This window comes from Miniopterus natalensis, chromosome 14 (assembly GCF_054644295.1).
Source record: "Miniopterus natalensis isolate mMinNat1 chromosome 14, mMinNat1.hap1, whole genome shotgun sequence".
Lineage (NCBI taxonomy): Eukaryota > Metazoa > Chordata > Mammalia > Chiroptera > Miniopteridae > Miniopterus > Miniopterus natalensis.
In genome coordinates this window covers 58481512-58611619 of record NC_142094.1, presented here as the reverse complement: position 1 = coordinate 58611619, position 130108 = coordinate 58481512, and the positions used below count along the sequence as shown (strand labels likewise).

The window sequence follows — 130108 nt, the reverse complement described above, 5'->3', positions numbered from 1 at the left end:
CTCACGGGGGACTTATTTTTTCCTGTTTTGTTTTTAAATACAAATCTTTTTTTATATACTTTTAAAATTTTATTGATTTTTTTTTTTTTTTTTAGAGAGAGGGGAAGGGAGAGGGAGAGAGAGAAACATCACAGTGAGAGAGAAACATCCATCGGTTGCCTCCCGCACGAGCCCCAACGGGGACTCGAACCATAAACCTTTTGGTACACAGGGGTGACGCTCAACCAAATGAGCCACACCAGCCAGGGCTATTTTTTCCATTTAAAAAAGTTTTTTTTTAAATTTTGAAATCATTTTACGCTTGGAGAAAAGTTGCAAAACCAGTACCAGACTCTCAGATTCCCCAAATCTCAACCACACTGGCTCACGCTCACTCTCTGTCTCTGAAACAGTAAAGAAAACATTGAAACACGAGGGCCCTTCACTAGCATTTCTAACATCACATCACAAAACATTCGAGTGTCTGTTCATTAGAGAACGACCCTGACAGCCAGCCCCGGGCCTGGCTGCTCTTCCGTGTTCCCTTCCAGTCTTTCAAGAGCCATCGCTCAGATCTTCCATTACTTTAGACTAACCTTTCCTCACACCAAATGCAGAAAACCAGCAGTCCACGTTGGCATTAATTGGCTCCTTCCAACATATTTGCTTTAGGAAAATTAAAATTGCTTCAGGAGGTCTCAGAACTATTTCCAGCGCCCGGCCGGGTGTGGCTCAGCAGTTGAGCGTCGACCTAGGATCCAGGCGATCGGGGTTCGATTCCCGGTCAGGGCACATGCCTGGGTTGCGGGCTCGATCCCCAGTCGGGGGCCTGCAGGAGGCAGCCGATCAATGACTCTCTCATCATTGATGTTTCTCTCTCTCTCCCCCTCTCCCTTCCTCTCTCTGAAATCAATAAAGATATATTAAAAAAAAACACAAAGAACTATCTCCAGCACCCTGGCCACCTGCAGCATTTTGAAAGAGGGTTTTGCACGGCGGAGGTTGTGCTGACGGAGTTATTGTTCCAAAGCTGATGGAGATGTTTTTACTTTTCTCTTGGGTTCCACTATCTGCACCTTCAGTGTAATTCAAAGTGCTCCTTATGCTAACATCTAGTCATGTGCCTCTATTTAAAAATGTATGTTACTGAACACCCCCCCTTTTTTAAAATCTACCATCAGGCTGCAGCAAGGCGATTCTGCCAACGCATCCCCTGAAGGCCCGCCGGGGCTTCCTCTCAGCCCTCAGCCCGCAGGCGGCAGCCAGAGCCCCTCCCAGCCTGGCCCTCCCTCTCTGCCTCTCCAGCGGCAGCCACAGGGCAGCTTAAACTCCCCCACGGGGAGGACCCTGGACGCCAGGCCGAGAAATTTAGACTTCATGCTACGGGGATTGAGGGGTCCTGAAAGTCACTGGGGACGGGGGTGATACGTTTGTAGGAAGGGTTCACACTATTGCTCTAGCTCCTTAGGTTTTTGGGACGTGGGTCCCCAACCCTCTGGGTCCTTCGTGCGTCTGGGGGTAAGGCGGGCCCAGGGGGAGAGCTTTCTCCTCTGGGCAGCACAGACGTGGCTGCTCCGTCCTAGCTCGGGAGCCCCGTGTCTTCCTCTAGGCTTTGGCGGCCACAGTGTTTCATTGCTCATTACTCATGAGTCGACCTGACCCTGTTCACAATTAAAGCTTAAATGCTGATCGTCCGGGGCAGTGGCGCCATCTCCAAACCCTGGCACAACAGCCCCGTGGCCCCCGTGGCCTGCACTGGCTGACCGGCCCCGTCACACACACCTCTTCCCGGCTGTGAACTATCACAGGGGTGGTTCCAGTGCCACAGACGCCCTTAGGTTGGTCCCTCCAGGCAAAAGTGAGTCATTGCCATTTTCCTGCTGAAGGTCCCTGAGGCTCTTAAACAATGTGCCCAGAGTCAGAGTCAGGGCCAGAGGTGAGATTTTGAATCCAAGGCCATGAGAGGACAGGGCTCCGGCCTGCTCCCTGGGTCACGCTAACCCACCCCGAGGGGACGAAAAGGGCTTTTCAGGAGAGGGGAAGAGTGTAAACAAAGACAGAGACTTTAAACAGGAGGGTTTGTTCCAGAAACTGACGGGCACTCAGCACTGGGGGAGCAAAGTGTGTGAGACTGAGGGTGGGGGAGAGGGAAGGGGCTCAGTGGGACCCTCAGGGACTTGGATGGGGGAGAGGGAGGGGGCTCAGTGGGACCCTCAGGGACTTACTGTTTGGAGAGCCACCCAGCAAACACTGGGGAAGCTGTGGCCGCATTTTGTGTCTTTGCTTATCTGCACCTGAGGATATTTTTTCCATTGATTTTTTATTTTGAGGGAGGAGAGCGAGGGAGAGATGGACGTGAGAGGGACACATTGTTGGCTGCCTCCCACTCGCGCTCCTGTTGAGCCTGCAACCCAAGTACGGGTTCAACCCTTGACCAGGACTGAACCCTTGACCCTCTGGTCTGCAGGCCGAAGCTCTAACCACGGCGACAAACAGGCCAGGGCACATTTTTGTTTTTAACCAGCTAGTCCACTCTGCAGTCTGGCCGGGGACTGGTCGGCAGGCAGAGACCACGTAGAGGGTGTCCTGGCTCCGGCCCTCGGGGCTGGCGCTGGCCTGAGAGGCTGGGGAAGCCACATCCTTTCTGCCGTCTGTTTTTAAGAGTGTTGGACAAGAGTTTTTCACCATCTCATCGCCACTTATCTTACCTCCCGCTGGACTGCAGTGGGGAGTTTTTATTTGCCGATCGGCTTCGCTAATTATTCCCCTCAGCCCCCCACACTCCCAGCCTTCGGATTAATCACAACCAGTGGGCACTCAGGACCCTAATCAGCAGAGGTGCCGTCCCCTCCCCGTGTCCAGGGCTGAATGATTCCCTGTCAAGGCCTCTTTCCCACAAGGCTGAGGCCTGGTTTTAGGAAATGTCGCCCTGGGGCTGGGGACCCCAACGTCTTTTGCCCCAGGCTGCTGGCCCTCCAGCTTTCTGGCTTTTGGTCCCAGGACCCGGGACCCTAACGTGGGGGGTATAAAAATATTTGAATTTTACTTTTAAACCACTGTACCTTTGCTGGGAAAGCGTGCGCAGGACGGAGCCGGAGGAGTCCTGCAAACCCGGCCTCCAGGCCTCCGCCCGGCCGCGCTCAGCCCCGGGCTCCGCTGGCTGGAGGCCGCCGGGCTGGGCAGGGGACCCTCCCCCGGGCGCGTCTGGCCCAGAACGTGCCCCAAGTACTCGAGTGGACCAGCGACGGAGCCGTTTTCTTTGAAAACCGCGATGCTCGGACAGCATGAGGCTCGCGGGGGCCCCGCCGCCCCGCCCGCCCCCCGTCTCCGCGGCGCGTCCCGCCCCAACTGCGCAAAGCGACCGGGCTCCCGCATCCGCTCCGGTCGCTCTCCACGCGGGTTCGCGCCAGCCCCGCGGCCGCCCCCTCCGCGTTCGGGGCCCACGGTCACGGTCGCGTGTGCGGGGCACGCGGGTCGGCTCGGAGAGGGGCTCGCCCTCGGGCGCCGGTCCGGGCAGCGCCGCCTCCCGCAGCGGGCGCGCCCCGCCCCGCACTTCGCGGGAACCTCCCAGGCTCGCGGCGGGGCCCCGCGCGCCGCCCCCCGCGCCCCCTTTTCGTCCCAGGCGGCGAGTCGCGCGGAGCGGCCGGGAGCCCGGGAGGCGCGCCCGCCCCGCCCCGCACGCCCCGCCCCGCCCGCCCCGCAGCGCCCGCGCGGGCGGTCCGGGCCCAGCCTCCCGCCGCCCCCCCGCCCGGCCCCCTCCCGGCGCCGGCCCGTCCCCGAGGCGGCTCGTCAGCGCCGCGAGGCCAATGGGCTGGGCCGCGGCCGCGCGCTCGCACCGCTCCGGCCCCGCGCTCCCGGCCGCGCCGCAGCCGCGTCCCGCCCGCCGCCCCGTCGGAGCCGCCATGCAGCCCGCGCGCGCCCCGCCGTCCCCGCCGCTGCTGCTGCTGCTGCTGCTGCTCGCGGCGCGCGTCTCGGCGCAGCCGCCCCGGGCCGGCCGCGCGCCCCCCGCCGGGTGCCCCGAGCGCTGCGAGCCCGCGCGCTGCGCCCCGCCGCCCGCACACTGCGAGGGCGGCCGCGTCCGCGACGCCTGCGGCTGCTGCGAGGTGTGCGGCGCGCCCGAGGGCGCCGAGTGCGGCCTGCTCGAGGGCCCCTGCGGCGAGGGGCTGCAGTGCGTGGTGCCCTTCGGGGTGCCCGCCTCGGCCACCGTGCGGCGGCGCGCGCAGGCCGGCCTGTGCGTGTGCGCCAGCAGCGAGCCCGTGTGCGGCAGCGACGCCAGCACCTACGCCAACCTGTGCCAGCTGCGCGCCGCCAGCCGCCGCTCCGAGAGGCTGCGCCAGCCGCCCGTCATCCTCCTGCAGCGCGGCGCCTGCGGCCAAGGTACCTGCGGCGGCCGGGCCCGGGTCGCCCGCCCGGGCACAGACGGGCACGCCGGGGGGCGAGGGGCGGGGGGCGGGGCGGGCGCCCCCTTGCCGGCGGGGAAGGGCCCCGCTGCTGGGCGGCAGCGTCCCGCGCGCGGGCTCCCCGCGGAACCGGCTTTGCGCGCAGCCCGGGGCAGGCTTGGCGCCCGCGGGTGCCCCGGCGCGCTCTGTCCCGCAGTCAGGGTGGCTGCTGGCCGCCCTGCGGGGAGCCCCGCAACCCAGGGACCCCGGGACGGACAGGCGGGACTGTGGGCATGAGGGAGGGGAGCCGGCCGCGAGTGGGAAAGGCAGGCGCCTTGTGTGCAGCAGGCGGGCGGGAGGGAGGCGCTGGGACCCAAGGACGCGTTTCTGTCCCTTCCCTTCCACGGCTCTGCATCACCCCCCCTCCGCCTTTAAAATTAACCGCACACTCCCTTTAGTAGGGATTCTGCCTGCGACAACTTCATCTGACTTTATTAGAAAGGGGCGGAGTGCCCGTCCCGCCGGTTCCCCAGGCGACCCCCCGGCGGGCACGGGCTTCCTGCCGCAGGCCCGCTCCCCCTGCGCGGAGCCAACGCTGCAAAAATGAAAGTGGCTCTTTCTGAGGAAGCTGAGCCGGCCTTGGTTCAGGAAGCCTGAGGAGGTGGAGATGTGTGTGGGGCCCTTGGAGATGGAAGGAGTGGGCCCCTTCGCCCCACTCGCAAACCTTTTCTGTATGGACCAGCCGGGCCCTGGGGTGGTGATGGGGCCAAGGGTGGGGAAACCCTCTCTCTCCAGGGACCTTCCCGGAGCTTCTCCTCTCTGGGCAGAGAGACCGTGTGGGAAAACAATTCGAGTTCAGCTGCGGCCAGTCCAGCCTTGTAGGGATGGGACAGCAGGCTGGGCAGGTCCCTGGCTGCGGCCACTCTGCCTCCCGGTCGCGCCAGCGCGTGGAGAGGGGGCCGGGGATCCCAGCGGAGGGGCTGGCCTGGGTTTTCTCTGTGGGAATATGACTGACGGGGAGCTGGCACAGTTTGGCTCACACTGACGGGAGAACTTGGGGAGTGTGTGTTCCACCAGCACAGGGGCAGGGAGCCTTGTACCCACCCTGAGAAACAGCCTTGTTGGGGTGAGGGAGAGCTTTCCCTGAGAGGGTAACCTGCAGAGACTGGGCGTGGGCATGAAAACGCACGCCTTTGGGTGCCCACTCTGCCTCCGTCCTCGTGGGACTTCACTGGGTCTTCACAGCCTCTTGCGGAGGGAACCTCAGCAGTCGTCCCCATTTTGCAGATGGGAAGAACTAAGGTTCAGTTACTCCCCCGAGGCCACTCAGCCAGAACTCGAACCCAGACAGCCTTCCCCAGAGCCAGCGCAGGGCTCAGCGCCAGGGCTGTGCAGGAGAGGTCAGGCAGGGTGGAGGAAGCTTCCAGAAGGCTGGGAAGTGCATCCCAGCTGGACCGGGGAACAGCCTGAGCAAAGCCTTGTCGGTGAAGCGACGGAACGTTTAGGGAGGGCGGTGGGGAGCGACCCGGGCTGGTGGCCCAGAGTCTAGAACCAGAGCCGCTCGCAGAAAGCCTGGCACAGGACGTGCCCGGCGGGGGCGGGGGTGCAGAACACACCAGGCACGGGGCTGGGGCTGCTGCAGAAGTGCGGGTGCGAGGTGATGACGTAGAAAAGTCGTGTTTTTTGTCAACAACCAGCCAGCTGTTACTGCTTGGGGTCCTGAGCCGCTGGCACCATTCAAACACCTAATTTATTGCCAGCGAGGCGGAGTCCCTAGCAGCTTTGGAACTGGCAGCCAGGACAGTCGCCTGTGGAGGGAAGCGGGTCCTCTCCCATCGGCCTCAGCCCCGCAGCGGACTCCCGGGGAGCAGGGGGCCGCCAGCCGCGGAAGGGGCCTGCGGTGGCCCCGAAAAGAGGGAGACAGAGGGTGCGGCTCTGTTCCCATTCTTCCCTCGTTCTTTCTGCAAGCGTGTGTTGCGCTTTGCAGTGTGCCTGGCGCTCGTGTGTGTGTGTGTGTGTGTGTGTGTGTGTGTGTCTGCCTGGCCTGGAGGAGCACCTGATCGGTACGTGGGTGGGCGACCAATGAATGAATGAATGAGGAACACAAGAGGTGCTTGAGAGGCAGCCATGCAGTCCTCCCTTAATTCAGGGCTGTGCTTTTCCCACCCCCCTCTGCCCCCATCTGACACTCAGCCCTGGACCTCCCGGAGGTGCCCCTGAGGACAGGAGCTCGGCAGCCAAGACCTCATTCAGTTGCAGCCCTGCCCACGAGCAGGTCACTTGACGTCATTGTTGAATGAGGTGAATTGGCCGCCTGCTCCGGCTGGGAGGGTTGGCAGGGGTGCTGTTTTAGTTTGGGGGGGGGGGGACATGGGAGGCCTTTTGGAGGAGGTGCTTGCAGTAGAGGTCTGGAGTTGGGGGGGCCATGCGAGGGTGTGAGGAAGGAGCCTCCGAGACCGAGCAGGCCCAGGGTTTCCACCATCCTCAGGAGGGGTTGTCTGGAGCAGAGCGCGGGCAAGGGAGGCAGGAAATGCCGGCAGACGGGAGGCCCCTGGGCTGCGAGCTTGGGAGGTGTGCTGGGCCTTTGGATGGTGGAATGTGTCGCCTTCAAAAAAGAGCACGTTTATCTGGAAGCTGTTTAACAAAGACTCCGGGGAGCACCTCCAATCATGGTTCTGCAGTTGGTTGAAGGCAGATCGTTTGTTTCAGAAATCCACTGAAATCCACTGCTGTCGGGGTTTGGGTGGGACTGGGTCCGATGATGCTAGAGAACAAAGGTGTCATCAGCAGTTCCGATGAGTTTAAAGCAAAAGCTCCCTACTGGTCAGCAGATTACAGAAAAGAAAGGAACCGTAGTTAACAATAGCGTGATAATAAGGGCTGGCACGTGGCGCCTGTTCTGGGCCAGGATTCTCTGAGCCCACTGAGCCTCCTCGACACCTTGTGGGGGAGCAGGGGAGCTCCCCCCACCCACCCCCGCCAGGGTCACAGCTGGGGGCCAGGCCAGGCAGCAGGACTTGACCCCCTGCGTTTGGTCCAGAGCCCACTCCTGCTCACCATGCCGTGCTGGCCGCAGCGAAACGGAGACCACGCCAACCCCGCTAAGCCGCAGCGAACAGCTGGAGCACACAGTGCACTAGGCGGCCGTGGCCTTGAGATGACACTTGGGACACATCACGGCTCTCACGCCGCAGGCACGGGAGTCAGAGGACAGGGCAGCCGGGTGGCCAGCAGTGCAAGCCCTTGCTGAAGGAGAGCGAAAGAACAAGGGGCTGTAATAAAGATGGTCCCAGACCGGAGCCCCAGGCCCCAGCTTGCTCGTGGGGAGAGTGCCCAGCACTGCAAAAGGCCAGCCTGGAGGTGCAGCTTTGCAGACTCTGCTGAGAAACGGACATGAAGCCGGGAAAGAGGCCCAAAAAAGACTCCCAGGCGTCAGAGGCCATGCCCGTGGGTCCTCCTAGTGCACAGTCTAGGGGAGTCCACCCGACCCCAAGCAGCGGTGTCTCCAAGCCCAGGGACTCCTTGTCCTGGTCCCGCCGGCCCTGCTGAGAGGAGGCCCCTGGAGGCCGACGCCGGCCACGCATCCCAGGGGAAGGACCACGGGCTTAGGTGTCCTTTGCACAGTTTCTGAGGCACTGCTCACTTCCACTGGTGATCTTCTCCATTCTGTGTTGGTTTTGCTAAAGAGTTAAAATGAGAAAGTTTTGTAACATTAGGAAGTTAACAATGAGAGCCAACTGTCTGAGTAACTCCTTCCTACCCAGGGAGCTGGAACTAGGCCTCATCAGAACTGAAAATAACCACCTTCGGTGCGCAGCAGTGGTGGAGCGGGCGGCGAGCGAACTGTGGTCGGACGCCCGACGGCTCAGGCCTGTGGGGCGGGACTCTGAGCCCATTTGGAGTGTGTGATCTGGACGCCGTTCGTGTCTTGGATTGAGAAATCAGACTTTCCATGAGCTTATATTTTAAGTGAATAAATAGCTCTGGTCGGGCTTAATTTGAAGAAGAAATCAGGCTTGGCAGGGGCTGAGGGTTCCTTGGAAGGCCAGCTGGGGCGGAGGGGTGGCAGGCTGGCGGCTGGCTCTGGCCCTGGCCCTTCCTGGGCTGTTACCTGACCAGGTGACCGGCCCCCGACCTCTCAGGGCCTCCGCTGTGATGGGGGTGGACCAGATGATCTCCCAGGCCCCTTCCAGCTGGCCTGGCCTATGATGCTTGTAAGAGAACCAGTCTCTGAAGAATTGTGGTCACCTCCCTGTTTTAAAGCCTGGGCTGGCTTCTTTAAAAGTTAATTTCTTTTTGAAAGATTACTGACAGTTGAAGCCAAGGTTGCCACTGGATGCATGTGGCTCGTCATGGGCCTGGTGGCCTTGTGCTTTGCTGAGCTTCGTGCTGGCTGCTGGGAGTCCCTGGAGGAGCAGAGCGGTGACATGCCCACCCCCGAGAGGAGCTCCGGGGAGCCCGGTGCCCCTCGCTGCCGCCCAGGGGCCTGAGGCTGGGCGGCTGGGGTCCATGGAGTGAGACCCTTCCTGAACCATTACATGTCCCCTCTCCCACTTTCCCTGCCGTTAACAAGAAGGGAAGGAGCCCGGCTGGTGTGGCTCAGTTGGTTGGATGTCATCCTGTGCACCCAACGGTCACAGGTTCTGTTCCCGGTCAGGGCGGATGCCGGGTTTCGGGCTCTATCCCCAGTTGGGGGTGTGCAGGGCCAGCTGATGAGTTTCTCTCTCATCACTGATGTTTTTCTCTCTCTCCCTCTCCCTGCCTCTCTCTCTAAAATCAATAAAAGCCTATTTTTATTAATTATAAAAAAGGGAGGGAAGGAAGGACCAACTAATGAGCCATGTAGGCATTCCAACCGCTTTTCCAAAAGGGCTCCCTGAGGTGGCAGGAGAGCCAATGGTGCTGGGTGGTGTGTCCAGTGGACAGCAGCCAGGACGGCAGGACCGGCAGAGATGAGTGGACAGTAAAGGGGCAGGTCTGTGGCTGCCAGAAGGGGCAGAGCTCAGCCTTTGGGATCAGTGACGCGAGACCCGTTTCTAAGTTCATTTGCAGCACTTACGGAGCACCTAGCGTGTCCTCAGAAGTGTCCAGACATGAGGAGTCGGAGGCGAGCGAGGCCGGGTGGCCCTCACCTCGCGTGTGTGACGCTCAGGAGACACTGTGGACGCCCCGAGACCTCGGACGATGCCTGTTTGGTTTCCTTGCTTTGCAGATTCCTCACGAGGAAAGATTCGCCGCATCTTAGGGAGAAAACAACACAATGTGGGTGTCCACGGATGCTCTGGGAGGCGAGATTCCCAGGACAAATTGTCAAATAAGCATATTTCGTAAAAACGGTCCTCTCAGCATCCTGTGGCAGCAGCTGGTCCCTCCCAGGAGACGGTCACGTCTCCCGGGCACGTGATGGTCTTGGAGGGTGTATTGTGGCTGGAGTCCTGAGAGTTTCAAATCTGAATAAGCCCCGTCTGAGTCAGAGCCTTGTGCAACATTTGCGAGCCTCGGAGCTTGTTTTAATGAGTTGTGCAATCAGATCTCGGGGAGACGGCGGGCCTGCCGTGAGCGGAGCTGTTTCTGCTCAGGGTTTGGCGGGATCTGACTCGAGTTCCCTTTCACATGGTCTCAGGACACATTCAGCGGATCATCCCGCAGTTGAGTCATCTGGCCCCTGAGACTAGAAAGGCCCTCTCTTCGGTGCCAGTATTCCAAGTGACAGTCGCCGCTCGGTGGGGATGGATGGACACGGAGGGTTCTGCCAGGCGAGGCTGCCCAGGCGGGTGGCTGCCTACTGGGTACAGAGGAGGGAGGGCTCAGCCTTCAGCAGTCACAGGCCTTTCTCTGGCGCAGGCTGAGCTCGCCTGGGGGGCGGGGGACAGTGTTCTTTCTCCAGAGCAGAACAATGGCCTGAAGAGCTGCCACCTCGGGGTGCCTTCTGGGAGGCGGGCCCTGTGCCCGCCCCCTTGTTCTTTCCCCAGCACCATCCTGGAGGTGGGGCCCGTATCCCCGTTTCCCAGCTGAGGAAACAGATGCAGCTCCAAGAAGTGAATGAATCGTCCGAGGAGGAGGCAGAGCCAGGACGGGCCCCGAGCCCGTCTCGCTCTCACACTGTTCCTGAAGCTTCTTTGACTCGAGTGTTACTTGGAGGCCTGCGGTTTAATCTCCAAATATTTGGGGGCTTTCCAGATAGCTCTCTGCTGTTGATTCTAGTTCAGCCCCGTTGTGGCCTGAGAACACCCTTGGTATGGTTTCTGTTCTTTGAAACTTTGGAGGCTGTGTTTTCTGGCCTAGGGTGTGGTCTCTTGGTGAGCATTCTGTGTGAGCAGCAGAAAGTTCTGCTGGGTTCGGGGGAGTGTTCTGCTAACGCCGACGAGGTCCAGTGGCTTCAGCGTGCTTTTCGGCTACACTCTGTCCTCACTGGTTTTCGGCCTGCGTGGCCTGTCAGCTCCTGGAGGGGTGCTGAGGTCCCCACGTCTGTTAGGAAGCCCCGAGCTGCCGTCCCCTTTATGGCTCATGGTGTTAGGAGCCCTGGTCCTAGCCACCCTCGGACCTTTTGGATGAGTTAGTATCTCCCTCCAGCCTCAGTTTCCTCTCGTGCAGCATGGGGATAGTGATGCTGCCCAGAAGGCCTGGGAAGGACACTGGGAGGGTCAGAGGGGGTGGAAGTGCCTGGTCAGCCAGGAGCGTTGCTGCTGTAAGGAGGGCGGCTCTCCAGTTGCCAATTCCAGATTCTCCCAGGACCCCTGGTAGAAGCAGCACAGAGACGTGGAGCCGGAGGGTGGAAAAGCAGCGTGCCTCCCGGGGACCAGGACACGGGTCTCCTCTGGCCGTGTCCCCTTGTCCCACTGAGACATCGTAGCTCTTGCCCAGGTCACGGAATCGTCCTTGAGCTCTGACCCTCTGTTTCAGGGGAGCCAAAGGCAGGGTTCACCACCATCATCTCCCAGGGCAGACGTTTTGGTTCCAGGAAGAAGGTAGAACTTGAGAGCGTCCAGAAAGGACCCACCTGCAATGATCCCTCTCTGTGTGGGGTCCTGGACTCTCGGCCACGGTCAGTCCCCTCCTTTGGCCAGCCGTATAATCTTCCATCCTCTGAAAACTACCTCTGTGCTCTCCCCATCCATAGCCCACCTCTGACCACATCAGCTCCCCGAGTCCCTGTTTTCTGGGATCTCTGGACAACGACACCTCCTTCCCTGTGGAGACACTGGTGCTGGCCAAGGCCACCGCTGGCCTGTAGAGAGAATCCTGGAGCAGAAGCCTGAGTGTGGAAGGTCCTTGCAGGTCCTATAGCCTCAGCCTTCGCATTACAGATGGGGAAACTGAGGCACTCCAGGGAAGAGGCCAGGGTCCACCCACGTGATTTTCCCACGAGGCTGAGGTGCTTTTACTTAGATTCCCATAATAAAATGAGGCTAAAGAAAACCTCCCGGCACAGTGATCTCCTTGGGTTGGAAAGTGACCTGAAGGCCGTCCCTGTACCTCTCCTCTCAAGGGTTCTAAGCTCGTGTTAATGCCCTTGGGCCGTGATTTGCAGGGATGTTGCTGGGGGTGGGGTGGGGAGCCATTAGTCATTGTAAATAGCGTGGCGGACACACCAGACAAATCAGGGCTGAGATGCCTCAGCGTCTTTGCAGCTGTGGTTGGATTTTCTCTGGGAGGAGCCCACCGAGTTTTTCCTCTCTTGGCTCAAAGGCGCTTTTACGTCATTTTTTTCACCGTTCCGCTCAGACAGCCTGGGAAATGCGTTCACACATTTGATGACATAGCGTCCTGAATCGGGTTTTTAGAGTTATAAATAGAGTCTGATGACATCAAGAATAAAGGGAAGGAAAAAGATCTGTGATTCCACCATCATTCGGCAGCTTCACCGTTTCCGGCCCGAGCCTTACACCACCGTGTGGTTGACCCGCCTCCTCGTGTCCACCTGGGCCGTGGGCCTGTGTCCTATTGCAAACAGTCCTGAAATGAACATTCCCGTATCCGTGGTTCTTTTTTTTTTTTTTTTAAATATATTTAATTGATTTCAAAATGAGAGAGGAAGGGAGAGAGAGAGAAACATCAGTGATGAGGGAGTCATTGAGCAGCTGCCTCCTGCAGGCCCCCAACTGGGGATCGAGCCGGCAACCCGGGCCTGTGCCCTGACCGGGAATCGAACCGCGACCTCCTGGATCCTAGGTCGGTGCTCAACCACTGAGCCACCCCGGCCAAGCCTGTGGTTATTTCTCTATCTAGGCCTATTCCCCCAACACAGACACAAGAGCAGTGACTAACGGAAGGCTATGGGTTTTTTATGGCTCTTGGTGTATTTTGCCCAATTATTTTCCAGGAGGTTAGGACCCATGTTATTGCCATCAGCTTAGAATGATCACCCTCTGAGTTTCTGGAAGCCAGGGCAGCCAAAAGAGAAATCTCCTCCAAAGAAATCCATCAGGATAAATGGGCTGGGATGGCACCAAACCAGCCCTTCTGCTTGGTCAGTAAGCTACCTGGTCTGCGTCTAAGTCGGCTGCATTCTCACGTTGGTTGCTCCTAGGGCGTAAGCGACGTTCAGGGTAGAATGAGCAGTTTCAAATTTTAGTTTTCCCTGGGGATGGAGTTGTGATCACCGGCTGTCTAACCTGGAAGGATTGTGTGGCTGGCAAGGAGCTGGGACACGTGAGGGGCTGTGCGGGCCCGAGGGCCCCAGCCAGGCTGTGACAGAGAAGCCAGGTTCCTGGGCGCCCAGCCCAGGGCTCCCTGCCCCCCCGATGCCCCTCTGCCCAGGATGCGGCGGGGGGGAGGGGGAAGGCCTGTTTTCGTTTGTTTTGAAAAGTAAAGAATATGTTTATTAAAATGTTTTGAACACAGACAGAAATAGAACATGAGCCGCGTACGTAAGATCCAGTTTTCTAGCAGCCACGTTAAAAACGTCAACAAGAAGCAGCGACATTAAATTTTTCCTGTTGTTAGTTCAGTTTTATTGAGATGTAATCCACATACCGTAAAACGAACCCCTTTGAAGGGTAGAGTTTAGCGTTTCTATACACGCGCGGGGCTGTGCGCCTGCCGTCGCTCCCTGATTCCAGAGCCTCTGAGAAGAAACCCACCCGTGCCCATCAGCAGCGGCCCCCTCCCCGCTGCCAGCCCCAGGCAGCCACTGGTCTGCCGCCCGTCTCGCGGGACCGCCCTGTGTCCAGACACTTCCAGAGTCGAATAGCACGTGGCCCTTCGTGACGGGCGTCGCTCGCTGGGCACGATGTTCTCCAGGCTCATCGGCGCTGTCCCGGTGTCAGTGCCTCCGGCTACTTGACGACCAGATACTATCTGTCGTGGGACACGGGGAGGCCCAGCTTTTCTTGTCTCCCTCCGACGGGGAATCGCAGCCTCAGCCACTTTGCGAGGCTTAACCCTGAGGCGACTCGGGCGTGTTGTGCGGGGAGAAGCCGAGCGCGTTGCGCAGGAAGCCAGCATCCTGCACTGGTGGGGATCCCACGCTGGGAGGAAGAGATCAGGAAACCCGCTTTTCAGATTTGTGAGCTCACAGAGCCTTGGGGGAGCTGGAAAGGATGTCGGAAACGGGGGAGCCTCCCCCCTCTCGCTGGTGAGGGACCGGCCGGGAGGGGAAGTGGCGGGTCTTGGGTCTCAGGGCTCGCTTTTTACTCCTTCCTGCGCCGGATTTTTTCTGGCTTTCTCAGTTTTGCACGTTCCCTCACCATCTCCTCCTGTCTCAGGCCCGGTGCTCATCCGCAGGGGGGCACAGGGTGCTTCTGGGAAGGGCTGCCCCCTTTCTGGACGGGGGTCTGGCTTCTCTGTCCCCTCCCTCCCTCCTCCGGGTCCCCTTTCTGCCGAGCCCCAGGCTGTCCCTGCTGCAGGAGGGGCTGGGGGGAGGGCGGGTGATAGCAGGGGAGCCCGTCCCCGACCTTTCATCAGCCGAACCCTGGCTCCTGCTGGAGCCTCGGGAGCCTGGACCACCTGGGCCCCTCCAGACATAACAACCGGGAGCAGCCACAGCCGGAGAACCAGCTGAGAGATCTGGGAAGGTCAGGACGGAGCCAGATGCTTATCAGGAGACAAGTTAATGGTGTTTTTGTGAACGGAGCAGTCAGCTGTTTCCCTGCAGATAATAATAGACACATGCAGGGCATTCAGGAGCCTTCTGGGGAAAAAAAAAAAAAGTCCCACAGTGGAATCGATTGAAGCCTTTCCTCACATCCCCACGAGGGAGCGAGCCCCAGCCCCGGGTGGCTGTGCCGGCAGGGGCTTCTGCTTATTCCTGGCCCACAGTACTGAGAAAGGGTGACGGGCACCTTCAGACACGGGCACGTGGTCCTGGAAAAGGCACCGTTGCCAGCGGAGCTGAGGCCGCGGAACTGGGCCGCGCTCGTGACTGACAGCTCGCCCGGGCTCCGCGGCCAGCTGGCCGGGCCCCAGACGCTGGCTGCTAGTCGGTGAGACTGCCTTAGACTTGTTTGGTCAGTCTCTCTGCCTGTCCACTCCACCTGCCCCGGCTGTTCCGCGCCGTCCCCGGCAGCCTTGGCCCGGCCCCTGCGAACAGCTCCTTGCTCAGGACACACGGCGGGAGGGGGGGCTGAGCCGCAGTCTGAGGTCTGGCGTCGGGAGAGCTTTTCCCACTCGGAGCGTCTGGGAGGCTGCTCCGGAAAGAGGGGCTGCCAGCGCCGGGAAGTGCCCGTGTGGGCTGGAGATCCAGGCCAGGGCCGGCCCCGCCCCCCCCTCCCCCCGTTCACAGAGAGGAGAGAAATGGGTCACACGCAACTCTCCCCGGTGCTGTTTATTTCTGCGCGGAAGGCGGACAGGATAGTGGTCCCGTTCAGTTCAATTTTGAGCCTTAAAAAAATAATAACGGTTGGTACTTGTGAATTCAGTTTATTTGAACAAGAATCGGTCCCGGAGCCTTTGGGGGAGGGAAGTTTCACAACAACACGGTGTCTTTCCTGTCTCCTTCCCCAGACCTGCGGAGGGTCCTCAGGTTGATGTCACACCTCCTCTGCCACCTGGGCCACAGCCAGGTGCCGCCTCTGTCCTGTGCCCTCTCCCTGCAGGCCTCAGGGAGACCCAGCCGCCCAGGCCCCCCTGTGCCCAGGCCCCCGATGGCCCGGCATCTGCAGCCGCATCACCGGTCGGAGCGGGGGCCTGGTTTTCTGGAATGTGCAGAGTCTCGCTCCTGGGTCTGCTGCCTCCATGCCCCAGACCGGCCTGGGCCAGCCCCTGGCTTGGAGCTGTGGCCGACCAGTTTCCTGGGATCTGACGGAGCAGGACAGACAGACAGAACGCAGTCGCTCACACCGAGGACGTTTCTTCCTCCCCCGGGCAGCCCCTCTTGCAGACAGGAGGCCCCGTTACCTGTTAGGAACCTGTTCAATTTGCTTTCTCTCCTGCCGCTCGGGGAGAAAGGGGTCCGGGCTCACCGGCTGGGGAGGAAGCCTGGTTCCCTGCCATCCTGGCTCCCTCAGAGGCAGCCGCCTGCCTCTCTTCCGCCCGCTCCGCCGGCCTGGCCTCCCCTGCGCCTCTCAGGGCTGTTCTCGAATTCGGCATGCAGCCCCACAAAGGGAGCTTTTCTTAGTGAAAAGTCACCCGCCGGCCCGCCTGAGTGTGGACCGGCCCCAGTCCGGCTGCTCAGCGTCAGGTTCGTTAACCACCTGTCTGCTGATCCGGCCTCCACGCTTCTGCACACCTGGGACAGGTGTCCTCGCGGGCCCTAGGTGCTCGGCCAGAGTCACGGGGCCCGCATTCCAGTTCTGAGGTCAAAGCCCCGGCGTGGCGGGCGGCGTGGCCGGGCCCCATCCTCCGCCTGAAGCTCAGCGGTCGGGTGTTCCCCTCCCGCCTCCCCGCGCCGTTGGCCTTGGCGGTGCGGGCAGGGCCGGCCCCGTGGGCGCAGCACCCCCGGGCCCTGCGCTTGCTTCTCTGCTGACTGCCTCGGAATTCTGAATGATTTTGGAACAAGGGCCGCACATTGCGTTTTGCGCTGGGCTCGCGAATTGGGACAGCGCATCAAAATGCCACTGGTTTGACCAGTCTGCCTGCGACGCTGATTTGAATTTTGGGAACATGCTGTTTCCTCTGAATACAGGAGGGTTCATTTCCTTCCCCTCGAACGCACTGCGTCCCGCTTTCCCAATTCATTCTGTTTACCAGCTCTGGCGAGAAAGTGGGCTGTGTGCTGGTTCCTGCCGTCGGCGAGGGCCGGGCGGTCGGTCCCGAGTCCTGGCCCTGCTGCGTTCTCCGGCGCGAAGCCGTCCCCTCCTCGTGGTTTCCATTTTCACTGCTGCGTATTGTCTTCGATGTGATCGTGTATGTCAAGCACTTAACCTGGTGCCTGGCTCGTCTCAGGAAACACTTAATGGTGGAGGTGCCTCTGACTCTGATTTTGACAATACAGTCATTATGAAAACTTACCCACGCTGTGTGTGTCTCTTTCCTCCCGTAAGGAGTCGTCGAAGGTCCCTGAGGAGTGTTTTCTGTGAAACTCCAGGGACGGGGGGCTCCAAGGAGGCAGCGTGTGTGGAGTTGGTGCTGGACTTGAGGTTTACAAGGAGGAAAAGTGAATCATTCATCACCCTCGGCTGGAATCCTGCCAGTTTAACAATTCGTGAAATTATAGGAAATGTTGGCTCCTCTTAATGGGTCATTTGTTGTGTTTAAAACCAGTGATGATAAATATTTATTAGGTAAGTGGAAAGCCCTGTCTTTAAAATGCTGTGAGTCATTACTGGTTCCAGTTATTCAGACTTCTTTCTGTTTAAAATAAAATCACATACTCTCTCATTCAGTTTTCTCTTTCTGAGAATTGTTTCGGGTGCCCCAGGTTCTTTGCTTTCCACATAAATTTTAGAAACAGCTTATCGGTTTCTATAAAAAGTCCTGCTGAGCTCTTCATTGGGAGTATATTGAATCCGTAGGTCAGTTTGGGAGGAATCGATAGCTTAACAATAGGGAGACTTCGGACTCATGAGTATGGTATCTCTCTCCATTTATTTAGGTCTTTAATTTATTTCAGCAGTTTTGTAGCTTTCGGTATATACCAGTCTTGCACATATTTTGATAAACGGCTCCCTAAGTAATATTTTTGGTGCTGTTATAATTGGTATTTTTACAATTTTAGTTTTCAATTTTTTATTGCTAATACATAGAAATCCAGTTGTGTGTATTGACCTGCTTTCCTGTGGCATTGATCAACGCGTTTATTCTAAGTGGTATATTTATAGATTCCAAAGCTTTTTCTGATGGACCCTTATGTTCTTGGCAAATAACGAGAGTTTTATACCCTCCTTTCCAATCTTTAAGCCTTTCATTTCCTTTCCTGGCCAAGTTGTTCTGTGTAGGGTGCCGGACAGACCTGGAAGAGTGGGCGTCCCTGCCTCGGTCCTGCCGGGAGAGGGAAGGCGTCCAGCCCCTCCCCGCGAAGGCTGGCGTTAGTTTTAGGGTTTTTGTTGATCCCTTTTATCAGGCTGAGAAAATTCTCCTCTTTTTCTAGTTTGCCGACTGTTTGTTTGTTTGTTTTTTACCACGAATGCGTGTTCAACGTTGTCAGATCTTTTTTTTTTCATCTATTGAGACGATCACTTGGGTTTTCTCTTCTAGTCCCAGGTGGGGCAAAAGTAGGTTTGCAGTTTTTTGTGTGGAAAATAATACAGTAATTAATAAATCAACATACAAGAATAAACTCTCTGTCTCACGTACTTGCAACTGCAGACCCACCTTCGCCGCACCTTGTGTGTTAATATGTAAGTTACACTGTTTGCTTTTCAAATGTTAAACCAACATTCTCTACCCTTCCCTGGGCAAGCCCCACCTGGTCATGATATGTGACCCCTTTTATTGTACTTGCTGAATTCTGTTTTCTAAAATATTTAAGGCTATTTGGCCGATATTTACGTTGGACGTTAGTCTGCAGTTTTCTTACGTCTTTTGTCTGGCTTTTTAGGGTCATGCCGAGTTCCTCTAAGTTGGTCAGGTCAGTGTTTCCTCTCTTTCTTTTCTCTTTTTTTCGTGAATCAGGAGCGTAGACGATGCCTCCCTTTCGCGTCTCTGCATTCTCGATCGCCAGTGTCCCGCAGACGGCAGGCCATCCTCAGCGCTGGCCCATCCCAGCTTTCTGCGCACCCGTGGCACCGTTGGGAGGGCCAGGCCTTGACCCTGCGCAGGGGTTTGCGTCCCCGTGGCCTCCGCCACCTCGGTTCTGGCCTAAGGAACAGGCCGCCTGCCCACAGGGAAATAGGTTCTCTTCTTCTGCGGCGGGCTGGTTGCCCCCTGGGAGGCTGAAGGTGCCGCGGGGCTTTGGTTCCGACCGTTCTGCTCACCTAGCTCCTTGCCCTCCTTCTGCGCTGGCTGTGGGGGGCTCGCTCTCTCGTAAGCTGGGGAACAGAGGTGCACGTCAGAGCCGAACATCCGAACATCCGGCCTGCCCTACAGCTTCCCCTTGGCCTCTGCCTCTGCCCCGGGGCCAGGATGCTCCATGAGGAGGGGCCTCCCGGCTCTGCATGAACTTGCCGGGATGGAGAGAGTGGTTCTCTCGATGGCTTTCCTTGTCCCCTCACCGCTCTGCGGGACCACTGAGGTGGTGCTCCCGCCGGTCCAGAGCTGCCTGCTGAGCAGCACCTGGACCCATTCTTTATTTTTATTTTTTTCATTTTAAACTATATGGTATGACTTGGCCAAGCTCTTCATATACAGCAGCTCATAAACTCCGCATCCAGAACACATTGGGGGAGGTGTTATTTTATGGGGAAGACTTAGGTGATATCCCCCAGTTCACACAACAGGTAAGTGCCGTGTTCTGAGACCAGAGCTTGTGGTCTTACCGTCCTCCCCAGGCTGAGTGGCCGGGGACCCCCCCCCCCGGGCCCCATCCGTCGGCGTCACTCAGAGGGTGGGTGTGGCAGAGCCGGCCTCGTACCATCTCTGGGAGTGCTTCACCCAGGCTGACCTCTCTGGCCAGTAGCGACGGGGTCAGCCGGGGTTTCTAAAGACCATGAGACTTCTGCTAGTTTGCTGGACGTTTTCACGTCCTGCAGCAGGACTCACCCCGAGCCAGGCTGCGCTGAGAGACACCTTTGCTCCTGTTCTGGAATTGCATTTGGGGAAGACAAACACTTCCTCTTCGGTTGACAGTTTGGCCACCTGTGAACAGTCGGTCGATGTCCCTTATGTTCCCTTGTTTGTGTTCTGTGTAACTTTCCCGCTGACGCTGGTCCACCCAGCGAGGGCAGCGGAGGTCACGGGTGCTCGCTCCTCTCAGCTGCGCAATGAAGGCCTGTCGGCCGGCCTTCTCCGTGTGGTCTGTGCTCCCAGTGCTGCTCCTCTGTTTATTTATCGGCAGCATCCGGAGAGTCCTGTGCCCCATCTCGAACTCCGCACGCTCATATCTCCCTGTAGCAGGTTGGAGTCGGGGTTGGAGCTGGGATAGACTTTGCGGCCCCTGCTGGAGGCAGTTGGTCCCATTTTACAGACGGGGAAATGGAGGCCACCCGGCAGACCGAGGATGGAAACGGGCTCCCGGCGCCCAGGCCGCTCTCCTCCCTGCTCTCCTATGTGGCTGCCCCAGGTGGACAGAGCCTGGGGCCACCTTCTCTAGTTTATGGGAGAAAGCAGCTAGTTCCCGTTTTTTAGCTGGAAAAACCCATGTTTATTTTCAAGCCCAATGTGAGCAAATTCCCCCATGCTTGTTTGGAAGTCAGCAAGAGGAAGTGAGTTAATGGTCCTTAGTGGCAAGACTAATAATTGTCTTTCTCATGAGGATCTCAGATCCGCTTCCCTGGGGGTTGCTGGCCTGGTCGGACTGAGACCTGCCTTGGCCTCGCCCAGGAGGCGGAGCTGAGGACGCCCAGAGGGCTGTTTACAGCGGCGTCTGGGCATGTTCCCGGTTCTGGGATGGGAAGGAATGTTCCTCTCCCCTTATTTGTATCTCCCGTTGGAGTAACTTGGGAGACACACCAGTTAACCGCAGCCACCTGGAGACCTGGGCGGGCGGCAGACACACGTGGGCCAGTATTAAGTAAACAGAGCTGCGGCTTTGCTCAGATTTCCCTGTTATTTATACTCTCTATTAAGAAAACTTGGTGTCTATGGAGAAGCCATTTAAAGTCAGTGAGCCTTGGTTTCCCTAAATATAACCCGGGGCCAGTGTCTGATTTTCCATTTCCACAGGAAGAAGGAAAAGTAAAAACAAGGTCGCGTGTGAGAGGGTGTGAGACAAAGGTGGTAAAACGGGGCCACGTGAACTCGCTGAATGAGTTTTTCTTGCCTAGAAGTTGCAGATGTTTTCCTGCACCTTAGAAAGTCTCGCTCTGTAAAGGACGGCAGCTTCCAACCCTGAGATAAACACGGGTCTTTCCAGCTAAAACGGGAACTAGCTGCTTTCTCCAAGTGGCCGGGAGGGCAGCTTCCAACCCTGAGATAAAGGGGCTCAGAGCCAGTGTCTGGGACAAGAGGGGCCCTTTGTTCGAGGTCTGTCGCTCCAGGAGGAAAGCTCGAGAGAGGCAGGCTGGCCCCCAGGGCCCCTGTGCCCCGTGGCATTGAGTTGGGTTACTGAGCTCCCTGGTGGGGACACAGCCATGGGGGGGGGGGGCCAAGGGCACAGCCTACAGACGCTGTGGTGCCCACGGGAGGCCTGTGGATGTGCCCCCCTGAGAGCCACAGTGTGAGTGTCACAGCTGTCCCTGCGGCCTGGCCTGGGGAGCAGCTGCCCCCTCGCAGGGAGGAGGCACACGAGTGAGTGTGAGCGTGTGCGCCCGTGTGTGCACATGTGCTGGGGGCGCTCAGGCCCTGGGGTAAGTGGGGGCGGTGGTGCAGGCCAGAGCTGTGCCCTAACCCCTGGGCTCGTGTTGCGAATCCTGAGGGCGCCTGTCACAGGGCGTGTGAGTGTGAGGGGGACCCATCGGTGCTTCTCAGACCATCCGTGGTGACGGGTTTCTTTTCTTTGTGTTTCTTCTCCATCACGAGTCGATTCTTTTGTACAATGTGCTAAAAAGGAATCATTACCAAAATGCAATAAAAAGACAGAGTTCCAGTCCTAATTTAAAGTTTTCCGATGCACCAGGCATCACATCCCTCCATGAAGGTTTTTGAGAGCTTCCTGCCAGGTTCCGCGTGGGGCCGGCGGTCAAGAGCGGCCGGCAGAGTCTGCGGTCCCCCCAGCGAGCTTCGTGCAGCGCCGAGCCGGGCCCACGGCCAGGCAGAGACGAGAGAGAAAGGAAGGGGTGTGGGTCCCGGCGGCAGACCAGCCTCAGGGCCCTCCAGCCTGCCTGGGCCAAGAGGGGCTGGTTGGGGAATATCAGCAGGTGGCAGGGATTAGGGCCTAGAGTCACAGGCTCAGGTTGTACTGCTGGGTCCACACTGCCTCTGCCACCTCCTGTGCCAGCAAAACGGGTGTCCTGGGACCCTGGGTCTCTGGGAGCTCCTGTCTGAATAAGGTGCCCTGGGCCCGTGCATCTGTGGGTTGGAAACTAACCCTTCGCTTTGCTGGGAGCCCCACGTGGCTGTGTGGCAGCTTTGTCTGAAGGTAGCTTCAAAAATGCCCACCATGTGGGGCTCGCTAATTACAGTGTGTATTTTTATATAGGAAATTATGATCGTTTGACCCCCCCCCCATATCAAGGTCCCTCTTGTGCCTTTGGCAACGGTGTCCAGGTTGGAATGAATGGTCAGGTGTGGTGGAACACTGCTGTGGGGACAGACCGTGGCCTCTCGTGGCCTGTGGTAGCCGTGGGGTCCGTGCCTTTGCCTTAATGCCTTTTCACAATATCTTTTAAGTCAGTAACATCTGATGGGCGTCTCGTCAGGAGCAGCCTCAGCCCTGCCCTCGAAGGCGGCGTTTCGGGAAGGGGTGCTTCTCTGTGCTGCGGGGACGCCGGGGAGGGGACCTGGCGGAGAGGGGTGCAGGCCAAGGCGTCCTCGGCAGCCGGGGCCCAGGTGCTTGCTGGTGCCTCCGGCTGGACATCTTCCCGGTGAGCCTGTGAAGGAGGAAAGCCGAGCAGAGGTCGCCCGCGGTGGACGTGCGTCGTATCTGAGCCAGTGTCCGTGCAACGGCCAGAGGCGTCTTTGCCGCGGAGCCCGGGTCTGAGATGTCCCCACCCCCCTTCAGGCTTCCAAACACCTCGGACGCCCTCGCACCCACACCTCCTGCAGGTGACCGCGCCGGGGGCAGAGAGGAGTGTTTTTAAGCGTCTTCCCTTTGCTTTTGTCCCCAGGGCAGGAAGATCCCAACAGTCTGCGCCATAAATACAACTTCATCGCCGACGTGGTGGAGAAGATCGCCCCTGCCGTGGTCCACATCGAGCTGTTCCGCAAGTAAGGAGGGTTCCCCTTGCCCTGCAGCCCCCAGAGCCCCGACCGGTGCCTGCTGCGGTCAGCAGCCCGTCAGGGTCACGAATGTCCTAGGGAAGAGAGCGTTTCTCCCTTAGGATGTTTCCCTGTTTGACTACTTATTTATTCATTTATTTATTATTACTTTTTTAAAAAGTTTTTTTAAAAACATGGTTTTATTGATTTTTTTTTTTTTTTAGAGAGAGAGGAAGGGAGAGGGAGAGAGAGAGAGAAACATCCTCGATGAGAGCGAAACATCGCCGATCGGCTGCCTCCCGCACGCCTCCTGCTGGGGATCGAGGCCGCAACCTGGGCACGTGCCCTGGCCTCTTGGTTCACAGGTCGATGCTCAACCACTGAGCCACAACGGCCGGTTTAATAACTATTTAAACCTGACCCTTCTAGACGTTTGAAGAACCTCTGGCTCTGAGGAGATTCCCAGAGAGTCTTTTCTACGTGGCATTGTTTGGATGCACGTGAAAGTCGGCCTCACGTCCCCTTTTCTGATGTTCAGCGAACCCCGAATGTGCAGCAGCAACGGCTAGATGCATCTTGCCCCCTCGCCAGCGCGGTGAAGGGTGGCGTTTCGGGGTTTCAGGCTTACCTGGGCGCTCTTTTGGGTTCCAGGCTCCCTTTTTCTAAGAGGGAGGTGCCGGTGGCCAGCGGGTCTGGGTTTATCGTGTCCGAAGACGGATTGATTGTGACCAACGCCCACGTGGTGACCAACAAGCACCGGGTCAAAGTCGAGCTCAAGAACGGCGCCACCTACGAAGCCAAAATCAAAGACGTAGACGAGAAGGCAGACATCGCCCTCATCAAGATCGACCATGAGGTGAGCGAGCGTGTCCCTGCCTGTCGGCCCGAGCGCCAGGTGCCCTGGCTCAGACCCGCTCAGACCCGGAGAGGCCAAGGCGCCCGAGGTGCTCCGGCGAGAGCGCCAAAGCTGGATGGAACCATCACGCCTGGACCAAGGGGCGGGTGCAGGAGACGCTGAGTGAGGCCCGGGTGGGGAGCGGGAGGGGCCCGTGGCCGCGTCTGTAATAAGCAGCCGTGAGATCAGAGAGTTGAAAAAATAGCATTTTACGTTTTTATAAACAAAAGCCGTAGGTTTATAAAGAAATTACAGGTGAGCAGTGAACATCGTCTCCCATTTGGAGGCAGCTACCGTTACGGATTTTTCTTCACTTCTATATTCTAAGTTCGAAGACAAGCCTGGTCTCCCAAATCAGGTTTTTGCAGGATTTAAAACAATACCCCATAGTTTAAAAAATTTTGGAAACTTGAATTAACCAAGCCAATGGAGGTCTCCCTTCCAGAGCTTCCCCGAGCATTCAGTGCACTAACGTGCGTGTGACTCACCTGCAGAAGGTGTTCACGCGAATGGTAACTACCTGAGAGCCTCTCTCCCCCCCTTTTCCAAACGGAAACAGTGAACTCGATTCGGGCGGCGCTGGGTCCGAACGTGGGTGGCTTCCTACTGAAATGTCCTACTTGCTGCCGTCACGTTTGCTCTGTTGAGTCGCTGAGCAGCGTCCTCACGCCTGACACTAACTCCAGATCTCATTAGACGTCGGCACTTCCCGCGTGTCAGTGGGTTGACTGTGGAGCTTTGGTTCGCTGTGTGCCACGTGCGCAGGGAGAGCGCGTTTGCTGGTTTCTTCGCACCCGTGTCGTTTTCCAGACTTCGTGAGGAGGGAAGCTCGGGGTAGGGTGGAATCTTGTCGCTGGCCCAGGGGGAGGTCAGAGCGAGCACCAGGGAGGAGTCTCCTTTTCCAGGTCTCTGCAAACCACCTGGAGGTGGGCTGGCCCGGCCCCGCTGCTCGTCGGGGCAGACCAGGCTCTGTGCCCGGCATAGGTAACTGGCCTTAGCAAGGCTTCAGTTGTCCGTTATTTATATCAGGTTACTGTGGACTTGCTGGTAACAACCAGTCTTTCACGGTGTTTATTGGTCCAATAGAATCACAATAACTTCTATTCGATAAGCTCTAATGCTGGGCCAGCCTCTGCTTTCATTTGTTACTTTCACCTCAGCTGCAGCGTAGCTGTAGTATCCCCACTGGATGGAGGAAGAAACAGGCTCAGAGAGGTTAAGTAACTTGCCCAAGGCCACACAGCGATGCTGCAGTGAAGTTATACCTTCTAGGTCAGCAGGGCCGCTGCGCCCCGATTGCTCAAGCCCATGGCCATTCATTCGTGAAGGGGCAGAGCCTGGCCTTTCGTTGCGAAGGGATGGCTGGATTTTATTTTTTTATTTTATTATTTTTAAAATATATTTGTATTGATTTCAGAGAGAGAGGAAGGGAGAGGGAGACAGAGAGCTAGAAACATCCATGATGAGAGTCATTGATCGGCGGCCTCCTGCATGCCCCCGACTGGGGATGGAGCCTGCAACCCGGGCATGTGCCCTGACCGGGAATCGAATCGCAATCTCCTGGATCCTAGGTCGATGCTCAATTGCTGAGCCACGCCGGCCGGGCAGGACAGCTGGATTTTAAATGCCCACAGGAGGCTGGCGCGTCCCTGTTTAGCAGCACTGCTAGGAAGGTGTCCAGGATGTGGCAGCCTTACCGGAAGGAGGCAGCCAGAATAGCACATCCCTCAGCCCCGCTCCCCCCCGGGACTTTCAGCTCCACCGGGCCCTCGGGAGCAGCCAGCAGGGGGGCTCTTGGCAGGCAGGGCGCTGGCCCGGGTGCTGCGCCAGCCGCCCCCACAGAGCCGGTCGGGTTTGGAGTGCGTGGGCGCGGACCGTGCCTCTGTTCTGGCTGGGGGGATATCCTCTTCGGAGTTTGAGCCAAGGTGGAGCGTGTGCTCGTGTCGTCCTGGCATGTCCAGGCAGGATGTGGGAGATCTCGACAGACCAGCCTCACGGAGCGATTATGACCTGGCTCCTCCGGGCCCCGGAGCCGCCCCTCCGCCAGCAGCTCGCTCCTTGAGATGTGTTTCTAGCCCGGGAAGAAGGGGTTTGACAGCGGAGAGGTGGACGAACGTGGCTTTTCGAAGTGGGATCGGACATGGAAGGGTATTAAATTGCAGATGCCCACACGAGACTGGTTTCCACGGACTGAACAACTTTTCTTTGCGGATAGTAGTTGGAAGCGGGGAAAATGTAGACATGCCTTCCAGCCCCCCCCCCCCCCCCCCCGGGCTTTGAGGGTTGATGATTTATGTAGGAGGGCGTGGACCGGCTTGGAATGAGGCCTCACTTTGGCGAATGCAGGATTTAATAGCGCACAGGCCGGGGCGGGGCGGGAGCTTTGCTGTGTCACCCTCCGGAGCAGCAGGAAGGAAGCAGGACAGGAAACTCAAGAGGAGGCAGAACAGAACCAGCACAAACTGGGCTTGAGGGTTTCACCTGGTTCCAAACCGAGTGGCCACGTGAGGCCACGGCCCAGCCTCCAGGCCCTTTGCTAACAGCCCCGTGGACCCATGTGACGGCGCCTCCCACAGGGCCCAGGGGCTGAGTTGTTGGCTCCTCACCTGGGCCCGTCTCTTCCCTCCAGCGTCGTGATTCCACCTGAAGGTTCCCCGTTACTTGAAGGGGTGCTCTTGCCACCTTCAGTGAATGGAAATTGCCACCGACATCTGTTGTCCTTGCCACTTGTCACCAGCCGCCCTCTGGGAGCAGCAGCCAGCGTTTCCTTTGGGGCCTACTCCTCCCCAACTGACGCCCGTGACCCAGGAGACCAAGCAGATCCCCCCCTTGGGGCTGCAGCGGGCCGTCACCCACGGCTTGAGACCCCGGCACTGTCCGAGTCTCAGCTCTCTGTGAGCCCCGATTGCCCGCCTTTCCTTCCATTCCTGGAGCTCCCCTCATATCTCCAGTAACCACCCCCTCCCTCCCCCCGTGGCTTGAGGTTGCCGAGACATTCTGGGCTCGCGACCAAAGAACTCTCTTCTGGCTTCTCGCTGCCGAGCAGACACATGTGCGCCCACTGTCCCTGCCGGGTTTAGAGCCTCTTTTTGGAAGGAGGCTCACGGAGCCAGCAGGCCCCTCTCACCTGGTCTGCTGCACCCCCCAAGCCGGAGGAGGCAGTGTCCCATGCAGGCCTTCCCCTCTGTCCTGGGTTTGTGGGTCCCCTTCCCTCGGGGGGGGGGGCCTCGAGGGGCCCCACGCTCGCCCTGAGTGGGAACGCGGCTGCAGGAAGGAAGGACAGAGCCTGCAAACATTTTAATAGGAAGCAGCTTTGAGGGCAAACCAGTTCAGCTCCAGAGGCGAACCGTTTCCAAATGTGTTTAACAGGACATTGACCGTGTTCGCAGGACATCGTAAGTTCTGATCCAAAGGCAGCCTTTTGTCTGTGCCGTCCCCCGGTCCCCCGTCCCCGACACCCCCACCCCCGTGTAGGGGAGAGAGAGAGAAAGGGGGGGAGGGAAGAGCGATTTGCTTGCTTTGGGCCCGAGTCCGAGGCAGCAGTCCTGGGGATGTTCTGGGGAAGACGAGAGGGGAGAGTTGCTGTGTTACAGCTGCGCCTCCAGCTGTGTTGATCAGCAAACACACCTGGAGAAAAGCATCTCTCTCCACCCCCACCCCACCCCCTGCCCCTTGATGTCCTGTGGGTCTGCACACAACCCTTCACACGTTTCCCCAAAGAGACCTTAACTCCTACAGGGCCCTAAGGGTCTGGCCCGACGGGGTGCCCCCTCCCTCCACCCCTCTGCCGAGCACCCCCTCCTCTATTGCCTCCCCACCCCCGTGCCACTCTGGGGACACATAACCCCTGAGACCATCACATTGACTTTATTTATCCCTCTCATCTTACCCTAACTTACAATTGACTGATTTATTTGCCGATTTCAGTTCATCTTTGCTGCTAGAGTCAGGGACCCCCTTGTCAGGCAGGTGGCCCCAGTATGCAGGGTCCCGGGTACGAGTGTGGGAGACCCCGCTCGGCTCAGAAGGAAGCGAGGCCCAGGGCTCGTTGGGGGCGGGGTGGGGAGGCACCTGGCCGGGCTCCTGCCTCCGATTCTCAGATGAGATGATGGTGCACCAGGCAGGTTGCAGAAGCCGCCCCCCGCTGCCCCCCACTTTCCTCCCGACTCCTCAGCCAGTGCTCCCTGCTCCCAGGGTGCCTGGGTTTGGATGACACCTGGCTTTGCTGGGGCTCCGGGAGCTTGTGGCCTCAGGTAACTCAAGGCGCTGGGAGGTGGGGAGGCTTCCTGTGGGCACAGTTCCCTGACGCCGGCAGCGGGGGGAATATTTAGAAGCAGCCTGTGGAGGCTTGTCGGGTGGTTTCCTCCCCTCACCCCCAGGCCTGCGCCTGTCCCTGGCCACCGTTTGGGCCAGACGCCACCTAAAGACCTGTTTGAAGTGGCTGAGGAGTGAGACCTGGGGGTGGGGGTGGGGGTGGGGTGGCTTGTGTTCAGAGGCCCTTTTACCGCTGAGCTGGATGCAGGCCCCAGGGGCACGGGGACGGGCTCTGGTCCTCTCCAGGCCCCAGGGCCACGGGGACGGGCTCTGGTCCTCTCCAGGCCCCAGGGCCACGGGGACGGGCTCTGGTCCTCTCCAGGCCCCAGGGCCACGGGGACGGGCTCTGGTCCTCTCCAGGCCCCAGGGCCACGGGGACGGGCTCTGGTCCTCTCCAGGCCTGTCTCCCAGAGTCTGGCCCTGGGTGTGGAGACTCTGCCCTGGGCTCTCTGAGGGAGGAGGGTCCCGGGGAGGATGCCGAGGGAGGGAGAGAGCAGCATGACTCACGCCCGCCTGGCAGCCGGCTCTCCTCAGGCAACCTGACTGTCAGAGGCGCTGCTGACTCAGCCGCTGCTGGTCCAGAGCGAGTCAGGTAACGCAGAGCCTGCTCTGCGGCGGCCGTCGCCTGCCGGGCCCGCGCCTGTCTCTCCCTGGTCCGGCTCCGGGGCCTGGCGTGCGGATTGCGTGGCCGGCCGCCCCTCACCGTTTCCTCCTCTGCGCCCCTCCCCTCCCTCTGCGCCCGTCTCCTGTGGCCCTTCTCCTTTCTGCCCCGACCTCACAGAGCTGCCGTTGCATTTGCTAAAGATGCCACAGACCCTGTCGATGTTCCGGTGCCCGTTACCCTGCGGACTTTTACCATCTTTAGGGGCTAGGATCCATGTTTCATTAGGCACCTCAGCGCCGACGCGGAGGGGCGGCCTCGCCGGGGCCTTTGTCCTGGGCCCGGGAGGCGCTCCTCCTCCGGGTGGCGGTGCCCTTTGGAATGTGAAACGTTTCAGTTCCCCAAACCACCGGGCCAGGGCCCTTGTGTGTTCTCTGGCCCCGGTTCAGGAACTTAAGTTGATTGAAGGGAATTCTTTGGCTGCTTTTTTCTCTTAATATGGTCATGCCTTTTTTCAGTTGGCACTCTCTCCCGGGGCATCGGACAAACGCTCTTATTTATGGTTCTGGCAAAGCAGTTGCCAGGTCGCCGGCTCCGAATTTGTAGGTGGCCCATTGGGAGTGTCTCCTGTCGTCCTCACTGAGGGGGGACATGCATTGGTGCCACTGGACAGTTTAGGGAGCGTGTAACCACGTGTTGGCGTCCAGGGGGTATTTGCAGCCCATATCCCGCCTTCCGTCTGTTTTTGTAAATAAAGTTTTATTGAAACAGAAGCATAGAGCAGAGTTGAGTAGTTAGGATGGAGACCACATGGCCCGGGACAGAAGCTGATGTCACTCGTCTTTCCCTCGCAGGGACTGTGCTGTTTTGCTGCAGGTGCTGCGTCAGTTTTTCTGGGTCCAGCAGAGACAGGTCTTAATTTTACCCATTTCTCTGTCATAATGTGAATTTAAAGATGTTTTGCAAAGTATTATCCGGTTTTGTTTTCTTTAACCCTCACCTGAGGATATTTTTTTCTGTTGCTTTTCAGAGAGAGTGGAAGGTGGAGAGAGAGACAGAGAGAGGGGACCATGGATGTGAGAGGGACACCGATTGGCTGCCTCCCGCACTCACCCCAGCTGGGGCCGGGGATCCAGCCTGCAACCCAGGTGCGTGCCCTTGGCCGGAATCGAACCTGGGACCCTTCAGTCTGCGGGCTGACATTCTAACCACTGAGCCGAACCGGCCAGGGCAAATTATTATCCAGTTTCAAATCTCATGATCGTTTACAGCCTGGTCTGTTCACTCTTTCCCTTATCACTTATTCACTGAAGGATTTTCTCTGTATTAATTGAGCATCTGTTTCGGTCAAACACTGTTAAGTGCTGAGGTTGTATCAGCAACAGGCCGCAGCTGTGAGGCTGCAACCTAGCGGGGGAGGCAGGAGATCGCAGTAAGGGCCGCGGTGAGTACAAGGCAGGAGCGTGCGGAGAGGCCGCAGGCCGGGCGGGGACACCTCTGTAGGCCGCGTGGGCAGGAAGGCTTATCCGAGGAGGGGACCTCGAGCTGAGAGCCCGGCGAGGGAAAGGGAAAGGGAAAGGGGGGCACGTGAGCGGCTTAGCTGACCTTTTCTGCCCGGCCTGGAGGACCTGGACCTTGAACCAGGTGCTCACGTATTTCCCAGGAGTCTGCGAGAGCTCCCAGAACACAGGCCACTGTGTCCACTTAGCTGGTTCCTCGGGGTATTGTCTGCACTCTTTGTTGGCCTTGGGCCTCTGGGATCCCTGGTCAGACTCCGGAAAGCTCCAGTTTCTCAGGCAGTCAACCTCCTGAGGGTCTGAATGTGTGACGTGTTCACAAGGGACCGGTCACCTCTCATTCATGGCAGGGTCGAGGCAGCTTCCCAAAGCTGTGGCAAGGGAGAAATAGGACATTCTGGCGAACTGAGGACTGATTATTCTAATAAAAGTGTTAATTAACAAGTTACTTTTGTTAATGAAGGCACCAGAGTCTGATGAGAACACAGGACTCACTCTCTCTTTGCTGTGGCTACTGGGCGGCTCATAGAAACCACTGCCCTGTGGTAAGAATATTCTCTATGTCCCCATTTTTTAAAAATATTTTAAAAATTTTTTAAAAAATTGATTTTTAGAGAGATAAGAAAGGAGAGGAAGAGAGAGAGAAAAACATCAATGTGAGAGCGGAGCAGCCAATCCAGCGCAGGCCCCCTACTGGGGATGGACCCCAAAACCTGGGCATGTGTCCTGCCTGGGAATCAAACCGGTGGCCTTTCAGTGCACAAGACGATGCCCCGCCACCTGAGCCACACCAGCCAGGACTCTATGTCCCTATTGTATGTCATGAATATATATTAAGTAACTTTTTTTAATAGGCCCTATGTCACTGACCATCTCAAATTATTTTTATCTAGTGGAGGGCATATATATTTACAATTTTTTAAAAATAAATGTGAAAGGAATTATATATTCTGGGCGATTTCTCTGCATATGGCACAAGCTCTGAGTGGTCGCAGGACGCGAGGAGCCAGTGCGCCTTCAGTCCATGGGGCGCCGAGCGGCCGGAGACCGGGCTGCATCCAGAGCCAGTCACCCAGACTGGAGTACCCGGCGCGGCTCACCCCGCTTTGAGATCCTGGCGGACCTTTCAGGACCCGGCCTGTTCATTCATTCTTTCATTTAGTCGCTTCCCCATTCACTGGTTTTTATAAATATTTATTGGCCAAACACGGCTGTAGCAGCAGCAGCCAAGATGAAGTCAGCGGGTGCAAGTGGGGGTCAACGGGGCGACGTACGGAGAAGCCGAGAGCCTCAGCCCGCGGGGACGGCGTTTTCCTCCTGGATGCCGCGGAATAGAAACACCCCTGGCCACTGGGAGCTGCATTCGGCCGTTGACGTTTTGTGGTTTGAACAACAAGACGTGGGCACAGGAGGAAAGCCGGCGGGTCCTGCTGCAGCTTAGAGGAGGCTGAATACTGTGGGGCCGTCCGTTGGCAGCCGGGGGGGGGGGCGTTCCGTGTGGTGTTCGCCTTTTCCCGCTTCTTTATTTCTGCATAGCCTGTTCCTTCTCTCTCTCTGCCTCCAGCTCTCCTGCTTCTCTCATCTCTCCCACCTGAACCCCTTGCACACCTGCCACCGTCCCCTCCTTCCCCCGTCCCACGCCTCCCATCTCTGTTTGGTGACAATATGTCCACTGGGGAAGTGGACGGTGGCAGCTCGGTTCTGCCGTCTTCAGAGTTTGTGTGCTGGTGATTCTCAGCCCGCAGAGCAGGCCCTTCCCGCTCCGGCCTCTGGGCTCCTGGGCCACGACCTCCGCTCACCGGCTCCCTCGGTCGCACCCTGACTATCACTGAGGCTCCCCACCCCCTCTAACCTGCGTCCCGGCATCTGCCTCTTGGCCCACCACCTCCGCCTCTGGCAAGGACACCTTATGGGTGGGTGACCCCTGGACTCTCAGGCGCTGTGCTCAGGAGGGCCCCCCGCTTGGTGGTTTAATGCTCTGAGGTCACTGTCTTAATTTTATCTTTGAATTTGTGTTTTGTCACTGATGTCTCCTGAGACAGTGGAGCGTGTGGTGGGTGTTCCTCCCCCTGTGGCCCTCTCACCCCCCCAGGGCAGGTTCTCTGCCTCCCAACTCCCAGTCCCCTGGGACTGCTGGCCCCAAACAATAGTCACCACCAGCCTCCTTTCCGCAGGGGAGTTGGGTTAGGGCGAGCACACCCCATGGCGTCTTGGGGCAGTGGATGGAAGCAGGGCTTGGGCGGGTGATGCCATGGGCGTTCTGCCCGCGACCAGGCAGGGCCTAGCCTCTCCCATCCCATCCAGGTACCAAGTACATCCTGGTGAGAAAGGAGGCTGCAGTACCCTTGAGGTGGTCTGTCCTCTGGGGGTCAAGGCAGTGGGCCCTTGGGATGGGGAGGTGCCCCGCTCGACTTTCCCATCCCTGGTGGGGCACCGTGCACGGCTCTGTCTGGTAGCTGGTGGGCAGAGCACTGAGTCCCAAGGCCCCTGGGTCTGCACTCACCCCATGAGTATCTTTGTGCCCCAGGGAGTGGGACACTAAATAGCAAAAAAATAAATAAAAATCCAGACAGCTTGAGAGAGAACAGCAAGGAAGAAAGGAAAAGCTTAATACTTTAGGCCTTTATTGGCACTTTAAAAGTCTAAAACAAGGCATCCATGTTTTTATTTTGCCCTGAGCCCCACAAACTATGTACCTGGTCCTGCCCCAATAGCTCAGCTCCAGCCCATCTGCTCACCTGGGTCCACAGCCCACGGACCTGCCCACCTCCCCGGCCCTCGTGGGCCACCTGCCCGCTTCCCAGCGGGACCACGGGCCCTCTGATGTCTCAGGTGCCCACGTCCCCTCAGCTCCTCCGCGGCCCACTCTGCTTTTCCTCTGCAGCCAGGCGGGTCCTGCAGCACTGCCTCCTGCTGGGAACGGGTGGGCGACGTGCTGTTTTCGCCACTGCCTATTTTTTCAGGAAAATGAAAGGTTAGCGTAACTGTTTCCAGGAGGCGCGTTGACTCACCCGGTTGAGCCGGAGCCAGTCGCTGAGCGTTAGCCTTTGAAGCAACCCCAGCCTCAGGCCGGGCCCGGAAGCGCGTGTGCTGGGCAGCTGGCCGCTGCGGCGGCTTCTGCAGATTCAGCAGCAAAAATATTTTTGTAACAGGAGCACTTTATACTTTTCAAAGAAGAGAAAGAAGCATTGACCTGCCTCATTTGGTTAAAAAAAAAAAGCTGCCGGTGTTTTCTTTAGTTTCGTTGGTTTGTTTTATTGCTCTTGTCTTGGCGCTCAGGGGACAGGGTCATGATGAGATGAGCTCTCAGGCCGTTAGGCAGAGCCCAGGTGGCCAGCGCTGAAGCAGGGATGGGCCGTCGCGTTAGGTCCTCTCTGGACGGTTGCCGGCTGAGCTGGCGTTGGGAGCGGCCCCGGAGGCTGTGGGAGCTCCTGTGGTCACCTGACCCGCTGGGGAGTCGGATGAAAGATTTACAGAGGACCCTGGCGCCTGTTTGGATCTTACCAACTTAACTGCTGTCTGCTGATAGGTGTTTTTGGAAATCAACCAGGTCTTCCGGGAAGAACCCTAATTATCAGAGCGGGGGTGCCCTTGGGAGTCACCAGGCTCAGCTCCTGTATTTTAGAAGGGGAGAGACCGAGACCCAGAGAGGTCCAAGTGGCCCAGCGTTTTGGAGTGAGTTAATGTGAGATCAAGACCAGATCCAGATGTCCTGCTGCCGGGGACAGTGTGCTCCCAGGATACGCAGAGGCCGAGGAGTGTGCGCACACGTGCACGTGTGTGTGGGCCTGTGTTCGCGCGTGTGTGTGAGTGGTGTGTGCGTGTGTGCATGTGCGTGACGGGTGTGTGTGTGTGGTGTGGATGTGTATGTGTTTCTGTGTTAGCGTGTGTGTGTGTGAGAGTGGTGTGTGCATGTGAGTGTGTGCGTGTGTGTGACGGGGGTGTGCGTGGTGTGGATGTGTATGCGTTTCTGTGTTCGCGAGTGTGTGTGTGAGAGTGGTGTGTGCATGTGAGCGTGTGCATGTGTGTGACGGGGGTGTGCGTGGTGTGTATGTGTATGCGTTTCTGTGTTCGCGAGTGTGTGTGTGAGAGTGGTGTGTGCATGTGAGTGTGTGCGTGTGTGTGACGGGGGTGTGCGTGGTGTGTATGTGTATGCGTTTCTGTGTTCGCGTGTGTGTGTGCGCACGCGTGCACACATGCGGGGGGGTGAGTGCCTGTGTGTACGTGTGCATTTTGCCTAAGCCTTCAGTCTGCAGCGCCCCGGGTGGATCTGGAGAGCAGCCAGAAGCACGCCATCAGCCTGGCCCTTGCTCAGCTCAGCCCCAGCGTCTCTTCCCCGGGGGATCCCGGCAGTCGTGACTCACTTCAGCGAGAGCCCAGGCCACGCGGAGCCCTGAGGGCAGGGGTGTCGCACAGGCCTGCCCCACTCCCAGCCCGGGCCTGTCTGAGGATGGTGGGAGCTCCACGCTGGAAGAACAGCGTGGCCCCGGGAGGCAGGAACTCAGCTTCCTCCGCCCAGCCTCCCTTCTGATTTTCCTTCCAGTCCCCCGTTACCCTGTTGTATGACGTCTCCTCCCCCATCACCTGCCCCTGTGGACAAGTCCGGGCCCAGAGCAGCTCTGTCTTACTCGCCAGCTGTGCTCTGAGCATCTGGCAGTGGGCAGAGTGGGCTGGTGACAGGAGCACCTAGGATCTCAAGGGCACAGAGGATTCTGGTCCCGGTAATGCCACCACTGAACTGTGGGACCCTCGGTCCCTTGGTGAGGGGAATGGGCACAGTGTCCATGGAGTGGCTGATTGTAAAGGCCAAGGGCATGCCAGAGCCCGAGGCAGGTAGGGGATGCTTGCCAGGCCTGGGCTTGCCTATGGCTCTGCGCGGATCACTGTCTTGCTGACCGCTGCAGAAATTCAGAGGGCACTGCTTTCCTCTGAAGCAGACCTCTTCTCTTGCCTCCTCCCCATCCCCCCAAAAACCTGCACAAAAGAGCACACTCACTAGAGCCCTTTCTGAGCATTGTTAGGTACTAGGATCTCCACTTTCATGAGCTGTTTCCCCCGAAGTTCCTCTCCCTGCTGGCAGAGCCCTGGGGTGGTTTTAGGTTCACCCCGTCCACCCCTTTCCTGATGTGGGCACCTCCTGAGCCTGCTAGGCAATCACGGGCCACGATCCTCTCTCCAGTGGGTGGCCGAGGGCAACCTTATGCCCTGTTGCTGGCCAGTGACCCACAAGGAGGAATGTGCTGGGCCCCTCGGGTTCTCTGCTCTTACGAAGGGACACACGGGAGAAAATGTCTTCCCTTCCACGGGGCATTATCATCTTTGCGTGACGCCTGGCGTGACGATCGCCGTCTCGTGGCCACAGGAACAGGCTGACCAGACAAGAGGAAGGAAGGAGCCTCCCCTTCTCTTGTCCTTGAGCCTTTGGGGTGATCAGCCCTGGCCCCACCTGCCCTTGAACAGGTGGATATTCATTCCATTTCTGGTTGGGTTTTGTTACTTGCAGCTGAAAACACCCTTATGATACGCCCGGGTCATCTTTAGTGTTGATCTGTGTTTAGCCCGTCCGGAAGATCCTGGGCCGAGCTGGCCGTGGAGGTGGTCATTGGGACTTGGTCTCTCTTCAGTGCCGTGTGCCCTGGTGGCTGTGTGGCTCTCCACCCATCAGATGTTAAGCCTGGAGGGCACAGTGGCTTTCATCCGCCTTCGTGGTCACGGTGCCAGCTCTCCTGAGACGCCTGGTGAATGCCAGTTGAGAAAGCTCTGTGTTGGCAGCGGTCTGTGGGAACAGTGCCGCTGGGCCCACAGGTTGTTGAGAGAATCTTCAGTCATAGCAGGCACCAGCCTCCCCCAAGCTTTAGCATTAAACCGACCACACAATTAGCATCCTGCCTACGGCTAGTATGAGCGTGAGTCTGGAGTCCACACCCAGGACTTCTGACACCCTCCCGGCCCTTCCTCCATCGACCTGGGCGGCAGTGGGCTGACAGCTCAGGTAGTGGGGGATTCGTGTGTTCTCACTCACTCTCGTTGGCTCTGTCGTGAGGATGTCATTTAGCATCACTGAGCTTGCAGGCTGCGGGCAGGTGTGCATTTCAACCCAGGTGACCCTATTCCCTCCAGCTTCCCAGGCTCCCCCTCTCACGAGCAAAAGCACAACCTTGAGGACTGGGATGTCCCTTGTCCTGGAAGGACTTGGGCCAGTCTTGAGCTGGGTGGGGCCGAGGGCTCCCTCTCGGCTCTGATGTGGAGCCTGGGAGCTTTGTTTTGGCCCCTGAGGAGCTCTCCCGCCTTCCTCCTTTGGTGCAGGAACTTGGGAGCTTGCGTCTCAACCCCCTTAGTGTTTGGAGCAGCTGACGCAAGACACAGAGCCCCAGCCTCATGCTCCCCCTCGGGGCTCTGCTGTCTTCATCTGCCCGGTGGGGGAGGCTGTCTGCCTCTACTTCATAGGCCTGCCCCAGGCCCTGAGGCTGCGAGGCTCCAGCGAGATGGCGAGACGAGACGAGACGAGACGTGGGAAGTGGCTGTTAGGAGAAGGGCTGGCATCTCCAAGACGGCTGTGGCTGGGGCCGCTTCAGAGACCAGTCGGTGTCTGCAGCCGGAGCCTTGGGACGCCCTGATGTGGGTGGTGGGGAGCCAGCCGTGGAGAGCAGCACAGGGTGAGACCGGGCACCGGTGGCTGGCGTTTCCCGTCTGCAGGTCCCGGCCGGGCGTGGCTGTGCACTTCCAGCCCTATCTGCCTTTCATCTGCCCGAGTCCCCCCGTGGAGCGTCTGTCTAGACAGCTGTGGAAGAAAATGTTCAGTCGCCGCGCAGGAATGTGGCCAAAACGTATGGCCGCTCTGGACAGATGGCCCCGAGGGGAGGGGAGGCTGAGCGTCAGCTCCACTTGGACATGGAACTGACTGGGAGCCTGGTGCTGTGGGGCCAGCTGCCTCCCTAAAACCAGCCCCCCAAAGGCACTTCCACGGAGAGCCGTAAGCTGGCTGGGCCACCTCTCTGTCCCCGTCCCTCTGTGGCAAAGGTCCCCGCCTGCAGTTAGAGCCCTGGGTCGACACGTCCCAGGAGTGCAGGTCTCAGAGCTGGGATGCCCGTGGTGTTCCGCCAAGCTGCTCGTCAGTGTGAGAAGTCGTTCCTCTGAGCCTCAGCTTCGACGTCTGTAAAATGGGGGGAACATGCTCTAACTCCTCAGGTGGTTATGAAAGTGCTTTGTCACCTGGGACGTCAGGTTCGTTCCCTTTGCATCAGTTCAGGCTTCGTGTTGCATCCGCTCCCCTGGTTGTGCGTCTACCTGCTTTTTTCTAATGCGGGTCCTTCATCGTCTGAAACGTTTGAGTGAACAAAAGCTTGCACAGCCTGGCCGGCATGGCTCAGCGGTTGAGCACCGATCTCTGAGCCAGGAGGTCACGGTTCGATTCCCGGTCAGGGCACATGCAGGGTTGTGGGCTCGATCCCCAGTCGGGGGCGTGCAGGAGGCAGCCGATCAATGACCCTGTCATTGATGTTTCTCTCTCTGTCTTTCCCTCTCCCTTCCTCTCTGAAATCAATAAAGACATGTTAAAAAAAAAAAAAAGCTTGCACAGGTGGGAATCAGTGCTGCCCTGTGACCTGTGTTTCCTCCTGTTTGGTCAGGACTGGTCTTTGGGAGTCTCTGGGCTGGATTGCTGGTGTCCCCTTGTCCAAGCCCGTGTGGTCACCTGAGTGTGGATGACCTTTGCTGCACTGGGGCCACGCTTGCCCACAGGGTTCTCTGGGCATCCCCTGGAGGCCTGGCCCTATCCAGCAGGGGTGGCTGAGCAGCGCGCAGGCCCCCGGGGTCTCTCCCCTGTGCCTTCGCAGCTCTGCACCCCCTCCCTCTCAGTGGTCGCCTCTTCCCCTCGCTCTAGGCCTGAGCTCAGGCTGGAGAAGGGGAGTTATAGAGACACTGTCTTGACCCCCCTCTGCCTCCTAGGTACCCTGAGTCCCGGGAGCCCTGGGGACAGGGGGGTGGCGGTGGAGTTGCTCGGAGCTTTCTGATGGGATTCCCACCTTGTGGCTGAGCTGACGTGGGCCAAGCCCACCCTTCTGCATTTGAACTTGGTTGCGTGCACGAAAATTGGTGAGAAGCAGCTGTTATCTTGGGCAGCCAGGCAGACCCGGCCCAGGACCCTTCACCACGGTGTCCCCTTGCTCACCCCTCAAATTAACCCCAAAGGCTGTTCCCAGGCCCTGAAGGAGGAGTCATGTCCCCCGGGGGCCTCCCCCATCACGGACCCTAACTCCTGTCCCCGCCCGCCGGCTGCACTGTGACTGTTGGATGAGGTCATTGCTGGCAGGGGCAGCTGGCCTGGCCCCAGGGTAAACAGGCCACAGGCCGTGCTGAGCTGGCTGGAGTGCCTGGACGCTGGGGAGTGGCAGGGGGTGGTGGGGAATGTGAGGCTGCAGGCCTGCCCCCTCCAGAGCAGCACCGGGCACTCTGGCCTCACATGACCCCGAGGTCAAAGAGTCACTGTCCGGGCAGACCTGTGCCACCAGCCTTCTCCTGGGTGAACAACTGGGTGGCCCGGACTGGCTTGTGGGATTTTCGTTGGTGAGGTTTCCCCATTGGGTCTGCACAGGTCCCAGTACTTATACGATGCTTACCTGGCCCACTCCCATGATGCTTAAAATGAGCCAGGGGCCCGGCCGGCATGACTCAGTGGTGGAGCCTCGTCCTATGATCAAGGAGGTCACAGTTCGATTCCCAGGCAGGACACATGCCCAGGTTGTGGGCTCGATCCCAGTAGGGGGCTTGCAGGAGGCAGCTGATCAATTGATGTTTCTGTCTCTCTCTCTCCTCCTTCCTCTCTCTGAAATCAATTAAAACATTAAAAAAAAAACAACCAAAAAAAACCCCACAAGCCAGGCACTGCTCAGATCTTAAGTCACTTAATTCTCACGACTAACTGATGAAATGGACGTGTGACATGACCCCATTTTCCAGATGAGAACACCGAGGCCCCAGTGGTTGTGAGCTCAGGCCAGGATCTCATCGGCAGCCTGGCCAGAGGTCTGTGCTCTCGGCCACAGTGCTCTACCAGGCGCCCCGGTAACTGGCCTGAGGGGCGTCCCTTCTCACGCGTCTCTCTCGGAGTCAGTTTCAGGTCTCAGGTCCCGCCTCCAACGTCCCTTTCTTCCTCCGTGACCTGCTGGGCCGCAGCTTCCTGGGCAGCCCCTTCCTGATTGGGGTGGGGAGGGGTCTTCGTGGAGAGGAGCTGTGTGTGGTGGGTGAGAGAGCCTGGGGCCCGGGTCACAGCCCCAGGGTTAGGTCCCTTCTCTGTCTCAAGTCATTCAGTTGCTCAGAGCCTCAGTTTCTTCATCTGTTAAACGTCCCCCATTAGCTGGTGTCTGCTCTGTCCTTGGCAGAGGACATGCTGAAGTCACCGCTGGTGTGCTCTTCCCAGCCCACCCTCTGGACCCCCTGGCTTCTTTCTTTTGTGAGGTGGACAGACATGAGGACTCAAACTGCAATTAGCACGAGGCCAGGGCCTGGCCCACGTTGTTTGGGGCAGCTGCTCGTGTTGACTCAGAAAACAAGGCAAGGACTCCTTGGCTCTGGGAGGAAGGGAGGTGGGGGGCCAAGGCCTCCCCTGGTGGACGCCCAGCTCTTTCCGGCCTGGTGACTCGAGCTGGCTTCATTTCATCCCGAGTGGGATTGGAGGGTTGATGGGGCTCTGGCCCTGCCCAGCCTTCATGGGCCAGCCAGGATTGGGCTTGTTACTCAGCCTCACCCGGCTGGGAGCAGAGGTGGCTGACGGGGGACCTTTTCAGACAAGCAGAGAGCCCACCTCTTGGGTCTTGGTGTCTGGGGGTCCCGGACGCCTCGCTGCTCCGACCCCATCCGTCGCTGCTCCGATACCAACCTCACCGGGTTGGTATGTTCTTAGCACAGGACACATCCAACTGAGTCAGAGCCATCCCTGCCCTCAGTCTCCCGACTGCCCGGCACTCAGGAGAAAGTGCCCGTGGGAGCAGCTCCAGCCTGTCCCTGCCCCCCAGGGGGGTGTGGGCTCAGGGTCCTCCCCGGGCTTTGCTCTCTAAGATAACCCCAGGCAGCTTGCCCCATGTCTGAAATGCATCTCCCTCCGTCTCCTGGGCCTGAGGTTTCATGGTGAGTCTGTGCCCGTCGCTCCAAGACGTGCGGAGACCCCAAGGGGGCCGCCAGCCACCTCCCACGTTTTCCTTGGCTCGTGGCCTCGGCGCTCACCGCAGCGCCGCTGATTGTCATGGGTGGGAAGGGAAGCGCCACCCTGGGCCTGGAGGGGATGGAGGACAAGCTCGGTTTCCCCGGGCCTGGCGTCTGTGGTGCCCGCGTGGCCCTGCCACCGCCACACCTGTGCGCACGTCCCTTCTGTGCACCGAGCGACGCCAACCTTGTGTTCCAGGGGAAGCTGCCGGTGCTGCTGCTCGGCCGCTCCTCGGAGCTGCGGCCGGGGGAGTTCGTGGTCGCCATCGGAAGCCCCTTCTCCCTTCAGAACACCGTCACCACCGGCATCGTCAGCACCACCCAGCGTGGCGGCAAGGAGCTGGGGCTCCGGAACTCGGACATGGACTACATCCAGACAGACGCCATCATCAACGTGAGCCAGGCCGCCTGCCGGGCTCCGGCAGGTCCTCGGACAGGCGGGCTCAGGAACCAGGGTGGGGGCAGGTCCTCAGGTGCTGAGCCGGGAGTTAGTTCCCTTTGCAGCCCTAGAGCAGGTGAGGCCGGGCTGGCCCTTGGTCCTTAGACACCTGCAGGGACTGCAGAGAAGGGGACTTTAGATTTGCCAAGGTCTGCGGCCCGGAGGAGCCCCCCTCTCCCAGGGCAGCAGACTCTCGTGGAGCTGCCTTGGTGGCTTTGTGGCAGGAGGGATGCTCCCCTGGCGCCCAGGAGGTGTCCGCTGTGCCTTGGGGTGCAGCCTAAGTATCGCCCCCACACTGTTCGATGTCTGAGGAGTCCAGGGGTTGCTCCACACACTCTCATTAGTGGAATCTTTTCTAAGTCACATTTTCAGTTGTCTCCCGATAGGGTTGACGTTTGTAAAAAGCAATGTTGCCCCCAACACCCATCTATTTATTAGACCCATCTGTGCATCGCTGCCTCTGATAGGTTTTATTCCCCAACTTTTCTGTGATTCTGTGCGAAGTAATGGAAACAGAGCAAATCATGCGGATTTCTAGGCCCAGCTGCAGAGCGGGGGCCACACAAATGGGGGGCTGAGCAGACGGAAATCCCGGGCTTCGGCAACCCGGGTGGGCAGCCGGGCTGCTGCCAAGAGAAAGTTGTGCTGGGTGTTTTAGGGAGTTCATCGGTGGCCTCTGAGCTTTGGAGAGAAAAAAATACCATTTATGGCATATCTGAAACTTTCTGAAAGTGGTGAAGGTCCCTTTTTTCCCCAGAGAAAATATTAGGGTGACAAGAACAATCCCAGGAAAGAGCCTGCACTCAGGAGCCTGCGGGCAGGGAGGTAGGTGGGAGGGAGGAAGGACAGAAGCTCATAACTTTTCATTTCTGCTTGATTTCAGTACGGGAACTCGGGAGGCCCGCTAGTGAACCTGGTAAGGCCTTTCTTTTATGCTTTTTCCTTTGCTTTCTTTTCAGACATGAACTTGCCCAGCACATTCCTACTTTTAAAGTGACACCTGTGAATGTTGGTCTCCTTAAGAATCACCCTCCTTTTCTTTTTGGGGGGAGTAAGGGATGTGGGAGTTGAGGCTGGAAGTTATGTCCCTGGACACGCTCGCGCTTCAGTTACAAGGAAACGCAGTGGGATTCGGGTCAGAGCGGGAGGAGCCGGAGGAGCCGGCCTATTGGGAAGGTGGCAGCAGCCCTGGCCTGTCCCAGAAAGACCTCCGATGAGGCCTCCGGGCTGCGGGAGGAGCTGGCTTGGCGTGTCCGTGTCTTTGTCTTGGCCGGGAGCCCTCCCTCAAGACCTGGCTGGAATGAGGAGTTCCCCACTCCCAGAGACGTCACCCAGCCTGTATTCAAAGGCGGGAGCAGCAAAGGGAAGCCTCGGAGCCGGACTGTCAGCCAGGGCACAAGGGTGCAGCTCAGGGGTCACCGGCTCAGCTCTCGGTTACAGGTGACGAAACCGAGGCCACCTCCAGCCAGGCCCGGGATGGCACTGCCTCCCGGAGGGTCCCCTGGAGTTGGGGGCTGGATCCTCGTGCCTCGGGAAGTGTGCAGGGAGTGATTCATATGCTCTCTGGGCCGGTTTCCCGTGTCAGCCTGAGTTGAACAAGCCACTTAACAATGGCGTTCAGGATAATGGCCGAATGGCGTGAGGCGAGCCCGCTGTTCCAGGACTGTTTCCGACTGAGGAGCGTGGACCAAGCTGTGGGTTTATCTAGAATCAAAGCCCAGCCCGTGAGCTGGAATCTTCCGTGACTTAGAGCTGGTGGGGGACGAGCAGAGGAAATGAGGCCCTGAGGCTGCCGTCTGAACTGCATTTTCTGGAAATGAGGCGGGTGGGCCCATCCTGTCGGCAGAGGAATCCTGAGATGAGTGGAGTTGGGAGGAGCGGGAGGGTGGGGGCAGCCACCTGAAGCACTCAGAGGTTTTGTTGGAAACTTTCCTCGTGAAAGAGCAGATGTGTATCTTGAAACTATGTGCCTGAGGCGGTTTCATAGCGTGGGGAGGCCCTAGGAAGGCCCAGCGTGTGGGTCGCCCTTACCAAGCGTGACTCAGGGCTGCCCCGGCGAGGCCTGTCCCCTGCGGCCCGACCCCTCCTGCCAGCTCCCACCGCACTCAGACGGTCCTCTGTCCTCTCTCCCTCCCCAGCTCCCAGCTCGTCTTCAGGTGAACCTTTGTGGATTCCCTGAGCCATTTCTGTCTTGCCTTTCAGGACGGGGAAGTGATTGGAATTAACACCCTGAAAGTGACAGCCGGGATCTCCTTTGCCATCCCATCTGATAAGATTAAAAAGTTCCTAACCGAGTCCCATGACCGGCAGGCCAAAGGTAACGAGAGAGCCCGCCCGCCAGCCAGCCGGTGGGAGATGCAGGCCCAAGGCGGCCGCTCGGGACAGGGAAACTGGGGACTCGGGACAGGGAAACCACACGCCTGAGGGTCCCCCAGGACTTTTAATCAGGAAGGGAAAGAACGCACGTCCTGAAGCCCCCGGGATTAGGTCGTAGAGAGTTGCCATTTTTGACTGATGACCGTGAACGTTTCGTACAGGTTAATACAACCCTGGGTGATTCCTATACGTCATTTCAGCTCAACACTCACTTGGGTCATTGATGCCTTTGCCCGGTCATGTGGGGTTGTTAGTCCCACGTCACTGATGAGAAAGCTGAGACTCAGGGGGACCGTTCATTCCACTGAGGTGTAGGGACCCCCCTGCTCGGGGTCAGGCTGGGGTCCTTTGCAGGCGTGATGTTTACCTCCTACCTGGGGGTGGGGGAGGCTGATAGTAAACAGACAAATGAGATGATTTCAGGTACCAAGAGTACTTCCCAGAAAATGAGGCAGGGACATGGGCTGGGGAAGGGCAGCCGGGGAGACAGTGCGGCCGGAAACCCCTCCTAAGTGGAGACCTGGGGGAGAGGGAGCCAGCAGGTGAGGATGTTGGGGGAGATCGTCCGCCCCTGGACCAGCGGGGTCCAGGCCTCCGCACTGGACACAGGGTGGTGCGCACAGGACCCCAGAGGGGGCCTTGCGGCTGGATGCAGTGAACGCGTGGATGTGGAAGGAAGTCAGCCAGGGTCACAATGGCCACGGGAGGGCTGGGGTTGCACTTTAACTGCTTGGAGAACATGATCTGGTTGATGTCTTTGAAAGGTCCCTCTCTGGGCTGCGAGGTGGCTCTGCTAAGGGGGAGGGGGTGGCAGTGGGAGACCAGTTAAGAGGCTCTTCTGGTCACCCAGACCAGGGTGGAGGGACGGGGCCACACTCTGGACTTAGGTGACAGACGGAACCCTTATCAGATGTCAGGATGGGGAGAAGAGAAACCCAGGACCCCTCCTAGGTTTTCAGCCATGACCTAAAGGGACAGGAGTTACCACGGCTCACGGCAGAATTCAGCACACACCCTCCTGGCCCTGACTGCCCACTGCGAGCGGGGGGACTGAGCCTCATGGCTCACGGTGTCCCCGGCATAGCCACCCAATGGGGCTGACCTCTGCTGTCCTTCTGTTGCGCCCCCAGGCAAAGCCATCACCAAGAAGAAGTATATCGGCATCCGCATGATGTCGCTCACATCCAGGTGGGTAGCAGGATGTGTGTCTGTCTTACAGCTGAATGAACCTCAACTTCAGAAGGTTCCCCCTGGCGCCCCCTGCAGGAGGGGCCTCGAGCTGCCCTGAGAGATCTCAGTCTCTGGTTAAAGTTTAACATTAGGAAAGAGCGGTGGGGCCGTGATCCTTGGCCCCCGTTTTACCTTTCAGTTTTTGGGGTTTTTATTTATTTATGTGTTTTTATTGATTTTTACAGAGAGAGGAGGGGAGAGGGAGAGGGAGATAGAAACATTGATGAGAGAGAGTCATCGATCGGCTGCCTCCTACACGCCCTCTCCTGGGGTTTAAGCCCACAACCCGGGCCTGTGCCCTGACCGGGAGTTGAACTGTGACCTCCAGGAACCACTGAGCCCCACCGACCAGGCTCTTGCAGTTTGTTTTTGTGTTCTGAGCAGGTCCTTCCTTCTAGAGGACTCTGCCTTCCGTTTTGCGGGCAGGCCTGAACAGCGGGGTGTTGGTCACTCTCCCTCAGGCCTTGCTGCCACCACTTGTCCTGTTGACACCCACATTCCGGGAGTGCCCGGCCCCGCCCTGTGTCCAGAGCACCCTGCCGGTCAGTTGGGCTGCATGTGGGCTGTGGCTCTGGAATGTGGTCAGGCCCGGGGTGACTGATGGGCTTGTTTTCCCCGAGCTGGTAGAAGTCGGGCATGTGGCTGCCAGGCCCGTAACACGCTGGTGTTTTTCACCCTTGATGAAAAAACCTGATGCAATCCCATGCGTCCTGGTAACTAAGGATGTCACTGAAATTACTGTGGGTAAACTCGGCAAAGAACAGGACATCCTAATATAGATATTAATATATTATTGTTATAATTGATTCCCCGTTAACTAATGGTGAACCCATAGTATAGGTTAAGTACGTATTACGAATGCTCGTACCTTTCTTAGCCAAGACTAAATGTGCATCAGTCTGGTCTTGAACTCTGGGAGACAAAGGTGTAGCCCTGGGCTCCGGCCTCCTGAGTTCTTGTCCGAGCTCTGCGACTTGCTGGGTTGTGAGTTTGGGAACGATTTGGCCTCTGAATGCCTCCGTTTCTGGCATCTGGGATGAGGTAACGGCACAGGCGTCCGGGTGTGTGGTGAGGACTGGGTGATTCAGTGTGCCAAGGCTTGGCTTAGTGGGCGGTGGCAGTGGTCACTGGCCGCAGTGACGCCAGCCATGTTTACCACCTGCTCGCACCGCGCCAGGCACTGGGCGTCCTGCTGTAGCCAGACGATCTCATCTCATTCTCACAACAACCCTGTCATGGAGGAAACGCATTGCCCCTGTTTTGCATTTGATCAAAACCAAGGCACAGAGAGGTCAAGCAACGGCCCCAGACCACACAGTTAGGAAGCGGCAGGGCCGAGGCCCCCAGCCAGCCAGCCGCTCTGCTGTACGCGCTCCTCGGGTGGCGGCTGCTATCAGCTAATGAGTCAAATGAGTAAGAGTAATAAGCGTGCCCCTTGCTGTTGCCCAGTCCATCTCTGGGTCTAGGAGACAGGCGATTTAGAGCAGAATCGGGCACAGGAGGAGGAGCTTTACGTTGGAATTGGGCGGGAGAAGCGGTGGGAGCCGGGTCTGCGCTGGGAGGGCGTGGGCCCGGGTGCTAACAGGCGAGCCTTGTCCCTCAAGCAGCAAAGCCAAGGAGCTGAAGGACCGGCACCGAGACTTCCCGGACGTGCTATCAGGAGCGTACATCATCGAAGTCATTCCCGACACCCCCGCGGAAGCGTGAGTCAGTTATTTTCCCTTTCCCCGATTTCCTGCGGGTTCCTGGGGCCACGTCAGCTCAGGTGACTGGGGGTCCTGCACAGAATGGTCGGGCGTCCTGGGTCAGCCCTGCCCATCAGATGTTCCACCTGGTTCAGCTTAGGGCGCTCCAGCGAGAAGGGGCTTCCCGCCCTCAGGGTCGTCCAGGTGGGAAGAGCTGTCAGCTCCGTAAGAGTCTCCTGGACAGGCCTGGCTGGGAAACGGGGTGTAAGGAGCAGGGTCCCTAAGACCCCGGGCAGGGGTCCTGTCCTAGGCATCAGGACCCTCCCCCCCCCGACCCCGTCTGTTATCGGTCAGGCTGTCCCTGTCCACACCTCTAAAAAATAACGAGGCCACATCTAAGTCAGATGGAAAGAAGTAGCTCGACCAGCAAGCGGGTGTGTTACCTGTGCTGACCCAGTATCCAGAGGAAAGTGGTGGACGGGGCCAGCACACTCCCGGGGCTGGGTTTGGTGGTCGGCCTGCTTTTGTGCCACCCACAGGTTAAGAATAGATTTTGCATTTTTAAATGTTTGAAAAAACTTTTAAAGGAGGGTAGCAGTTTATGACACGTGAAAAATGTGTGCAAGTCAAACGTCAGCGTCCGTCCTAAGGCTTTACTGGAACCCAGCCGTCCCCGGTGGATGAGATACGGGCTAGGGTGGCTTCTGGCTGTGACAGCAGAGTTGAGTGGTTGGGACAGAAGGACAGCGAGGCCTGTGAGGACTGAGCCGTCTCCTACCTGGCCCTTTGCAGAAAAAGCTAGGTGGCCTCTGGGCTATTTTGTGCTGTTATAGGTAAGATCTAAAGTCACAGCAGCAGCAACGCAAAGGAAGTGTCCCCGTCCTGGTACGAACAGTTCTCTGAGTTGTGACACCTATTACAAGAAGGTTGGCCTTGGCCACGGTACGTGGTCGGGGGACTGTGGCACCCCTTGTCTCCCCTGCGGTCAGTCTGTCACCGATCACACAAGTGCTGGTAGTTATTTCCGAAAAGGACACGACTGACAGTTTGTCCGAAAGCCTCAAAAGGATATAACCCTCTAGCGGTCTAAGTCACGTACATTATTAGCCACCGCCCACCCTGTTTGCTCTGGGCCCTTAGGTTCTAACCCACGCGGCCGTCACCGCCACGTTGACCGCCTCCCGTGGCAGCTGGACGGAGGCGTGGAGGCGTGACGGGTGTCCTCCCCTGTGTTGCAGTGGGGGGCTCCAGGAGAATGACATCATCATCAGCATCAACGGGCAGTCGGTGGTCTCCGCCAGCGACGTCAGCGACGTCATCAAGAAGGAGAACACCCTGAACATGGTCGTCCGCAGGGGCAACGAAGACGTCATGGTCACCGTGGTTCCCGAGGAGGTCGACCCGTAGGCGGAGCGTGAGCTGGGCTCCTGTTTCCCTCAGAGACTCCTCAGTGACTCTGCGTGCGTCCTGGGCTGGTGGCACAGGACGCCGGGACTTCCGGCCGCCGGGCTGCCGGTTCAGCAGAAGCACCCGGCCAACAGGTTCCTCCTTCGTAGTTTGCAGGCAAAACCAGTGTAACTCGTAGAGACCCGCTCCCCCCCGACCCCCCGTATCGTATGTATGAGCTTTTCCCTCCAGCTTGGACTGTTCCCGTCACACAGGCAACATCTGTCCCCTCCTTTAGCTGAATCCCGTCCTGGTCCAGGGAAGGCAGCCGATGTGACGCGTAGATGAGAGGAAGGCCCCACGGGAGCCAGGTGGCCCCGGGCCTGGGTGTGCGCCCCGTGGCCTTCACCCAGCGGGGGACAGGCTAGGACCACAGGAGGGTGAACGCTGGCTCCCCAAACAGCCAAAGTCGCCTCTTTGGGGAATCTCCTCAGACCGGGAGCACAGTGACTTCGAGTTTAAGCTATTAAAATACTTCTTCATACTTGGCTTTCTGGCACGCGTGTTTTCCTTTCCTCCCAGCAGCTGGTTACAGTTCCTCGGGGGTGATTACAGTGTCAAGGGGCCCCCGTGAAACCACACTGTCCGCGCGGGGTCGAGCTCGAAGTCCGAGCGGTGTTTCGAAATCCCCCTGCGGGGCTCGCTGGCGTAGGAACAGCTGTGCGCGGCCCCTGGCTCCAGGCAATTGGATGTGAGGACGGTTGCACTCGCATCTGGAGCTTCTCAAGCTACAAAGAGCCTGTCGACCTCACACACCAGGCAATCGGTCAACAGAGATTTTCCGGGCCCCTGCTCTGTGCCAGGCACAGGGCTGTGTGTACAGAGGGGAATACAGAGCAGGATGACCTGGCCCTTCCCTCCCCAGAGGTCAGTCGAGAAACTAGATCTCTTTTTCTTTTAATTCTCACTTGATTTTTTAAAAAAAAATTTATTTTTTTTTAGAGTGGAAGAGAGAGGAGGGGGGAGAGAGAGAGAGAAACATTGATGTCAGAGGGACACAAAAATTGGTTGCCTCCGGCACACGCCCCAACCAGGGTTGGGGATCGAACCTGAGTTCCTTTGGTTCTCAGGCCAATGCTCCAACCACTGAGCCACATCAGACAGGGCAAAACAGGTCTCTTTTTCAAAGGGAGACGCTGCAGGAGATTAGGATACGACCCCAAACTGCCCTGGTCTAAGTCCCCAGAAAGCACAGGCTGAAGCTGATTCCCGTGTCCTGGTCTCTGAGATAAAAAGCAGACCGTGAGCTTGACGGGTGCAGAGCGGGGCTCCCCTCCAAGTGTCCCCGAGCGGGCACAGCCCCGGGTGGCTCCAGCCACCTCCATCTCCGTGAAGGTTTCCAAAAGTTTTGGAAGCTGGACCCAAGAAGCCTGTTGTAAAACTTCAGCTTGGAAATCTGCACAGGCCTGCGTCCCCACGGAAGCCCACGCCGGAGGGGAGGCTGTTTGCGCCAAGAGCGGAGGGTAAACGGCCCTCTAGCAGTCAGCAGTCTGGGGGGGCCTTGGACTTGACGGAGGTCCAGTTCTCTGGACCGAGAGCTTAATTGTCCCTGGACCAATGGGTGGCTAAGACCTCTGAGGTCAATTCAGAGCAGGAGAGGCTGTGGAAGGCCCGGGGCCAGGTGAAACAGTTGAGATCTGATTAAGCGAAGGCCTCTCAGTTCCGCCGCCAGGCAGCCGGGCAGCTGGTGTCCTTGCAACCCCGTGCGTCGGGCCGTTGCTGTCTGCTCAGACGGCCGTCAGAGTCCGGAAGGAGCGGTAAGTCCTCTCGCGCCTGGCGTGGGGCTTGCGTTCTCGCCCTCTCCGTTAGAGGGGATGCCGACTCAGAGAGCGGCCTGTGGCATCAGGGCTCCGTCGCAGCTGTTTTGCCGTGGGCCTGCTCCTCGGGGTGGTCCCCGGGGCCGGGAGGCTGCCACAGGTGGTGTGGGGTCAGAGCAGCCCCGGCCCGAGCCCATTTCTCTCCAGCCTGTCATCGCTCGGGAGGCTAGAGATGGCTGGTCTGGAAGGAATCAGCAGGGCGAGCGCCTGGCCCGGGGCCTCTGTAAACACTCGGCAGCATCTCCCGGGCGCCCGAGGACCCTGGGTGGGGCCGGAGTTCTGCCTGCTTGCGTGGTGACAAACAAGGCCACAGACATGGCGGCTGGGTGCACTGGCTGGCACACTGTGTTTGGTTACGTGGCTGCCCTGCCCTGTGGGGCCCGGGCCTGTGGGGCTGTGCTGGTCTGTGGGATGGTGGGTCCCGTGGGGGCTGCTCCTCCCGGCACCCTCACCCCTCCTTGCGGCTTTCACACGACATCCGGGGACGTATGTTTCTTCCTCCTAAGAGCTTGGCTTTTGGAACTTGAGTTCAACCCTACTGTCCGCATATTACTGGCTGTGTGACCTTTGAGCCAGTTACCGAACCTCTCTTTGCCTGTCCCCCATCTGTAAAACGGGGATAATCGTAGTACCTACTTCCTACGGCTGTGGTGGGGATTAAATGAGTCAATACGTGGCACCTGGTCAGCGATAAATAACTAGCAACATATGTGTTAACTAGTGTCCTTGAGCCTCAGTTTCCCCTTGTGTAAAGTGGGGAGTAGTCGTGTCCCCCTGTACTGGAGTTGTGGGGTTAACCGGGATGGCACCGGGCCACGAGGTCAACACAGCTGCTGCTGTTTTGCTATCAGCTGCCGTTGTCCTGGCCTCCGGTGATATCACAGTGGCCAGCATCAGTTGGGGGCCTGCTACGGGACACGCACCGTAGTTCAGCTCTTCAGACCAGGCCGAGGTGGATGCTGTTTACCTTCTTTCACAGGCGAAGAAATTGATGCTCAGAAGTTTAGCATCTTGTTCAAGTCCCAGAGCTCATCCGCGGGGAGCTGTGACGTACGCCCGGGAGGCCTGAGCCTTTGGCACTCGCCTGGGTCCACCTCCACTCCCTGAAGGCGCCCGTGGGCCCTGTGGACTCAGCCCCCTGCTCAGTTTGTGGTTCTTTCTGGCCCTTTCAGGTCCCTCAACAGCCCCGCCGGCTGGCGGCTCAGCAGCTGCCCCTCCTGTGTCCCTCCCGCTGGCCCTCGCCTCTGCTGAACTCTGCTCCTTCGGCTCCACCCCTCTGCGTCCAGCGTTTGCAAAACTTTAAGTGATGCCAATCACAGGGGCTGGGCTTCGCCAGCACGTCTGCATCACCTGACCGACCCCACCCTGCTTGTCGGGATGCCCTGGCGGGGAGGGGCACCGCGGGCCCTCGCCGCGCTCTCTGGGCCTGGCTCTGCCTGGCAGCTCCGCACAGGGTCCTGCTCTCTCTTGGCTCCATTTCTCCATCTGAAAATTTGGAAGAATGCCCACGTCTGGGGGCGGGGGGTGAGGGCATGTGTGTTTGTTAGGATGTGTGTGGTGCTGGTCTCTGCCATGGGTGTGGGGCAGTGGTTTTATGATTCACCAGGAGGGTGCCAGGCCCATTTCAGCAAATGCCACTGAAGCCAGGACCGGCCTCGCTGGGGTTGTGCAGAAGCGGACGTATGTCCGGGCGAATGGGCCAGTGCAGGTTCAAGGTTACTACGAAAGCTGCCTTCTCCCGGAAGGTGGTGACAGTGAGGTCAGACGTAGGACGACATCAGGGTGGCAAGTAGGTGCAGGTGCAGATCGGTGGGGGACTGCCTGGAGCCCTGGGCTGGGCAGGCTGTAGGGCCTCCCGCTCCGCCATCCGGATGATTCGTGGACAGGTGGCAGGAGCAGGTCCCCTGTCCTCACCTCTGGGTCACCTCTGCCTTTCCCCACGGACCGCTGGCCTGTGTGGGCGTCTCGCACACCGACAGTGCCCTCTGCAGCCGCCTCCTAGGGCCTTCTTCACGCCACAAGCCACGCCCCAGCTCTCCTGCAGGGACCCCATGTGGTTCTAAAGAACCGTCGCGCCCGGCTGGTGTGGCTCAGTGGTTGAGCTTCCTCGTGTGAGCTGGGAGATTGTGGTTCGATTCCCGGGCAGGGCACATGCCCGGGGTTTAGGCTCAATCCCAAGTAAGGGCCGTGCAGGAGGCAGCCGATCAATGACTCTCTCATCACTGATGTTTCTCTCTCCCTTCCCCTCTCTGAAATCAATAAAAACATTAAAAAATAAAAAAAAAGAACTGTCACCAGAATCAGCTCGTGGGATGTGACTTTGCCACTTGTATCTGAGAGGACATCAGGATGCTGCTTCGAGTGCCACCCCTGTTTTGAAACAAGTGTTGGTTACATTTCTAAGCCCCTACCCACCCCAGCCCCCCAGATGCATTACCTACGGCTCAGAGAAGGGGCCCCAACTGCCAGGCAGGAGGCCGGTTCTTAGAATCAATCACGCTCACATGTTGGAAACACCCACCAGAAAGGCCCTGGTGCTTGTAGGGCCCTGGGCCTGGTTCGGTGGGAGCCAGCTGGGCCACCACCCCCATCTGTGTCCTGCATCTGGGGCCCAGCCAGGCTGTGTCTGGGCCATCAGCGCTGGCTCCCCCCCCGGAGACCGGAGACCAGGCCCTCTGGGGCTTCCATCGAAACGTGGGTGGAGCAGGCAGGGAACAGGCCTTCCTGCTGCCGGGCGGCTGTTTTATTTAGAACTTTTAAAGGCAATGGCCTCAGTGTCGCTCCTGCCAAGAACCAGCAAAGATCAAATGCAGTCAACACCAACAAATGCATCTTTAGTTAAAAAAATAAGTGGTTCAGCCCAGCCGGGTGTGGCTCAGCGGTTGAGCATCAACCTAGGATCCAGGCGATCGGGGTTTGATTCCCAGTCAGGGCACATGCCCGGGTTGCGGGTTCGATCCCCAATGACACTCTCATCATTGACGTTTCTGTATGTCTCTCTCCTTTCCTCTCTCTGAAATCAATAAAAATATATTAAAAAAAAAAAAAGTGGTTCAGGTTCTCTACGGAAATAGTTTTCTGTGATGTGTGTCTCAGAGGCCAGGTAAGCTTTTATCCTTTGCGCCTCGCCCACCACTTCTCAGAGGAGGCTAGTGAGGCACAGAGCAGTTCAGTAACCAGCCTGAGGTCACACAGCGAGAGGAAGGCATCGCTGGTGCATGGGAACCCCGGCATCTGGCTCCAGAGTCCTCTCTCTGAACTGCGGGGCCGTTGTCCCCTGGTGATGCCCAGTGACATTTGTAACAGACGCACATCCCCACCTCGGTGTAACTTTCCATCAGCCTCTCGCTGAAGCAGTGAAGAGTCGGCCGGACACGGGCTTCGTGGCCAGTTTGGGAGAACGGCTTCGAGACGGGAAAGCTCTTACTCTGTCTCAGGGGCATCACCCCCCTCCCCCTGCACTGTGAAGGGTCATCAGTGCTGTGGGCGGAGAGGGCCTGTGGGATGCGCGTCTCCCGGTCCTCAGGGATCGATCAGGCTCCGCCCACCCCCGGGTGCCCGTCTATCTTTGTGCCTTTCCCACTCTGCTCCCTCCTGCTGAGTCACTGAACCGGGACACGGTCTGAAATGCTGCGCAGTGTAAAGACACGCAGCCTCTCCAAGGCCCCGCCCTGATCCTGAGCATAAAAATGCACCCCCGGGCCCTGGGGGGTTTGGCTCGGTTAGAGTGTCGGCCTGTGGACTGAGGGGTCCCGGGTTCGATTCCCAGTCAAGGGCACGTACCTGGGTTGCAGGCTTGTCCCCGGCCCTGGTCGGGGTGTGTGAAGGAGGCAACCAATCAATGTGTCTCTCACATCGATGTTTCTCTCTCTCTCCCTCCCCCTTCCACTCTCTCTGAAAAGCAACGGAAAAAATATCCTTGTGTGGGGATTAAAAAGAAAATGCATCCCAGGGACTCCAGGGAGAGACGGGCGATGAACCACTCACCCAGGGCCCCAGCTTCACCAGAAGCCCCGGTGACCAGGAGTCTGCAGCAGGCCCTCTAAGCTCTTTCCTGGCTTATTACCCGGCCCTTTCCCTCACCAGTTAATTGCGCTGACCTCCTGTCCTCATGCAGGTAGATAGACGTGAACGGAGGCTTCACAGGAGCGTTGTCTCAGGACTCGGCAACCGAGCCGGGCGGTCAGATCAGCGTCGGCTGTGAGTCGGGCGCATGTACCGCTCCAGCTTGTGCCCGCGCCCTGCTGAGGCTGGGTGGCCGCCCTCCCCGGGGGTTCCAACGGCACCTTCGTCACTGCTGCCACCTCGGTGTTCAGGGCAGGCGGCTTGGTCAGGGACGCAGGCTTGGCCCCGGCTGCCCGCCTCCCGAGCCTGGGGCTGGGCCCCGCCACAGCGCCCACGGCTCACCCGGCGGATGGCGTAGCAAAGCCTCGTCCTGCTGGCGGAGGGGTCGGGAGCCCAAGCCGGTGCCTCTCCTGGATTTGGGTGGGAAAAGGGTAAACATTTGTCAGCAGCATTTTGCTCATCAGTGAAAATGACTTTATGCTGAAAATCCACAGAGTCAAAGCAGCCCGGCCAGTGTGGCTCAGCGGTTGAGCATCGACCTGTGAACCAGGAGGTCACAGTTTGACTCCCGGTCAGGGCCCAGGCCCAGGCTGTGGGCTCGATCCCCCGTCGGGGGCGTGCAGGAGGCGGCCGATCAATGGCTTTCTCTCATCATTGATGTTTCTCTCTCCCTCTCCCTCTCCCTTCCTCTCTCTGAAATCAATAAAAACATATTTTAATAAATAAAACATTGATTTAAAAAAAAAAAGTAAAAGTACTTAAAATCATCTGGAAAGAAAACCCGTGTCCGCACAGAAACCTGGGCACAGACGTTCCCGGCAGCCTTATTTGTAGTCGCCAACACTTGGTAGGAACCGGTGTCCTTCAGCAGGTAAATGGATGAAAAAACGGAGATGCAGCCATATGATGGGATATGACCCGGTGATGAAAAGAAATGAGCCACCAAACCACCGCAGCCACGGAGGAAGCGAAGTGCACGTGATAAGTGGGAGAGCCGATCTGCAAAGGCTGTGTGCTGCCTGGTTCCGACTCTCGGACCTTCTGGAAAAGGCAGAACCATGGAGGCAGGAAAAGTCCGTGGCTGCCGGGAGCTGGGGGGAGAGGGGGAGCACAGAGGCTGTTCCAGGCAGGTGGACACGTGTCCAAGCCCACAGGATGCACGTCATGAAGAAAGGCCCTCATGCAGACCGTGGACTCTGGGCGACGATGACCTGTCGGTGGAGGTTCATCTGTTGTGACACATGTTCCACCCTGGAGGGGGGTGTCGATAAGGGGGAGGCTGTGCGTCGAGGGGGACAGGGGTGTATGGGATTCTACTTCCTGCTCAATTTTGCCGTGAACCTAAAACTGGCCTCAAAAATAAAGTCTATTCATTAAAATGAAACAAACTTCCGAACAAATGAGACTCAAGCCTAGAGCCAAAGGAAGCACCTGCCTCACCCGGAAGAAGACTTCAGATGCCACCCATTCAGCCACGTGGCCTCCAGCAGGGCCCCCGCCTGCGGTTTTGGCCCCGACCGTGGATCCCAGGCCGGCGTTCTGGGCAGAGGGGAGGGCGTGTTCTTTAGACAACGTTCCCGAGGGAGAGACCGTCCCAGCGGGTTCAAGCGTGTAGAGTTTGAACGTGAAAAACCCAGGTGCGGTTGCCGGAGGGTGGCCGCTGGCTCCCTCATGGCTGCCACGTGGCTCCCACGTGGCTCCCAGCCCCGCCTCCTGCGCCCTGCCCCACGGTGCTTCCTGACCCACCCCTTCCCCGCGACAGAAACGCACGTCCTGATGGAAGGAAGTCCGTTCTTGGTGAACGAGGCTGGGGGCGCCGCATGTGGGGCTCGTGGGGCTCTGCACGGCCCTCCGGGTGGGTCACCTTCGTGTGGGGGGTGGCAGTGACCTGTCCTCGAGACAAAATCCCTCAGAGCCACACAGGATGGAGGGGGCTTTTGGTGGCCAGAGCGGCCTCTCCCCAGTTCACCTTCGTCACCTCCCTCCTGGGCTCACGGGTGGCGCCTTTGGCCCATTTGAACTGTCCTGCGGCCCCAGGTGCACCTGCCTGGCTCCTGTGTCTCTCCCTCCAGGACGCCCCCCACCCAGCCCGCTTAGCAGGGTTGGGTGCCCGGCCCTTCTCCACCCACTGGTTCGTTTCGTAGGCTCCTTGTCCCCGAGGGTGGCGGCTGCCTCTGAGCTCCAGACGCTTACACTCCTTACGACGGGGCTGGGAGAGCAGGAAAGTCCCCATGAAACCTTGTGGCCAGGATGACAGCGTAGGTGCGTCCACTAGGGGGTGAACTGACCTCGTGCAACTCCAGGGAGGTGTCAGGGGACCCGGGTGTTGATACCTGGAGGAACCTGAGAGCCGGGCGGAGTGGGCAGCTTCCCCCAGCCTCGTGGCTCAGCCCCGCCTCCCGGGGTCCCCCGAGGCTCCGGCCACAGCCGCCCCTCCCCTGCACAGTAACCTTATTTGCTATTTGCTGGTTTGTTGGCTGTTTCTTTTGCCACAATATAAGCCCCAGTTGAGCAGGACCTTATGCCCAGACTGCCCAGCCCCCTTTTCCAGGGGATGGGGGGACGACCTGTAGGTTGTGACCAGTTGAGAAATGATCGAACAGTCAGCAGCTGCGGAGGACGGTCCGCGGCACCCTCGGGTGCATGGAGAGTCCCGCCCGACCCACGGGAAGCAGCCTGCTGCCTCTGGCTTCTTGCACTTTATAATTTGGGACGATTTTAGGACCTGCGGGGTGGGGAGAACCACTCAGGACGGGAGTACCCACTTGATCTTTTTAAAAATATACATGTTTTTGTTCATTTCAGAGAGGAAGGGAGAGGAGACAGAGACAGAAACATCCATGATGAGAGAAGTTGAGGCGTATTGTCTGGCCGGTGTGGCCCAGTGGTTGAGCTGTGACCCGTGAAATAAGAGGTCACAGTTCGATTCCCGGTCAGGGCACAGGCCCGGGTTGGGGGCTCGGTCCCCAGTGGGGGGCATGCAGGAGGCAGCCGATCAGTGACTCTTGTCATTGATGTTTCTCTCTCTCTCCCTCCCCCTTTCTCTCTCTCTAAAAAAAAAATCAATAAAACCATATTTAAAAAAAGATTTGAGGTCTAAGACACGCGAGGAGTCCCTCTGGCGTAGCAGCTCCGGCTCCGTTTTAAAGGGTCCCCGTGTTGTTTACAGCCCTTGTTCAGGTCTGAACTTTGAGGCCTTTGGGATTGAAAAGCTGGAGGCCCCCACTCGGGAGAAACTCCTGGTCTAGGAGGAGACGGAGCTGCCGACTCGAAGGAGAGGAGTCGGACTCTTCCTGGGCCTCCTGAGGGTGGGGGCGTCAGGCCCGGGAAAACCCAGGGCAGCGGGAGGCGAGAGACGGACGGGAGACGAGAGACGGACAGGAGGCGAGAGACGGACGGGAGACGAGAGACGGACGGGAGGCGAGAGACGGACGGGAGACGAGCGGACAGGAGCCGGCGGAAGGTTCTCGGAGGCGGAAGAGCCGAGGGAGGTGTTTATACTCAAAGTTCTTGCTCTTAAGTAAACTCTCTCCATCGCCCCCAAACTGCGGTAACGATTCGCTGGTGAAACGTTAGGTCAGCAGTGGGCCGAGAGGAGCAAATGGTTGAGGTTGGTCAGAGCGGGTGAGCCCGGGCGGCCCAGTGGGCGTAGGACGCTGGAGTTACCGAGGGCGGGTCGGGGCTGGGCAGCTGCCCCGTGGGCGGCGCGGGAGTGGGAGCCGTGTGTACGTAAAGGCCGGAGGGCTCTCGGATCCTGCGTGTTCTGACGGCCCCTCCACCGTGCACCCAGGGACACTGGGTGTCCGTCTGTGACTTCGCTGTCCCTGCGGCTTCCTCCCTCCCTGAGCCGGGGTCGGGCCCCCAGAGGGGGAACGCAGGCCTCCCGGGCTCCCGGTCCGCGCCCCCACCAAGCCAACCGCTCTGCAGGGTTAGGGGCAGTTGCCAAGCACGGTGGAGTCAGCCGCCCGCCCCGGGATCCTCGCCAGCATCCTGCCAGACTCATTGTTCTCACAAAACCGACCCCGTACTTTAAAAGAAAACCACGTCCGAGGAAACCAGAGGGGGGAGCGTTTCCCTCCCGGCCTGAGGACAATGGGCAGCCCCCTGGGCACAGCCGGGCATGCCCGCTGCCCGCCGCAGAGGGCCGCTGGGTTGCCATGGAAACAGCTTCCTGCTTGGAGCCCAGGGCATTTCCTTTGGCCTGACCGCAGCCCCCATTCCTTTTCTTCTGGACGGATATAGCCGAGCAATTTGGCAGGAGACCTGACCGCTGGATGTGGAACCTGTAACTTCTGGGAAGGAGAAGGGCCCGGAGACGTTGTCCTGGTCACTCTCAGGACACCACGTTTTCCACGGACCGGCTCTCGGCCGCCGGACCCTTTCAGCCTCGAGGGGAATGGTCTGTAAGAGCAGTTAGGGTGGCCGTCGTCTTTGATGTTTTCAAAGTCCCAAAGCCCTCCGTCCGTGTGTGTGCTGCGTTAGTCAGGGGGCCGCTCGCCACCTGCCGGGCCCTTTCTACCCAGTATCTTCTTTAACCCCACACCACCTAGGACATAAATGTGGGTTATCCCGACCTGTGTGTAAGGAAACCGAGGCTCCGGGTTTGCGTGACCCTGAAACGCACTCACTCGGCCTGTCTTTCGTGGCTCGGCTGGAATGCCGGTGCAATTTTTAAACAAAATATATTTTTATTGATTTCAGAGAGAGGGAGACAGAGGGAGAGAGAGAGAGAAACATCAATGATGAGAGTCATGGATCGGCTGCCTCCTGCACGCCCCCTGCTGGGGATGGAGCCCGTAACCCGGGCCTGTGCCCTGACCTGGAATTGAACCTCGACCTCCTGGTTCACAGGTCGACGCTCAACCGCTGAGCCACACCAGCCGGCACGTCTTTGCGTCTAGAAAGCCGACCCCCTACCTCTCCCTCCGAGGGGCTCCCCCCCCAGCCTGCTTCCTGGGCTCCCAGAGCTCTGCTTGTCCGAGGCGGCCGAATCCCTCTACCCGCCCCCTGTGGCCTCATCCCCCAAACCTGTGAATCTGTTACCTTATGTGGCAGAAGGGACTTTGCAGATGAGATTGAATTAAACATCTTGAGGTGAGGACATTATTCTGGACGATCCGGGTGGGCCAGTGCAGTCAGCGGGGTCCTCCCAGGGAGAGGCAGGGAGTCAGGGAGAGAGAAGGGAGACTCGGCTGCAGAGCAGGGGTCCGGCCGATGCACTTGGAGAACCGAGGGGGGGCTGCAAGCCCCGGAGCACGGAGGCCTCAAGCAACTGGAAGCGGCCAGGAGATGGGTCCCCCCTGGCGCCCCCGGCAGGAACGCAGCCCCGCCCACACCTCGACCCATGTTGTACTCCTGCCCACCAGGACTGTGAGATAATGCACTTGTTCTTACTTTAAACCACGCTGCTTGTGATAACTCGGTACAGGAGCCACAGGAAACTAGGCCCGGGCTGCGTCTCTTCCCCTGCACCTGTGTCCGCCGGCCCAGCCAGGCCCGCCCGACACCCAGGCTGCGTCTGGAGCACTCGCTGTCCCCCTGAGGGTCCTGCCCCGTGGAAGGCAACACCAGGGCGGGCACAGCACTCCTCTGCCTCAGGAACACTACATCTCAGGCCTTTACGCGCTTAGAGGTCTCGGCTCAAAATCTCGCGCAGAAGTGATGAGTAGCAATCAGGCAGTGACCAAGGCCCCGTCCTACAAAGGAAAACACAGGTGTGCTTAGTAAGCTTCTATGAATGACACTAGAAATAGGGGTCCTCTGGTTTTTAAGTGAACAACAGGAAAGATAAAAATTTCTTTAAATAATTGAGCTGTAAGTGAGAAAGACCAAGAAGTGGGGGCAGCCGGAGCCCCCAGGGGGCTGAAGGCCGGGGAGCATTGGTGAGAGGCTGGAGGAGGGATTAGGTGAAGCCGGCAGAGGCCAATGGACTGGGAAGGGCCTGGGAAATGGCTCTAATCGCACCTGCCTCTGTGACTTGTAACCTCTTACCCTTGCCTTTGAATGGCTTACTGAACAAATTAACCACCTTTCCCAAAGTTAAAATGACCTTTATCTTTAGCCCCCAGCTCTGAAAAGAAGGGGGAAGGGGGACTGGGACTGTTAGCATTACTGTTCCCTGTACCAGGGTGGGGCTCGGCCCCAGGACATTGCTGATGGGCACCCTGCCCGGGGAGGGGACGGCCCTGCACCCAGAGAGGCCAACTACACTCCTCTAGGTGCAGTTCTCTAAGACCACCTGCCTCAGAATCCCCTGAGCGCCCACTAGGATTCCTAAGCCCCTCCCAAACCCCCTGATTCTGAGGCTACCTAAGATTTGAGAACACGTGTGATTTTTCTATTTATTGGACACAAGTTTTTCAAAATATTAACAATCCTAGTAGTTTATGAACTTAATTTGCAGGAAGTTTGGGTCCTTAGAACACCTGGGTTGGACCAACCGATTCTTGTGATCGATTTTCCTTTGAGATTTCTGTAGAGTACAGAACAGTCCAGATAAAAGGTAGCTCCTGATTGTCCTCTATTAACAATTATTAGGAGTAACAGCAGGTGTTTTATGGCTTCTCTAGCATGCATCAGTTCCGCTAAAGGGAAATTTATTATCCTACCTGTTCAACAAGTCACATAGATCAGTGTACCACCGATGGTACTGCGTGCGGCTGTTAGGAGCCTGATGTTTGAAAAATAGAGGCTGGTGGACTTTGCCAGGAAAACTTTTGGGAACCAGAGTCACCCATAAGCCACTTTCCTGCAGTCCAAGCACATAGTAGCCTAAATGTCAGTAATTAGGTGGATTTATGACAGTGGAGCAATGGGAACTAATCTGTCTGCGGATTAATTTGTGCTGTGGATTACTGGCATCGTCTAAACGGTGTGGAAACACCATAAATGATTAACCGCAGTGTGAAGGAGGACAGGCTGGGTGATGTCCCCGGGGCATCCCACGCCAGGGGCCTGGGGCGATGTCCAGGTTCATTTCATACGAAGGAGACCAGCTGGGTTGGGCAGTTCCCGGGCAGTCGGGCTCCCCAGGCACCAGCCCCGGGTTTGTGGTCAAAGATGTGAGCTGCTCATGACAGTGAACGGAGGACAGTGAGTGGTGGGCTCTCAGAACTGACCTTGGGAAGGAAGGTCAGGAAGGCCCGACGCTTTAACTCGTTGGACATCACAGAGCCACGCGGAGCGCTGCTCGGGTCTAGAATCCCACGATACTTTCAAAATTACTATTTTTTTTAAAGCCATTTGCAAGTATGAATTTAGGAAAGAGATCATAAAATACATTTTTATAATACACACAAGAAAAAACACATTCATATGAATAAAAGATACGATGACAGGAGGCGACAGGATTCGGTGTTTATAAATGAGATCATCATCAACAACTAGCAATTCAGAGAAGGAATTCAAAGTGTACTTACAAGTTTGAGACCATGCTTTACAATACTTTATATCAAAAAAATAAATAAAGTGTTAGGCTTTTAAAGAAATACATTTCTTAATGATTTTTTGACCTATTTCATAACAGTTTCTAGACACTGTCATATATGACATGAAAAGTAAGAAGCCAAGAGCTTTAGCAAGTGAAATATTAGTCCATAGAAGCTTGTGAGAAAATTACTACTTTAAAAAGATATATATCTTTATTGATCTCAGAGAGAGAAAGGGAGAGGGCGGAGGAGAGACAGAAACATCAACGGTGAGAGTCACTGATCGGCTGCCTCCTGCACGCCCCCTGCTGGGGATCAAGCCCACAACCCGGGCGTGTGCCCTGACCCAGAATCGAACCTCGATCTCCTCGATCTTAGGTCTCAATCACCCCTGGCCGGGCAGAAAATTACTATTTTGAATGTGCTTCTGGGGAGACCAAGTATGTAAAACAGATAAAGGAGAGAGTGAATTCACAGCACAGCGAAGGGTTTGCAGCCGGAGCCAGTGCGAGGGAGGCGGGGCTCTGGAGGCAAAGAAAACCCGGCTCAAGCTCTCAGTCCCGACTTTACTTCATCTCTAAAATGGGCCAATAAAGCCAGTTCCTGGGACTGTCCTGGGCGGTGAGACTGTGTGACAGGCCAGCCCTGATGCTGGTCCTCACGGAGTGAAGGTGACAGCCGTGACCTTCGGCACTGTAATCAGTCTTCAGTCGGCCCCTTAAAACATTTAGAGCATTGATTTGTGCCTAGTTTTTATTTTTATTTTTCTATTTTTTAAATATATCTTTATTGATTTCAGAGAGAGGAAAGAAGAGATAGAGAGAGAGAGAGAAACATCAATGACGAGAGTCACCGATCGGCTGCCTCCCGCACGCCCCCTGCTGGGGACCGAGGAGCCTGCAACCGGGGCCTGTGCCCTGACTGGGAATCGAACCTCGATCTCCTGGATCCTAGGTTGACGCTCAACCGCTGAGCCAGGCCTGTCTGGGCTTTTGTTTTTTTTTAATTAATTTTAATCCCCACTCGAGGATATTTTTTTCATTGCTCTTTCAGAGAGTAGAAGGGAAGCATCGATGTGAGAGAGAAACATCGACGGGTTGCCTCCCGCTCAAGTGCCAACCAGGGGCCGGGGATCGAGCCTGCAACCCAGGTACATGCCCTCAGCCAGAATCGAAGCCGGGACCCTCCAGTCTGAGGGCCGATGCTCTACCCACTGAGCCAAACCGGCCTGATTTTCAGAACTGTACTGATTACATAAAATACATCTCACATCCTCATTTTCTTCCCAGGAAGGAGCATGAAATGTTTTACTCACCTCAGTGGCCACCTTCCCTCCCACAGTTGCCTGGGGGCCATTCCTTGTCCGTGGTGAGCGCCACCTGCCTCACGGTTGAACTGAGCTGAATTATAAGCTTTGGCAGAGCGATCGGGACAGAGGGTGGGAACCTGGGTGTTTCACCCCTGAGCAGACCGCAGAGGAACAGCTGGCCCGAAAAGAGCCAACAGAGACTATCAAGTTCACCTGTTTACCTGTAATCACCATGTACAATGGTTCTTTGAAGCGTGTGCTCCAGGGCATCAGAGCTCCTGGCACTGAGACCTTGGGAATCTGTCTGGGCTTCTCCCTTTTTTTAAAAAAAATCAGATTTTGCTGCAGACATCTTTGGGGGCTTCTGGTTTAGGCTCTGGACTTGATTTTAACAACAAGAGGATAGCTCGAGACTCTTGGTAACCTCAGCGCCCTTTGTTTCCGTGGGACATGGCAAGTGCCTCCCCCCCAGGAGAGCACCTGGCGCAGGGGTGGGGAACGTCCGGCCTGAGGGCCGTAATCATTTGGTCTCGTCCTTCCTATGTAACCGCAGATGGGACTCGAAATTCAATAAACCTGGGAGCTTTTTTCATAGCTAATTTTTAAGTTCATAATTTTAGGTGGGCCCCGAATGATGTTATAAACACCCACATGGCCCTTGGCAGACAAAAGTTTCCGTACCCCTGATACAGAGGATCACGCCGTCGGACGCGTCTTCCCCAAAGTCCCTATAAGTGACGTTTGGAGCCTTTTCTTCTTCGAGCTCCTGCCGGACTCTAGATGGGAAACTCCCCTGGAAAGAGGCTCTGAGTGGTGACGGGGCTGCCAGGGAACCGCCCGCAGTGCTCGGGGCCGAGATCGTGGGAAATGTTAGAAACCTTCCTTTCCTGCTCCCTAAACTTGATGCCATTTTTTTCTTTCTATGCCTTTATTGATTTCAGAGAGAGGAAGGGAGAGAGAGAGAGAAACATCAGTGATGAGAGTCGTGGATCGGCCGCCTCCTGCGCGCCCCCCACTGGGGATCGAGCCACAACCCGGGCACGTGCCCTGACTGGGAATCGAACCCTAATCACCTGGATCCCGGGTCGATGCTCAACCGCTGAGCCACGCTGGCTGGGCTGATGCCATTAAAAAAAAATCCTCACCTGAGGACATGTTCTTATTGATTTTGGGGGCGCAGGGGGGAGATGTGAACCTGACATGATGCTTCCTAAAATATAACGTTCAAAACAAATTTCGAAAAAGTACCAAACGACAGGCTTAACTGACTATCCGGCTTTTCCCAAATCCCGTCATTCCCTGTGTGTGCCCCTACCGCTCACCTGCCCAGGTGTTATTTGGGGCAGAGGGGGCGTCCCGGCCAGGGGAGGGCTGAGGAAGCGCGGACACGGCCAGGCCAGCCGTCCTGGGTCTGCAGGTCTCGAGGAAAAGAGGGAACTTGCCGCAGCGCGGGGCAAAGCGCCTTCCTCTCCTTTTCGGGCAGTTCAGCAGCCTTGATTCTCATGACTTGTGACCTTTATTTCCCACGGGAAAGGGTGACTAAGAGCAGCAGGACCTCGTTCTTCGGATGTCTTTCCAGACGCGTAGATTTCACCATCTGCGGCGGTTCAGAGAGATGCTCTACCCGGAAGGCTGAGGGGTGGGTAAGGCGGCTTCTCGGCGAGCCCCTTCTTGTCCCCAAGTCCCCGGATATTACACATCTGTGTCTGTGATGAACACGGGGCGGCCAGCAAGCCCCGACCAGATGTCCTAACAGGCACCGAAGGGCACACCCTGGAGCTCCGAGTGTTAATTCACAAGCCCCCGATGACGGATGACTGCCACACTCAGGACACATCCCGAGGCAAAGAAAATCAGAGTGGCAGCCACATGGGAGTCTGTGCCGGAGACACCCGGGAGGGGCCCCGGCCCCAGTCACGTGCCAGAAGGAAAGTCATCGGGAGGAGATGGGCAGGTACCCATGGGGTGGGTGGGTTTCGGCCTGGCAGCCAGGCCGGGGGGCTGCAAGCCGAGGCTCCTTGGCAGGACCCTGTCTGACTCCAAGACCAGGCTACCTAGACAGGGAGCCAGCTGGTGAGGTGAGAAAGGAGGTCCTGAGAGCAAGCGAGGCACACAGGAGGCTAGGGGACCTGCTCCTTGAGCTCCAGGGCACACCACAGAGAGGGGGGGCTGGCCAGGAAGGGCTGGGAAGGGCCGAGGCCCGGGCACGGAAGAATAGACTGTGAGCCCCACTTGGCGCGGTGACAGCCAGGTGGTGGGGGACTTGAGCAATCCGAGTTGGCAGCAGGAGCAGGAAGCTGCCCCTTGATTCCTCAGCCACAGTCGCTGGCACACAAAAAGCCCTGAGGTAATCTGCCCCTTGTACCCTCTGTGGTAACAGCGGGGACGGGGGGAGCGAGATGGATACTCATTAATAGAGCGTTTGCTCACACTGACCCCAGGTGCCCCCCGCCCTAGAGTGGCCTGTGTGTTCCCACCTTCCCGCCACTCGCCACTCGTGTCCTGCAGGGAACTGGCAGGGGGACAAGCCGCTCGCTGCCCCTTTCCCGGGAGGCCTTTCAGAAGCAGAGTGACTGGTGGGGGCGGGAGCTGCAGGCCCTGCTCCTTTGAACTTTGGGGGGTGGTTTGACTTCCGGAGGCTGTGTTTTCTCATCTGGGAAATGGGGGGAAGGAGAATAAAGACGGATGTGAGTGTCCTCGGAGGTCCTTGCTGGTTCTGGGGGCCCGTGACTTAAGGGCGTCTTAACTGTGGGAGCGGCACTTTCCGCACCCGGAGGTGAGGGGTGCCGAACGTTTTGGTGAAGGAGCTGTACCTTCCTGTGGGTTCAGACTGGCTGCTCCCGCTCCTCTGTTTCAACCCAACCCATTTGCCTCTTTAATTTCCATTTCTCAGCCAAATGGAAAGAAAAGTTGCACTTAAACTAGAAAGTTAAAGAAAAGTAAACTAAAACCTTTGAGCAACCCGGTGCTTAAGAAGCCCGCTTTACCCCCAAATCACTAGAAATGATTTGCAATGCACAAGAGGGGTCCTGCTGGAGCCCTTTAATAGCCGGTTTCCTTCCCCCAGTTCCCCTGGGTTCCAGTGACACAATGTTACTCGTGAAGTATCCAGAGCAGGTCTGTCGTGCAAGGAAACAATGTAACCAAGATCCTTGCTGGGGCCTCTCTCCTTTGGGAAGAGCTGGGAACGTGGGAATGACCGGGAGCCATTCATTTCACTATTTTGTGAACTATTTAAAAGTTGTATTTGTCCTTAAAACATCTGCTTGTATAATGGATACATTGAATAAGCATAGTCCAAGCACAGTCCAAAATGCAAATTGATGTTTTTTTCTTTGCCCCTTTAAAATGTAGTCACTGGGGGTATCTTCCCCTGAGCTACCGCCCCTGCGAATCACAAATCAGAGTTTTGGGCTGCCTGCTGGGGGCCGGGGAGGCCTGGGCACCGAGCCCAGGGCCTTGGACTCTAGGGTGGCCTACTGTCCCATGAGCTGCCGGCCTGGGCAGGGAGCAGGCCGCGCAAGACCTGCTTCTACAAAGCCACAGGGATGGGTAGGTGGGGAGGACAGTATCGGTCAACCACGGGATTCGGGAAGGACGAGGGTCGGGGAGGGGGGACTTGAGACCACCCAGGGAGAGCCTGGGAGCAGGTGCCATCCCAGGGGCAGGAGGGCCCCTCAGGGATGATGGGTTTGACCTCATCAACACTGGGGAAGGAGAGGCTATGGCAGGTTGGATTGGATTGAGAAAAATTAATGTGGAATTCCTTCCCTTGGAATATCGTGGGGCAGTTTAACACCATTGCCTATCATAAAGATACAAATGCATTATCCTTAAAAACTTTCTTTTGGAAGGTGTGTTTTACAAAATAAAGTAAAAGGCAGTTTTTCCTGCTATAGTTAGCCCTTTTTCATAAAATATTTCCATTATAAAATTCAAAGAGGCCCAGAAATTAAATTTTGATCATTTGTTGCAGCAATTTGTTGGTAAGACTGTTTTAAATCTAAACACAAATGATAGCTCGGGTTATACCTTATTTTAACTCGCTCTGGCTGCTGCTCTGTCGGACATTAGACACGTCTCTGAAGTGGATGTGATCAGACACCCGCTAGATCTGGGGTCTTCACTCCCAGAAATAACAAGGACCTTCCCGTCAGCCTCTGCAAGGCCCAGCAGGAGCCCTAAACCACTGTCCATCCTGGCAAATCCAGGCAGGGCTGGCTTCCGAGCCTCCTGGTGCAGATCCCCCCAGGCACAGCATGAGCAGCCTGTGTACTGCTGGTAATTTCACTTTTTACCTTTTAAATACAAATATTTATACAAATAAAGTTCAAAACAATCAGTGATTTTCTAGTTAACAAAAAGCAACGTGGCCCTGGCCCGAATGGCTCCGTGGTTAGAGCGTCGTCTGGCGCGCCAAAGGGTCTCAGGTTTGATTCCCCGGGTTGTGGGTTCGCTCCCCGGCCCCTGGTCAGGGGAGGCAACCAGCCGATGCGTCTCTCTTGCATCCGTGCCTCTCTCTCTTTCTCTCTCCCCTTCCCTCCCTTCCACTCTCTCTGAAAAGCAATGGAAAAAATATCCTCAGCTGAGGATTAGCAAACAAATAAGTGCCGTGTATTGTAGGTGAAGACTTGTAAATATCTAGGCACTGCCAGGTGCCTTCGCATTAATCCTTTGCCAGCATCAATCTAACTCTTATCTGTTTCCCAGAATGAAGCTTATAAAAGTGCTCGATTTCACCAACGCCCCTTTTTAGTAACCGCGCGGCTCTGAGGTCTCCAGCGCTTGTCAGGTCTGATTCTGCGGCCTCAGAGGTGCCAGGTGCTTTCTGTCGGTTTTGTTCCAAAGTGCCAGCGATTTTCCCTCCAGCTGGATTGTAAATTCCTTCGCGCAGGGGTGTCCTTGGTCTTCCCAGTAGCTTCCCAGACCCCTGGCGCAGTGCGTTGGGTGTGGCTGTGCTCAGTAAATAAGTGTGCACCCTCCCGCGCCCCAGTCCAGACACAGTCGCTTCTTGTTCTGTTTCTGTCAAGAAACTCATCTCTCCCCACTCTCCTCCTCGACACGCCGCCAGGGCTCCCCACATCCCACAGAATTAGACACGGAGCCCTCCCTGAGCTAAGACCGCTGCTCGCACCCCAGGCCGCCTTTTTGCTGCTGGACCCGTCTGAGTTTCCTCCCAGTTTGCAGCCAGGTGGCCACGCTCAGAGCTGGTCTCTCTCAGGTCCCACACCTGGGTGTGCATCAAAATCACCTGGGAGCTCATGAAAATCACCTGGGAAGCCCGGCTGGTGTGGCTCAGTGGTTGAGCGTTGACCCATGAACCTGGAGATCATGTTTGACTCCCGGTTGGGGCACAAGCCCTGGTTGCAGGCTCGATCCCCAGCAGGGGACGTGTAGGAGGCAGCAGATCAGTGACTCTCTCTCATCATTGTTGTTTCTATCTTTCTCTCTCACGCCCTTCCTCTCTCTGAAATCAATTAAAAAAACATATATTTTTAAAAATCACCTGGGAGCTCATGAAAATCACCTGGGAAGTTTAAACAGGCAAATCTCCAGGCTCAAGCCCAGCTTAGTGAACCCCAGCTTAGTGTCTCAGGGTCCCGGGGTTGGGGCCCAGGCATCTGCATTTCAAACCAGCATCCTGATGGCTCCACCCCACCCAGCACAGCCCATGCCTCTGACGTGGGAGTCGGTCCTGAGCCCCATCAGCAGCCTGCTGTTCCATGCGACTCACTGGAAATTTAACGAGCCGCTACCCTGTGGGAGTTTCTGTGGGACAATGAAGGCAGCTTCCAGTGGGGCCCTGAGAAAGCAACTTCTTGCCTCTCCATCCCCAGGGAGGGCCCTCCTCACCCGGGGCCCGGACAATGGAAGCAAGGTGGTTTCTGGTTCAACCAGGAGGCCAACTTAGAAAAGCCTGGCTCTCTTATCGACCCTTCTCTAGTCGCTTTCTTTCCAGCTTGCTACCTCGAAGCCAGTGGTGATCAAGGAGTCCCAACGTGATAAACCACTGGAAATCTGTAAGGAGGTGGCGGAGAGGAGAGGCTCTGTGCGGGAGGCAAGACAGAGGGGGTAAAGAACTGGAGTGAGTCTCCTGCTTGAAAGAGACAGGGTGGAAGCCCCTGCCATGCCCCGGCACTCTCGGTAGGAGGGACGGGATGGGTGCTGGCAGGCTTCCCAGAGGGGCCCCTACACAGGGCCCCTGCACCCACGTCTCGGGAGTGACCCAGAGGTGGTGGAGGGCGTGCACCCTGGCCTAGGGTAAGAGTGCTCCTCCCGGGGCTGGCTCTCCCGGCCGGGGGGCTCTCCTCCCTGCCGGCTGGACCCCCCGGTGCTCATCTCTGAGCCTGAGGAGAGGTCTCCTGTAAAGCTGCAGAAAAGCATGTTGATCCAATTTCATCCACTGAAATGGTCGCTCAGGGGTCTCTTGGGGGATGTGCGTTTGAGCGGGTACACACACATATACACACATGCGCACACACATACACGCATGCACACACACAGTACACATGCCCGCGCACACACACATATATACACACATGCACACACATGCACAGTACACACACACGCACACACAGCACACACATACACACATGTACGCATACACACATGCACACATGCACGCTCGCACACACGTACACATGCACGCCCCCACACGCGTGCACACACCTCACACACACGCACACGCTCTGGGCCTCGTGTTGTAACAAGGAAGAAGGAAATATGAACAAATATGATAAAATATCTCTCACTCAAGGAACTAGCTTGCGAGTGAGTGACAGCCCCGTGGCAGCCGCGTCTGGTTCCTGCCCGCTGGTCTCACACAAGGGCCCATTCTGGCCGCGCTGCTCTTGAGAGCTGCTGACCCCAGGCGCACTTTTGTCTCCTTTGGTTTGGCTGAGAGCTGTGTGCTCGTCACCGCCTTGCGTCCCTTCCTTTGTTCCAGTTTCTTTGGGTTTAGAGTATCTGTAGCGGTTTCTTTCTTTCTTTCTTAAGAAAAGAAATCAATATATCTTCATTGATTTCAGAGAGAGGAAGGGAGAGGGAGACAGAAACATCAATGATGAGACAGTTGTCATTGATCGGCTGCCTCCTGTACGCCCCTGACTGGGGATCGAGCCCACAACCCTGACTGGGAATCGAACCCCGATCTCCTGGATCCTAGGTCGATGCTCAGCCGTGAGCCACACCCGGCCAGGTGTCTGTAGCGGTTTCAATACCACCCGGCAAGGCCACGGCAGAGACTGACTGACTGTGTGTGTATGAACAAGGCAGGGGATTCGAACCATTTCCGGAGCCCGACGTGAACCAGGTCCCCAGAGTGGGGGGCCACAGTGACAGCTCCCAGGTCCCCAGGGCCGCACCTGCCACCTGAGTTCACCTTGGGACACAGCAGGCTCTTCAGCCAACGCAGATGACATACGATCCTTTTTTAAATAAAAAGCTTTCCTTTGGGGTGATGGGTGTCCTTGGGGTTTCTGCACGTGGCCCATGTTGCTTGCAGTTTAGAGCCCCCACCCCCAGAGTCAGAAACAGGGGCTGGGCAGAGGTGACATCTCCAAGGCGGGCCTGGGGGCCCGACGGGGACCCTGCTGGGCTCCTGTGGAAAGCTGGGCTCTCCTAGGTTTTCCTCCGATTCGGGTCACGGTGAAGTGCGGAGGGCCCCAGCCCCGGGGTGATCAGACTGGGTTGGTGTCTGGACCATTTGCCACCAATTTCAATGCCCCTGGGATGCCCCCTGCTCTCCTCTGCTCCGGCTTCCTCGCCTGCTGTGCGGGTGTTTCACTGGTGGGAAAGGCCCAGGGTCCTGTTGAAGGAGAGAGAGGGAGGTGGGCAGGTTCCACCCCTGAGGGGCGGGGGCACGGCGCCCCCAGGACGGGAGGGGAGTGGCTGACTCTTAGACTCCAGGACGGGTGTGACCTGGGCGCCTTTAACTGCGTCTGCCCTGCCAGGTGCTCAGTCGTCCTTGATCGCAGTGCTTCCTGGTGGCATGTTTGTCTTCTGTTCACCCCTTTACGTTTGTCCCTGTCACGGGGAAAGGTGCTGGGATGGGGACAAGGGGCCGTCCTCCAACGCAGGGTCCCCTTTGGGTAGACACTGACCCACCCCCAGCCCCGTGGACCACAAGGCTTCTAAGTAACTGAGCTCCAGTCTCTTGATTCAGCAGAAAGACCACCCGACGCTGCCGTTCTGAGCAGCCTGACTCGATGGGCACGGTCGTGAAATGGACCGAATCGGCTTGGCCCGCGTCCGCCACGCTCTGGTCGGGAGGTGGCCTGCGTGACAGTGTCCCATGTCCCTCACCTACCAGGGGACACACATCTGGGGTTTGGGGGACAGTCATGACAACAAGCATTTAGACGTGCCCAGGACAGTCCCTGATGCGGAGACTTCCCAAGAAGGGCCGACGACAGGCTTTGAAGTCTCGGTGGCAGTTTCCGTGGACACCTTCCAGCTCCCTGGTCCCCATTCTGTGCTCCCCAAACACACTGTTGGTGTAGAATTTGGTCTCAAGCTGACTAACTCTGGAGCCAAAGTGCACTCCTGTGAATGAATAAATCGATCGCCTGGCTCACCAGTTCGTGTCGGCCGAGTACAAGCAGCGTAGCTGGGCCCCCTAGGCCCCGATCGCCCTGGGGCGGCTTGGACGTGAAGAGGCTAACGCTCCATCGCGATGCCATCCCTCCCGAGGCCCCAGAAGCAGCTGTGGCCGCCCTCCCCTAGCCCCCCCCACCCCCGCTTCCTTCACTTGGTCGCAGGGGTTCCCTTCACTCTCGGGGGTTCCCTGCTCAAACCCCCTGGGAGGGAGTCGCGGACACACTGGGGAGGGTGGTGGGGAAAGAGCACTGGCCTCCAGTCCCTGCCCTGTGAAAGGAGGGGTTGCCCCCCTTAGGGAATTCTCAGCTCTGCCCACAGGCTGCCCCGTCGGAGGCACGGTGGGGTTGGCGAGGATGGTAGGGACGGGGCAGGAAGGCGGCTGAGCCGGCCGGGACTCCCCACCAGGACCAGAGCGCTGCCGCTGGCCTGCTTTCTATTTGGGGGCTTCCCCTGAATTTCAATTTAGGGAAGGGTTCCGCTGCTTAAAAAAATAAAAAAGCCGTAGGACGTTGGTCCCTCAGATCACAGGTTTCGAGTGTGGATTTCCGTGAGGCGTGACCTGCGTGTTGCATGGCTTGCCCACCACCCAAGGTCAGATCCTCCGTCACCGTGTCCGGCCCCCTGTGCCCTTCGCTGCCCCTCACCCTCCCCTCTCTGTGCTGTGAGTCCTGTTTTTCGTACCTGTTCATTGTCTCTCTCTGTTCCGTGTCCCATGTGAGTGAGATCTCAGGGTTCTTGGCTTTTTCTGACTCATGTCGCTCGGCGTGATCGCCCCGGGGTCCGTCCGTGTGGTTGCAAACGGCAGTGTTTCATCTTTCCTGCGGCTGAGAGTGCTCCCCGAGTCCATCCCACAGCTGCTCTGTCCAGGCCTCTAGCGAGGGACACTTTGGTTACCCCCGTGTCTTGGCCACCGTGAGTAATGCTGCGGTGAACGTGGGGGTGCATTGTCTTTGCAAATAAATGTTTTCAAATTTCTCAGATAGACACCCAGGAGAGCTTCCTGTTGTTCATTTTTGTTAATCTTCAACCCAATGATGTATTCTTTTTAAAAAATTATTTTTTGCCTCTTTAATTGAGTCATATCCCTAATTAGCTTGAGGGTGGTGTTTTTTGTCGTTATTGTTAATCCTCCATTGATTTTTTTAGAGACTAGAAAGGAGGGGGAGAGGCACAGAGAGACACATCGATCGGTTGCCCCCCGCACGTGCCCGGACCGGGGCCGGGATGGAGCCTGCAACCCAGGTGGGGGCCCTCAGCTGGAATCAAACCCGGGACCCTTCAGTCCGTGGGCCGAGGCTCTAACCCCGCACCGAGCACACACCGACCAGGGCGCCGTCCCCGTTTTCCACGGCGCGGGGCCAGTGTGAGGATGCCCTGCCAGGACAAACCAGCCCGAAGAGAAGGTTTTCCCCGTTGGCACCGGCCCTGTATTTGCCCAGGAGCCCACATCCTGCTCTGCCCCAAACCTTGGGGTGACTTCCCACAAGTTCACTCAGATTCTCCAGGATTGAGGTCAAGCCTACGGTCAGGGGCGTTGGAGAGTCTTAGAGGCTCACCCAGCAGGAAGTTGGAAACTATCACTGATGTCAGATCCCTCCCAGGACAATCAGCCTAACACACCTAAATTGTTCCTGCAGATTAGCCATTAACGGTTAGCAAAGGTCCTTCCTTTATATTGATTTATGGCAGCAATGGAAAGAGAATACCCCTGGGGACACGCCTCCTTTCAGCTAGGGGCCTATAAATATCAAGGTATTTTTATTCAAACCGAGAAGAACCCAGCACAATGGGGATCTCCAGGGTCATCCTTCAAATGTGTCTTTTGCTGGGTCGAGTTCTGTCTTCAGGTATGATTTAGCTCATTACTGTAAGTCTCCATTTCACTGCTGCAGATCCAAACTGTGGCAAATGGTATCGACTTGTCGCCGGCACCAGGCTTTCTGTCTCCTGAGGGGGCTTTTGTATGGCGGAGGAGGCAGTTCTTTGCAGACGGCTGTGTTTTGAAGGAATGGCTCTTTGCTGTTTTGTTTCTGGCTGAGAAATGGCATGGTTGTGCTCAGAAGAGGCCAGTCACGATGGTGACGCTTTCAGCGAGTCCCTCAACTGAGGCGATGACTGAAGGGTCTTAGAGAAACGCCTGAAGCTAAGGAGCGTGGATGTGTCTGTGAAGAGGCCCCGAAATGTGGCCGCAGGTTGCTGCGCTGTGAAAGGGGGGGACACTGCTCCCCTAAGCGCCCATCCCGCGACTCCCCTCTGCAGGGGCCTCCGCGTGGTGATTACAGCCGAGCACAGACACGGTCGCCAGGATCCCCGCTTCCGGCCTGTCGCTCGCTGCTGTCGATAAGGGACTGCAAGCTCAGTAGCTCAGCATGTCTCCGTGTGCTTAGGGTGTCAGGTAGTAAAATGCACATGAGAGAGTCATGGGCAGATCTGGGTGACCGTGGACGCTTGGTGTCACTTTATGGAGATACCGAGTGAATGGAGATTAGCCCGCATGCTGCTTGTTCCCCCTCTGTCTTCGTCTCTCTGTCTCTGCCTCGGTCTCTCTCTCTCTCATCCATCCGGCATCAGTCTCTCACCGCCCTTCCTTCCCTCTCCCCCCTGTTAATTCATTTCTTTCTCCCTTCTCTCCCACCCCTCCTGCCCTTTCTGATGTGCTTTTTGGGGCAGTCACGAATTTCAGAAGACAGGGCAAAACCATCCTAATTTCCAGGTAACTTCTAGCACTCTCGCGCCCGCCCCAGGCTTTAGGTCGGGGGCACGTGGGAATTCTGTATCAGCGCTGCAGCTTTCCTGTAGCTCTACAAGGCTGCTTCAGAAACATCCTTAACTCCCCTTGGAAACATTTCCTCCAGGTCAATGTTTTGCAAAATGAGAAAGTAATAATTTCTTTCCAGCTAATTCCTACCAAATTGGTCATTCTTGGGCTTCTGCTTCCCACGGTCTATCCGGGGTTTGGCAAAGATCAGTGCCTTACAAAGAAGGGGGAAACCTAACGGAGGGACTTTTAGGCGTCGAAACTGTCGTTAATGAGGGTGACAGGTCGGGGGAGACGCCTCTTCATTGGCCTGAGACAACCGGAAGCCCCCCTCGGAGTTTGCCGCCTTGTCCTTACGAGTTACTTTAAGGGGCCGTTTATTCAGTGTCTCTCCTTCCTGGGGGCCCACGTTAGCCCACGTCTGCCCCTCTGCCGGGCTCACGTCTGCCCGGACTGCCTGGTACAGCGCCAGGAAATCCGTGTGACCCTCTGCTGGACTCCTGGGCACCCCTCCCTCGGAGCCTCCAGGTCCCGTTCTCTGATCCTTTACCTGGACGCCTCACCACTAGAGCAAATTCCCGAAGGAGGCATCCTGTGCTTCCAGCACTCCCCTGCCAGCTGGGGTCTAGCATGCAGTGGGCACAAAACGCAGTCGCCGGGCGAATTGTTGGCTCTCTGCTGAATCTGTTACGTTTCCCTACATTGGCTGCAAGGCAGCTGTGCGCAAACTCTCGCGCGTAGCCGGCTCCTCTGGAGGGTGGTTGAACACACAGTAGGGCACCCCCTGTGGAGCTCTCATCTGTAAGTCTGGGGAAGGTCTGAGAACCTGCGTCTGTGGCAAGTTCCTGGCTGCTGCTGCTTCACGGAACCCGCTTTGAGAACCATGGCTCTAAGAAGGGCTCTTTTCTAATGTGACTGAGACAGCTAGTTGGCTGGTTACTCAAAAATGTTGTTTAAAATAGGATATGTGCACATTTTATTTATTTTTATTTTTAAAAATATGTTTCTACTGATTTCAGAGAGAGGGAGGGAGACAGAAACATCAATGATGAGAGTCACCGATGGGCCGCCTCCTGCGTGCCCCCTGCTGGGGATCGAGCCCGCACCCCGGGCCTGTCCCCTGACCGGGAATCGAACCCTGACCTCCTGGTTCATGGGTCGACGCTTAACCACTGAGCCACACCAGCAGGGCAGGATATGTGCACATTTTAAATGTTTCATTTTAACTTAAAACATACAGATACGCTTTGACTCACCCCTTCGTTGCTGCAGGCTCCCCTTCTACAGGTCCCGCCCCAATTACCAGCCTGGCTGCCCGGCAGCCTTGAGCGCCAAGGGCTGAGCCTTCCAGGCCCCAGCGGACCCTTCCTTTGTCCCCCCTTTTCAGCGGTGCCTCGTGCAGCCGGGGAATAGTCCCTATTTGCCAAGCGAACTGACAGGCCCAGGGAACCCTCTAAAGTGCAGCCCCCTCGTTGCTCCTCTTAGAAGGGGGTCTGGCCTAATGCCTGTTTTTAGAGGACCTCTCAGTTAGCCTTTTTTCTTTGCATTTTCAGTAATACCAACGACAGAAGACGTGACGGAAACCGCTTTCAGGAGGACAGGTATGTCAAATGGTAACCAAGCTCTGGGGCTGGGTGGCAGTGGGGCCCAAGCACCGCCCACGAGGACCGGGGGTTGGGGGGCTGCTGCGAGAATTCTGCCGGTTTAAACACAGGACAGGAAGGACGGCCGCCGATGGGGTCCACCCGGACCTCCAGCCACACCTCTTTGCTAAGCTCTCTGCCCCCCTCACCCTAGGCTGCCTCACTGGGTGTCCAGCAGAGACAGAGCAAGTGGGGACGGCAGCGTCTAACTGAGGGTCTCTGGATATAATCACCGGTTTTTTCTTTTCTAGAGTTTTTTACAAGTCTCCCCGAAGCTGCTTCGAATGCCTCTGCTTCAGCCGACGCGTCAAATGGTAACGTCTGGCTCCTCCCTCGTCCGGTCGTGGTCCCGCCTTTGCAACAGTACACTCCGCGGTCTGGACCAAACAGTTACAATGTTACAAAAGCACCCCCAGGAGGGAGGGGAGGGAAGCGGCTGGGAGGGCTGCCTGAGCGCAAACCCGCCCCAGGCACTGGCGAGCCCGCTGGTCTTAGGTCGCCTTCCTGGGCCTCAGTTTCCCCGCAGGGCAGTTTTCAGGAGGAACTGAGGTAATACACGTAAAGCTCTCGAATGTGATCTGAGGTTCCCGTGTTAGGAAACGCTCAAAATCATCCGCCACCGTTACGCTTAAAAATTGACGCCCTCGGGCCTGGCTGGCGCGGCTCAGTGGTTGAGTGTTGATCCATCAACCTGGAGGTCACGGTTTGATTCCCGGTCAGGCCACTTTCCCTTCCTCTCTCTGAAATCAATAAAAACATATAAAAAAAAAAACAAAACCCTCGGCACCCTCGGGTGTATGTGAGGGGGAAGGGATGTGGCCGTGTGGAGTTTTGAGGTGCAGGGATAGAGGCATCTTAGGAGCTCTCTCATTGACCCTGGAACATCCATTGCTCTGCTTTCTGAGTGGGGAGCAATCCCCTGCCACAGTGCTGGGCACCCGATGGGCACTCCCATTGGGGGAGGGGATGCCTGGGCGCAACTAGGTTTTTGTGGTTGGAACTGGATTTGAGAGCTCAGGCCAGAGGCAGGAGTGGGACCTGAAGGTGACGCTGCTGCAGAGACCCTTAAGACACAAGGGTGGTCACGCTCCACTGAGGAGGCAGGACGTTTAGCTTATTACATGCGAGCAGTCGGTTTCATTGTCCTATCTTTCCCGAATCCTCGGTCACTGTGAGGGGCTCTGACTCTCATGCAGGCCTGACACCTTGTCCCTCAGAAGGGGCAGACGGGGACATCTCTGTCTCCCTCTCGATTTGGCCTTGAGCCCGGGGAATGGAGGGTCTGTGTCAGGGCCCAGCGGTGACTGTGCCAGACTGCACGTTGCTTAATGCAGTCCTCACACACAGGGTCCCGGGAGTCCCGGGACAGGAGTCTCTGGATTTCGGTCTTAAAGACAGAGTTGAAATTTCTCAGGGCGTGGGTAAGAAGGACCAGGATACCTGACATCAAAATATTCACTCCTTGCCCTAGCTGGTTTGGCTCAGTGGCTAGAGCATCTGCCCGAGGACTGAAGGGTTCAGGGTTTGATTCTGACTAAGGGCATGTACCTTGGTTGCAGATTCCATCCCCGGCCCCGGTCTGGGCATGTGTGGGAGGCAACGAACTGATGTGAATCTCTCACATTGATTTTTTTTTCTCTCTCTCTCTTCCACTCTCTCTGAAAAGCAATGGAAAAAATATCCTCAGGTGAGGACTTAAAAAAAAATTCACTTACTTAGGGACCTCTGAGTGGCTGTTCTCCATGCTGACTCTACTTGCACTTCAGATTGGAGGGTGGACCCCTCTGCCTCCGGGAATTCTTAACGGCCAGTGTGAAGTGCCTTCCCTTGTCCAGCTCTGCTCGCTGAGCCTAGATAACATCCTGAGACTGTAAACTGTAGTGTTAGGGGGCCTGGTGAAGACACGTGTACTTTATTACATCTAAAGAACTGAGCATCCCATATCCAGCCCACTTGTTTCAATCTAGTGTCGCAAAACTCCCAGACAATTTTAGCAAGAACGGTGGAGGCAATGCCACCCAAGGTCGGGCCACAGCGCCCCCTGGTGGGCCTGCGAGGCGAAGCTCAAGCCAATGTCTGGGAACGCAGATCATTTGCAAACAGCAGAGCCTCCTTTCTAAGATGTATTTGGTTTCTGTCTAGGTCAGTGGACCACCCAGACTGTAGACTGTGACTATGATAAGACCTTTTTTTTTCCTTCACTTGTATTCCCAGGATTTTGCTTGCTGGCTGGGTCAGGCAGGTCTGCCCCACTGCTGGCCTTGACTAGCTGAGGCGGAGTGCGGCCTTGGCCGCAGAGCCAGTACCTGCTGTCCTCCAGGACGTAGGGACAGGGAGGGAGGGTCATAGGGTGCCTGAGACCCTAGGCATGTCATTCTCCTTCCTTCTCTCTGCCTCTCGGCCATTCATCGCAGGAGATTACCTTTAGCTTGGTGTCTGGAGAGGTGGAGGGAAAAGTCAGCTCCTACTCTCATGCTTAGTAAATCTGTCTTGAAGGTAGCTGGCGTCTCCCAAACACTTGCTCTGTACCCTGCACAAAATTATCATGTCCCTAGAGTGGAGAAGTGTCAGTGAAGGAGATGGGCAGTGTTGAGAGGAGGAGGGAAGGAGGCTGGGTGGGGCCGAGCAAGGACGATGCTCCCCACTGTGTCCGTGCAGGTTTGCCCCTGAGGCTGGTGAATGGCAGAGACCGGTGTGAGGGCCGCGTGGAGGTCCTGTACCAGGGCGACTGGGGCACCGTGTGTGACGACAGCTGGGACACACAGGACGCGGACGTCGTCTGCTGGCAGCTGGGCTGTGGCTACTCCTTGTCAGCCCCTGGGCGGGCCCACTTCGGTCAGGGCTCCGGGCACATCCTCTTGGGCGATGTGTACTGCTTGGGGTGGGAGTCCCACCTATCCAGCTGCCCCCACAGGGGCTGGTACAACCACGAGTGCAGACACGCGGAAGACGCCGGAGTCGTGTGCTCAGGTAGTGCGCCCATCGCCTTGCTCTGTCACCTGTGCTGCGCCGGACACAGCGCCCCCTGCTGTCCCTAGCGTCACAGCGCACGCAGGTAAAGCTCTGCAGTTTACCTGCGCTGCTCCGAGTCCCGTCTTTTCTGGTGTTAGGGGGCAGGTATTGCTGTCCCTTTTCACAGGTAAAGAAGTGGTGGCTCAGAGAGGGCTGGTGATTTTCCTCAAGCCCTACGGCTGGGAGGTTTTGACCTCAGTCCTCTCCAGAGCTACTTAGGCCGTCACCCCATGGGCTCATCCTGACGGCCTGGCTTGGGAAAAATAAATACCTCCCTAAGTGGCTCTATTCCCTCCTCTTCAAGGTGGGGGACGAGGGCTGGGGACGTCTGGTCCTTAAAACATAAATCGATGCCACAGTCAAACCGAGGAGTAACTAATAGGTTCTTTTGGGGACATTAAATGACAAGCAAAAGGTATTTACACCCTCAGTGGAAAAGAAAACTTGTCCCTGACTCAAGCTGGCAAATCCCAGGGCTGCGAGTCCCATGCCGCACGCACAGGAGGTGACCCTGATAGCCCGGCCGCTGCGTGAGAACGGCTTCTGAGTTCTCAGGGGGAGGGCGGCCCTCCTAGCAGCACTGTGCAGCAGGTTTATCTCCGCACCTGGGGGCCCGTCTTGAGAAGCCACCTTTCTTCCTGTTGGGGCCACCTTCTCAGGAATGTCTCGGAAGGGTGGATATTTGTCACCTGAGGCGGTGTTCGAGCTGTAGAAATAGGCGGCTGGTATCTGAAGTCCCATCTTGTGAATGAGGGGCTGTTCATCGATGCGGTGGTTTCGCAGATGGAGACTGTGGGGTGAAGCATGGGAGGTGAGGGGTGGTGACAGGAGCCAAGGGCATCCTTGGTGGCATCGCATCATCCCCGCCAGCAAGGGGACAGGGACGAGCTCTGCCTCACCAGGGAGAAGCACAGCCTCGAGTAGGGGCGGCTGCGGGGTCTCTGCACCTGGCCCCTGTTTCAGAGCCGAGCAGGCAGAGGGCCACCCCCCTCGATGAGGCCCCACTTCGAATGACCTCTTCTTCTCTGTGCTCTGTAGCCTCTTTGCGGTCCACGCAGAAACGCCTGACAGCAGCCCAGAAAGGTAACGTTTGTTGTGTGGGATCCCCGTGGGCTCGGTACCTCACTGCACCCTAATCGAGGAGAGGTACCAGAGGAGTAAGGGGGGGCGTGCGCAGCTCCCTAGGGTGGCCCTCTGAACAAGGCCTCAGGCCTGAATGGGCGTCCTTTCCATGGGCTGTGTCCTTGGGATAAAGGAGGAATCAACCAAGGTGGAGCTTGGTGTCCTGTCTTAAGGGTCCTAGTGTCCGTGCCCAGTACTCCTGTGGTCCACACCAAACCATGCAGGCCCCTGGCCAGGCTGGGTGCTGCGTGCTGGCTGCAAACTGGAATCCTTGCCTGTGCCATGTCCTGAGCCCATATCAGGACACTTTGGTTCCTTGTCAGTGTAGAAGGACAGTGGTCCTTCAGCCTGCGGGCAGCAGACGTCCCATGCTTCCCCCCGGGTGCCTCCAGCGAGAGAGCTGGCAGCCTGGGCTTCGGGAAGGAAAGTCACTGCCCATTTTCCATGGGAAACTTTGACTCCAGGACAAGAGAAGGACAGCCTCCATACCAAGGCCCGTCTAGGACCCAGCATGGGAATCCTGATGGTACATGCGCCAGGCATGTCTGTTCTTCAGGTCGTATCTTTTCCTGTCCCTAAGACCCAATGGAGTAAGGTCTCACTTTACGGTCTCTTTCTGCTCCCTCTGATTAAGGACATAGATGTCACTGGAGCTGAGGATGAGACTGGCTTTATTCTGAGTTAACCATGTCTTTTCCTAAGATTCTTAGTTGCAGCAGGTGCAACAGGAGAACCTCTTTCCCTCCGATGATTTCCCCTGAGAATCCTGCCGTGTATTAGGAATATCGGCCGGGCCTGACAAGCCCTTTGTTACAACTAGTCCAGCCAGGAGTGCAAGTGAGGGGATAGAGGTGTTTGGCTCTCTGTCCATGACACAGGGCTGCAGATAGGACTTATCTAGAGCTGTCAGAACCTCCAGTGAGAGTGGAGCTGTGGGGGTCATACTTCTTCTAGATCCAAAAAGACCTCACCTAGAAACCGAATAGATAACTCAGCCAAAAACCGAGTGCTCTACTTGCAGGGGTTTGAGAGAAGATCTCAGGTCATCTTCTCTCCAAGCTCCAGCACCAAGTAAGCTCTCACTGGGGCCTTGGACAAGCACCAGGGCTCCTTGAAGCAATTTGAAAACCACAGGCTAAAAGCAAGAATCTTACTTAATGGGGAAACATTAGAAGTATTTCCACTGAAGTAAAAAACAAAACAAGTAAGCCCTTCAGCCACAGCCCCCATTCAATACTATACTAAATAAAGATGCTAGCCAATGCAATTAGATAAGAGAAGTCAATTAGAAGTATAAAGGTGTGAAAATTACTTCTGCATCCATTTCCTGGAACCTTCATAGGTCACATGTGGAAAGGTCAAAATCAGGCTCAGTAGGTTGATACAGATATACCCCCTTCCCCGAATAGCCTTTTAAAGTGAAAGAATTCAACGCTACATAGGTGTGTTGACTTTTCCAAAGTCTCACAGAAAGACAAAATCCAGATCAGAAATGACATTTCCTTAGCAGATTCATGTTCCAATCACACCCAGTGGGGAATGCCCCATGGATGAGAGGTGGTAAAGCAATTCTAATGGAGAAGCGCAAGCCAATTTTAGAGATGTGGAGGGATCAGGGTGTCACTCACAGGGCTTTCAACCCTGATAACCCAGATGAGATGAGCAAGAGCCTAGGACATAAGAAGGGAGCGAACGGCAGGATGTACATGTGGAATTGTCAGGATGGCTGACCATAGATTTAGGAAGGACTCCTACTGTGATGCCCAACCAAGGCTTTTCTCTATCTTGTTTCTTTCATACATTTGTCCAAACAAACTGAATTACTGACAAAAACCGGTGAATATTCCTACCACTTTCCCAGGGGCTCTTTCTGCCTCTGAATCGAGTATAGATGGGCCATGAGAGGAAGAGTTTACAGATGTGCCATGCTCCACCTATTTCCTGAGTTGAGGTGGGAGGTAATCAGGAGCAGGATGCTCATGTGGAATTGTCAGATTGGCAGACATTGATTTTGGAAAGGCTCCTATTGTGATGCCTAACCAAGGGATCTCCCTTGTTGTCTCTTACAGACACATGGTCAATTCCATACACAACTGGATCAACCAGTACAACAGGTAAATATTCCTACCACCCTCCCAGGGGCTCTCTCTGCCTCTGAATCGAGTTTGGATGGACCGTGAGAGGAAGAGCTTCCAGATGTGCGCTTGTTAACCTAGTCCCTGAGTTGGGGTGACAGGTAGCCATGGGCTAGATGTTCATGTGCAATTATCAGAATGGTTGAACATACATTTAGGAAGGACTCCTTTTGGTGATGCCTAACCAAGGGCTTTCTCTTTGTTTTCTCTCCCAGACACATGGTCAACTAGATATACAACTGGATCATCGACACAAACAGGTAAATAATCCTACCACCCTCCCAGGGGGGCCTCTCCACGTGTGAATCGTGTTGTGCTGGACCGTGAGAGAAAGAGGTTCCAGATGTGGGCTCATTAACCTAGTCCCTGAGTTGGGGTGACAGGTAGCCAGGAGGAGAATGCTTATGAGGAATTGTCGAGATGGCTAAACATCGATTTAGGAAGGACTCCTATGCATGCTTCCTAACCGAAGGCTTTCTCTTTGTTGTCTCTTCCAGACACATGGTCAACTTCATCCACAACTGGATTATCGACAGAAACAGGTAAATAATCCTACCACCCTCCCAGGGGCTCTCTCCACATGTGAATCGTGTTCTGATGGACCATGAGAGAAAGAGTTTCCAGATGTGCCATCCTTATGCTAGTCCCTGAGTTGGGGTAGCAGGTAGCCATGGGCTAGATGTTCATGTGGAATTATCAGGATGGTTGAACATAGATTTAGGATAGACTCTTTTTGGTGATGCCTAACCAAGGGCTCTGTCTTTGTTTTCTCTCCCAGACACATGGTCAACTCCATACGAAACTACATCATCACCAGAAACAGGTAAATAATCCTACCACCCTCCCAGGGGGACTCTCCACATGTGAATCGTGTTGTGATGGACCGTGAGAAGAAGAGGTTCCAGATGTGTGGTCCTTAACCTAGTCCCTGAGTTGGGGTGACAGGTAGCCAGGGGCAGGATGCTCATGTGGAATTGTCAGGATGGCTGACCATAGATTTAGGAAGAACACGTTTTGGTGATGTCTAACCAAGGGCTTTCTGTTTTTTGTCTCCTCCAGACACATGGCCAACTGCATCCACAACTGGATCAACCAGTACAACAGGTAAATATTCCTACCGCCCTCCCAGGGGCTCTCTCCACATGTGAATCGAGTTTGGATCGACCATGAGAGGAAGAGGTTCCAGGTGTGCACTTGTTAGCCTAGTCCCTGAGTTGGGGTGGCAGGTAGCCATGGCCTAGATGTTCATGTGGAATTATCAGGATGGTTGAACATAGATTTAGGATGGACTCTTTTTGGTGATGCCTAACCAAGGGCTCTCTCTTGTCTCTTACAGACACATGGTCAATTCCATACACAACTGGATCAACCAGTACAATAGGTAAATATTCCTCCCGCCCTCCCAGGGGCTCTCTCTGCCTCTGAATCGAGTTTGGATGGACCGTGAGAGGAAGAGCTTCCAGATGTGCGCTTGTTAACCTAGTCCCTGAGTTGGGATGACAGGTAGCCATGGGCTAGATGTTCATGTGGAATTATCAGGATGGTTGGACATAGGTTTAGGAAGGACTCCTTTTGGTGATGCCTAACCAAGGGCTTTATCTTTGTTTTCTCTCCCAGACACATGGTCAACTCCATACGAAACTACATCATCACCAGAAACAGGTAAATAATCCTACCACCCTCCCAGGGGAGTCTCTCCACGTGTGAATCGTGTTGTGATGGACCACGAGAGAAAGAGGTCCAAGATGTGGGCTCATTAACCCAGTCCCTGAGTTGGGGTGACAGGTAGCCAGGGGCAGGAGGCTCACGAGGAATTGTCAGGATGGCTGACCATAGAATTGGGAAGGACACCTTTTGGTGATTCCTAACCAAGGGCTTTCTGTTTTTTGTCTCCTCCAGATACATGGCCAACTTCATCCACAACAGCACAAACAAGTATAACAGGTAAATATTCCTACCTCCCTGCCAGGGGCTCTCCCTCCCTCTGAATCGAGTTTGGATGGACCGTGAGCGGAAGAGGTTCCCGATGTGGGGTCCTTAACCCAGTGCCTGAGTTGGGGTGGTAGGAGCCTGGGCCAGGAGGCACATGGGGAATTGTCAGGATGCCGACCATAGATTAGGAAGGGCTCCTCTGGGTGATGCCTAAGCTCGGGCTTTCTCTTTGTTGTCTCTTCCAGGCACTTGGCCATTTCCATCCACAACTACATCAGAGGGAACGACAGGTAAATATTCCTCCCGCCCTCCCAGGGGCTCTCGCTGCCTCTGAATGGCGTTTAGATGGACCGTGAGAGGAAACGTTTCCAAATGTGCCATCCTCATGCTAGTCCCTGAGTGCGGGTTTCAGACGAGGGTCTCTGAGACCAGGTTGTGGGTGTGACAAGGTTGGCTGATGCCAGGTCTCAAGTGGAGTCCTGAGCAGAGGCTCAGCAGACAGCCTCCCCATTGCTCATCGTGAGCCCTGGAGGCCTCCCAGGTCCTGCTGAGGCCACTCTGCTGCCTCAGGCCTCGGGCTGCTGTCTGGGCCCAGGGGGGAAAGTGCTTGTTCTCCACCATCTGCCAGACATCCATCCCCACCTAAGGCTTTGCCTCAATTGCGTTGGGACCATGGAGAAGCCAATAAGTTGTCAGAAAGGGATGGTCCTGTCCTGTCCCTGGAGCCATGGAGCTCTGTCCTGGGTGGTCATCTGTGGGTTAGGGGGACAGTCCTTCACATCCCAAGCAGGCCATCGGGGGTGCTTCCCGACCTTGGAGCATCCTTAGACCTGGCTGGATAGGATGGTTCTGTCTCTCTCTCCACGGAGATTGATCTCTGGGCCTTTACAGAGCTGATGGCCTGACGTGGGACTTGGCCTCTAGAAAGTCCCCGAGTCTAGAACCTGCCTCAAGCCTGGCAGCTCAGAACAGATGTGGAGGAGGTGTCCTTGTGTCGTCCTTTAGGGTTCTGGACAGACTCGAGTTTGGCCCTGAGGCTGGTGAATGGAGGTGACCGCTGTCAGGGCCGGGTGGAGGTCCTCTACCGAGGCTCCTGGGGCACCGTGTGTGATGACGAATGGGACACCAATGATGCCAATGTGGTGTGCAGACAGCTTGGCTGTGGCTGGGCCAGGTCTGCTCCAGGAGGTGCCCGGTTTGGTCAGGGCTCAGGGCCCATCCTCCTGGATGACGTGCGCTGCTCAGGGCACGAGTCCTACCTGTGGAACTGCCCACACAGAGGCTGGTACTCGCACAACTGTGGACATGGGGAGGACGCCGGTGTCATCTGCTCAGGTGGGCCTCGACCACGTCTGGTCTCCTCATGGGACAGTGTTGCTGAGAACAAACACACTGCCGTCCCCAGTGTGTCTGCCTGATCCTCCTAATGGCATGCCAGGCACTGGAGTGACTGCAGAGCAGCTGGCACCCCGGGTACTAGGCCACCTGCTCAGGCTAAAAAGCATCGTGGGTAGTGCATGTTCCCAGCATCCTGAAGGCATTTCCTGAGAGTGGCTGGGAGGTGCCTCTGGCCCCAGGTTCATCCACAGGAGGAGCTTCCTGAGGACAGAGGAGGGAGCCTGTCCCAGTGCCCCGGGTGGGAGCTCACCTCCCACCCTGGAGAGGGTCTCGGGTGTTCCCTCCAGGGCAGCATCATTGATTCCATGTGGGGGGCTGGTAAGAACCTTCCCTCTGTGCTGACTGTGTGACCTCAGACTCTGTAAGATGCTGACCAAAATGAAAAGACCCAAGAGCACAGAGTTTCTTTTTTAAGGCCAGACAGAGTGGCGTGGGCCGGGTTGGTGTGAGATGGCAAGTGGCCAATGAATGGAAGGAGCCAGTTAGTGCCCTGGGGCAGGGCCATAATGAAGACAAGGGGAATCTCTAGTATTGGGTCTGAACGCTGACTATCATTCCCCTCTATAGGGCCCGGGCTGGTAAAGAATTCCCTACTAGGAGGGGGGATGCGGCAGGAAGCTTATTTTCCTTCCAAGGGAGGAAGGCCCGGCCTAGTCCCGCCGGGCAATGCAGGGCAGGGAACAAGGAGCCGCTTCGCCTTCCCAGCAGTAGCTGTTGCTAAGCAACGAGGAAGCAGGAGCCTTGATGGGAAGTGGAGCTGATACCAGGGGCTTGTCTTGGCACCTGACAGGCTGTTGCCCTCCAGGGACAGGGAGGCAGATTTCCCAGGGATGCTTCTCCTCAGTGTTTTCCTCAAGGCTGTGAAAGAAGCTCAGGGCCCACGTGATGAGGTCCCAGAGGCTGGGTGCAGGCAGGGAGGGGAGGGGACTGTCTGCAAACTAGAGGCTCAGGGGTTTGAATGATCCAGAGTCGTGAAAAGAACAGGAATGGGGGGGGGATCCAGAATGAAACCTTGAGAGCAGCTTAACCTGTCCCTTTGTGAACGGACCAGCTGTTTGAATCAGACGAGCCAACAGTGCTGGCGTTTGGTGAGCAGGTGCTGCTCAGACATGTGGAAAGACCAGAGCAAGGAAAAGGCAGAACTTCCACCCTGAAGGGCGCAGATCGGTATCCACATCAAGCCATTCCCTAGGGTCCTTCTCTGCATATCCCCTGGGTGTCAACACCAAGGCCATGGTGGCGTGTCCCAGGCATGACACTGGCTTCCACATACTGGCCAGTGAGTCCTCGGGCTCAGTGAGGCAGGCGATGGCAGTGGACAGATGGTGTTGCTTAGGAACGTCGTGAGGGTGTGAGGTTTGTGGCAGGCACTGAGGTTGGTGACAGGCACTGATGTGTCCACCCCAAGGCCATGTGAGCAGGTCAGCTGAGTGTGTAGAGGCTGAGGGTCATCAGCGTTAGATATGGGCCAGAGAACGGGGTGCCTTGTGCCTGACTTTCCTTTCCTTCCTCACAGCTGCTCAGCCGCACTCCACATACTGGCCAGGTGAGTCCCCAGGACCTTCCCTGGCATGTCCCTTGTCTCCCAGGAGCCCCTGCCTTTCCTCCCCACCCAGGTGAACCACTGCTCTTTGAATCCACGTGGGGCACGGATTGTGCCCTGTGTCCCTGACACTGCTGACAGTGCTTATTGACTCTGAGGGGAATTCACAAGACTGCCGCCTGGGCACCGTCCATCCTAGTGCTCGTGAAGCCCTTGGTTGCTGCCCGAGGGGATTCCTGTCCATGTCAGAAAGGCGGCCTCTGCCTGCTTGAGTGCGGACCTACTAGGCCAGGCTGCTGAGGATTTGGTTGAATGGTGGATGTTGATCACCACTGACTCTCTGATGATGGGACACCAGACTTCTGGCTTCTCTCCTGGTCTCACCCCTTGCCTCACCCTAGATTCAGCATGGTGACCGGTGCATCCCAAAGTGGCAGAGACAGTGTCCCAGGGATGGCAGAGTAATATGTGAGGATGGTCCTGTGGGTTCCAGGTCATGTGCTTGTATCCTGGTTCAAGGACCACGCCCCTGACCCTTTCTCCCAAAGCTTCAGAGCCAGGACAAAACCTCAGACCCACCAGGGAGTCCCTGGCTCATGGCAGAGAGAAGGTAGAGCAATTCTAGTGGAGAGCACAGGCCATGTTGGAGATGCGCAGGGAACACGGTGACCTCGCACAGGACTTTCGAGCCCGATGCCTCCTAAGCAGGAGGCTGGAGACGGGGGTAGTGAGTGCAGGATGCACATGGGGAATTGTCAGGATGGCTCACCATAGATTCTGGAAGGGCTCCTCTTGTGATGCCCAACCAAGGCTGTTCTCTTTCTTCTTTCTTCCAGACACATGGCCAACTCCATCCTCAACTGCATCAGAGCGAACAACAGGTAAATATTCCTACCTCCCTGCCAGGGGCTCTCCCTCCCTCTGAATTGAGTTTGGATGGACCGTGAGCGGAAGAGGTTCCCGATGTGGGGTCCTTAACCTTGAGCCTGAGTTGGGGTGGTAGGAGCCTGGGCCAGGAGGCACATGGGGAATTGTCAGGATGCCGACCATAGATTAGGAAGGGCTCCTCTGGGTGATGCCTAAGCTCGGGCTTTCTCTTTGTTTTCTCTCCCAGACACATGGTCAACTAGATATACAACTGGATCATCGACACAAACAGGTAAATAATCCTACCACCCTCCCAGGGGGGTCTCTCCACGTGTGAATCGTGTTGTGCTGGACAGTGAGAGAAAGAGGTTCCAGATGTGTGGTCCTTAACCTAGTCCCTGAGTTGGGGTGGCAGGTAGCCAGGGGCAGGATGCTCATTGTCAGGATGGCTGACCATAGAATTGGGAAGGACACCTTTTGGTGATGTCTAACCAAGGGCTTTCTGTTTTTTGTCTCCTCCAGACACATGGCTAACTGCATCCACAACTGGATCAACCAGTACAACAGGTAAATATTCCTACCGCCCTCCCAGGGGCTCTCTCCGCATTTGAATCGAGTTTGGATCGACCATAAGAGGAAGAGGTTCCAGGTGTGCACTTGTTAGCCTAGTCCCTGAGTTGGGGTGGCAGGTAGCCATGGGCTAGATGTTCATGTGGAATTATCAGGATGGTTGAACATAGATTTAGGATGGACTCTTTTTGGTGATGCCTAACCAAGGGCTCTGTCTTTGTTTTCTCTCCCAGACACATGGTCAACTCCATACAAAACTACATCATCACCAGAAACAGGTAAATAATCCTACCACCCTCCCAGGGGGACTCTCCACATGTGAATCGTGTTGTGATGGACCGTGAGAAGAAGAGGTTCCAGATGTGTGGTCCTTAACCTAGTCCCTGAGTTGGGGTGACAGGTAGCCAGGGGCAGGATGCTCATGTGGAATTGTCAGGATGGCTGACCATAGATTTAGGAAGAACACGTTTTGGTGATGTCTAACCAAGGGCTTTCTGTTTTTTGTCTCCTCCAGACACATGGCTAACTGCATCCACAACTGGATCAACCAGTACAACAGGTAAATATTCCTACCGCCCTCCCAGGGGCTCTCTCCACATGTGAATCGAGTTTGGATCGACCATGAGAGGAAGAGGTTCCAGGTGTGCACTTGTTAGCCTAGTCCCTGAGTTGGGGTGGCAGGTAGCCATGGCCTAGATGTTCATGTGGAATTATCAGGATGGTTGAACATAGATTTAGGATGGACTCTTTTTGGTGATGCCTAACCAAGGGCTCTCTCTTGTCTCTTACAGACACATGGTCAATTCCATACACAACTGGATCAACCAGTACAATAGGTAAATATTCCTCCCGCCCTCCCAGGGGCTCTCTCTGCCTCTGAATCGAGTTTGGATGGACCGTGAGAGGAAGAGCTTCCAGATGTGCGCTTGTTAACCTAGTCCCTGAGTTGGGATGACAGGTAGCCATGGGCTAGATGTTCATGTGGAATTATCAGGATGGTTGGACATAGGTTTAGGAAGGACTCCTTTTGGTGATGCCTAACCAAGGGCTTTATCTTTGTTTTCTCTCCCAGACACATGGTCAACTCCATACGAAACTACATCATCACCAGAAACAGGTAAATAATCCTACCACCCTCCCAGGGGAGTCTCTCCACGTGTGAATCGTGTTGTGATGGACCACGAGAGAAAGAGGTCCAAGATGTGGGCTCATTAACCCAGTCCCTGAGTTGGGGTGACAGGTAGCCAGGGGCAGGAGGCTCACGAGGAATTGTCAGGATGGCTGACCATAGAATTGGGAAGGACACCTTTTGGTGATTCCTAACCAAGGGCTTTCTGTTTTTTGTCTCCTCCAGATACATGGCCAACTTCATCCACAACAGCACAAACAAGTATAACAGGTAAATATTCCTACCTCCCTGCCAGGGGCTCTCCCTCCCTCTGAATCGAGTTTGGATGGACCGTGAGCGGAAGAGGTTCCCGATGTGGGGTCCTTAACCCAGTGCCTGAGTTGGGGTGGTAGGAGCCTGGGCCAGGAGGCACATGGGGAATTGTCAGGATGCCGACCATAGATTAGGAAGGGCTCCTCTGGGTGATGCCTAAGCTCGGGCTTTCTCTTTGTTGTCTCTTCCAGGCACTTGGCCATTTCCATCCACAACTACATCAGAGGGAACGACAGGTAAATATTCCTCCCGCCCTCCCAGGGGCTCTCGCTGCCTCTGAATGGCGTTTAGATGGACCGTGAGAGGAAACGTTTCCAAATGTGCCATCCTCATGCTAGTCCCTGAGTGCGGGTTTCAGACGAGGGTCTCTGAGACCAGGTTGTGGGTGTGACAAGGTTGGCTGATGCCAGGTCTCAAGTGGAGTCCTGAGCAGAGGCTCAGCAGACAGCCTCCCCATTGCTCATCGTGAGCCCTGGAGGCCTCCCAGGTCCTGCTGAGGCCACTCTGCTGCCTCAGGCCTCGGGCTGCTGTCTGGGCCCAGGGGGGAAAGTGCTTGTTCTCCACCATCTGCCAGACATCCATCCCCACCTAAGGCTTTGCCTCAATTGCGTTGGGACCATGGAGAAGCCAATAAGTTGTCAGAAAGGGATGGTCCTGTCCTGTCCCTGGAGCCATGGAGCTCTGTCCTGGGTGGTCATCTGTGGGTTAGGGGGACAGTCCTTCACATCCCAAGCAGGCCATCGGGGGTGCTTCCCGACCTTGGAGCATCCTTAGACCTGGCTGGATAGGATGGTTCTGTCTCTCTCTCCACGGAGATTGATCTCTGGGCCTTTACAGAGCTGATGGCCTGACGTGGGACTTGGCCTCTAGAAAGTCCCCGAGTCTAGAACCTGCCTCAAGCCTGGCAGCTCAGAACAGATGTGGAGGAGGTGTCCTTGTGTCGTCCTTTAGGGTTCTGGACAGACTCGAGTTTGGCCCTGAGGCTGGTGAATGGAGGTGACCGCTGTCAGGGCCGGGTGGAGGTCCTCTACCGAGGCTCCTGGGGCACCGTGTGTGATGACGAATGGGACACCAATGATGCCAATGTGGTGTGCAGACAGCTTGGCTGTGGCTGGGCCAGGTCTGCTCCAGGAGGTGCCCGGTTTGGTCAGGGCTCAGGGCCCATCCTCCTGGATGACGTGCGCTGCTCAGGGCACGAGTCCTACCTGTGGAACTGCCCACACAGAGGCTGGTACTCGCACAACTGTGGACATGGGGAGGACGCCGGTGTCATCTGCTCAGGTGGGCCTCGACCACGTCTGGTCTCCTCATGGGACAGTGTTGCTGAGAACAAACACACTGCCGTCCCCAGTGTGTCTGCCTGAGCCTCCTAATGGCATGCCAGGCACTGGAGTGACTGCAGGGCAGCTGGCACCCCGGGTACTAGGCCACCTGCTCAGACTAAAAAGCATCGTGGGTAGTGCATCTTCCAGCATCCTGAAGGCATTTCCTGAGAGTGGCTGGGAGGTGCCTCTGGCCCCAGGTTCATCCACAGGAGGAGCTTCCTGAGGACAGAGGAGGGAGCCTGTCCCAGTGCCCCGGGTGGGAGCTCACCTCCCACCCTGGAGAGGGTCTCGGGTGTTCCCTCCAGGGCAGCATCATTGATTCCATGTGGGGGGCTGGTAAGAACCTTCCCTCTGTGCTGACTGTGTGACCTCAGACTCTGTAAGATGCTGACCAAAATGAAAGGACCCAAGAGCACAGAGTTTATTTTTGAAGGCCAGACAGAGTGGCGTGGGCCGAGTGGGTGTGAGATGGCAAGTGGCCAATGAATGGAAGGAGCCAGTTAGTGCCCTGGGGCAGGGCCATAATGAAGACAAGGGGAATCTCTAGTATTGGGCCTGAATGCTGACTATCATTCCCCTCTATAGGGCCCGGGCTGGTAAAGAATTCCCTACTAGGAGGGGAGATGCGGCAGGAAGCTTATTTTCCTTCCAAGGGAGGAAGGCCCGGCCTAGTCCCGCCGGGCAATGCAGGGCAGGGAACAAGGAGCCGCTTCCCCTTCCCAGCAGTAGCTGTTGCTAAGCAACGAGGATGCAGGAGCCTTGTTGGGAAGTGGAGCTGATACCAGGGGCTTGTCTTGGCACCTGACAGGCTGTTGCCCTCCGGGGACAGGGAGGCAAATGTCCCAGGGACGCGTCTCCTCAGTGTTTTACTCAAGGCTGTGAAAGAAGCTCAGGGCCCACGTGATGAGGTCCCAGAGGCTGGGTGCAGGCAGGGAGGGGAGGGGACTGTCTGCAAACTAGAGGCTCAGTGGTATGAATGATCCAGAGTCGTGAAAAGAGCAGGAATGGGGGGGGGGGGATCCAGAATGAATCCTTGAGAGCAGCTTAACCTGTCCCTTTGTGAACGGACCAGCTGTTTGAATCAGAGGAGCCAACAGTGCTGGCATTTGGTGAGCAGGTGCTGCTCAGACATGTGGAAAGACCAGAGCAAGGAAAAGGCAGAACTTCCACCCTGAAGGGCGCAGATCGGTATCCACATCAAGCCATTCCCTAGGGTCCTTCTCTGCATATCCCCTGGGTGTCAACTCCAAGGCCATGGTGGCGTGTCCCAGGCATGACACTGGCTTCCTCATACTGGCCAGTGAGTCCTCGGGCTCAGTGAGGCAGGCGATGGCAGTGGACAGATGGTGTTGCTTAGGAACGTCGTGAGGGTGTGAGGTTCGTGACAAGCACTGAGGTTGGTGACAGGCACTGATGTGTCCACACCACGGCCATGTGAGCAGGTCAGCTGAGTGTGTAGAAGCTGAGGGTCATCAGCGTTAGATATGGGCCAGAGAACGGGGTGCCTTGTGTCTGACTTTCCTTTCCTTCCTCACAGCTGCTCAGCCGAACTCCACATACTGGCCAGGTGAGTCCCCAGGACCTTCCCTGGCATGTCCCTTGTCTCCCAGGAGCCCCTGCCTTTCCTCCCCACCCAGGTGAACCACTGCTCTTTGAATCCACGTGGGGCACGGATTGTGCCCTGTGTCCCTGACACTGCTGACAGTGCTTATTGACTCTGAGGGGAATTCACAAGACTGCCGCCTGGGCACCGTCCATCCTAGTGCTCGTGAAGCCCTTGGTTGCTGCCCGAGGAGATTCCTGTCCATGTCAGAAAGGCGGCCTCTGCCTGCTTGAGTGCGGACCTACTAGGCCAGGCTGCTGAGGATTTGGTTGAATGGTGGATGTTGATCACCACTGACTCTCTGATGATGGGACACCAGACTTCTGGCTTCTCTCCTGGTCTCACCGCTTGCCTCACCCTAGATTCAGCATGGTGACCGGTGCATCCCAAAGTGGGGGAGACAGTGTGCTGGGGATGTCAGAGTAATCTGTGAGGATGGTCCTGTGGGTACCAGGCCATCTGCTTGTGTCCTGGTTCAAGGATCACTCCTCTGACCCTTTCTCCCAAAGCTTCAGAGCCAGGGCAAAACCTCAGACCCACCAGGGAGTCCCTGGCTCATGGCAGAGAGAAGGTAGAGCAATTCTAGTGGAGAGCACAGGCCATGTTGGAGATGCGCAGGGAACACGGTGACCTCGCACAGGACCTTCAAGCCCGATGCCTCCTAAGCAGGAGGCTGGAGACGGGGGTATTGAGTGCAGGATGCACATGGGGAATTGTCAGGATGGCTCACCATAGATTCCGGAAGGGCTCCTCTTGTGATGCCCAACCAAGGCTGTTCTCTTTCTTCTTTCTTCCAGACACATGGCCAACTCCATCCTCAACTGCATCAGAGCGAACAACAGGTAAATATTCCTACCTCCCTGCCAGGGGCTCTCCCTGCCTCTGAATCGAGTTTGGATGGACTGTGACCAGAAGAGGTTCCAAATGTGGGGTCCTTCACCTAGAGCCTGAGTTGCGGTGGTAGGAGCCTGAGCCAGGAGGCACATGGGGAATTGTCAGGATGGCCGACCATAGATTAGGAAGGAATCCTGTGGGTGGTGCCTAAACTAGGGCTTTCACTTTGTTGTCTCTTCCAGACAGATTGTCAACTCCATACACAACTGAGTCATTGACAGAAACAGGTAAATTATCCTACCACCCTCCAGGGGGTCTGTCCTCATGTGAATTGAGTTTGGATGGACCATGAGAGGAAACAGTTCCAGATGTGCCATCCTCAACCTATTTCTTGAGTTGAGTTGGGAGGTAGTCAGGAGCAGGATGCACATGGGGAATTGTCAGGATGGCTCACCATAGATTCCAGAAGGGCTCCTCTTGTGATGCCCAACCAAGGCTGTTCTCTTTCTTCTTTCTTCCAGCTCCATCCTCAAGTGCATCAGAGCGAACAACAGGTAAATATTCCTACCACCCTGCCAGGGGCTATCCCTCCCTCTGAATCGAGTTTGGATGGACCGTGAGCAGAAGAGGTTCCCGATGTGGGGTCCTTAACCTTGAGCCTGAGTTGGGGTGGTAGGAGCCTGGGCCAGGAGGCACATGGGGAATTGTCAGGATGCCGACCATAGATTAGGAAGGGCTCCTCTGGGTGATGCCTAAACTCGGGCTTTCTCTTTGTTGTCTCTTCCAGGCACTTGGCCATTTCCATCCACAACTACATCAGAGGGAACGACATGTAAATATTCCTCCCGCCCTCCCAGGGGCTCTCGCTGCCTCTGAATGGCGTTTAGATGGACCGTGAGAGGAAACGTTTCCAAATGTGCCATCCTCATGCTAGTCCCTGAGTGCGGGTGTAGACGAGGGTCTCTGAGACCAGGTTGTGGGTGTGACAAGGTTGGCTGATGCCAGGTCTCAAGTGGAGTCCTGAGCAGAGGCTCAGCAGACAGCCTCCCCATTGCTCATTGTGAGCCCTGGAGGCCTCCCAGGTCCTGCTGAGGCCACTCTGCTGCCTCAGGCCTCGGGCTGCTGTCTGGGCCCAGGGGGGAAAGTGCTTGTCCTCCACCATCTGCCAGACATCCATCCCCACCTAAGGCTTTGCCTCAATTGCGTTGGGACCATGGAGAAGCCAATAAGTTGTCAGAAAGGGATGGTCCTGTCCTGTCCCTGGAGCCATGGAGCTCTGTCCTGGGTGGTCATCTGTGGGTTAGGGGGACAGTCCTTCACATCCCAAGCAGGCCATCGGGGGTGCTTCCCGACCTTGGAGCATCCTTAGACCTGGCTGGATAGGATGTTTCTGTCTCTCTCTCTACGGAGATTGATCTCTGGGCCTTTACAGAGCTGATGGCCTGACGTGGGACTTGGCCTCTAGAAAGTCCCCGAGTCTAGAACCTGCCTCAAGCCTGGCAGCTCAGAACAGATGTGGAGGAGGTGTCCTTGTGTCGTCCTTTAGGGTTCTGGACAGACTCGAGTTTGGCCCTGAGGCTGGTGAATGGAGGTGACCGCTGTCAGGGCCGGGTGGAGGTCCTCTACCGAGGCTCCTGGGGCACCGTGTGTGATGACGAATGGGACACCAATGATGCCAATGTGGTGTGCAGACAGCTTGGCTGTGGCTGGGCCAGGTCTGCTCCAGGAGGTGCCCGGTTTGGTCAGGGCTCAGGGCCCATCCTCCTGGATGACGTGCGCTGCTCAGGGCACGAGTCCTACCTGTGGAACTGCCCACACAGAGGCTGGTACTCGCACAACTGTGGACATGGGGAGGACGCCGGTGTCATCTGCTCAGGTGGGCCTCGACCACGTCTGGTCTCCTCATGGGACAGTGTTGCTGAGAACAAACACACTGCCGTCCCCAGTGTGTCTGCCTGAGCCTCCTAATGGCATGCCAGGCACTGGAGTGACTGCAGGGCAGCTGGCACCCCGGGTACTAGGCCACCTGCTCAGACTAAAAAGCATCGTGGGTAGTGCATGTTCCCAGCATCCTGAAGGCATTTCCTGAGAGTGGCTGGGAGGTGCCTCTGGCACCAGGTTCATCCACAGGAGGAGCTTCCTGAGGACAGAGGAGGGAGCCTGTCCCAGTGCCCCGGGTGGGAGCTCACCTCCCACCCTGGAGAGGGTCTCGGGTGTTCCCTCCAGGGCAGCATCATTGATTCCATGTGGGGGGCTGGTAAGAACCTTCCCTCTGTGCTGACTGTGTGACCTCAGACTCTGTAAGATGCTGACCAAAATGAAAGGACCCAAGAGCACAGAGTTTATTTTTGAAGGCCAGACAGAGTGGCGTGGGCCGAGTGGGTGTGAGATGGCAAGTGGCCAATGAATGGAAGGAGCCAGTTAGTGCCCTGGGGCAGGGCCATAATGAAGACAAGGGGAATCTCTAGTATTGGGTCTGAACGCTGACTATCATTCCCCTCTATAGGGCCCGGGCTGGTAAAGAATTCCCTACTAGGAGGGGGGATGCGGCAGGAAGCTTATTTTCCTTCCAAGGGAGGAAGGCCCGGCCTAGTTCCGCCGGGCAATGCAGGGCAGGGAACAAGGAGCCGCTTCGCCTTCCCAGCAGTAGCTGTTGCTAAGCAACGAGGAAGCAGGAGCCTTGATGGGAAGTGGAGCTGATACCAGGGGCTTGTCTTGGCACCTGACAGGCTGTTGCCCTCCAGGGACAGGGAGGCAGATTTCCCAGGGATGCTTCTCCTCAGTGTTTTCCTCAAGGCTGTGAAAGAAGCTCAGGGCCCACGTGATGAGGTCCCAGAGGCTGGGTGCAGGCAGGGAGGGGAGGGGACTGTCTGCAAACTAGAGGCTCAGGGGTTTGAATGATCCAGAGTCGTGAAAAGAGCAGGAATGGGGGGGGGATCCAGAATGAATCCTTGAGAGCAGCTTAACCTGTCCCTTTGTGAACGGACCAGCTGTTTGAATCAGAGGAGCCAACAGTGCTGGCGTTTGGTGAGCAGGTGCTGCTCAGACATGTGGAAAGACCAGAGCAAGGAAAAGGCAGAACTTCCACCCTGAAGGGCGCAGATCGGTATCCACATCAAGCCATTCCCTAGGGTCCTTCTCTGCATATCCCCTGGGTGTCAACACCAAGGCCATGGTGGCGTGTCCCAGGCATGACACTGGCTTCCACATACTGGCCAGTGAGTCCTCGGGCTCAGTGAGGCAGGCGATGGCAGTGGACAGATGGTGTTGCTTAGGAACGTCGTGAGGGTGTGAGGTTCGTGACAGGCACTGAGGTTGGTGACAGGCACTGATGTGTCCACACCAAGGCCATGTGAGCAGGTCAGCTGAGTGTGTAGAGGCTGAGGGTCATCAGCGTTAGATATGGGCCAGAGAACGGGGTGCCTTGTGTCTGACTTTCCTTTCCTTCCTCACAGCTGCTCAGCCGAACTCCACATACTGGCCAGGTGAGTCCCCAGGACCTTCCCTGGCATGTCCCTTGTCTCCCAGGAGCCCCTGCCTTTCCTCCCCACCCAGGTGAACCACTGCTCTTTGAATCCACGTGGGGCACGGATTGTGCCCTGTGTCCCTGACACTGCTGACAGTGCTTATTGACTCTGAGGGGAATTCACAAGACTGCCGCCTGGGCACCGTCCATCCTAGTGCTCGTGAAGCCCTTGGTTGCTGCCCGAGGGGATTCCTGTCCATGTCAGAAAGGCGGCCTCTGCCTGCTTGAGTGCGGACCTACTAGGCCAGGCTGCTGAGGATTTGGTTGAATGGTGGATGTTGATCACCACTGACTCTCTGATGATGGGACACCAGACTTCTGGCTTCTCTCCTGGTCTCACCCCTTGCCTCACCCTAGATTCAGCATGGTGACCGGTGCATCCCAAAGTGGCAGAGACAGTGTCCCAGGGATGGCAGAGTAATATGTGAGGATGGTCCTGTGGGTTCCAGGTCATGTGCTTGTATCCTGGTTCAAGGACCACGCCCCTGACCCTTTCTCCCAAAGCTTCAGAGCCAGGACAAAACCTCAGACCCGCCAGGGAGTCCCTGGCTCATGGCAGAGAGAAGGTAGAGCAATTCTAGTGGAGAGCACAGGCCATGTTGGAGATGCGCAGGGAACACGGTGACCTCGCACAGGACTTTCGAGCCCGATGCCTCCTAAGCAGGAGGCTGGAGACGGGGGTAGTGAGTGCAGGATGCACATGGGGAATTGTCAGGATGGCTCACCATAGATTCTGGAAGGGCTCCTCTTGTGATGCCCAACCAAGGCTGTTCTCTTTCTTCTTTCTTCCAGACACATGGCCAACTCCATCCTCAACTGCATCAGAGCGAACAACAGGTAAATATTCCTACCTCCCTGCCAGGGGCTCTCCCTCCCTCTGAATCGAGTTTGGATGGACCGTGAGCGGAAGAGGTTCCCGATGTGGGGTCCTTAACCTTGAGCCTGAGTTGGGGTGGTAGGAGCCTGGGCCAGGAGGCACATGGGGAATTGTCAGGATGCCGACCATAGATTAGGAAGGGCTCCTCTGGGTGATGCCTAAGCTCGGGCTTTCTCTTTGTTTTCTCTCCCAGACACATGGTCAACTAGATATACAACTGGATCATCGACACAAACAGGTAAATAATCCTACCACCCTCCCAGGGGGGTCTCTCCACGTGTGAATCGTGTTGTGCTGGACAGTGAGAGAAAGAGGTTCCAGATGTGTGGTCCTTAACCTAGTCCCTGAGTTGGGGTGGCAGGTAGCCAGGGGCAGGATGCTCATTGTCAGGATGGCTGACCATAGAATTGGGAAGGACACCTTTTGGTGATGTCTAACCAAGGGCTTTCTGTTTTTTGTCTCCTCCAGACACATGGCTAACTGCATCCACAACTGGATCAACCAGTACAACAGGTAAATATTCCTACCGCCCTCCCAGGGGCTCTCTCCGCATTTGAATCGAGTTTGGATCGACCATAAGAGGAAGAGGTTCCAGGTGTGCACTTGTTAGCCTAGTCCCTGAGTTGGGGTGGCAGGTAGCCATGGGCTAGATGTTCATGTGGAATTATCAGGATGGTTGAACATAGATTTAGGATAGACTCTTTTTGGTGATGCCTAACCAAGGGCTCTGTCTTTGTTTTCTCTCCCAGACACATGGTCAACTCCATACAAAACTACATCATCACCAGAAACAGGTAAATAATCCTACCACCCTCCCAGGGGGACTCTCCACATGTGAATCGTGTTGTGATGGACCGTGAGAAGAAGAGGTTCCAGATGTGTGGTCCTTAACCTAGTCCCTGAGTTGGGGTGACAGGTAGCCAGGGGCAGGATGCTCATGTGGAATTGTCAGGATGGCTGACCATAGATTTAGGAAGAACACGTTTTGGTGATGTCTAACCAAGGGCTTTCTGTTTTTTGTCTCCTCCAGACACATGGCTAACTGCATCCACAACTGGATCAACCAGTACAACAGGTAAATATTCCTACCGCCCTCCCAGGGGCTCTCTCCACATGTGAATCGAGTTTGGATCGACCATGAGAGGAAGAGGTTCCAGGTGTGCACTTGTTAGCCTAGTCCCTGAGTTGGGGTGGCAGGTAGCCATGGCCTAGATGTTCATGTGGAATTATCAGGATGGTTGAACATAGATTTAGGATGGACTCTTTTTGGTGATGCCTAACCAAGGGCTCTCTCTTGTCTCTTACAGACACATGGTCAATTCCATACACAACTGGATCAACCAGTACAATAGGTAAATATTCCTCCCGCCCTCCCAGGGGCTCTCTCTGCCTCTGAATCGAGTTTGGATGGACCGTGAGAGGAAGAGCTTCCAGATGTGCGCTTGTTAACCTAGTCCCTGAGTTGGGATGACAGGTAGCCATGGGCTAGATGTTCATGTGGAATTATCAGGATGGTTGGACATAGGTTTAGGAAGGACTCCTTTTGGTGATGCCTAACCAAGGGCTTTATCTTTGTTTTCTCTCCCAGACACATGGTCAACTCCATACGAAACTACATCATCACCAGAAACAGGTAAATAATCCTACCACCCTCCCAGGGGAGTCTCTCCACGTGTGAATCGTGTTGTGATGGACCACGAGAGAAAGAGGTCCAAGATGTGGGCTCATTAACCCAGTCCCTGAGTTGGGGTGACAGGTAGCCAGGGGCAGGAGGCTCACGAGGAATTGTCAGGATGGCTGACCATAGAATTGGGAAGGACACCTTTTGGTGATTCCTAACCAAGGGCTTTCTGTTTTTTGTCTCCTCCAGATACATGGCCAACTTCATCCACAACAGCACAAACAAGTATAACAGGTAAATATTCCTACCTCCCTGCCAGGGGCTCTCCCTCCCTCTGAATCGAGTTTGGATGGACCGTGAGCGGAAGAGGTTCCCGATGTGGGGTCCTTAACCCAGTGCCTGAGTTGGGGTGGTAGGAGCCTGGGCAAGGAGGCACATGGGGAATTGTCAGGATGCCGACCATAGATTAGGAAGGGCTCCTCTGGGTGATGCCTAAGCTCGGGCTTTCTCTTTGTTGTCTCTTCCAGGCACTTGGCCATTTCCATCCACAACTACATCAGAGGGAACGACAGGTAAATATTCCTCCCGCCCTCCCAGGGGCTCTCGCTGCCTCTGAATGGCGTTTAGATGGACCGTGAGAGGAAACGTTTCCAAATGTGCCATCCTCATGCTAGTCCCTGAGTGCGGGTTTCAGACGAGGGTCTCTGAGACCAGGTTGTGGGTGTGACAAGGTTGGCTGATGCCAGGTCTCAAGTGGAGTCCTGAGCAGAGGCTCAGCAGACAGCCTCCCCATTGCTCATCGTGAGCCCTGGAGGCCTCCCAGGTCCTGCTGAGGCCACTCTGCTGCCTCAGGCCTCGGGCTGCTGTCTGGGCCCAGGGGGGAAAGTGCTTGTTCTCCACCATCTGCCAGACATCCATCCCCACCTAAGGCTTTGCCTCAATTGCGTTGGGACCATGGAGAAGCCAATAAGTTGTCAGAAAGGGATGGTCCTGTCCTGTCCCTGGAGCCATGGAGCTCTGTCCTGGGTGGTCATCTGTGGGTTAGGGGGACAGTCCTTCACATCCCAAGCAGGCCATCGGGGGTGCTTCCCGACCTTGGAGCATCCTTAGACCTGGCTGGATAGGATGGTTCTGTCTCTCTCTCCACGGAGATTGATCTCTGGGCCTTTACAGAGCTGATGGCCTGACGTGGGACTTGGCCTCTAGAAAGTCCCCGAGTCTAGAACCTGCCTCAAGCCTGGCAGCTCAGAACAGATGTGGAGGAGGTGTCCTTGTGTCGTCCTTTAGGGTTCTGGACAGACTCGAGTTTGGCCCTGAGGCTGGTGAATGGAGGTGACCGCTGTCAGGGCCGGGTGGAGGTCCTCTACCGAGGCTCCTGGGGCACCGTGTGTGATGACGAATGGGACACCAATGATGCCAATGTGGTGTGCAGACAGCTTGGCTGTGGCTGGGCCAGGTCTGCTCCAGGAGGTGCCCGGTTTGGTCAGGGCTCAGGGCCCATCCTCCTGGATGACGTGCGCTGCTCAGGGCACGAGTCCTACCTGTGGAACTGCCCACACAGAGGCTGGTACTCGCACAACTGTGGACATGGGGAGGACGCCGGTGTCATCTGCTCAGGTGGGCCTCGACCACGTCTGGTCTCCTCATGGGACAGTGTTGCTGAGAACAAACACACTGCCGTCCCCAGTGTGTCTGCCTGAGCCTCCTAATGGCATGCCAGGCACTGGAGTGACTGCAGGGCAGCTGGCACCCCGGGTACTAGGCCACCTGCTCAGACTAAAAAGCATCGTGGGTAGTGCATCTTCCAGCATCCTGAAGGCATTTCCTGAGAGTGGCTGGGAGGTGCCTCTGGCCCCAGGTTCATCCACAGGAGGAGCTTCCTGAGGACAGAGGAGGGAGCCTGTCCCAGTGCCCCGGGTGGGAGCTCACCTCCCACCCTGGAGAGGGTCTCGGGTGTTCCCTCCAGGGCAGCATCATTGATTCCATGTGGGGGGCTGGTAAGAACCTTCCCTCTGTGCTGACTGTGTGACCTCAGACTCTGTAAGATGCTGACCAAAATGAAAGGACCCAAGAGCACAGAGTTTATTTTTGAAGGCCAGACAGAGTGGCGTGGGCCGAGTGGGTGTGAGATGGCAAGTGGCCAATGAATGGAAGGAGCCAGTTAGTGCCCTGGGGCAGGGCCATAATGAAGACAAGGGGAATCTCTAGTATTGGGCCTGAATGCTGACTATCATTCCCCTCTATAGGGCCCGGGCTGGTAAAGAATTCCCTACTAGGAGGGGAGATGCGGCAGGAAGCTTATTTTCCTTCCAAGGGAGGAAGGCCCGGCCTAGTCCCGCCGGGCAATGCAGGGCAGGGAACAAGGAGCCGCTTCCCCTTCCCAGCAGTAGCTGTTGCTAAGCAACGAGGATGCAGGAGCCTTGTTGGGAAGTGGAGCTGATACCAGGGGCTTGTCTTGGCACCTGACAGGCTGTTGCCCTCCGGGGACAGGGAGGCAAATGTCCCAGGGACGCGTCTCCTCAGTGTTTTACTCAAGGCTGTGAAAGAAGCTCAGGGCCCACGTGATGAGGTCCCAGAGTCTGGGTGCAGGCAGGGAGGGGAGGGGACTGTCTGCAAACTAGAGGCTCAGTGGTGTGAATGATCCAGAGTCGTGAAAAGAGCAGGAATGGGGGGGGGGGATCCAGAATGAAACCTTGAGAGCAGCTTAACCTGTCCCTTTGTGAACGGACCAGCTGTTTGAATCAGAGGAGCCAACAGTGCTGGGGTTTGGTGAGCAGGTGCTGCTCAGACATGTGGAAAGACCAGAGCAAGGAAAAGGCAGAACTTCCACCCTGAAGGGCGCAGATCGGTATCCACATCAAGCCATTCCCTAGGGTCCTTCTCTGCATATCCCCTGGGTGTCAACTCCAAGGCCATGGTGGCGTGTCCCAGGCATGACACTGGCTTCCTCATACTGGCCAGTGAGTCCTCGGGCTCAGTGAGGCAGGCGATGGCAGTGGACAGATGGTGTTGCTTAGGAACGTCGTGAGGGTGTGAGGTTCGTGACAAGCACTGAGGTTGGTGACAGGCACTGATGTGTCCACACCACGGCCATGTGAGCAGGTCAGCTGAGTGTGTAGAAGCTGAGGGTCATCAGCGTTAGATATGGGCCAGAGAACGGGGTGCCTTGTGTCTGACTTTCCTTTCCTTCCTCACAGCTGCTCAGCCGAACTCCACATACTGGCCAGGTGAGTCCCCAGGACCTTCCCTGGCATGTCCCTTGTCTCCCAGGAGCCCCTGCCTTTCCTCCCCACCCAGGTGAACCACTGCTCTTTGAATCCACGTGGGGCACGGATTGTGCCCTGTGTCCCTGACACTGCTGACAGTGCTTATTGACTCTGAGGGGAATTCACAAGACTGCCGCCTGGGCACCGTCCATCCTAGTGCTCGTGAAGCCCTTGGTTGCTGCCCGAGGGGATTCCTGTCCATGTCAGAAAGGCGGCCTCTGCCTGCTTGAGTGCGGACCTACTAGGCCAGGCTGCTGAGGATTTGGTTGAATGGTGGATGTTGATCACCACTGACTCTCTGATGATGGGACACCAGACTTCTGGCTTCTCTCCTGGTCTCACCCCTTGCCTCACCCTAGATTCAGCATGGTGACCGGTGCATCCCAAAGTGGGGGAGACAGTGTGCTGGGGATGTCAGAGTAATCTGTGAGGATGGTCCTGTGGGTACCAGGCCATCTGCTTGTGTCCTGGTTCAAGGATCACTCCTCTGACCCTTTCTCCCAAAGCTTCAGAGCCAGGGCAAAACCTCAGACCCACCAGGGAGTCCCTGGCTCATGGCAGAGAGAAGGTAGAGCAATTCTAGTGGAGAGCACAGGCCATGTTGGAGATGCGCAGGGAACACGGTGACCTCGCACAGGACCTTCAAGCCCGATGCCTCCTAAGCAGGAGGCTGGAGACGGGGGTATTGAGTGCAGGATGCACATGGGGAATTGTCAGGATGGCTCACCATAGATTCCGGAAGGGCTCCTCTTGTGATGCCCAACCAAGGCTGTTCTCTTTCTTCTTTCTTCCAGACACATGGCCAACTCCATCCTCAACTGCATCAGAGCGAACAACAGGTAAATATTCCAACCCCCTGCCAGGGGCTCTCCCTGCCTCTGAATCGAGTTTGGATGGACTGTGACCAGAAGAGGTTCCAAATGTGGGGTCCTTCACCTAGAGCCTGAGTTGCGGTGGTAGGAGCCTGAGCCAGGAGGCACATGGGGAATTGTCAGGATGGCCGACCATAGATTAGGAAGGAATCCTGTGGGTGGTGCCTAAACTAGGGCTTTCACTTTGTTGTCTCTTCCAGACAGATTGTCAACTCCATACACAACTGAGTCATTGACAGAAACAGGTAAATTATCCTACCACCCTCCAGGGGGTCTGTCCTCATGTGAATTGAGTTTGGATGGACCATGAGAGGAAACAGTTCCAGATGTGCCATCCTCAACCTATTTCTTGAGTTGAGTTGGGAGGTAGTCAGGAGCAGGATGCACATGGGGAATTGTCAGGATGGCTCACCATAGATTCCAGAAGGGCTCCTCTTGTGATGCCCAACCAAGGCTGTTCTCTTTCTTCTTTCTTCCAGCTCCATCCTCAAGTGCATCAGAGCGAACAACAGGTAAATATTCCTACCACCCTGCCAGGGGCTATCCCTCCCTCTGAATCGAGTTTGGATGGACCGTGAGCAGAAGAGGTTCCCGATGTGGGGTCCTTAACCTTGAGCCTGAGTTGGGGTGGTAGGAGCCTGGGCCAGGAGGCACATGGGGAATTGTCAGGATGCCGACCATAGATTAGGAAGGGCTCCTCTGGGTGATGCCTAAACTCGGGCTTTCTCTTTGTTGTCTCTTCCAGGCACTTGGCCATTTCCATCCACAACTACATCAGAGGGAACGACATGTAAATATTCCTCCCGCCCTCCCAGGGGCTCTCGCTGCCTCTGAATGGCGTTTAGATGGACCGTGAGAGGAAACGTTTCCAAATGTGCCATCCTCATGCTAGTCCCTGAGTGCGGGTGTAGACGAGGGTCTCTGAGACCAGGTTGTGGGTGTGACAAGGTTGGCTGATGCCAGGTCTCAAGTGGAGTCCTGAGCAGAGGCTCAGCAGACAGCCTCCCCATTGCTCATTGTGAGCCCTGGAGGCCTCCCAGGTCCTGCTGAGGCCACTCTGCTGCCTCAGGCCTCGGGCTGCTGTCTGGGCCCAGGGGGGAAAGTGCTTGTCCTCCACCATCTGCCAGACATCCATCCCCACCTAAGGCTTTGCCTCAATTCCATTGGGACCATGGAGAAGCCAATAAGTTGTCAGAAAGGGATGGTCCTGTCCTGTCCCTGGAGCCATGGAGCTCTGTCCTGGGTGGTCATCTGTGGGTTAGGGGGACAGTCCTTCACATCCCAAGCAGGCCATCGGGGGTGCTTCCCGACCTTGGAGCATCCTTAGACCTGGCTGGATAGGATGTTTCTGTCTCTCTCTCTACGGAGATTGATCTCTGGGCCTTTACAGAGCTGATGGCCTGACGTGGGACTTGGCCTCTAGAAAGTCCCCGAGTCTAGAACCTGCCTCAAGCTTGGCAGCTCAGAACAGATGTGGAGGAGGTGTCCTTGTGTCGTCCTTTAGGGTTCTGGACAGACTCGAGTTTGGCCCTGAGGCTGGTGAATGGAGGTGACCGCTGTCAGGGCCGGGTGGAGGTCCTCTACCGAGGCTCCTGGGGCACCGTGTGTGATGACGAATGGGACACCAATGACGCCAATGTGGTGTGCAGACAGCTTGGCTGTGGCTGGGCCAGGTCTGCTCCAGGAGGTGCCCGGTTTGGTCAGGGCTCAGGGCCCATCCTCCTGGATGACGTGCGCTGCTCAGGGTACGAGTCCTACCTGTGGAACTGCCCACACAGAGGCTGGTACTCGCACAACTGTGGACATGGGGAGGACGCCGGTGTCATCTGCTCAGGTGGGCCTCGACCACGTCTGGTCTCCTCATGGGACAGTGTTGCTGAGAACAAACACACTGCCGTCCCCAGTGTGTCTGCCTGAGCCTCCTAATGGCATGCCAGGCACTGGAGTGACTGCAGGGCAGCTGGCACCCCGGGTACTAGGCCACCTGCTCAGACTAAAAAGCATCGTGGATAGTGCATCTTCCAGCATCCTGAAGGCATTTCCTGAGAGTGGCTGGGAGGTGCCTCTGGCACCAGGTTCATCCACAGGAGCAGCTTCCTGAGGACAGAGGAGGGAGCCTGTCCCAGTGCCCCGGGTGGGAGCTCACCTCCCACCCTGGAGAGGGTCTCGGGTGTTCCCTCCAGGGCAGCATCATTGATTCCATGTGGGGGGCTGGTAAGAACCTTCCCTCTGTGCTGACTGTGTGACCTCAGACTCTGTAAGATGCTGACCAAAATGAAAGGACCCAAGAGCACAGAGTTTATTTTTGAAGGCCAGACAGAGTGGCGTGGGCCGAGTGGGTGTGAGATGGCAAGTGGCCAATGAATGGAAGGAGCCAGTTAGTGCCCTGGGGCAGGGCCATAATGAAGACAAGGGGAATCTCTAGTATTGGGCCTGAATGCTGACTATCATTCCCCTCTATAGGGCCCGGGCTGGTAAAGAATTCCCTACTAAGAGGCGAGATGCGGCAGGAAGCTTATTTTCCTTCCAGGGGAGGAAGGCCCGGCCTAGTCCCGCCGGGCAATGCAGGGAGGGAACAAGGAGCCGCTTCCCCTTCCCAGCAGTAGCTGTTGCTAAGCAACGAGGAAGCAGGAGCCTTGTTGGGAAGTGGAGCTGATACCAGGGGCTTGTCTTGGCACCTGACAGGCTGTTGCCCTCCAGGGACAGGGAGGCAAATGTCCCAGGGACGCGTCTCCTCAGTGTTTTACTCAAGGCTGTGAAAGAAGCTCAGGGCCCACGTGATGAGGTCCCAGAGGCTGGGTGCAGGCAGGGAGGGGAGGGGACTGTCTGCAAACTAGAGGCTCAGTGGTATGAATGATCCAGAGTCGTGAAAAGAGCAGGAATGGGGGGGGGGGGATCCAGAATGAAACCTTGAGAGCAGCTTAACCTGTCCCTTTGTGAACGGACCAGCTGTTTGAATCAGAGGAGCCAACAGTGCTGGCGTTTGGTGAGCAGGTGCTGCTCAGACATGTGGAAAGACCAGAGCAAGGAAAAGGCAGAACTTCCACCCTGAAGGGCGCAGATCGGTATCCACATCAAGCCATTCCCTAGGGTCCTTCTCTGCATATCCCCTGGGTGTCAACTCCAAGGCCATGGTGGCGTGTCCCAGGCATGACACTGGCTTCCTCATACTGGCCAGTGAGTCCTCGGGCTCAGTGAGGCAGGCGATGGCAGTGGACAGATGGTGTTGCTTAGGAACGTCGTGAGGGTGTGAGGTTCGTGACAAGCACTGAGGTTGGTGACAGGCACTGATGTGTCCACACCACGGCCATGTGAGCAGGTCAGCTGAGTGTGTAGAAGCTGAGGGTCATCAGCGTTAGATATGGGCCAGAGAACGGGGTGCCTTGTGTCTGACTTTCCTTTCCTTCCTCACAGCTGCTCAGCCGAACTCCACATACTGGCCAGGTGAGTCCCCAGGACCTTCCCTGGCATGTCCCTTGTCTCCCAGGAGCCCCTGCCTTTCCTCCCCACCCAGGTGAACCACTGCTCTTTGAATCCACGTGGGGCACGGATTGTGCCCTGTGTCCCTGACACTGCTGACAGTGCTTATTGACTCTGAGGGGAATTCACAAGACTGCCGCCTGGGCACCGTCCATCCTAGTGCTCGTGAAGCCCTTGGTTGCTGCCCGAGGGGATTCCTGTCCATGTCAGAAAGGCGGCCTCTGCCTGCTTGAGTGCGGACCTACTAGGCCAGGCTGCTGAGGATTTGGTTGAATGGTGGATGTTGATCACCACTGACTCTCTGATGATGGGACACCAGACTTCTGGCTTCTCTCCTGGTCTCACCGCTTGCCTCACCCTAGATTCAGCATGGTGACCGGTGCATCCCAAAGTGGGGGAGACAGTGTGCTGGGGATGTCAGAGTAATCTGTGAGGATGGTCCTGTGGGTACCAGGCCATCTGCTTGTGTCCTGGTTCAAGGATCACTCCTCTGACCCTTTCTCCCAAAGCTTCAGAGCCAGGGCAAAACCTCAGACCCACCAGGGAGTCCCTGGCTCATGGCAGAGAGAAGGTAGAGCAATTCTAGTGGAGAGCACAGGCCATGTTGGAGATGCGCAGGGAACACGGTGACCTCGCACAGGACCTTCAAGCCCGATGCCTCCTAAGCAGGAGGCTGGAGACGGGGGTATTGAGTGCAGGATGCACATGGGGAATTGTCAGGATGGCTCACCATAGATTCCGGAAGGGCTCCTCTTGTGATGCCCAACCAAGGCTGTTCTCTTTCTTCTTTCTTCCAGACACATGGCCAACTCCATCCTCAACTGCATCAGAGCGAACAACAGGTAAATATTCCTACCTCCCTGCCAGGGGCTCTCCCTGCCTCTGAATCGAGTTTGGATGGACTGTGACCAGAAGAGGTTCCAAATGTGGGGTCCTTCACCTAGAGCCTGAGTTGCGGTGGTAGGAGCCTGAGCCAGGAGGCACATGGGGAATTGTCAGGATGGCCGACCATAGATTAGGAAGGAATCCTGTGGGTGGTGCCTAAACTAGGGCTTTCACTTTGTTGTCTCTTCCAGACAGATTGTCAACTCCATACACAACTGAGTCATTGACAGAAACAGGTAAATTATCCTACCACCCTCCAGGGGGTCTGTCCTCATGTGAATTGAGTTTGGATGGACCATGAGAGGAAACAGTTCCAGATGTGCCATCCTCAACCTATTTCTTGAGTTGAGTTGGGAGGTAGTCAGGAGCAGGATGCACATGGGGAATTGTCAGGATGGCTCACCATAGATTCCAGAAGGGCTCCTCTTGTGATGCCCAACCAAGGCTGTTCTCTTTCTTCTTTCTTCCAGCTCCATCCTCAAGTGCATCAGAGCGAACAACAGGTAAATATTCCTACCACCCTGCCAGGGGCTATCCCTCCCTCTGAATCGAGTTTGGATGGACCGTGAGCGGAAGAGGTTCCCGATGTGGGGTCCTTAACCTTGAGCCTGAGTTGGGGTGGTAGGAGCCTGGGCCAGGAGGCACATGGGGAATTGTCAGGATGCCGACCATAGATTAGGAAGGGCTCCTCTGGGTGGTGCCTAAACTAGGGCTTTCTCTTTGTTGTCTCTTCCAGGCACTTGGCCATTTCCATCCACAACTACATCAGAGGGAACGACATGTAAATATTCCTCCCGCCCTCCCAGGGGCTCTCGCTGCCTCTGAATCGCGTTTAGATGGACCGTGAGAGGAAACGTTTCCAAATGTGCCATCCTCATGCTAGTCCCTGAGTGCGGGTGTCAGACGAGGGTCTCTGAGACCAGGTTGTGGGTGTGACAAGGTTGGCTGATGCCAGGTCTCAAGTGGAGTCCTGAGCAGAGGATCAGCAGACAGCCTCCCCATTGCTCATCGTGAGCCCTGGAGGCCTCCCAGGTCCTGCTGAGGCCACTCTGCTGCCTCAGGCCTCGGGCTGCTGTCTGGGCCCAGGGGGGAAAGTGCTTGTCCTCCACCATCTGCCAGACATCCATCCCCACCTAAGGCTTTGCCTCAATTCCATTGGGACCATGGAGAAGCCAATAAGTTGTCAGAAAGGGATGGTCCTGTCCTGTCCCTGGAGCCATGGAGCTCTGTCCTGGGTGGTCATCTGTGGGTTAGGGGGACAGTCCTTCACATCCCAAGCAGGCCATCGGGGGTGCTTCCCGACCTTGGAGCATCCTTAGACCTGGCTGGATAGGATGTTTCTGTCTCTCTCTCTACGGAGATTGATCTCTGGGCCTTTACAGAGCTGATGGCCTGACGTGGGACTTGGCCTCTAGAAAGTCCCCGAGTCTAGAACCTGCCTCAAGCCTGGCAGCTCAGAACAGATGTGGAGGAGGTGTCCTTGTGTCGTCCTTTAGGGTTCTGGACAGACTCGAGTTTGGCCCTGAGGCTGGTGAATGGAGGTGACCGCTGTCAGGGCCGGGTGGAGGTCCTCTACCGAGGCTCCTGGGGCACCGTGTGTGATGACGAATGGGACACCAATGATGCCAATGTGGTGTGCAGACAGCTTGGCTGTGGCTGGGCCAGGTCTGCTCCAGGAGGTGCCCGGTTTGGTCAGGGCTCAGGGCCCATCCTCCTGGATGACGTGCGCTGCTCAGGGTACGAGTCCTACCTGTGGAACTGCCCACACAGAGGCTGGTACTCGCACAACTGTGGACATGGGGAGGACGCCGGTGTCATCTGCTCAGGTGGGCCTCGACCACGTCTGGTCTCCTCATGGGACAGTGTTGCTGAGAACAAACACACTGCCGTCCCCAGTGTGTCTGCCTGAGCCTCCTAATGGCATGCCAGGCACTGGAGTGACTGCAGGGCAGCTGGCACCCCGGGTACTAGGCCACCTGCTCAGGCTAAAAAGCATCGTGGGTAGTGCATGTTCCCAGCATCCTGAAGGCATTTCCTGAGAGTGGCTGGGAGGTGCCTCTGGCCCCAGGTTCATCCACAGGAGGAGCTTCCTGAGGACAGAGGAGGGAGCCTGTCCCAGTGCCCCGGGTGGGAGCTCACCTCCCACCCTGGAGAGGGTCTCGGGTGTTCCCTCCAGGGCAGCATCATTGATTCCATGTGGGGGGCTGGTAAGAACCTTCCCTCTGTGCTGACTGTGTGACCTCAGACTCTGTAAGATGCTGACCAAAATGAAAGGACCCAAGAGCACAGAGTTTATTTTTGAAGGCCAGACAGAGTGGCGTGGGCCGGGTTGGTGTGAGATGGCAAGTGGCCAATGAATGGAAGGAGCCAGTTAGTGCCCTGGGGCAGGGCCATAATGAAGACAAGGGGAATCTCTAGTATTGGGCCTGAATGCTGACTATCATTCCCCTCTATAGGGCCCGGGCTGGTAAAGAATTCCCTACTAGGAGGGGAGATGCGGCAGGAAGCTTATTTTCCTTCCAAGGGAGGAAGGCCCGGCCTAGTCCCGCCGGGCAATGCAGGGCAGGGAACAAGGAGCCGCTTCCCCTTCCCAGCAGTAGCTGTTGCTAAGCAACGAGGAAGCAGGAGCCTTGATGGGAAGTGGAGCTGATACCAGGGGCTTGTCTTGGCACCTGACAGGCTGTTGCCCTCCGGGGACAGGGAGGCAAATGTCCCAGGGACGCGTCTCCTCAGTGTTTTACTCAAGGCTGTGAAAGAAGCTCAGGGCCCACGTGATGAGGTCCCAGAGTCTGGGTGCAGGCAGGGAGGGGAGGGGACTGTCTGCAAACTAGAGGCTCAGTGGTGTGAATGATCCAGAGTCGTGAAAAGAGCAGGAATGGGGGGGGGGGGGGGGTCCAGAATGAAACCTTGAGAGCAGCTTAACCTGTCCCTTTGTGAACGGACCAGCTGTTTGAATCAGAGGAGCCAACAGTTCTGGGGTTTGGTGAGCAGGTGCTGCTCAGACATGTGGAAAGACCAGAGCAAGGAAAAGGCAGAACTTCCACCCTGAAGGGCGCAGATCGGTATCCACATCAAGCCATTCCCTAGGGTCCTTCTCTGCATATCCCCTGGGTGTCAACACCAAGGCCATGGTGGCGTGTCCCAGGCATGACACTGGCGTCCACATACTGGCCAGTGAGTCCTCGGGCTCAGTGAGGCAGGCGATGGCAGTGGACAGATGATGTTTCTTAGGAAGGTCGTGAGGGTGTGAGGTTCGTGACAGGCACTGAGGTTGGTGACAGGCACTGATGTGTCCACACCAAGGCCATGTGAGCAGGTCAGCTGAGTGTGTAGAGGCTGAGGGTCATCAGCGTTAGATATGGGCCAGAGAACGGGGTGCCTTGTGTCTGACTTTCCTTTCCTTCCTCACAGCTGCTCAGCCGCACTCCACATACTGGCCAGGTGAGTCCCCAGGACCTTCCCTGGCATGTCCCTTGTCTCCCAGGAGCCCCTGCCTTTCCTCCCCACCCAGGTGAACCACTGCTCTTTGAATCCACGTGGGGCACGGATTGTGCCCTGTGTCCCTGACACTGCTGACAGTGCTTATTGACTCTGAGGGGAATTCACAAGACTGCCGCCTGGGCACCGTCCATCCTAGTGCTCGTGAAGCCCTTGGTTGCTGCCCGAGGGGATTCCTGTCCATGTCAGAAAGGCGGCCTCTGCCTGCTTGAGTGCGGACCTACTAGGCCAGGCTGCTGAGGATTTGGTTGAATGGTGGATGTTGATCACCACTGACTCTCTGATGATGGGACACCAGACTTCTGGCTTCTCTCCTGGTCTCACCCCTTGCCTCACCCTAGATTCAGCATGGTGACCGGTGCATCCCAAAGTGGCAGAGACAGTGTGCTGGGGATGGCAGAGTAATATGTGAGGATGGTCCTGTTGGTTCCAGGTCATGTGCTTGTGTCCTGGTTCAAGGACCACGCCCCTGACCCTTTCTCCCAAAGCTTCAGAGCCAGGGCAAAACCTCAGACCCACCAGGGAGTCCCTGGCTCATGGCAGAGAGAAGGTAGAGCAATTCTAGTGGAGAGCACAGGCCATGTTGGAGATGCGCAGGGAACACGGTGACCTCGCACAGGACCTTCGAGCCCGATGCCTCCTAAGCAGGAGGCTGGAGACGGGGGTAGTGAGTGCAGGATGCACATGGGGAATTGTCAGGATGGCTCACCATAGATTCCGGAAGGGCTCCTCTTGTGATGCCCAACCAAGGCTGTTCTCTTTCTTGTTTCTTCCAGACACATGGCCAACTCCATCCTCAACTGCATCAGAGCGAACAACAGGTAAATATTCCTACCTCCCTGCCAGGGGCTCTCCCTGCCTCTGAATCGAGTTTGGATGGACTGTGACCAGAAGAGGTTCCAAATGTGGGGTCCTTCACCTAGAGCCTGAGTTGCGGTGGTAGGAGCCTGAGCCAGGAGGCACATGGGGAATTGTCAGGATGGCCGACCATAGATTAGGAAGGAATCCTGTGGGTGGTGCCTAAACTAGGGCTTTCACTTTGTTGTCTCTTCCAGACAGATTGTCAACTCCATACACAACTGAGTCATTGACAGAAACAGGTAAATTATCCTACCACCCTCCAGGGGGTCTGTCCTCATGTGAATTGAGTTTGGATGGACCATGAGAGGAAACAGTTCCAGATGTGCCATCCTCAACCTATTTCTTGAGTTGAGTTGGGAGGTAGTCAGGAGCAGGATGCACATGGGGAATTGTCAGGATGGCTCACCATAGATTCCAGAAGGGCTCCTCTTGTGATGCCCAACCAAGGCTGTTCTCTTTCTTCTTTCTTCCAGCTCCATCCTCAAGTGCATCAGAGCGAACAACAGGTAAATATTCCTACCACCCTGCCAGGGGCTATCCCTCCCTCTGAATCGAGTTTGGATGGACCGTGAGCAGAAGAGGTTCCCGATGTGGGGTCCTTAACCTTGAGCCTGAGTTGGGGTGGTAGGAGCCTGGGCAAGGAGGCACATGGGGAATTGTCAGGATGCCGACCATAGATTAGGAAGGGCTCCTCTGGGTGATGCCTAAGCTCGGGCTTTCTCTTTGTTGTCTCTTCCAGGCACTTGGCCATTTCCATCCACAACTACATCAGAGGGAACGACATGTAAATATTCCTCCCGCCCTCCCAGGGGCTCTCGCTGCCTCTGAATCGCGTTTAGATGGACCGTGAGAGGAAACGTTTCCAAATGTGCCATCCTCATGCTAGTCCCTGAGTGCGGGTGTCAGACGAGGGTCTCTGAGACCAGGTTGTGGGTGTGACAAGGTTGGCTGATGCCAGGTCTCAAGTGGAGTCCTGAGCAGAGGCTCAGCAGACAGCCTCCCCATTGCTCATTGTGAGCCCTGGAGGCCTCCCAGGTCCTGCTGAGGCCACTCTGCTGCCTCAGGCCTCGGGCTGCTGTCTGGGCCCAGGGGGGAAAGTGCTTGTCCTCCACCATCTGCCAGACATCCATCCCCACCTAAGGCTTTGCCTCAATTCCATTGGGACCATGGAGAAGCCAATAAGTTGTCAGAAAGGGATGGTCCTGTCCTGTCCCTGGAGCCATGGAGCTCTGTCCTGGGTGGTCATCTGTGGGTTAGGGGGACAGTCCTTCACATCCCAAGCAGGCCATCGGGGGTGCTTCCCGACCTTGGAGCATCCTTAGACCTGGCTGGATAGGATGGTTCTGTCTCTCTCTCTACGGAGATTGATCTCTGGGCCTTTACAGAGCTGATGGCCTGACGTGGGACTTGGCCTCTAGAAAGTCCCCGAGTCTAGAACCTGCCTCAAGCCTGGCAGCTCAGAACAGATGTGGAGGAGGTGTCCTTGTGTCGTCCTTTAGGGTTCTGGACAGACTCGAGTTTGGCCCTGAGGCTGGTGAATGGAGGTGACCGCTGTCAGGGCCGGGTGGAGGTCCTCTACCGAGGCTCCTGGGGCACCGTGTGTGATGACGAATGGGACACCAAAGACGCCAATGTGGTGTGCAGACAGCTTGGCTGTGGCTGGGCCAGGTCTGCTCCAGGAGGTGCCCGGTTTGGTCAGGGCTCAGGGCCCATCCTCCTGGATGACGTGCGGTGCTCAGGGCACGAGTCCTACCTGTGGAACTGCCCACACAGAGGCTGGTACTCGCACAACTGTGGACATGGGGAGGACGCCGGTGTCATCTGCTCAGGTGGGCCTCGACCACGTCTGGTCTCCTTCCATGGGGTAGTGTTGCTGAGAACAAACACACTGCCGTCCCCAGTGTGTCTGCCTGAGCCTCCTAATGGCATGCCAGGCAGTTGAGTGACTGCAGGGCAGCTGGCACCCCGGGTACTAGGCCACCTGCTCAGGCTAAAAAGCATCGTGGGTAGTGCATGTTCCCAGCATCCTGAAGGCATTTCCTGAGAGTGGCTGGGAGGTGCCTCTGGCCCCAGGTTCATCCACAGGAGCAGCTTCCTGAGGACAGAGGAGGGAGCCTGTCCCAGTGCCCCGGGTGGGAGCTCACCTCCCACCCTGGAGAGGGTCTCGGGTGTTCCCTCCAGGGCAGCATCATTGATTCCATGTGGGGGGCTGGTAAGAACCTTCCCTCTGTGCTGACTGTGTGACCTCAGACTCTGTAAGATGCTGACCAAAATGAAAGGACCCAAGAGCACAGAGTTTATTTTTTAAGGCCTGGCAGAGTGGCCGGGGGCTGGGTGGGTGTGAGATGGCAAGTGGCCAATGAATGGAAGGAGCCAGTTAGTGCCCTGGGGCAGGGCCATAATGAAGACAAGGGGAATCTCTAGTATTGGGCCTGAACGCTGACTATCATTCCCCTCTATAGGGCCGGGCTGTGCCTCGGGCTGGTAAAGAATTCCCTACTAAGAGGCGAGATGCCGCAGGAAGCTTATTTTCCTTCCAGGGGAGGAAGGCCCGGCCTAGTCCCGCCGGGCAATGCAGGGAGGGAACAAGGAGCCGCTTCCCCTTCCCAGCAGTAGCTGTTGCTAAGCAACGAGGAAGCAGGAGCCTTGATGGGAAGTGGAGCTGATACCAGGGGCTTGTCTTGGCACCTGACAGGCTGTTGCCCTCCAGGGACAGGGAGGCAAATGTCCCAGGGACGCGTCTCCTCAGTGTTTTACTCAAGGCTGTGAAAGAAGCTCAGGGCCCACGTGATGAGGTCCCAGAGGCTGGGTGCAGGCAGGGAGGGGAGGGGACTGTCTGCAAACTAGAGGCTCAGTGGTGTGAATGATCCAGAGTCGTGAAAAGAGCAGGAATGGGGGGGGGGATCCAGAATGAAACCTTGAGAGCAGCTTAACCTGTCCCTTTGTGAACGGACCAGCTGTTTGAATCAGAGGAGCCAACAGTGCTGGGGTTTGGTGAGCAGGTGCTGCTCAGACATGTGGAAAGACCAGAGCAAGGAAAAGGCAGAACTTCCACCCTGAAGGGCGCAGATCGGTATCCACATCAAGCCATTCCCTAGGGTCCTTCTCTGCATATCCCCTGGGTGTCAACACCAAGGCCATGGTGGCGTGTCCCAGGCATGACACTGGCGTCCACATACTGGCCAGTGAGTCCTCGGGCTCAGTGAGGCAGGCGATGGCAGTGGACAGATGATGTTTCTTAGGAAGGTCGTGAGGGTGTGAGGTTCGTGACAGGCACTGAGGTTGGTGACAGGCACTGATGTGTCCACACCAAGGCCATGTGAGCAGGTCAGCTGAGTGTGTAGAGGCTGAGGGTCATCAGCGTTAGATATGGGCCAGAGAACGGGGTGCCTTGTGTCTGACTTTCCTTTCCTTCCTCACAGCTGCTCAGCCGCACTCCACATACTGGCCAGGTGAGTCCCCAGGACCTTCCCTGGCATGTCCCTTGTCTCCCAGGAGCCCCTGCCTTTCCTCCCCACCCAGGTGAACCACTGCTCTTTGAATCCACGTGGGGCACGGATTGTGCCCTGTGTCCCTGACACTGCTGACAGTGCTTATTGACTCTGAGGGGAATTCACAAGACTGCCGCCTGGGCACCGTCCATCCTAGTGCTCGTGAAGCCCTTGGTTGCTACCCGAGGGGATTCCTGTCCATGTCAGAAAGGCGGCCTCTGCCTGCTTGAGTGCGGACCTACTAGGCCAGGCTGCTGAGGATTTGGTTGGATGGTGGATGTTGATCACCAGACTTTCTGATGATGGGACACCAGACTTCTGGCTTCTCTCCTGGTCTCACCCCTTGCCTCACCCTAGATTCAGCATGGTGACCGGTGCATCCCAAAGTGGGGGAGACAGTGTGCTGGGGATGTCAGAGTAATCTGTGAGGATGGTCCTGTGGGTTCCAGGCCATCTGCTTGTGTCCTGGTTCAAGGATCACTCCTCTGACCCTTTCTCCCAAAGCTTCAGAGCCAGGGCAAAACCTCAGACCCACCAGGGAGTCCCTGGCTCATGGCAGAGAGAAGGTAGAGCAATTCTAGTGGAGAGCACAGGCCATGTTGGAGATGCGCAGGGAATACGGTGACCTCCCACAGGACCTTCAAACTGGATGCCCCCTGAGCAGGAGGCTGGAGACGGGGGTAGTGAGTGAAGGATGTACATGGGGAATTGTCAGGATGGCTCACCATAGATTCCAGAAGGGCTCCTCTTGTGATGCCCAACCAAGGCTGTTCTCTTTCTTGTTTCTTCCAGACACATGGCCAACTCCATCCTCAACTGCATCCCAGCGAACAACAGGTAAATATTCCTACCACCCTGCCAGGGGCTCTCTCTGTCTCTGAATCGAGTCTGGATGGACCGTGACCAGAAGAGGTTCCCGATGTGGGTTCCTTAACCCAGTGGGTTGGTAGGAGCCTGCCCAGGAGGCACATGTGGAATTTTCAGGATAACTGACCCTAGATTTAGGAAGGACTCCTATGGGTGGTGCCTAAGCTAGGGCTTTGTCTTTGTTGTCTCTTCTAGACACTTGGCCATTTGCATCCACAACTGCATCACCTGGAACAATAGGTAAATATCCCTACCACCCTGCCAGGGGCTCTCTCTGCTTCTGAATCAAGCCTGGATGGACCGTGAGCAGAAGAGGCTCCGGATGTGTGGTCTTTAACCTAGTCCCTGAGTTGGGATGTCCGGCTAGCGTCTCTGATCAGGGTCCTAGTTGTGACAAGGGTTTTTGATGTGCGGTCACGAGGCAGTCGTCAAGGTTCAGAGAATTCCTGCAGTAAGGAAAGGAATCTAACTTCTCCTTCCAGCCATTGATCACGAATTTTAAAAATTCCAATAACATCTTTAAATCACTTGTTTTTCTCTCTGGATGTGACCCACATAACCTATAACCAGTTACAGTAAGTTTGTGGTTTTTCGTCTCAGGCCCAGGGCCTGGATTTCTTATCCCGAGGCCTGGCGGCCACGGTGCAGGCGCCCACAGGTGCTGAACCTCACCCAAGCTCACACAGCCTCCCCAGATGGTCCCCTTTCCCCTCTCCCCCAGGCATACACAGCCCTCATTTGGCTGGCACACACTCAGCCTTCCTGTTTCCCCTGCTAGTTGGATTACTTCTGGGTTTTGTTTGTTTGTTTTAAAGTATGTCTTTATTGATTTCAGAGAGAGGGAGAGGGAGAGATAGAAACATCAGTGATGAGAGATGCATTGATCAGCTGCTCAGCCCCTACTCGGGACTGAGCCCAAAACTGGGGCCTATAACCTGACGGCAATGGAGCCATGACCTGCTTCATGGGTGGACGCGCAGGCACTGAGCCACGCCGGCCGGCTTGCTGGATAACCCGTTTTAACTCAGGAGATCTGCTCCTTCTTTCACGTAAATGAGATGATTGATTCTTTAAAGGATCTTCGTGAAGGCTGTCGTTTCTTGGAGTGTCTCCAAAGCTTTGGGAGGAAGAGGGGAGATAATCATCTGACTATTTCACAAATAACTGTGCTTTTACAGGCAAGTTTTACCTGATGATATAGACACAGCTCAGAGGCTTTTTATTGCGTTTAAGAAATTGCTCTCACCATCACTTTAAATGCCTGTATTGTCGCCCTGGCCAGTGCGGTCAGTGGTTAGAACATCGGCCCTCGGACAGAAGGGTCTTGGGTTTGATTCTGGTCAAGGGCACGTACCTGGGTTGCAGGTTTGATCCCGGCCCCAATCTGGGGGCGTGCAGGAGGCAAACGATTGATGTGCTTCTCTCTCTCCCTCCCACTCTCTCTGAAAAGCAATGGAAAGAATATCCTCAGGTGGGGATTAAAAAACACACAGAGCCTGCATCGTCTCCCATTGTACAGTTACACCCACAAATTATCTTCCTGGCCCCCAGTTGCTGGATATTTTGGTGTTTTCTGTTTCTTCGCTATTATAAATGACTCTGTGAGGAAGAATATTTTTTATAAATCAATCTTTTCACGCCTCATTTTTTCATTTAGAACAGATACCGCGTTATTGGGCTAAAGCTAACATAATGTCTGGTATCTCAGATGTACTTAAAAAATGCAGACTCTTCGGATGTTAAGTATTTTAAGGTCTTTGCTGTGTATGTGGCCACATCACCATCAAGAACGGTTGTGAGATTTCAAAACAATGAAAACGGGAGACTGAGCTCCTCCGGCAGGTGGCTCGGTGTTAGGTATTTCATACAGAATTAACGATAGACTTACAGCTGGGACGGGTGTTTCAAAGGGAAAGAGCCATGTGAGGAGGGCATGTTAGCAGGGACACTACTTGACCCGGGGGTTAGGGGACAAGCTGGCCCCTTGCTCAGGCTGGTTCCCGAGCCAAGGCGCTGGGCTCCCATGGGCTCACTGCGGCAGGTCTGCCCCTCTCCATCCCTCCTCCAGGCTGTGAGCTCCCGGAGGGCACGGCCTGTATCCAGCATCTCGCTGTGGCCCCAGGGCTGGCACGTTTCTGGCACAGAGCAAGCAAACGCTCAACGGTTTTGTCAAGAATGCAGGGAAACTGACCATGGTCTTTTCTCTTTGTCAACAGCTCCTACCCACACCGTCAGCCACCCAACCAGTAAGTCCTGAGCTCCCCAACAGGTCTTCTCTGTCTTCCGTCTGTGACGTGACCCTGGGGAGGGTGATGACAATGGCAAGGAGATGGCTTCCCTAAGTAGAGTCGCCCTGGAAGCCCATCCCACCCGCCTCAATGGACAGGCCGGGTCTAGGCCACCTCCTGTTGGGTTTCTGTCCTGGGAATTGTTAAAAAGTCCCCCCACCCCAACCAGGCGATGTACCGTGCGCTCTGGGGGTCACCAGCATTTCCATTCTGTCCCGACAGGCAGTTATTCCTGTGGGGGCCACCTGTCCAAGCCATCAGGGCACTTCTCCAGCCCCTTCTATCCCAGCAACTATCCGAACAATGCCAGATGTGTGTGGGACATCGAAGTCCAGAACAATGACCGCGTGACTGTGGTCTTCAGAGACGTGCAGTAAGTGTGGGTGGGGGCGGGACTCGGGGGGGCCTTGGGGCCACGTGGAAGGGAACGAACGGTCCTGGCATCTGACCTAGCACGGGGACACCCCGTGGACAGGGGCCTTGGCTTCAGGTCTCAGTGTGGTCCCTGACTTGCCATGTGACCATAGGAAACCACTTAACTTCCCTGAGCTTTGGTCAATAAAGAGAAACAACATGGAGGGACCTGGGAAGTATTTTGCTGAGTGAAATAAGCCCGTCAGAGAAAGACAAGCATCGCACGATCTCACACATACGTGGGATCTGATGAACAACATAGACCCAGGGACAGAGAACATGGACAGACGGAGGGATCTCGGAGGGAAGGCGCGGGTGGGGGTGGGAGAGTTTAACCAAAGAACTTACATGCGTATTTGCAGAAGCCGTGGACACTGACAATAGTGCGGTGAGGCCTGGGGGGTGCAGGGCGGGGGGTCGCTGGGGGAGGCGGGGAGGAAGGGGGCATCTGTAATACTTTCAACAATAAAGATAAACTTAAAAAGGGGGGCAGGTGTGGGGTGGAGGGGGTGAGAGAGGAAAAGGGGGACATATATAATACTTTGAATAATAAAAATAAATTTTAAAAAAGAGAGGAATGAAACACCTGCCCCCCCACCCCCCCGTTATTGGGATTGTCACAAGAGAGCAATCTATGAAAATGCTTGGGAAGTGTTGTCCAGGGGAGGGATTCTGTCCGGAGTAATAACAGTGCCAGGGGCCCTACGAGCAACCACACAAGGCGTTTTTAGCAGCTTCTCTCCATTCCCTCTTTTCTGGGGGGTGGGGGGTGAGCCCCAGGGCTCAGGCAGCGATGGAGAAATCACCTTTTTAAGCAGAGAGGACGGTGCCAAGGCACATGGACCTGTGGTTGGTCCCCGGGGTTGGGGGTGGTGACCATGCGGAGACACTACTGTTTCCTCGTGTCCCGTGAAGAAGGGACCAGAACGTCCCCCCCCACACCGCACCCTGAGCAGCCACCACTGAGAAGCTGTTTTCTCTCTCGATTTCTGATTTGCGGTGACGTTGGGGGGGGGGGGGGGGGTTGTCTCTGCCTTGGAAGTTTATTTGGGATTTTGCAAAAGATATAATATGACTTCAGCCCGCTCATCATTACAGTTCATGCTGGGTTTCGGGGTCTCAGGTCCTAAACGTGTACAGAGGAGGGTTGGCGGGCCTGGTTCTTTAGCTGGCATCCGAAGAACACAGGCCACTGGCCAGTGATGTTCGGTGAAGCGCTCTCCCACGTATCCTTTCATTTCGGCCTCGCAGCGGCTCCCCGTGCGTGGACAGGATTTTTCGCGAGAACCTGAGCTCCAGAGAGGTCATTTGACTTGTCCAATATGTATTCACTCGATGATTTCTTTCTATCACTATGGGTTTGTGGGCATTTCTTTCATTCTAGGGGAAACCAGGCTCTTTCTGGCTGAAGACACAGTCTGAGGCAGGATGTGATCCCTCCCTTTCGTGACGCCAAGGGCTGTGGGGAGAGGGGCGTAGGTCTCCTATGTGTGACCCCAAAAGGCAGGACTACGACCCACGCGCGGAGGCCGTGGGAGGAGGTCTCTCTTGGCCAGATTTAAGAAAATTTGTTTTCAATGAATAATTCTGTCCATTTCTGGCCCAGGGCGGAGGTGTGACCCAATGCCCGCCGACATCGGACCTCCTGCTAAGAGTGAAGCCGAACCTCTGTGTCCTGTCCCCGCAGGCTGGAGAGCAACTGCAACTTCGATTACATCGAGGTGTTCGACGGCCCCTACCACAGCTCCCCTCTCCTCGCCCGGCTCTGCCACGGGGCCAGGGACTCCTTCACCTCTTCGTCCAACTTCATGACCGTCCGCTTCGCCAGCGATGGCAGTGTCACCAGCAGGGGCTTCCGAGCGGAGTACTACGCCAGTCCTTCCAACGACAGCACCAGTAAGGCCCCAGCTCGGCGGGGGGGCGGGGGGGGCACCCCTGAAAGCCTCTGCTCCGCGGCCACCCGCTGCTGGTGGTGGGACGAGAGACTAGAGCCGCCTCGGCGGGTCACCAAGGCCCGATTGGCTGCTGAGAGGGACCCAGGGCGGTGGGTCTTGGGCCTCTGGCTGCCCAGAAACGAGATCAGGGGCCAGAACTGGCTGACGGGCGGTGTACTGAGCTCCTTGCGGGCGGCAGAGGCCGCGTAGAAGGTGGGAGACAATGCATTAGGCAGATAGTGAGACGTCAGTGCCAAGGGCAGGAGTGACCCCTGGCTGGAGGCCTGGTGACCATTCCAGAGCATGGGACACTGTGACCGTGTCCTGAGACCTGGCCCATTTGCCTGCTGCCTGAAAATCACCGGTCACTCCGCCACGTCCTGCAGAGGCGAGCGGTCACTATCTGAGCTGTTAAATGGACTAGTTTCCAGACTGGCCGGGGCCTGGGCTCTGACCTGCTCAGCAGCTAAAGGACCTCATTGCACCACGCACGTTCCCACAATTCAGCCGGAGCGTCCCTTTACTTTACGGCCCACGGTAACTTGGCAGAACATTTGCTAGTTCCCTTCCAGGCCCGTGGGGCACCTCGGGGTGGTGAGCACGCCACCACCTTTGTCAGCCATCTCGATCCCTGCACCTGTGGGCGGGAGGAGCTCCTGCTGGGACTTGCTGGGCCTCGGGGCTGGCTGACCTCCCTGTCTGCCCTTGGCCGCCAGAGCTGCTCTGTCTGCGGGACCAGATGCAAGCGAAGGTGAGCAGGGGCTACCTGCAGTCCCTGGGCTACTCGGCCTGGGACCTCATCATTCCCAACTGGAGCGGAGTCGACCAGTGCAAGCCCCAGATAACGTCGAGCGAGGTCACATTCACCATCCCCTACTCGGGCTGTGGCACCACCCAGCAGGTGAGCCTGGGCCTCCTTCCATGTGATCTCCTGCAGGGCAACCTTTCTCACTGTGCTGTGTGCCCTGTGTCTTGAATTCTGGGGACCCAGAAGACACGATTGTGTCGGTGTAACCAGAACGTGACCGGGCGAAGGTATCAATCCAGTCAGAGGCGGCGGCGGGTGGGTCTGTGGGCGGTTTCCCCAGCACCGTCCACACAGACGGGGCCTGGCCGGCTGCCACGGGGACAGTCACGGCAGGAGCAGCCTCCAGGGGACAGCTCCACGTTTCGTGGGGCCTGAAGCTTATGCGCTTTGGGGTTGGGGTTGGTATGGGTGAGAGGGGCGGGCACCTAAATAGGTGGAAGAAAGCAAACATACCTCACTCCGCCCTCTTTTACGCAGTCAGATTGCCTTACGTCTTAGGATCTCCATTCGGCCGCTCTGGCGTGATTTTTGTGCTCTGTCTTGCAAAACCGCCCACGGCTTGCGGGAGCTCGCACCTGGCTAGAAGTCTGCTTTTGACCATCACAGCATTTTTTTAAAAATGTGTTTTTATTGATTTCAGAGAGAGGAAGGGAGAGGGAGAGGGAGAGAGTCATTGGTCGGCTGCCTCCTGCACGCCCCCTGCTGGGGATCGAGCCTGCAACCCAGGCACGTGCTCTGATGGAGAATCGAACCGTGACCTCCAGGTTCATAGGTCGATGCTCAACCGCTGAGCCACGCCGGCCGGGCCATCGCAGCATTTGGGAAGGGTCGCGTGCCCCCGGTCCAGACCTGGCCCTGCCTGGCTTGCGCTCACCTCACTTAGGGCTAGGTGATCATGCCCGTGGAGCTTCCAGGGGGCCTTTTTCCCATGTCCCCTTGGCCGTTCGGCTCTTGCCCTCCCTCCGCCACAGCGCTTTTGCTTGGCTCCCAGCCCGCCCGTCATTCACTCCGCGGGTGTTTACCGAAGTGCTGATGTTCTCATGGACAGTAACCAGCCCCGGGGAGAGAAAGCTCCTTTGCTTGAGATGCTCACAGGCCCCCAGGCGCAAGGGCCTTGTCCCCAGAAGGGTCACGTTTACAAGATGACAGGCACATCAAATGGTGTCCGAGACCAACATTCCTGCCCGATGAAGCCACAGTCAGAAACAACGCTGTGGTGCAGGCAGGGAGAAGGCAGAGCGTGAGAGGACGTGCTCCCCGTCACCATGCCCCTGGCTGCCCGCCTGCCTTCTGGGGAGGACCCAACCCCGAGGTCAGAGTCCTGCTGCAGCTGTGACTCCACTGTGTCACCCGGCTCCGCCCCGGCGCCCCGGCTCCGCAGGCTGCAGTAGCTGCTGACGCATCCAGGCAGCGCACTGCACTCTGACGCCAGCAGCCCCTCCCACGGGCACCCGAGGGACCCCCTGGTGTCTCCCAGCATCAGTGAGAATGAAACGGAACGAGACAGGAGGGCCCCGGGCCCTGAGTCCAGGCGGCTGAGCCACACGGCAGGGACGGGATCGTCCAGACGCGCGCCTCCCCCCACGAGGAGCAGGCCCCAGGAGGCCCCGGCACCCGGTCCTCGCTGTGGTCCCCCATCGTACGGTGGGACAGAGGGGGGGTGTGCAAGGAGGGAGCCTTGCTGTTAAGCAGCGTGGCCAGCCCACGTGACGGTAGCCGTGGCGGGAGGCACGCGCCACGTGTCTGGCTGAGGGAGGGGTTGAAGCCTTGTTGGGTCACATCCTTTGCATTCTAACCAAGATCAGCAGCGAGATCCTCTTGGCGGCTGACGTTTGCCCGACTCTGCCCCCCGCCTGCCTCTCCAGGTGGACAATGACACCATCACCTACTCCAACGTCCTCAAAGCGGCTGTGTCGAGCGGCGTCATCAAGAGGAAAAGGGACGTCTACATTCACGTCAGCTGCAAGATGCTCCAGGACTCCTGGGTCGACATGATGTACATCGCCAACAACACCCTCGAGGTCAAAGAGGTGCAGTACAGCCACTTCGACGTGAACATTTCCTTCTATACGTCGTCGTCCTTCTTGTATCCCGTGACCAGCAGCCCGTACTACGTGGACCTGGACCAGGATTTGTACGTTCAGGCCGAGATCCGCCACTCGGATGCTTCCTTGGCCTTGTTCGTGGACACCTGTGTGGCATCCCCGTATTCCAATGACTTCACGTCTTTGACCTATGACCTGATCCGGAGTGGGTAAGGAGGGTCTTCCTGGGGCGGACTTTCGCCGTTACCTGATAACCCGAACAGGAGGAGCCCGGGGCTCAAGGAGCGCAGATTCTGTTCCTAGTCGCTCAAGCTTAACCAGCCAGGTTATCATCTCTGGCTAACAGAGAGGGAGGTGGGCGTCGGATGAATTAAATGACCGAGGGGTTGGCTGTAAACTGGCATTAGGCCCCAGGTGACCGTACGCCAGGTGAGCCTTGGTGCTGAAGGGACGTGGGTGTCGTGGGAAAAGCACTGATTTGGAAGCAGGTGGAGGCTGAGGTGCCAGCTCTGCCACATGCGAGCCGTGTCGCTCTGGGTGGGCAGGCACAGCTCTCTGAGCCATTTCTTCACCCACCAGAGATGAGCATGGCGATGCCCACATCACAGGCTGTTGGGAGGGTGGAAGGAGAAAGAGCAGGTGGGGATTTGGGCAAATAAAATGCGCAGCGGGTGCCAAACGTTGACCTAAAGCTGCCGAGAATGGACGTAACCAGAGTCCATGGTTCCAACCAAGCTCAGAGACACAGAGGGGAGGCCAGGGGTGCCCGCTGACGGCCAGAGGTGCTGGGCTGGGCTGTTCTACCATCATCTTGTTTTCCTGGATGACAGGGCTCAGGCGAGGTGGGGTTCACCCTTTCTAAGCTCACTGTGGGGGTCCAGGGACACCGGGCAGGCAACTCCAATCGCCACGCTTTCGTCTCGGTCCATCAGTGCTCACGTCATTTCGTTGGACTATAATTTGACCCGGGCACCGCAGTAACAATCGCCTGCCACGGACGCTGTACTGACAGGGTTGGGCGATCTACTAGGGATCGGGGCCAGGAGGCTGAATTGCAAAGCTCCCTGAGATACTAGAACTGCATCTCTTCCTGGGCAGGATTTTCATGAGTCTGTTTGCTGAGTAGGTGTTGAGACCCGTCTTGTTCACAGTCTACGCAGTGGCTTCGGTTCACGGCAGCCGCCTTGGCTGCAAAGATGGGGGAGAAGCTCCCCCAGGTCCTCTTTTTACAAACAGTAACAAATGACACCTGAATTTATGTCAAATGATTGAGATTAATGCAAATGATTTGGTTCTAAGGACCCTTTCTGGTCACATCCGGGCACATATGTGCCTATAAGGTGATGCCGCTTTCTGGGGAGGGAACATGTGTGTCAGAGAGGCCACGTGTCCCAACTGTCCCTGGAGCACAGGGGCTCATGGACTACACCTGGCCACAGACCAAACCGCCCACCTGGAAGCCCATTAGAATTGCCCTAAGCTTCAAGCACCTGGAGGGTTCTCGGAGCAGGCTGAGGTGGGTCAGGAGACACAGCCCAGGAAAGAGATGAAAGGCCACCTTCCTTCCTGTCCTCTCTCTGGGTCCTGCCCCTCCCTCCCTCACCTGGGTCACCTGGGGCCATGGTGCACACGGTCATTGAGCATGGTGGGGACAGCTTGTCAGCATGGAAGCCCCGGGCTGACCGGCTGCTTTAAGATGCTGCGGACGTCCCCGAGCTCCCAGGATCTCCCTGCAGGGCTGGCGGTCAGTGCCCAAACCACCCGTTCCGAAGGCAGGCAGGCGGGGCATGGCGGGGGCGGCCGGAGGCGTGGGGCCCGGATGGGCGCCTCCTGCATCCAAGTCAGGAAGGATGAGCGTGCGGGAGCGGGGAGCGGGACCGGGGAGTGGGGAGCGGGACCGGGGAGTGGGGAGCGGGACCGGGAGCGGGGCCTTCACAGGCGACCGTCCTCTCCCCGCAGGTGCACGAGGGACGAAACCTACCAGCCCTACCACCCGCCCTCGCCCCGCTTCGCCCGCTTCAAGTTCAGCTCCTTCCACTTCCTGAACCGCTTCCCGTCTGTGTACCTGCACTGCAAGGTGGTGGTGTGCGGGGCCCACGACCCCGCCTCCCGCTGCCGCAGGGGCTGCGTGAGGAGGCCCAAGAGGAACGTGGGCTCCTACCAGGAGAAGGTGGACGTCGTCCTGGGGCCCATCCAGCTGCAGGCCCCGCGCGCCTAGAGGAGGGGGAGCCTGGGTAGGTGGCCGCTCTCGCGCCCCCACCTGTCCTCACCCCCCCCACCGGGGCCCAGGCCCGTGACCCAGGGACGCGGGACGTTTCTGTTGGTGTGATGGTCCACCTTGAACTGGGCATCCCCTGCGTGCCCGCATGCTGTGCCGGGCCGGGCGGCACAGATTCAGCGAGACCTCCCGCCGCCCGCTTCCGAGGGCCCCTGGTTCGTGAGGGACGCCCGGGTGGGATTCGCCGCAGGGAGCTCTGAGCTGGGGCGCAGACACACCCGGCGCCTCTCAAGGCCGGGCCTGGCCTCCCCTGCGCCTCACACTCCGCGTCGGTCAGGCCCACTGTCCGTAGCACCTCCTAGGACCAAAGAGAGAACCACATAAAGTAACGTGGGTTAAGCCGCCTGGGCCTCTGGCTGGGGCAGGTCGCTGAGCGTGAGGAACGGTGGGTTTCGCTGGTGGTGTCACTGTCACCGATACTAACGGCGTTAATGGCGACACGGTCGCTCCTGACGCTAGCACCCCAACTGCAGTCCCAGGGAGAGGACGGCGGGGTCAGGCCGGGCCGCGGGCGCGGGCGGGACGCGTTTGTTCTGCCTGCTCTCGGCCCGCACGGCGCGAGCTCTCACGTTCTCCGTGTGGAACGTGGCCCGCGTGCCCTGCCGTGGGCTTGGCTGTGCATGTGGACAAGGAAATGTCTGCAGCGGCTCCCAGGGTCTGTGGCCCGGGCGGGGCCAGGTCCTCAGATGTGTGGCCCTGGAGACGGGGCAGCCGTGGGCTAGCAGGGGCCGTCACACCCCATCCCCTCGGCCACAGGGCCCCACCCCGGGAGCGCCTTTGAGGGCTCTCTCCTCCAGGCCGTCCCCACGTCTGGCTGATTCCAGCTCTTTCCGTACTTGCTCATTCACTCCACGCCTGTCTACTGAAGGCCGACTATGTGCCAGGAGACAAATAACTAGAAACAGAAACAGATCCAAACCCTTGCCCCTGAAAAGCTCACCTTCCCGTGGGAGAGGACAGCTCGGGCACCTCCGATGGGCGTCGGAGCTGTGGAGGGGACGGCAGGGCGGGGTGATGGTGCAGGGGGCCCTCGGGGACCCTGCTCCCTCCTCTGCCTTCCCTTCTCACGGGTGCCGCAGTAGCTGGGAGCCTGAGTACCCCTTGCCCGGGACTCAGGTACCCGTTTCCCAGTTGGTCTCAAATACCCCGACTCTCTCCCCTCCATCCGCCAGGAGCCTCCCGCCAGCATTGAGCACCCAAAGCCCCGCTCTGACCTCCAGCTCAAAAGCCTCCCCTGGCTCCCGGGCTGACCAGACACAGTGGCTCCCTCCCCTCGCTCAGCTGCCCTTCGGTGTCTGGCCTCAGTTTCCCCTGTGGCACGTCCCTCTCTCACTCCTTTTTCCCTCCCACCAGACAGGCGGTTCCGACGGCATCTCCCTGCCCGGGGCCCGCAGCCCGCCTCGCCTCCTCTCCGTCTCGGCCGGCTCATCCTCCCGATGCTCTCCCCCTCCCACCCTGCCGGAGCTGGCGCGGAGGGGCCCGCCAGTGCCCAGGGGAGCCACCGCACGCTGCCGTCTCCTCCGGGCTCTTCCTGGCCGTGGTCCCGGCCGGGTGGCCCTCACCCTGGGGAGGAGCCCCTGGGCCACCCACGGCGGCCTCTGAGCCCTTCAGTGTGACATGGGAAAGCACAGGACAGAGCTCGGACCCTGGCCCGCGGGCTCGCTGATTCCAGCTCTTTCCGTACTTGCTCATTCACTCCACGCCTGTCTGCTGAAGGCCTACTGTGTGCCAGGAGATAAATAACTAGAAAGAGAAACAGATCCAAATCCTCGCCCCTAAAAGGCTTACATTCCTACAGGAGACGACAGTGCAGGGCACCTCTGTGGTGCCCTGGGACCCACGTGGAAAAGGAAGACACCCGTGCCCCGAGCTCGGTGCCCAGCAGCACCAGAGCTCTGTTGGCTCCGGCCCAGGCACATGGCGGGGTGGCTGGAGATGGGGGTGCGGAGAGTTAGGGGTAGGTTTTCTTAAAACCAGGCTCGGTGCTGGGACGGATGCCAGGCGGCAGGTGCCAGTGTCTGGAACCCTGCGCCGGCTGTGAGCTGTGGGCTTTCTCCAGGGGATGACTCTTCTAACCTTTTATAAACTCGATTCTCAGGCTGCATCTTAAACTCCCGATTTGTAGGATAAGTTGAATAAAGAATGTTTTTCAAAGCAAGTGTCGGTTTGGTCATCGTGGTGACTCACTGATCCCCTGGGTCCCTTCAAACTGAGCTCAGCAGGGTGGGTGCCCTGCGGCTTCCAGGACCTTCTCGAGAATGGATAAGGTGCCCTCCTTTGCCCTTGGCATGTGTGGTTCTGCCCAAAGCAGGAGATGCAGGGCGAAGGCTGGAGAAAGACCAGGATGTTAACACCACCACGGTCTCCAGTGTCTGTGACTTAAGTGAAAGTTGCCTCTGTTTCTCCAGGACTCTGTTCCTTCTGGTTTTTTGTTGTTGTTTCTAAATTTTAAACATGTTTTTATTGATTTTAGAGAGAGAGGAAGGGAGAGAGAGAAACATCAATGATGACAGAGAAACATTGACCGGCTGCCTCCTACATGGCCCCGACTGGGGATCAAGCCCGCAACCCGGGCCTGCGCCCTGACGGGGAATCGAACCGTGACCTCCCGGTGCCCCTGATGATGCCCAACCGCTGGGCAACACTGGCCAGGCTGTATCCTCTGTGTTTTCACATCATATCCAGAACTGTGGGTGAGGCAGGTTCTGGGGAAGAGAGCCCCCTCCTCAGTGCCCGAGGGTCTCTGATGCGTTGGGCGAGGGCACCCGGAGTCCTATTCACGTTTGGTCCTGAGGGAGGAATGGATTGACGGGTGACCCCCGGATCTCAGAAGAAACAAAGCGATGGGGTGCTTTCCAAAAAGGCAGTGAGTTTGCAAAAAAATGGGAGAGAAGCCAGCCCCTGGGCTGCTCGATCAGGCTGGGTAAGGAGGGAAGTTTCCCCAGACTGCCCTGGGAACGCGAACATTGGCCCTTCCGAGCCTGACCGAGGCCCGGTGCCCGGGAAAGGACTGCTAAGACCAGCCTGACTCCAGAGGGGTGACTCGAGCAGGGTGAGACCCGGCAAGACAGCAGCTGCAGGACCCCCAGGACAAGGGGGGGCATTTTAGATGTAGGTGGTGGATGGTTGGGGTGAAATGGAAGGAGCTGAGGTAGACCCCTCCCCATAAAGCTGCAGCAGCGTGTCCTGGCTGGAGTGGCTCAGTGGTTAGAGCATTGGCTCGCATGGAACGGTTGTGGGTTCGATTCCCAATCGAGGGCACTGTAGCTGGGTTGCAGGTTCAATCCCTGGGCCTGGTCAGGGCCTGTGTGGGAGGCAACCAATCAGTGTGTCTCTCTCACATCAATGTTTCTCTCTCTCTCCCTCCCTCCCTCCTATTCTCTCTAAAGATCAATGGGAAAAATATCCTCCAGTGAAGATTCATAAAAAAATAATAACTTTAAAAAAAATAAAGGCACAAGGCTTTCTGCCCTGGTCACTTCCTCCGGGTCCTCATTTACTTGTGAAGACCCCCATGGACACGTAAAAACACTCAGTACAGTATGTATGCTTTTCTCCTGTCAGTGTCTTACATCAGTTTAATTCTTAGGCCCAGCCAGAGAGCCCGAGAGGGCAGAGGGAAACTTTCCTCCCCTACACCCCCATCGTAACGAAGGAAACAGCGCTTCAGGCTGCAAGACGGTTAATCACCCGGGAGGCAGGTGCTTTGAGAACCAGCTCCCCTTTGCGTCTGTATAAGGTTTACACTGTCCAAGGAGTTTCACTGTCAGCGTCACTACCCGATGGCACGTTTACTCCAGGCAGCGGCTGTGCCGATGCTGACCGGGCACGGCCTGCCAGGAGGAGTGCGTGCCAGGGGGCGAGCCGTGGGCCTCCACGAGCGGGCTGGGCTTGGCTGGTGCATTAAGGTGCTTCTCTGGATTTACACTTTTTGTGCTTAATCTGCCAGGTGTAAACGACCAGAGAATACGAAAGAAAAAGAGGGATGTGGTTTGGGCATCACTTCACCTCTACAGGAATTCAGAGAATTTCACTGAAAATGAAGCCTTTTGAACTTTCTGGGTCTATTTCATGTGAAGAACCCTGAGTTCGTACCAAAGATGGGTGATAATTACGCTGCTATCGAGGTCCGTTTTTGCAAACTAAGGTATGAAATTGCAGCTGTGGGTAGCAATAAGTGGGCTGTTGTTCGAGTCATGGCACAGTCTCCAGGGTTTGATTTTCGAAAGACCAGTCAGTAAAGTTTAAGGTCAGTGAGAATCATTTTATGTAGACCTTTAGGATGGGTGTTTTCCAAGCTCTATAATTTTTATTTTCCCCCCCTGATTATTCCCCATATTTATTGAGTTGGATTTTTGGACAAC

The 130108-nt window shown here is 56.8% G+C and overlaps 2 protein-coding genes across 3 annotated transcripts; both read left to right on the top strand.

Annotated features, from left to right (window-relative positions):
• Window positions 1-3881: 3881 nt before the first annotated feature.
• Window positions 3882-47817, top strand: HTRA1 (HtrA serine peptidase 1). Of its 2 annotated transcripts, none has more exons than XM_087824055.1 (9): window positions 3882-4356; window positions 22541-22640; window positions 23283-23487; window positions 40358-40552; window positions 41481-41513; window positions 42800-42914; window positions 44104-44161; window positions 45811-45906; window positions 47127-47817. In XM_087824055.1, exons 1-9 carry the CDS (start codon window positions 3882-3884, stop codon window positions 47293-47295), a joined length of 1446 nt encoding a protein of 481 aa, XP_087680181.1. In that variant the 3' UTR covers window positions 47296-47817. The 2 variants fall into 2 exon arrangements, with proteins under 2 accessions (XP_087680181.1, XP_087680180.1); XM_087824054.1 differs by having other exon boundaries at window positions 45808-45906.
• A 29713-nt stretch (window positions 47818-77530) lies between these two features.
• On the top strand, window positions 77531-129797 carry DMBT1 (deleted in malignant brain tumors 1). The gene is given in 44 exon segments (XM_087824095.1): window positions 77531-77921; window positions 79002-79046; window positions 82280-82324; window positions 84158-84487; window positions 86067-86096; window positions 86293-86365; window positions 86930-86974; window positions 87483-87527; window positions 87764-87808; window positions 88045-88089; window positions 88322-88366; window positions 88603-88647; window positions 88885-88929; window positions 89163-89207; window positions 89546-89622; window positions 89923-90252; window positions 91834-91863; window positions 94280-94609; window positions 96189-96218; window positions 96415-96487; window positions 97052-97096; window positions 97605-97649; window positions 97886-97930; window positions 98167-98211; window positions 98444-98488; window positions 98725-98769; window positions 99007-99051; window positions 99285-99329; window positions 99668-99744; window positions 100045-100374; window positions 101955-101984; window positions 104400-104729; window positions 106310-106339; window positions 108757-109086; window positions 110672-110701; window positions 113119-113448; window positions 115042-115071; window positions 118194-118227; window positions 118492-118638; window positions 120367-120575; window positions 121330-121514; window positions 123287-123675; window positions 125426-125700; window positions 129694-129797. Coding segments are annotated over 44 exon segments (5364 nt in total).
• Window positions 129798-130108: the final 311 nt, after the last annotated feature.

What these genes read in the sequence shown, in the direction of transcription:
- HTRA1 (XM_087824054.1), top strand. Translation starts at nt 3,882, where the DNA reads ATGCAGCCCGCGCGCGCCCCGCCGTCCCCGCCGCTGCTGCTGCTGCTG. An exon ending in TCATCAAGATCGACCATGAG is followed by an intron (nt 23,488 to 40,357) that starts GTGAGCGAGCGT and finishes CTTGTGTTCCAG; the next exon opens with GGGAAGCTGCCGGTGCTGCT. An exon ending in GAGGCCCGCTAGTGAACCTG is followed by an intron (nt 41,514 to 42,799) that starts GTAAGGCCTTTC and finishes CTTGCCTTTCAG; the next exon opens with GACGGGGAAGTGATTGGAAT.